Below are 144,179 nucleotides of genomic sequence, written 5' to 3'. Positions count from 1 at the left end.
GAAGCACCAAATAACACAATTAAACACCACATAGCTACTGCTACATAACACTCTACTCTAATTCAACACAATGGAAAACTCATAGAACACTAACCTACTAAAACAACACATAACTACACCAAAAATGAACAAATGCGTTTCTCTCAAACCTAACTGCACTACTAGCTCTCCCCTACCCATAAACTATCTTAAAAGTTAGTTATAACAAACTTACCTTAAGCGAAGAAATGCAGCTCCCAACTGCAAGGTTCCGTCTTCCAAAATGACCTAAAAAAGGTAGATAGATAAGTGAGGAAAGTAGGAAAAAATGGCAGAATAATAAAAATGATAAAAAAGAGTTACACTTCATAGAAAAGAATGGAGAAAAATATTAAAATGCAAAAAAATAAATGTACATTTTATATATATTCTATTTGTTTTACAAATGTTCCCAGAAAATCTAAAAAGAAATATGTATATTTTTATATATATATATTAAATATTATATTATCCAAAAAAAACAAATATAATAGTATATATATATATATATATATATATATATATATATATCACCTCGGATCCCCTGGGCACGTATTCACCACAGAAGTCACGGCACCACAGCAGCTAGGTCAGATTTCAAATTTTCTTTATTACACAAACACCACGTGCATTAAGCAACAGGACGGCCTACGCGTTTCGACTATACTTAGTCTTCAACTGGACCATAGAGTCCCTTGTGTCTAGACAATTTATGTTGTGCTCAGTGTTAAGTACCTTATCAGCTTCCATACCTTTTAAAAACAACTAGACTACCAGTTCTGAGTGAGAAATCACGGCTTGTTACGATCGCCATTTTTTACACCTATATATATATATATTAAAATGTATTTTGAATAAAAATAATATTCACTACACTAAGGGGCCGATTCCGATTCGGTAAAATCCCCTACGAATAGCCGTACGGAGAATATTACCCGTATGAATCGTACACATTGACCGTCCCCGTACTTACGAATAAGTACGATCTGAACCCAAAGCAGATCTCCGTACAAATTGTACGAAAGACCATACAACTTAAAAATCCGTACAAATCGCATCGGAACATGCAGTACGCAACGTCCATTCGGATTGAAGCAGCTTTTTCCGACCCAGCAAGTACGATTCGTCTTGTCAACACTCCGTATGACTCTTTTTCTACGGGAGCTCAAAACGTCCATAAAAGCAGATTTCGACTCGAACCACGTACGAATCAGACCCCCCTCGGGTACGCGAGTACACCCCATGATTTCAGGGGTACGGTGCGTATGTGATTGTGTGGCTCTCCATACAAATTGCTCATACAACGTTTTCCGTATGAATCGCGTTCTCGTTCCCCGGTCCGGATCGTACTTGTCGGGTCGTACAGCAAGTTTACGATTCGTATGGTTCACCGAGAGGGATACTTCACAACACGGCTTTCGAAGTGAACACAGCACAGAATCCGCCCTCACAGTCGTTATTGACAACATCCGTGCTAAGGTTGACAAGGGCCATACCACTCTTTTAGTCCTTCTCGACCTCACGGCAGCCTTTGACACCCTGTCCACCTCAGTCTTGGTTTCCAGGCTGGGGGAGATAGGGGTTGGAGGCTCGGCACTTAGTCTCCTGGCTTCCTTTCTCCATCAAATGGAGCAGAGAGTCAAGCTGTGTGAGTTTCTGTCTCCTTCCAAGCCTGTGCAATGTGGGGTCCCTCAGAGTTCTTCTCTAAGTCCCTTATTGTTTAACATTTATGTGACCCCCCTTGCCACAGTTGTGAGATCCTTTGGGTTTGAGGTGTTATCATATGCTGACGATACCCAAATCTTGGTCTCCCTCACCCAATTGGTGGCCGACTCTGCCTCGAATTTCAGATCTTGTATGGATGCAGTCTCTAAGTGGATGATCCAGAACTTTTTAAAACTCAACGACGATAAAACTGAGATCCTGATTTTTGGAGGCTATCAGGATATCTGGTCCAGTGACTGGTGGCCGGCTTCTCTTGGGGATTGTCCTGTCCCCTCTCACTTGGCCAGAAATCTGGGGGTCCTGATTGATACCACTCTTTCTTTTGACCTTCAAGTTAGCAGGACGGTGTCCACCTGTTGTGGTGTCATCAGGGTCCTTAGAAAGATTGCTGCATACCTCTCTCCAGCTTCCCGGACGCAAGCTACAGTTGCTCTAGTCTCTTCGAGACTGGACTACTGTAATGCTTTGTATGGGGGTATGAACAAGTCTTCTGTCCATCGCCTTCAGATGGTTCAGAATGCTGCGGCCATGATCGTTCTGGATCTTCCTCGGCTTGCCTCAATATCTCTGGCCCGGAAAAACCTCCACTGGATCCCTGTCCAGTCTAGGATTTCTTTTAAACTTCTCTGTCTTGCTCATGGGGCTTTTTATGGCTCTGGTTCAGAAGGTCTCAGGTCCCTTCTTCAGCCCTACAGTCCTAGTAGAGTGCTGCGCTCCTCCTCCAAAAATCTTTTTCTTGTCCCGCGATTTGTAAAGGCAAGAAACAACTAAAAACCTGGCTCTTTCTGGAGGCTTACCCGTAGACCCTGGATCTGGTGCTGCAAGACTCTGTGTTGTTTGTTAGTCATTTTCTGTTATTGTCGACGCCTTGATGCCCTTGGGCTAAGTTGCGCCATACAAATCCCCCATCATCATCAGGGTCTGTATCGTATGGATTTTCCCTTGCTTTTCGTAGGGTTCGCAAAGATTAAGACGTATTTTTTCCTAAGGATCGTACAACGCAATTCGGAAAAATTTGTACGATTCGTACGGGAAGGGCTACGAGTTCGAATCGTCGTATGGATTAGTTTCCCGAAAAGGAATCGACCCATAAATAATACATTATATAATAAATATGTAAAATACATATGATATAATTGTATTAAAAAAATAAAATATAAAATGTATTAAAAAGTAGTTTAAAATATAAAGACAAATGTTCACTTTTTGTCATAAAAAATAATAAACATTGAAAGTCAAATAGTTTAAAATGTATAAACTATCAATATATTTATTTTACTATTACATGACTATACTTCAAGTAAATTTACCATTTTAGAATTAGGTTTTAAAAAATATGTATGTTAAAAATATAGTTAATTTCCCAAATCTACAGTAGAAATGTATGTTTAAAAACATTGTTCATTTTAGAATTCTACATTAAAATGTATGTTAAAAAATATTTGGGGCATGGCTTGGCAAGCCAAGTTGGCGGTCGCACTCTAGGAGTGCTCCAGACCTCTCTAAAATCTGCCAACATCCTGATCCTCTGGCGGGTATGGATCAGAGGGAAAAACGCTGCCCTTCAGCAACAGTAGCGGCGGCCCTCCTGAAACTAGCAGACCATTTACCGAAGAGACAAAGGCACCTAGCAGAAACCCGAGGGCTCCCCGAGGGACAAAATGGCTCCTACCTGGAGCTGAAAGACCAAGTGGAGAGGGAATACAGCGCTTCTGTAGCTCCCCATCGCTTGGCGGAGTCTGGCGGTGCAGACACCAGAATATGCTGCTGAGCTGGTGGTGCCGGTCCCATCTAGTCATCGAGGACATCTGTGGAGCCGGAGGTCAGTGAGGAGGCACTTTGCGAGAACTGAGAGTGAGGGAGAGGCACGGCAGTTGCTACTGTGAGCACCGCGCCATCTCCACTGCTGTGGGGTGTCAAGCGGATCACCCGGGAGTGGGTGCGGGATTCAGGGGAGGGGTCTGCGGTCGGCACGACACACATCTCCGTAAAAGCCCTATGAGGTTGCGCGGGGGCCTGTGGCATGAGCTCTTCGGCAGCCGGTCCTTCCATGGTGGAGGGCGGTCCCTGCTTCTGAGTTCGGTCAGCAGAAAAAAACATTCCTGCAGGCGCGGGACGGGAGAGTCGTCCTGCCGCTGGTGCAGTGAAAGAAGAATCGACCATTTGAGTGAAGAAATTCTCCCACTCGCCCCCGGAGAGGAGGACATCGGTGTGCCCCGATTGCAGGTGGAGTGGTGGTGGGGGTGTTCCTAAGTCTCCCCACCACCCGACTGAGACCGCAGAATAAAAATTTCAGTGTCCCACATTACAGGTGGGGGGCACTGAAGTCTTCCACTGTCCCAATGAACCTGGTGACATCCGGGACGAGCGAGGCCCCCCACCGTGGATTTCTCAGGTGAGGAGGGGGATGCAGGACTAGATAGTGAGGGCACCGTGGAGACCTACTTACTGATACTGTACCTCGGAGGGCTGATTGGTGCTGCTGCTGGGGCACGAGTGAGGGCTTTCGGCCTGCGGCCGGGAGGACGCCCATGTGGAGGCCTGGCAGAGCCGCAGCCCGGGATTTAAGTGCACGGCCTCTCAGGATTGGGGCCCGGCCTGGGAGTGAGTGAGGATTCGACTTCTAGGCCCTGAGAGACAGGATTACCTCTAAAGAGAGATATTGACAGCCAGGAGGAATTTAAAAGAATGAGTGCCCGGTGACGACTAATAAGTCTTGCGGTGGAGGGTCCTGAGTCAGGTGCACTGCTACGTCCGTGAAATTGGTGTCTGCGGGATGGACAGGATTGCAATGGATGCACTCCTAGGCCGCCTGGTGATCTCTGCCTCTGACGGGCCTGGGTCCTGTCCCCCTGGGTGAGGCTGAGTGAGGCCGTCAACAGCCCTGCGGCTCGTGTAACACCGAGGACGCATTAAGTGATCATTAAGTGACTGCTGCTCAGGAGGAATTAGGGAGAAGCGTAATCAGCAACGGAGCCATCACCTGATCTTCTGTGATGGTGGAGACCTTTACAGGCGATTTAAAACAGACCGCTGACTAGTGAGGAGGGCGCCCAAGGTGTCACCAGCGAGGCATCTGCTGAGGGTATATGGACTGAGGGATCACCTGCCCCCAAAATCCAGACCCTCGTCCCAGAGATTGTGGTGGAGTGTGCGGTCCCTCTAGCCATCCAATTGGGCTGAATCCAGCAGTGCTCCACCGCTCCATACATAAGAAAGAAACGTCTAGTTGAGTGTCAAAATGCTCTGGAGCATTCTTCTAACCATGGGTAAGGACAAAGGGGTATCTGTCCAACTGAAACCCAAATGGAATAATATACACTTATTGGGTATACCCAAGATGGAGCGGGCCCTCTGGGACTGGCCGACCGGAGGGGAACCTCGCCACCATACTACAAGCAATAAAGACATGCCAGGAATCAATGAAAACCAAAATAAGGGAGGTCTGCATTGATATGGCAGTCATCCGCCAGGATGTTCATAACGCGCTGGCCCAAGTGACAGAGGCGGAGTCCTGTTTATCTGAAGTGGATGATGATGTTTCTACACTGAACATACAAGTGAAGCAGCTTTTATCCCGCACATCAGACCACCATCAATGGGCGGAGGATCCCCAAAACCATTCCCACTGGAATAACCTCTGCCTGGTTGGCCTTCCTAAGGGTGCGGGGACAATCCAAGTCAACACCTCAGTCGAAAACTGGCTCAGGTCACGGATGCCTGCGGACGCCTAGTGTCTTTGGTGTGTGGTGGAGATAGCGCACTGTTCCCTCAACCTCCCACTGGGACACAGCAAAGCCAATAATCGTGAGGATCTTTAACTTCAGGGACCGCAATGATATCGTACAAGAAGCCCGCTCTCGACCAGAACTCAGCTATGAGGGATCAAAAATCATGATCTTCCCTGATTACACCAAGGAAGTGCAGGCCCATAGAAGATCCTAAGTGCAAGTTAAACAAAAGTTGCAGGCCCTAAACCTGTCCTACAGACTCCTCTTCCCAGCCCATCTCAAAGTAATATTCCAAAACAAATCCTATTTCTTTGACACACCTGAGGCAGCTTGGACTTGGGCGACTGAGGAGTGTCCACTCCGCCTACAAAAAAATGCACAAGCAGCAATCCATCAGAAAGGACCACCTGGGAAAGACTCTGCAACTCCCCATGGACAATGTGTGGGATTAAGTAGATTACGCTGTTCCCGAGTAACAAAGTCTGCATTGCAGGGTGGCTCTATCCAGGACAGAGATGGATCTTCGGAGACCAGGAGGAGAGCAAATAACCTTGTCACATCTTCAACAAAGTGAGGTCCATCAATGCACCCCCAACTTCGAGACTGACACCTTCCCGGAGAGCTGGAAGCTCGTCGAGATCAATGCCCTACTCCAGAAACCCAAGGTGGACCCAAATTACCTTAAGATCTTCCTCCCATCTCCCTGCTCCCGTTCACAGCGAAAGTCATTGAGAAGATCATCAACAGGCAACTGACCCACTTCCTCGAGGGGAACAGCACCCTGGATCCATCCCAATCCAGTTTCCTCAGCAATCACAGCACCAAAACCGCCCTCATCGCTGCCAGCGACGACTTCACGACCCTGCTGGATAACAGCGAAACTGCGGCCCTCATCCTTCTGGATCTCTCGGCCGCCTTGGACACCATCTGCCACCACACCCTACGTACACGCCTCCACAATGCAGGGATCCGCAACAAAGCCCTGGACTGGATCACCCCTTCCTATTTGACAGAACCCAGGGGGTCCGCCTCCCTCCATTCTGATCTGAAGCCAACAGGATCGCCTGCGGCGTACCCCTAGGATCATCCCTCAGCCGGTACACAGACAAAATTTCGATTTTTAAATATCGATATGCAAAAATATCGAAGTTTAAATATCGATATACAAAAATATCGAAGGTAAGTAATATCGACAGTCTAAATATCGATATTGGCATGATATCAGTAATATCGAAGTTGTAAATATCGATGTTAATAATATCGAAATTAATAACTTTGATGTTACTAATATCAATTTTTAAATAAATTTAGTGTATATTATATTGTATTTATTATGTTTTATTATTTATTTTTAATGTTATTTTATTAAATATTGTCTTTTACTACTGTAGCGGGTTGTGGGTTTATAGGGGAATAGGGTGGGAAGTAATTAAATTATGTTAAATTAATTATTAATTAGTAGGAATTATTAATTAATTAATTGAGAATTAATTTTTAATTATTTTTAATTAATTTATTAATAGATAAATATGTTCTGTAGCGGGTTATGGGTTTATAGGGGAATAGGGTGGGAAGTAATTTAATAATAATTAATTAATTGATATATGTTTGTACATATTTTAATTAATAATTAATTGGTAATTAATTTCTATTCATTAGTTAATTAATTATTATAATTTTTTACATATTTATAATTATTAATTAGTTGGTAATTAATTATTATTAATTATTTAATTACATTAATTATAGTAATTTTTTTATATATAATTTATTGTTATTCTTAATTAATTAATTGTGCAAAATAATATTAATTATTAAATTAAATTAATTACAGCAAATGTGCTAATATATTTACTTTATTGTTATTGTTAATTAATAATTAATTGGTAATTAAATAATATTAATTAATTTTGGGTACAGGGGTATTTTTAGGGTTCAGGGTCAGTTTTCAGTTCATGGGTACAGGGGTATTTTTAGGGTTCAGGGTCAGTTTTCAGTTCATGGGTAAAGGGGTATTTTTAGGGTTCAGGGTCAGTTTTCAGTTTTTGGGTAAAGGGGTATTTTTAGGGTTCAGGGTCAGTTTTCAGTTTTTGGGTAAAGGGGTATTTTTAGGGTTCTGGGTCAGTTTTCAGTTCATGGGTAAAGGGGTATTTTTAGGGGTCAGGGTCAGTTTTCAGTTTTTGGGTAAAGGTGTATTTTTAGGGTTTAGGGTCAGTTTTCAGTTTTTGGGTAAAGGGGTATTTTTAGGGTTCAGGGTCAGTTTTCAGTTTTTGGGTAAAGGGGTATTTTTAGGGTTATGGGTCAGTTTTCAGTTCATGGGTAAAGGGGTATTTTTAGGGTTCAGGGTCAGTTTTCAGTTTTTGGGTAAAGGGGTATTTTTAGGGTTCAGGGTCAGTTTTCAGTTCATGGGTGAAGGGGTATTTTTAGGGTTCAGGGTCAGTTTTGGGTTTTTGGGTAAAGGGGTATTTTTAGGGTTCAGGGTCAGTTTTGGGGTTTTGGGGTACAGTCGTACAGGGTAAAAATAAAATAAATTTAAATTAAATCAATTAAATGAAATTAAAAAATATAAAATTACATTAAATTATTAAGTTTTTAATTTATTTTAAATGTATATGTATTAGTTTTAATTTTTTAATAATGTTTTAATATTTTTATTTAATATTTGTAACATTATATGTATTTTATAATTATTTTTACATTATTATTAATACATTTAAAAAAACGATATTTTTAATTTCGATATTTTTGTACTACGATATTATTTTTTCGATATTTTTGTACTTACCTTGTTAGGGATAGGATTCCTATATTTTTGACTTCGATATTTTTGTTCCGATATTTTTGTATTTCGATATTTTTGATTTCGATATTTTGTCAGACATTCCCCTCAGCCAGCCCTTTTCAGCCCACTCGCCACCATCGTCTGATCACACAACCTCTACATCTTTTCTTAAGCCGACGACACCAAGCTGATCCTCTCTTCCTTTCCAAGGACCCCGACACCACCAAAACCAACCTCCAAGTAGGAATGAAGGGCGTCACTGAACGGATGAAAAATAGTTGCCTGAATCTGAACTTGGACAAGACAGAGTTCCTCATCCTTGGTTCCACCCCCTCTGCCTGGGACGACTCTTGTTGGCCGACAGCACTGGGAGCCGCACCGGCACCCACCAACCATTCACGCAACCTGGGGGTCATCCTGGACTCATCGCTCTCCATGGCCCATCAATTCAACGCCATCTCCTCCTCCTGCTTCAACACCCTCTGCATGCTTCGCAAGGTCTACAGATGGATCCCCTGGCTACCAGAAGGACAGGCACCCAGGCCTTCGTCAGCAGCAGACTGGACTACGGCAACTCCCTCTATGCATGACCCACGGCCAAAATCCAGAAAAGACTACAACGCATTCAGAACGCCTCTGCACGCCTCATCCCCGACATCCCCCGTCGCACCCACATCACAGCCCACCTGAGAGACCTGCACTGGCTCCTAGTCAAAAAGAGGATCACCTTCAAGCTCCTCACCCACACTCACAAAGCACTTCACAACACCGGACCAGTATACCTCAACAAACAACTCACCTTCTATACCCCGAACCGCCAGTTTCGCTCCGCTAACCTCTCCCTCGCCAACGTTCAACGCATCCACAGGACAACCACCGGCAGAAGACCGTTCTTTTACCTCGCCGCCAAGACATTGAACACCCTCCCCATCCACCTACGACAGACTCAGGACCTACTCACCTTCAGGAGACGACTCAAGACCTGGCTGTTTGAGCAATAGCTGCACCCCCCTACCCTCAACGCCTTGAGGCCTTCACAGATGATTAGTGTGCTCTACAAATGCTTGATTGATTGATTGATTGATTGAATTAATAGCAGTAAAAACAATTCCTTCCAATGTGTTAGTATTGAGGACCAATTCCAAGGTAGATGTGAGAGGTTGGCATGTTCAGCTATGCATTTAGAGCAGCAATGGGGTTTGGTAGGGTTAATCGTGGCTATGCGGTGAGGGTTGGCATATGATCTGTGTAAATATTTAAAGTATAGTAATTTGTGTTGATTATTGTTGGATACAAATCATGTCTGTTCACTGCAGTGGAGCCAGGTATCCGGTAGTGGGCAACCTAAATTCCTCTCTCATGCCACCTAGGCCTTCCCTCCCACCGCTGGCCATAGCATTAGTAATGAATGATAAAGTTGGGAAATCAAGTGGGCACAACTCAGGGGTCATGATGACTATGGTAAGCAGTAGGAAGTCCAGCAGCTCTGTGGAGGAAGATGGGAGTGCTGAGCAAACAGTGTTGTGAAGTCTATGGAAAATAAAATTGTCCATATAAGACAGGCTATATCTATCCAAGGCAACAGAACACAATTTGTCATCCAAGAAAAGGTTGCCCGGTTTGCTGAGCTGGCAAGCATCCAAAGACTGCTTATCCAGTACTGTATTTGTAATTGGAAGCCGGAATTGTCAGGCAGCGGAATGTGAGGAGAGTATAGGAGATCAAATCCAAGGAAATGCTGTAATTTGCTTCAAGCCAGGTAAGTGACTGGAGCATCCATATTTCAGACGGAATCCTAGGTAGATCTTGTGGTATAATAGTGGATAGGGGATATGGACTGCCTTGAGTCCACTCAGGCTTCAGGTACTGTAGTTGAGCACAAAATACACCTGTGCAAGTAGGTAGTATAGAAAAAAATCAGGGACTCCAACCCTCCCGTGAGTATTTCATAGTTAGTGTCTGCCATCCATTTCTTGAGTGCTATTGATCTCTACCAACCTAATGAGCATACTGTGAAGTGCGTCAAAAACACTGGTTGTCAAAGCTATATTGATATTTACGAATAAGTATAAAAATCAGAGGAGGACCACTCGTGCTCACTACACCACTGGATTCAAGCTAGCCTGGCTGATGAAGAGTGATGCCCTGAAAGCGCTCCCAGGATGATTGTTTCCAGTCCAGGGAGGACCTGGCTAGGCAGTTCCGGCTGGACTTTTCCCATTAGGAATAGGATCAATACTGATTTGCATATGGCTAGGTACAAACTGGGGTGGTGTGGTGAGCAAAAGAATGATGGATTAAACCCAGATCTTTGTGACTGGGGGTTAATGTTTGCATTGTCCAGCATTCCGTCCATCAATTGTTTCTTGTACACCTTTGTAATGATGTCAATTCTGCCATGATAGATAAGGGTAGCTTAATCCAACAATCAATTTGCAATGATAATCTGTAAACCACGGGACCATAGTTAAGGTGGACCACCGCTTCACTGCTGGAGGGTCGATGCACCCCATCACAAGGGGAACTCTAGAGGGCAGGGCACAGTGACCTCGGTCAGAGTAAATCCTTCCTATTAATTCCAGTTGATGGTAAGCCCTGAGAAAACCCTAAAGCAGTCCACTTTACAGAGAAGATGAGGGAGGTTGGATTTGGGGTCAAGCACAAACAGCATCTTACCATCTGTGTATAAAGACACCAGAAGGGGGCCACGGTGAAACTGCACGCCATGTGTCAGGTACTGTTCCTGAAAATGAAGCATAAGGGAGTCCTTAGCAATGATGAATACTAGTAGTGACAGAGGGCTCCCTGCGTGAATCCTCGAGAAAGTGTGAACTGATCAGTGAGAGTGCCATTTACTCGAAGACAAGCCAATAGAGCAATATAAAAAATTTGAACGAGATCTCAAAATACCTTTGAAAGCCCAGTTTTCACACTGTGGCATGCAAAAAAAGCCATTTGAGTGAATCAAACACCTTCTCAGCGTCGAGAAGATTGGCTGCAGCAGGAAGGTCAGGGTTTACTTGATTAAGGATGGCAAACATCGTAGGAAGGTTAAGTGATGTGCAGCAGTGTGTAACAAATTCAGGGGCATATTAACAAGCTCCTATCACCACCACAACGTCACTTTGAGTGACGTTGTGATGGTGATGGGGGCCTCGCCTTATTTACAAGGCAGCATTAAGCCATTTAACGTGACTTAATGCTGCAATGTCAATAAGTCACCCTTTCACGCTCTATTTAGAGTGACAGGGGAGGGCAAGGCGTATTGTGGTGGGCATTCCACTGCAACACCCATTGATTTTGATGCTGCCTACTATTTAGGCATCAACTATAGGAGGCAGTACCAAGATAATGACTAGGGAAAACCTGGTTTTAAACAGGCGTAATGAGGAGAAATGCTTAATTTCTCTTCGCTTTTGCTGTTTCCTTGTGGGCTGCCTTGTGCATCATACATAGAAACAGCAAATTGACTATGATTATTTACATAAACATAAACAATCATTTAAAAAAATGCTATTTTACAACTTCTATGTGTGTTGCATTAAACAGCACACATAAAAGTTACAAAACAGCATTTAAAGATTGCTAATGTGCAGGAAGGGGAACTATGGTGCAAGGGTGCCTGCGTACATGCTACGCAGCTAAAGTTAGTGCCAGTGTAGGGGGAAACACATGGCTGTACCATATTATAGTCAATATAGTGCAGCCCTGTATTTCCTAAAGTGAAATTTAGGAATTGCATTGCCCGTGCACAATGGGGCCCGCAACGGGCCCCCAATGTCAATCTCTGCCAACCTTTAAATGGCAGAGGAACCGCCATTTAAAGTCTGGATGAATGCAGCATCCTAATGTGGCGGACAGTGCCTCCTAGGCACCGCCACCGTTCTAGGTATGCTGGCAGTCCAACAGGCAGTTGTAAGGATTGCCTGTGTCAGGCCCATGGTGGACAGGCTTTCCGTCTGCCGGCACTCCGCCACCATCCTTATCTAGTGAGCGGAGAATGACCACACGATGGCGGTGAACCCGCCACCAGCACGCTGCCGGTGGCAGGTTCACCGCTATCATTATCAGGCCCTTTGTAACTAAATACATTTTTTAAAAGCTTGTAAAATATTATAAAATAATATCCTTTATATATAAAAGATTCAAAAGCACAAAAATTGCATCTAGAAAATAAATTCAACACAAAAAAATATAACACAAAGTAAGTATATGACTTAACCAACAACTAACGTAAATTATTTAAAAGAACTAAACTGAAGCTAAGAGCAAAACATAGCTAACAAATGTTATTTTATTGTTAACAGCTTCTACAAAAATTGACAAAACCAGAAAATCTACCAAGGACACTCCATCAACTAAAAAGAGTAAGTATATTTATTTAACCCCTTGCAGGCTGATGACGGCCCCTGCCGTCATGCACTACGGTGCTCGTTTGCTGATCATGACCGCACCCGCAATCGGAATGTGCCGCACAGGCGCAGAATCGCAGCAGCATGCAAGGGGTTAATTACAAATAAATGAAAATAAACACTTTAAGGTTCATTAGGATGTCGGGCGGTGGCACCACTGCGGTGCTGGTGGTGCAGAAAAACGCCTTTTTCCGCTCGCGAGCAGCTGCACTCACGTCCGCCATATTAGTATAGCAAAACATAGGTCGTTTCCCGTCCGCCGCGGAGTGACACGCACCGCCATGAAAGTGCGCCCGCCACCGCGGCGGTGGGAGCCAATGGAGACTCACCGCCGTGCGGAATGACGTCCGCCCCGCTTCACAAATTAGGATAGCCCAAACAGGCAGACGCACAGCAGCGGAGACACCGCACAACCAGAGACGGCGGAAACTCAACAGCGGAGCGCCATAGCAGAGACCCGGTCCTCTCCACCTGGTCATGAACGCCATGGACCCAGCTCTACATATGCATCCGGTGATGTACCTGCTACAGCACTACACGCCGCCGCAGGTACGCAACTACACAAATACAACACACAACACACGGGCTGACACAGGGTCCAATTCCACCACAGACACCCTGCTGGGGGTCATGACACATCCACAAGGGCACCCACACATTACACACCTGCCAACAAGTCACCCCTCTGCATCCAGGACACACAACGACTACAAGCTAGCAGCAACGTCCCACTCCCAGGCACGTCACCGCCGCGGTCAACACATGCGCACAATGCAGAAGGCAGGGCCACTACAAGACATGGACAGGGCACAGAGACCACAGGGAAACACCACCCCCAACTAAGTATGTGCAAAATTTGTGAATTCACTGTCCGCAAATTCACATGAAATCAAATTTGCGATTTGCATAATCTGCGAATTCGTGCAAATTTTCGGATTTATTTTGCGTGTTCGAGGGGTTTATTGCGTATTCGCGGACCGCTTGCAGCGTACCTACTGCGAAGTTGCCCATGCGGTCTTACATGGGCGCGGCCGTCTTGTGTGCATTGCGTATTTCCGTTTCCGGGCGCTATTGGCAATCTCGCGTTGTGTGCGACGCGCTATTACGAGTTCATGTGTGTTTTTGTGTGTTCGCGGGGGAAATATCGCGCAAACTTACCCACGCGGTCCTCAATGGGGGCGGCCATCTTGTTTTTCATTCATTGCTATGGTTCTGGGCCTGGCTTTTGTATCCTCTTTTAATCTTTGCAATCCTTTATTTGTTTGAACTTTTTATGCTCTTTTTTTTCATTATCTATCTCTCTATTTGTCTAGATATATATTTTGTGTTATTTTCAACTTTTTGTTACTTTAATAACTACTTTTTTTGTTTAGCTCTCTCTTTAATTCATTTATTTTTTCTTCCCCCTATTCTTTTCTTCTTTCGGCCAGGACCATGGCAAAGGGAGCCGGCAAATCAAAGGGGAAGGGTCCCGCACCCCGTACCCGGCTCCCTTGCGGACGATTGAGGGGAGTGGATGTAGTGGCCAGATAGGTTTTTACCGCGGTGGAGGTTGCCGCCCTGATATTTTTTGTTCAACGCCACCTCCCTTACACCGTGGCAGCAGGGGGCAGGCCCGGTCAAGGGTATGGCCTCCGGGAGCGCCGCCAGCGGTGGGATAAGGTGTGCCGGGCCATGCGGAGGGAGTCGGGGGTCCGGCACACCTTTGACCAAGCGACGCACCGGTGGGCCGACGTCCTCGACCGGGAGCAAGACCTGCTCCACCTGCTTGGTGTGGAGATCCCTGGCCTTGGTGAGTAGCTATTTAATAACTACTTTGTATTCTTCTGCTCTGTGCTATATTGCTAATATATGTTTTCCCCGAAGGGCAATAATGCTGCCTATTCGATTACATTGCAGGTAAAATAGTGTTTAAATAGCTTCTGTGAATGCAGGTGCTCGCCTCCTCAGTGGCGTTGCTACTATGCTTACTTGTTTGCAACTTTGTGCTGATTTGGCCAGAGAATATGTATGAGTGTAGTACTTTACAGAACTGTGTAATGCTAGAGAGACTAGAGACTCAAGTCTTGTCCTTCCTTTGTACTCCTGCTGCCACTAAGAAGAAGAGATAGTGATGGATTGATGGGTTGAGTATATTATGACTTGTTATTAGTAGTAGTAGGACATTTTTTAGTGCTCTGCAATCATGATGACGGACGGTGTCTGTCACGTCGCGTGCTGCTGAGTGCTGGCAGTTGTACTAAAACCTTTTTGTTGTTGGTTTCATTAGTGTTTTACATAACTTTCCAAGTAGACGGTCTGCAAATCCAGCAATACTGTACTAGTAGTATCCTCCTAGTTGACCAGATCAGATAGGTCAATACATGTAGTGGAATTGTTGCTAATTTGTTTCCCCAAGATAATTTTAGATTGTGGTAAAAGAAATCAAATATTTCAAAAAAACAGTCATCCATGTTGTGTTTCTTTATTTCATGATCACCAGCACCTCCCAGGGGCAAGGCGACTAGCACCATTGAGATTCCGGTGGAAGAAGGTAGACAGTCACAGGATCGGTCCCTTGCAGGCTCTTCTGCTGGCCCCAGTAAGTTGTTCTATTGTTATATTAATACTTCTACTTCCCTAACTTTTACAGCTCCTTTTCATTACAAACTGTTTCCTAATTCTATTTTTTACAAAATAGTCTTTGATCTTCTTCTAATCTAGACTACTTTCTACATTCTTATCCTGCCTCTACCATCACTCTCTCTGCTACTACTATTTACGATTATGAGTCGGTTTGTGTAGGTAGGTAAGCTTGCCCAGTCGGCAAACGGTGTTAAACAAAAGTCTGATGCAGCAATAGCTGTAGGCACTGAGCGCAGTCATATGGGTTGCCCTTGCTATCTATTCCAGTCTTCTTAATGTAAGTGATTTGACAATTTCCAACAACAAAATGTCAATGTTTACACTTAGAAAAAGGTAGCAGTTGCCTTTTTGATTTGCTAGGAGCACATACCATACCGCTAGTGTTTCAGGGACTATTCTGCACATAAAGAAGTATGGACAAGAGAAATAGGACATTATTGATGATAGGTGCAGTTCGACTTTCCACATACCTCAGTCCGAACAGAAGTTGAACCCCCAATCCCCTGACCGACTATCTAGTGTGTCTGACCAATGATTTTATGACCCAGAAGAACAGAAGAAGACTACCGCCGAGTTCCGGCCTAACTGAGTCACTGAAACATGCCCCCCAAGTGCAGTAGTTCAAACCCCTCCGCTCACTCACTCGTGAACAAAAACCACACAGTGTTTGTTAGTTTTAAAGTTTTATTTTTAATTAAGAAATGAAAAAAATATTTCTTTATTTTTAATAGCGTAGTATTCGGAGTGAGCACTGCTGATAGATCACGTTAAAGTTTAAACAACATTCCCATGAATCAAATTACTTCAACGTAATAGTTAACAGACACATGAAATTATTAGAATAACTGTGCGGGAGCCCCGACCTTCCTTAAAGTACTTAAAGTACTGCTGGTGATGACTTACTAGTAGTTGGTGAATCATCCTGTTGGCAGAAGGGCAATGTAATCTTCTTTCTGTAATAAGAAAAATAGTGCACGTTAAGCAAACATTCATCAGTTGTCCTAAGAAGTGTAGCATTTAATGGAATAAGCATATAAAAAGTTAACACCCTCCCCAAAACCATTACTTTTTTTTAATTCCAGTAATAAAAAATGTGTTATGTAACATTTTCTTCCATTACGAGACGAAATAGGGGGTTGTGTATGGCATTTGAAAATATGACATGTTTTTCTAGACGTCACAACATCTGATGCGGCACAGATGACCACCAGTGCCGGGGCCAGCAGTGCGGAGGGCTCCACTCTAGGGGCAGATGTGGCGGTGCCACCCGGAGGAGCTGGGGGGGGAGTCTCAGCGGCGGCGGACGGTGGTAAGTTATTATACTCCTTACTTATTGAAATTTTTGAGTAGGCTCGCAAAGGAGTGTATGATGTACTGTACAGTACACAGTACACTAGTACAAGTACACTGTACTGTTAAGAACAGTTACTAATTTAGAACTACTTTTTTGGCTATCACGGAGAAGACAGTCAACCTTGACTTGTAATAGCATTAGCGGCGGTACTTCTCGTGTAAGCAATGGCCCCCTCTATTTGACTTCAACTCAGCTTGCAAACTTTTATCGTGAAGCCAAGTCATATCAGATGTACTTTAGGGATGTGAAGAACGAAAAGTGAAAGACGGGTGAAACGAAGGACGAGCGAGTCTTAACATTTATGACTGTAAAGAATGGTGTTTTTGAATGCAAGTCAAGAGAAGAAGACGGTGGTTTCCAAAATATAATGAAAAGGGTGTTAGTTGGTTGTTGAGAAAAAGAAAACTTGGTACATTTGAGACATTAAGAAGAATGATAGACATACTTTGGAAGCCTGGATGTTATCTTCTTTTTCCTCATCGATAGCAGAGGTGTATTATGTAGTAGAGCAGACGCTGAGTGGATGAAGATTGTTACTTTGAACAGCATGTCTGTGCCAGAGTAGCAAAGCTGAGGAAATCCAAATGCTAGAATTTGTGATTGTTCACAAATACTCCCTGCCTTGACTAACCGTACAGTACTTTACTTTGCAAGCACAGCATCTATTGTGTATGGATTGTATAGTTGACAACATTATATCAATTAAAGTCCCTTACTCCGCCAATTATGGGTACCACACTCACTCCCTAAGTTAATAATTTTATTTCAGCTATGTCATGGGTGGACTATCGCTGTAGTTCACTCAATCTATCAAAACAAAGCACCTAAAGGCATCCATCATATAACCAAAGATCATGTGATCGGCAGGATAATGATATATGATCAGAATTGAATAATCTTCATTCTTCTTTTGTAGTAGTCAAGGCCCGGGGGGGGCAGTGCAAAAGATATCATTACATTGAGCAGTAGCCCTTGATGTAACCGAGTATGGCCAGTGGCAGAGCCACCTCTATAGAAAAGTAAGAGCTTCCTTTCCCCACCTGCATGTACTGCTTAAAGTACTGCGAGTTTGCTTCATCAAGGATTTTGTCTGTTTTTCTTGGGTGCAAGCTGAATGAGCTGCCATGCCGGCTACCACAAGTTCACGTACCAATAATTTCTTTTGCAAAACAAGAGAAAATAACAGAAGACTTTTTTTATTATCTCTGACTTTGTATGTATTAGTGGGTCCATCCCTAGTCCTGCTAGTGGAATTCCTGAAACTCCCAGTAATGTCACAGGCCTACAAAGACGGTGGAAAGATACATGCCAAAACGTTGTACTGTGTTTGCTACTTGCTGGTGTTACTGAGAGTCAACTTTCCGTTGAAATATTTTGACTTTATGTTAAAGACTATTGGCTCCAGTATTTTTCTTTCTTTCTTCATATAGATGCTACTCCGAAAAAGCTTACCCGAAAGGAGATGGCTGTCCGTGCGAGGGCCCGTAAGCTGGAGGCTATTTGTGCCGAGTATCGGTGGCTGTGGGCTCAGGAGCAGGAGGAGGAGACAGCAACTACTGCATCCTCCTCCAGTGACCCCGTGTCCACCAGCGAGAAGCCTCCAGCCAAACGGAGCCATGGCCTGAAAGCCTCCCGCCGCCGCCGCACATCATCAACACAATCAGCTGCCCCCCCCAGAGCCTGGATGGTACGTCAGCGTCGCCTCCGTTAAAGAGTCGGGTACCTGGAGCGGTTGGCCGAAAAACATCAGTGCCAGCTCCGGGACCTCCGCAAAGAGCTGCGGGACGTGCAGGAACAGCTGTCCACACTACGCCACCGGAGGAAGTGACTGTCCCTTGCCCCTTTTTTAAAGACTGTTGGGGGTTGGAATTGGGTGTTTGGGAAAGGGGACTTTTGGACTTTGGGACATTGGTTGGGGTTAGGCAGGGGGGTGAGTTGGGTTAATTTATTTTATTTTTGGACTATATGAATATATTTCTTAAAAATGATTTTTCATACCTAAACATAGTATACGCGTTCAAATTATTTTGTGTGGGGGTGGGCGGTGGTTACTGGACGTTTAGTTTCTTCCAACTTACCAGCATGAATGAAACATCTTATCCTGAAATGTACCAAAGTGTCAGTAACCGAGTTAGTGAATTCAGTAGCCCTACTAGTACTTTACTAGTAGTACGGGCAGTCTCCACTCTCCTGCCAGTCCTAGCCCATTATTCTACCTCTCCAAAATGCTTATCCTACCTGTGATTCGTGTTTGAGAATAGGGGTAGCCACAGGGCTGCCTGCATGGCAAATGGTGATTAAGGTTGGTTGTTGACTTGAATCCTCGACGGATGAAATGTCATTGTTGTGCTGGTAGTAATAGTGGTACACACTGGTAGTAGCAGCATATGAAAAAAAAGGAAATGAAACATTGAGTGGCCTGAGCGTAGCATTAGAAACAGTACGATAGATAGTATGCTACAGAACAGTGCCATGCTCTCCACACCACTGGAGTCAAGCTATCCTGGCTGAAGACGGCTGATAGCCAAAAACCGGTCCTAGGATGCTTGATTCCGGTCCAGGAAAGACATGGCTTGGCAGTTCGGGCTGGACTGTTCCCATGAGGCACAGGGTCAAGGCTGATTTGCATATGGCCATGTCTGAACTGGGGTGGTGTGGAGTGCAAAAAAATGACGGATTTAGGGCCAGATCTGTGTACTGGGGTGAATGTATGACATTGTTCTGCATTCTGTCCATCAATTGTTGTTTTTGCATTTGTCACCCCGAGTGGGATGGGTATGCTCAGACGTGAGTCCCATGCTCTCCACACTACTGGAGTCAAGCTATCCTGGCTGAAGATGGCTGATAGCCAAAAACCGGTCCTAGGATGCTTGATTCCGGTCCAGGAAAGACATGGCTTGGAAGTTCGGGCTGGACTGTTCCCATGAGGCACAGGGTCAAGGCTGATTTGCATATGGCCATGTCTGAACTGGGGTGGTGTGGAGTGCAAAAAAACGATGGATTTAGGCCCAGATCTCTGTACTGGGGTGAATGTATGACATTGTTCTGCATTCTGTCCATCAATTGTTGTTTTTGCATAAATTGTAGCCTAAGCAGTGCTAAAGTATTCTAAATATAAGTACTAGTTTCGTGGACTATGGTTACTATAAGAAATATTATGAAGGCAAAGGATACTTGTAAATGTAGTATACTTGTAAAGCGCACAGCTGCCCCAGCAACGGGGCGTCCCGGCGCTGTATAAATCTGGGGAACCCGTCCTGGCTTTCCCTGTGGGATGGTCCCTTGCTGGGAGTCCCCAAGGTGGAGCCAGGCATCCCCGGAATTGGTGGGGCCGTTGTGGAGATTAGGCAAGCTAATGCCCAGAGTTGCCGAGTGGAACCCCTGATTAGAGTAAGCACCGAAGCGAGAATTATCGAGTCCGCTGACCAAGGTCCACGACCCTGCCGCGTCGGGAATTGAACCCTGGTCCCAGGCTCTCAGGCCTGCCGCCTCTAACCAGTGAGCCACACTACTCCACTTAAACATAAGAATTAACCATTTGATTCATCATGTGTACGAGCATGATGTTTGATGCTCAATTCACGATGTTGCACATGAAATTCAATTTTCCAACATTTTTCTGGTGTTTAGACCTTATCCTCTACTGCAAGTGTGTGGAATTTCTTGTTGTCATAGTCATACCTCAATGAAAAACCACACAGCTCGGGGGAAGAGGGTTAGGGTTTTTGAAGATTGGATGGGAATGGGGTTTTTGGGGAAAAGTTTTGTGGAGAGAAGAAAAAAAAACACTGCATGGACAAATCACAAATGAAGAGAAACACATTTTTGGATTCAAAGATATCCATAAATCTTTTAAGGGACATAAAAGTAGTGCACTACTGCATGCATGATGTTGTTTGCTAAATGGATGGTTAGGTTACTGCAAAGTTGTACTTACTAAATCTTATTAGTAAGTATGAGGAAACAATTTGACATTGACACTAGTACAGGGCTGCATTAATTACGCAATTTTACTTGCCTTTCTGCCCTCATAGAGAATAAACACTTATTATTAGTACATTAAGATTAAGGTAGTTATAAAAATAGCAAAGAAACATATGAAATAGCTGGAGAGATGACTTTGAAGCAGAAAACAAAAAAACGCACCTAGTCACATTCGTAGCAGTAAACGTTTTTTCCAACAATAACATTTAAAAGATAAGCAGAAGTTAAGAGTGAATACTGTAACTTTATGTTGTAGTTGTCCTGTTGAATTGGTGAAGTTGCATGCATCCAGCCATTCCTCTTATTCGTGATATACTCCTCCATTCCATCTTACGCTCCGTCGATCAATATTGGTGACCAGACACAATTTCCACTGGCTGCCTGATGAGTAATTCCAGATTGCGTCTGAGTTCAGCGTTTGTTCAATGGCACATGGTAAAAGCCGTCCTGTAATTTTTGATTGGAAAATACAAGAAGTGAACCAGTTAAAAAAATCTAAGGTACGCTGTGTAGTGCAAAAATAACACTTTCAGTTTTCAGAGATGACATTATTATTATATACAATCATCACTTCAAAAGTGCGTAACCTGGTTCTTCTTTACAGGGATAGTAATATTAACTATGGTTGAATTCTGCAGATCCACCATGGATTTCCTTAAAGAAAATTGCAAAAAAAAATCCCAGGAGTGTTCCCAGACCCCTGAACCCAGTCGGCAAAATGTAGAACACCCCCAAGTAGCCCCCTAAAAACATGCGATACTGCTACCAGGTTGAACACTAACTTCAAAACGTGCCAAAACGCACTCTGCAAGTAGGCCCAAACCCCCCTTTTCCACCGTGGATTTTCTTCAAAACACTTGCAATCAAAATTAGACATTCCCAGTAGTGCCCCTAGACACCGTAACCCAGGCGCAAAACTGTGGAACCCCCCCCCCCAAGTAGGCCCCCAAAAACATGCAATACTGCGATGGGGATGAGGCCTAGTTAAAAATTCAAGCAGAAAGCGCACTTTGAAATTAGGCCCAAAAGACCCCTTTTCCACCATGAATTTTCTTCAAAACACTTGCAATTATTATTAGACATTCCCAGGAGTGCTCCCAGACACTTAAACCCAGTCGCACAAATCTAGAACCCCCCCAAGTAGCACTCCGCAGAAAAGCAATTTTGGTAAAAAAAAAAAATCACCTCAGGCAAATGAGCAAAAACGGAAAAACTTTTTCACCATGGATTTTATCCAAAACACTTGCGCCTGATATAAGGCCTTCCCAGCAATGCCCCCAGACCCGTCAACCCACCTGCAAAAAAGAAGAACACCCCCAAACAGGCAAAAAGCAAAAATGCAAAAACTCACACTTAGAAAATGTAGGGCCTACCTGGCTTAAATTCAGTCCACCCCCGCTCTGCAGCTAGGCCCTAACTCCCCTTTTCCACCATGGATTTTCTTAAAAACAAATGCAATCAAAATTAGACTGTGCCAGCAGTGCTCCCAGACCCCAAAACCCACCCACAAAAACCTGGAAGCCCCCCAAACAGCCCATCAATAACAGGCAAGTGAGCAAAATCGGAAAAACTTTTTCACCATGGATTTTCTCCAAACCACTTGTGTAGTGTAGTTCCTATTATCCCAATAGGCTCTGCGCATTGGAATAATATCTTCAATAGTATAGACCTAGGGCAGAGGTTAACTAGGTCTTCTACCGACGATATTAGACTTAAAGTTTTGTGTTTGCCAGCTAGCTCAGAGTTCACTAGAAACTTTCTCGAATAGGCAAGGAGGATTTTAACCTCCCTGGATAGACAAGAAGGGATTTAGTTTCTGACAACCATAGAACATGACAACTTTGCTCTCCCCTAATCAAGAGTGTATCTCTGGAGTCGTGTGAAAACAATAGACAACTTATTTTACTCAGTCAGTACGTGCATTCTTAGTTTCACCAGTTTGTAGAGAAATAAGAGATGGGCGTGGTTCAATAAAAGATGTTATTTATTGATCAGTCTCTTTTCTCATACAAGAGAAATGAATCGCTATTATTGCAATACTTGTAGTTAAGTAAAGTGCATACAGTAGAGACAGAATTATAAAATAATACTGTAAAAGCATTGATATGGTTTCTGAGCCATATGATACTTTAAAATGGATAAAATAGATACATACATATATACATTTGACTAATCATACTCAACTGGTGCTTCTAACCACGCCTACCCCAGTGTACCTGACCTAAGCCTAATACGTGGGCGGGAGTAGATAAGTAGCAGTTTAAGTTAAGTTTGTTTTGCCAAGGGACTGATTCCAGAATTCTCTGCAAGGAGTTATTCAGTTCTGTACCTGAGATCTAGAATGATGGAGGGCTGGTATCTCTTATCCCAGGTCTTGATATTCCAGCTGCCTGCGAGGGCTGCTTGGAAGCGCCGGAGCTGGATTTCTCGACAGGAGAAAGGCAGCGTCTCATTCTCAGCGCGTCAGGAAGGCGGGGCAGCGTCTGTGGGCTTCGCTCTCTGCTGGGCTCCTCAGCACGTCTCGCTGCTCCGATCTCGTCACCACGGCATGTGTTTGCTTAAGGCAATGTCGGTAATATTTATACCTGAAAGGTGCCGAGATTGACGTAAGGATGGACATATATACGCCAATAAGGATGTCATATGAACGGGCTCGTTCGCACATTCTTTTGCTGAAGTTCTCGGTGAAATCAAAACAATGGCTATGGGAATTTCCCAGGTCGCTGTAGGTTTGATTTGTTTTGAGAACTCCGTATGCCTTATCAGGGGCTGGAGGAATATCGCTTGTCTAATTAGATGGCATGCGTTATGACCTAATCAGATAACGCGCTTCTGTGCCGTGGTGTGGCTTAATCAGATAACGGTTTTTGCACCGTTGGATGGCTGCTAGTTAATTATTAACCAAACCAGGGTCAGGAATAGGGGAATCGATACAGTACCTATAGGAATACATCACACCCACTCCACGTAGACTATGTCCATATTTACAAATCTAGGCATAGTGAATATCAGTAGCGTTTGTGTATACCGTACCACCCCAAAATACATTAATATGCATTCCAAAAATTGAATTTTATAAAATATACGAAACACAATCACATGTACTGTCACGTATACTATAAGCACAAGCAGTCTAATAATGCTACTCATATGTTAAAAATTCAGCATAATCTAAATGCGAAAACCACACATGAAATGGCTCTTAATACAGAAAAAAAGTGCGAGACCATTTCATCACAATCATAAATTTATGTATAACAGTGCTAGCATAGCGAATGTCTTGTGACTACCTAAAAATAGAAATTTAGTTCTCTAAGAATAACGTCTACTTTAAGCAGAAGATAAGTGTCCCAAAAATCGTAAATATTTTGGAATTGGGGAAAAAGTTCTCGCAGTCTGAAAAAAAATTATAAGAAAAATTTTTCATATCGCTTTTCTTCAAAAAGTTGAAGGCCAAATTCAGGATGTGAGGAACTCCGAGTGCTAGTTTGCTCAAAGTTATTCCTGCTGCTCTGGTGAAAACATCATATCATTTAGACTGTTGAAAAAACTGTCAACAGCTTCTTGCGTAAGTTCCACTAATTCGGAAAAGGTTGTTACCATGCATTCATGAGCCTGAGCATGATTGCCTCCATTGATGTTTGGATCAGCATAGCTGACTGAAGGTCGTACCTGATCGATGTTGCTTTCATCTTGTACTTCACTACCCCTCAATCGTAGTGGTGAAGACTCCACGAATGCCGTCATCAGGATTGGTAGCCGCTGGGGACAGCACAATGCATGAGCCGTTACCGGACCCAACAAGGTATCTGCGTCCATTGGCACATCCGATTGTAGTGCCAGACAGGTGTCCAACACGCATTCTTCGCCGCATAGCAAGCACCTTAATACAGGCATAACACAACTTTGCCACATTGGTCTAAATGAAAGAAACCAAGTCATGTTCAGGTCTCTAAGCCGGGATAGTCCAAGGATTTTAGTTACCCGGTCCCGGTAGCCAATGGCTAGGATCATTTCTTCCCTTGTCGCAGGTGTTTTGTCTGTGACATGGTTTGCCATAGTGAAATAACAGGATCAAAAATAGAATACCCGCTACTAGTCCTAAAAGGAGAGGAAGTCCGCCAAAAATGGAATGGACAAAGTCTGGAAAAATACCCAGGATGGCTTTGAATGGAGTTAAAGCACCCGAAAACACTGCTTTAAATACACTGGAGATACCAGTGGTATCAGAAATATTTAAGATTTCGTTCAGTATTTCTGCAAAATGTATGGGGGAATTAGTTGATAATAATGAATGAATCTCTTCTGTTGTCCTTGCAACTTGGAGATCATACGTTTCTTTTGATGACGTGAGCCTTGTCGGCGTCTGTAGGAGCACAGTCTTCATTCTGCTTAAAGTATCTATTCGAATAGAAGCAACTTTCAAATCGGGCCATAACCTTGCCTCCCTGTCTGCAGACTCGCTGGGGAACAATACATGTTCACAGCACATGACCTTCCTAGTCACAGTTATGAGATAAGGTTTTCCGGGCAGCAAACTACAACATCTGCGATCTACTATTAGAATGTAACTCCCGTTCGAGAGTCTCCTAAAGAATGGTTCTATTCGTGTTGCAGGTGTGCCTAGCTGGTAACATGAAAGGTTATTTGAAGTCCCTTCACAGGCTCCGTGCAAACTAATACCCTGACACAGAAGTGTACCGCTCAGTGATCTTGCACAATTATTGCCACTGAGAAACACTTTCTGGCCTTTATTGCTGACACATTCGTGTGTATAGGGCAAGTTCCATATTGACTTAATGTATCCTTTACCCAACCTTTCATACTGGCCTGCCTGTATATATTTTTGGCAGAATTGAAACTGGAAAGTAGTTACCGGAATATTTATTATTCCATGTATTATCCATTCAATGACAGGTCGTTCTGACATTGTCAATGGTAATCTCTCAAGTTTTTCAATGCTCAGAATTGTATAGTCAGCACCCTTCTGTGCCAAACTGATTTGTTTATCAGTGAGGTTAAAGATATTAAATAATGACGTTGTGTTGATTAAACGTCAAGGCACATAGCCAGAACGCACATTTTGTAACGTCCAGCCAAGCTGTACAATAGAACGCAATTGGGACTGACCGTGTTGTAACATCAGTAAGTCTTGCTATATTATATCGATTGCTGAAGACACAATGCTGTCCAGAGAATATATTCTGGAGGACAGAGTCATTAACCCATTGTCCACCACAGAAAGTGATTTTTCCAAATTAATACAGTCAATTTCCCGTATTTTTTCTGCTGTCTTAATTTGAGTTACTTTCCAGACTTCGTTATAAGCTGCATATATAGAGGCCGCTATGAAACGTTTTTGACGCTGTTTGCGTGGTCCCAATATGAAATCACGCAAGTCAGCACCTTCTGTAAGTAAAGTTAGGTGTTGCTTAATTTCAGCCAGTGTGGACATTTGTAGCCATTGAAGGCAGAGCTTGCCCACGCTGTAGGTTGTTACTATCCCTGGATGTTGTCTTTGGGAATATCTAGGGTCTGGCCTAGTCAATGTGAACCCCTGTTCTTTGTTCAGGAATCTGTCTTGACAGTTATTTGTATCTGTGGGCCAGATCAACCATTTTTTCCATTCAGGATGTGTTCTGTTTTGGTTTAATATATGGTTTACGTCTATCTCAACATCTATAGAGCTATTACTGTTCACTGTTGGCTTTGGAATAGACGGTTTGTTCAAATCTTTGATTTTGGCTAAGCCAAGACAGGTAGTTTGTTGAATAGTGTCGTTCAAAAATATAATTTGTTCTGGGATCATGCAGGCTCTAAACAATGATTCTATACCTTGTACTTGCCAATCTCTTGTACCCCAAACAGTTTTTGCTTCAATATTATTGTTCCAGAAATCAAACCCAAATGTATTCATTTGTTCAAAGAATGAATCGGAATATATCAATTTTGTGTTTGTAAGCATGGTCTTCATACCTGTCTTATTTGACAATTTGAAATAAAATATTTCTGCATTACTTGTGTTAAACCCTGAAAAGTATGAATATTTATCATAAAATGTTTTTGAGCTATCTTTTGGAGGAGTAGCACAATGTTCCCATTGGTTCTAATTTAAAACATTTCTAGGTTGAGCAGATTTATGTAGATAATGGTTACCATAATGGTTGTAGCAGAACATCTGATCATAATTAGACGAACCCTGCAAATAATTATGTTCTGTAAATTTAGCAGACATCACAAGATCAGACATCATATCATTAATACTTTCAAAGTCCCAATCATCCGCAAATGAGCTTGGTTTTACAAAGTCACTCAATGAGATCTTGAATTGGTGTGGATACTTCAGGATTTCAACCGGACCATAGATTTCATAATCAGTTTTTTCCCATGCTACACCGCCTGGTATAGGATTGGCTGTGAAGTTTACTGAAGAAAGTTCTCTTTTCTCGATGTGTGAAGATGTGTGTGGTTTAAGGACCAAGTTGATTTTCTGGCTTGCTGTGTCCATTTTAGCATATTTCCCTTCAATGAAATGTCCCAAACATAGTACTAAGATGAGCCAAAGAATGAGGATAAATGCACCGAAGGCCACCCAAAATTCAATCCATGGAGAGATCAGATAGGTTTCTTTCAGCTGTTGAAAAAGTTCCTTAGCTTTGTCTTTAAAAGTTTTTGTTGATGGCTGTTTCTTTGCTTCACTCAGGTCTTCAGATGAATCATCGAAGTTGATGTAGTAGCCGGATGCTGTTCTGTCAATTGTTCCAATTGTTTTTGGATTTTGCTTTGTTTCATTAGCAAAGTCTGCAGTTACATCATCATAGGTTGTTGTTTCTTGATGAAAAGTTTTAATTTGGGTTTTAAGAGGTTCAAGTTCCATTGCTTTGTTGCATAGTCCTTGTTGATTCACTGTAGATTTTTCAAATGTGATCAGTCTTCCAGTTTGAGCCTCTGTATTCGTAGCAAACATTGGTGTTCTGCTACTTCTTGGGAGTCCACTTGGCCTACTGTTTGTTATTGGCCACATGATTGTGGTTTAACCAGGTCGATGGATACAACTCGGTTCTCCTTTTTACCAGCAAGGGGCGGTAGTACTACTGATCTTGTCCCGTTGACAGACAAGACAGGCACTGCTTTTCTGTAAGAAGGCCCAAATTCCTTCTTTACCGCGATCTTCTCTCTGACTAGATCCCCGACTTTTGGAATTCAGACAGGCCTTGCTGGGACAGGTGGTTTCTCTTCAGTGGTTGTTGGCTGTTGTTTCAACTTTATGTTGCTCAGGTCTTTTCTTGTTTCATTTAAGTCCTGTAAAATAGCCAAACGATCTTTGATATCAAAGCTTTTGTCTTTAACCACTGAAGTCTGACTATCAAGATCTTGGATCATCATTCTAGTCCCGAACAATAGTTCGTACGGACTGAACCCTTTCAGAGAATTCCTTGGCAGGTTATTTAGACTACGTTGGACACTTATTAGATGTTTGACCCACCCAGCACCCGAACCTAATACCTTTTCCGTTATAGATTGCTTTATGTCTTGGTTTTTTCTTTACACCATCCCGTATCCCTCAGGAAGGAAGTGAGAAGAGTCCCGCTATGCTATGCTCATTTGGCCATGCTTCCCCATAAGCTTGAAGGCTAAAAGGAATACATTAGTCAAAACATAGCATGCTCCTAGCGTATATGCCATTATAGACTCGCAAATCCTTTTATAACAGTCCAGACGTCAGCCGAGCGCTGGGGTCTACATTATAAGTGAAAATTAGTCTTTTTATGTTAATATAACGCTTTTTTTTTTTTTTTTTTTTGATGGGGGCTTTCTTATTGTTGTTGTTCATCTGGAGTGAAATGCCATGGCAATAGTCCTCCCCGCTTGCCACTGCGATCTCTATTGCAGTATGGGCAGTTTTTTTACAAAAATGTGATGATGCAGGCTCATGCCTGGCCACCAGTACACTGATTGTAATTCTTCCAGAGAATCTTTTAGCTTAAGGTGTCTGAGACCCTCACCCATATGTGCGTCTGCTATTAACAAGCCTCTCCTGTCCGTGTTTGGAATTACTCTGTCCCCCACTCCAGGGATTCGAGCAAAAGGGACTGAGTTTGCATCGATTATGTATGTATAATTGAGTGGATAATTGATCGGTAGTGCTGAACAGTCGCCTTTTGATGACGTTTTCACCGCCAGCACAGTTTCACCGTCAATGTATTTTACTGCACGCTTCTTTGTAGCTACGGAAGCCGGTTTAGTTGCTCCCGCTGTGGCTGTCTCAGCCAATGAATTCCCTGCAACGTGAACGCCATCACGCTGATGACTCAGTGAATGTATCACGTGAGTTTTTGGTAGTTCTTTCTGTAAAAGAACTACTTGTTCCCAAAGCACTTTTTGCTTTATTGTTGCACCTGTGTCATCTTTGTAACCGTTTTGAATCCATTTCTTCAAATCGTTATTGTATGTTTTGACGCAGTAATACGAATCGCACACAATAAGTGTCGGGAATTCGCGATCGGCATTATCTAGCGCCATTTTTAATGAAATTATTTCCGTTTGTTGTTCTGAATTATTTTCCACTGAGTGTGTTTTTGTAAGTAGAGGTCTTAATTTACCTCCGCGCCACACTTCTTTTACAATTTCGCATGTGGCCTTGTAAGCCAGCTCTCCCCAAACTGAGGGTTGAGCATGCCCGTCTGTATATATTACACAGGCGTACTGTCGTAAAGGCAGAATGTCGATTGGCAGAGGGTATTCTTTCTCATATTCTAGATATTTTAATTCTTTCATTTCCGGGTCAAAATAGTATTTTACTTTGTCTGTAGCAACAGAATTTACCCATTGTATCCATTCTGGATTTAGTGCAGTTGTCGGTAAATTACATGGTGTTGTTAATGCCTCAAAAGCTGATTCTGCTGTTCTGACTGTAACCTGTCTACCGTCTGCTTGGTATTTTTCTTTTTCTACAGCTGTTTGAACCGCATGAACAATGTTTTCCTTAATGCTGAACCTTTTTTCAGCTTCTGTGTACAAATGTGATTTGTATGCTATTGGTACCTTCTCTCCCTCATTAGAGGTCAGGTATGTGAATCCGCATCTTCCTGGGATGACTCGAATCACAAGGTTGCGTGTGTTGTCACGTGTTTGTAATTTTGTTTTAACTAACATGTCTGTTTGTAAAGATCTCAAAATTTCTGTGTGTTTTTGAGTCCAATTGATTCTTTTAAAATCTGGTTTTATTAGATCATAAAGGGGTTTGACCCTTTCTGCATAATTTATAATATAAGTTCTTCCGAAATTCAGGAAGCCTAGAATTGATTGTAGGTTTTTTAGTGTTCTGGGTGCTTGGATTACAGCACATTTCTCTAGGAAATTGTCAGCCAGGCTTTTGCCTTCACTTGATAGTTCATATCCTAAAAACAGGACTGTTAGATGGACAATTCTTGACTTTTTAAAGTTAAATTTGTAACCCTCTGCTGCGAACCCAAGTATTATGGTGTTCACTCTCTTCAAGTGAGTATCCAAGTCATCGTCTGTTAGATAGATGTCGTCGACATAAGATAATGCCTCGTCATCATAGGTTTGTAGTAACTCTGTTAACCTCGCTGAGAATAACCCTGGGCTGTTCTTGAACCCCTGGGGCAAACGACAGAAATTCTTTTGCGTGCCATTTATTGAGAACGCCGTCAAATATCTGCTCTCTGGTGCTATATTTTGACAAAAGAAACCATTAGAAATGTCTAAGGTTGTTTTGTATTTTTTGCGCACTATGTTATTCATTAGTGCAGCACTGTGCGAGTTTTGTACTGCAAATGTTTTGCAACATGAGTTAAGGTGTCTGTAGTCCAAAACAAGACGATATGAATTGTCTGGCTTGGAGACAGGAAACAAAGGATTATTCATTTGTGAGGTGCAAGTTTCAATCACCCCCTGGTATTCAAGTTGATCTAGGATCTCTTTTACCTGTTTTTTAGCTTCTTGCTTAATCGGGTACTGCCTCTGTGCAGTAGGTTGTGATTTTAACTGGATTTTGTGAGGAGGAGAGTCCTCATCCCATCCCACATGATTTTTATATAAGGCAGGGGCTTGAGCTACTGCCCACTTTCTTGCAAGTGTATATTTTTTATGAATTGGAATATGGTTTGAGAAGGCAGGCATAATTATTTCTTCGCCATGTGGGCACTCCCTGACAAACTCTGGAGGCCAGTCTTGTTCAGCTAGAAGGATGTCATAGCCCTTGGACAGATGATCCCAAAATAGTCCCCTTATTTTTCTAGTCTTATCCCCCTCTATACGCAATGTTATTTCATATATTTTATGAGGTTTGCTAACTCTGGTATCTGCAGTTTCCACCTGAATGTATTCATTCGTGTCCACTGTCTCCAGATGATTCATAAGGACTTTGCGAGCTATGCTCACTTCTGCTGCGCTGTCTAGCATTGTCTGAGCCCATTCTCCGTTTTTCAGCTGTGTCCTCAGTATTCTCGGCATTGTTGATTACTTTAATACTGGCTACCTTCTTTTTTGGAAATTGTAATTTTTTATTCAGATGAGCAGGTTCTTTGTCTTTGGACTTGACGTGCTCTTCCCTGTGTTCTGATCGTCCTCTTCTTTCCGATTTCTGCGAGGAAGTCTGAAAAGATTGAGAGGGACGTGTATCAATATCTTGATATCTATCAGGTTTTCCCTATTTCTAAGGTTGTATTTTTTCACAGAGGGCTCCCGTTGGGGAGACTTGCGTCGGGAGATCTTTCTCTGCGCCAAGGAGACCTTCCTCTGGACTGGAATCTTTTTTCTTTAGGATTGGATTGCTTATTTCCATCCCAGCTCTTTTTTTGAGTGTTTAAATTATTTTTTATAAATACCTTTTCAGGACTTTCAACTAGTTGGGGTTTCACTGGTATTCCACCCAAACTATCTCTTCCTAGTTCTTCATAGGATTTTTCTATGATTCTGGCAATTTCCGATGGTTGGTCTGCTATATTTGTCTCTTTTAACCTCTGGCGAATCGCCACATTTGCTGCTTCTCCCTTTATGTTGGCTAATAATATTGCAGAGACCTGCTTGAAGTCTTTCAGTAGTTTCATACCGAGAGTTAAAGCGGGTTCTGGACCGTATTCATCTTGAATCTGTTTTAGCACATCTGGTATTACTGACATGGATGGTACACCATGTGTTTTTGTGTAAATGGAAGCAAAGACTGTTCCCCAAGTGTCACAATCCTCCACATGTGGTGCGATTCCCATTGGAAGACAGATAGTCAGAATCCTATGTTTCTCAACAGGGGTGGTATCTGCAAACACCGCCTCTATTTGAGTTATTTTTTGTGCTAGCCAGAAAGGAATTTGTTCCCGTTTTGCGGGTACCTTACCTAGACAGGACTGTATGTTCTGTGGTGTAATTTTATTTGTGTTTCCCTGATGACTGGTCAGCTGTGGAATTTTAATTGCTGGTTGGATTGTTGAAGTCCGCATTACATATTGGACTAATTGTCTATGTATTTTTATTAATTGTTTTAGCTGTGCTAAAAGTTCTGGTGCAGGCATTTCTTCAATGTCTGGATGTGGTGTGCATCCGGCTAGGACCGGCCACATTGCTCCTGGTCTACCTAGTGGACCGAGCCTGGTGATGTGATTATTATGTTTTAGGGCGCCATTAAACAAGAGCAGATGCTCTTGGAATTTGAGTGGTATTTCCACCTCCTCGAAAGGAGTGTACTCACTAGGAGGTTCCTCTATTTTGTAATAGTGGAAGTCCCTTGTTACAGCGTTTGCTGCTGGAAAGTTTATCCATGAATAGAATACCTCTGTCTGCCGATATTCGTGTGCCTCAATTACGAATATGACTGTACCACCTCTTGGTGTCAGTCCATTTTCTATAAGTTTTAGGGTTATAGATTTCCTTATGTTGACCGGGATGAGTATTGCATCTGGGTCATTTTCCAGCAGAGTATTGTCTGCTACTAGGAGTTCAGCTGCTAGTCTAACTGTCTCCCTTTCTTCTTCACTTTCTGTCATTTTACTGACAGGAAGGTTATTCTGTTTGTTTGCAGATCAGGTTTCTATGGAAACAAAGATTAGATGCACAATATTTTGGAACAGTGTATCCTTCAACGTTGAACAAACCAAGAACCATACATAGGAGTCTCCTCCTGCGAGGTTTGGCGGATATGACCTTTCACCCACTCCAGACGTCTTTGGAGTATTATGGGAAAAAAGGGGTTCCGTGTGAAAAAGCACGACTGAGTTACTCTAATGTCTTGCGTTAGTTTTATCGCCTATCCAAACGTTGGGCGCCATGTAGTGTAGTTCCTATTATCCCAATAGGCTCTGCGCATTGGAATAATATCTTCAATAGTATAGACCTAGGGCAGAGGTTAACTAGGTCTTCTACCGACGATATTAGACTTAAAGTTTTGTGTTTGCCAGCTAGCTCAGAGTTCACTAGAAACTTTCTCGAATAGGCAAGGAGGATTTTAACCTCCCTGGATAGACAAGAAGGGATTTAGTTTCTGACAACCATAGAACATGACAACTTTGCTCTCCCCTAATCAAGAGTGTATCTCTGGAGTCGTGTGAAAACAATAGACAACTTATTTTACTCAGTCAGTACGTGCATTCTTAGTTTCACCAGTTTGTAGAGAAATAAGAGATGGGCGTGGTTCAATAAAAGATGTTATTTATTGATCAGTCTCTTTTCTCATACAAGAGAAATGAATCGCTATTATTGCAATACTTGTAGTTAAGTAAAGTGCATACAGTAGAGACAGAATTATAAAATAATACTGTAAAAGCATTGATATGGTTTCTGAGCCATATGATACTTTAAAATGGATAAAATAGATACATACATATATACATTTGACTAATCATACTCAACTGGTGCTTCTAACCACGCCTACCCCAGTGTACCTGACCTAAGCCTAATACGTGGGTGGGAGTAGATAAGTAGCAGTTTAAGTTAAGTTTGTTTTGCCAAGGGACTGATTCGAGAATTCTCTGCAAGGGGTTATTCAGTTCTGTACCTGAGATCTAGAATGATGGAGGGCTGGTATCTCTTATCCCAGGTCTTGATATTCCAGCTGCCTGCGAGGGCTGCTTGGAAGCGCCGGAGCTGGATTTCTCGGCAGGAGAAAGGCAGCGTCTCGTTCTCAGCGCGTCAGGAAGGCGGGGCAGCGTCTGTGGGCTTCGCTCTCTGCTGGGCTCCTCAGCACGTCTCACTGCTCCGATCTCGTCACCACCGCATGTGTTTGCTTAAGGCAATGTCGGTAATATTTATACCTGAAAGGTGCCGAGATTGACGTAAGGATGGACATATATACGTCAATAAGGATGTCATATGAACGGGCTCGTTCGCACATTCTTTTGCTGAAGTTCTCGGTGAAATCAAAACAATGGCTATGGGAATTTCCCAGGTCGCTGTAGGTTTGATTTGTTTTGAGAACTCCGTATGCCTTATCAGGGGCTGGAGGAATATCGCTTGTCTAATTAGATGGCATGCGTTATGACCTAATCAGATAACGCGCTTCTGTGCCGTGGTGTGGCTTAATCAGATAACGGTTTTTGCACCGTTGGATGGCTGCTAGTTAATTATTAACCAAACCAGGGTCAGGAATAGGGGAATCGATACAGTACCTATAGGAATACATCACACTTGCGCCCGATATTAGACCTTCTCAGCAATGCCCCCAGACCCGTCAACCCACCGGCAAAAAAGTAGAACACCCCCAAACAGGCCAAAAGCAAAAATGGAAAATGTGACACTTAGAAAAATTTTGGCCTACCAGTCAACATCACTCCAAACGCACTCAGCAGCTAGGCCCTAACTCCCCTTTCCCACCATGGATTTTCTTCAAACGACTCGCAATCAAAATTAGACTATCCCAGCAGTACTCACAGACCCCCAGATCCCCCCACAAATCTAGAACACCCCCATACAGCCCCCCCAAAAACACGCAATACTGCTAGGCCTCAGTTTAAATTGTGCCAAAACGCTGTCTGCAACTAGGCCCAAACCCCCTTTTCCACCATGGATTTTCTTCAAACCACTTGCAGTCAAAATTAGACCTTCCCAGCAGTGCTCCAAAACCCCCCGACCCACCCCCACAAATATAGAACACCCTTAAACAGCCCCCCAAAAACATGCAATGCTGGTATATTCAAAACATGGCAAATTGCGTTGATCACCAAAAATTGCTGTTCAACTTTTCAGCACTTCCACTACTTCGATCCTCTTGAAACTTTACTGGACACTTGTTCCAGCAATTATCTCAGCAAGGCAGAACAAAATCGAACCACTGCGCTCTTTGAAGACGAAGAAGAAGGTCTACAACTAGTTTTCACTTAGTTAAACACAAACACACGCGCCCGCAAAACACCAAAAAAGGCCAAAATACTGCCAATTCTGGAACAAAGAATGCCAACCCCCCCTAAAACCTTGCCAACATCATTATGAAGGAGCCTGCATCGGACCCTAAGCCCTAGACTCAGCGGGAACCCTACCAACTTAAACCCAAAAACCCTAGTAAATCGCACTGAACCCTAAACCCTAGATATGCTCTGTCTGTCTGTGTCAAAGAGCCTAGGTATGCTACATCAGGATGCTTCACTCAGTGGAGCCTGCCTTGACCATCTGCATGGCCCTGCCGCAAGCATGGGCCAAAATCCGTTCCGCCCAAGATTTGCGATTTTTCGGTAATTTCGCGAAAATCATCAAATTTCGCAAACATAATGGATGTTTGGCCCAAGCTTGAGGCAGTGCCATGCAGACGGTCAAGGCAGGCACCACTGAGTGGAGCAACCTGATGTAGCATACCTAGACTGTTTGTCAGACAGACAAAGCATATCTAATTGTATGCAGCAAGCCACATAGCCCCAATTTTACATGAAATGCTGTCTGGAGTGGACTCTGCCTGGCATAACACAACAACAGTACACTGCCTCCCATTGTTGTGGACTGGTTTACCTGTTTGCCACTCACAAATTGGCCATAGTTCTTCCGTATACCGACGCTGATGATCCATCCATCCCAGTGAGTGACTGTAAAGAAAAAAGATATATTACTTCATCAATTATCATAGTATATTGGCAAGTGAGTCCACTCCAATGACATTTTGCATATTGTAAAATGCAACATAGTGGCCCCTGAATTTGAAGTACATTTTGAATTAAACAAGGTTAAAAAAAAAACAGAGTAGTTGATATAAGTTATAATTACTGTGTAAAAGATTAAATAATAACTAGGACAAGACATATGATTCATTTCATGCACAAAAAACAAACAGCAATTGGTTTGATCAGAGCCAGACAGCCATCGCTGTCCACTGCATGCCATCTTCTCAATTATTCATTACCTGTTCTACTTTTTGTCCGCATCTTCATCGGAAAGTGAGGGCCCACAGGGCAGCCTCTCCTGTCAATATCAGAAGTAACTCTGTCAGCAATCAGCAAGCATGTAGTCAGTCATTAATAGCAGTCCCACTTGAGGGGACTCGTCTACGAAGACAAAGTTTCTTTATTCTTCGTAATCCATCCATCTGCCTTGAGGGAAATGGATAGGAGGAGTCTGGAGGAGGAAGATAGAGGAGCATGATTGAGTTGTGAACTTATGAACCTCAGGAGTGCAGACTGCAGCACCTTCAAATCAATAAGGAAAATAAGATGAAGACAGTGCTGCTGATGGACTTGTTGTGATTAGGTGATTAGAGTTTTGTTGTGGTAAAAGTTGCAAAACAAGGAAAGACACACATGAATAAAAGTGAATAAGGACGAAAAAAAAGGAAGTCCTTTTCAGGCCTCGGTGTCAGGGAAGTTGAGCTCGTCCACAAACTCTATGAATTGAGACGGGAGTAGGTCAGCTAACAGAGAAAACTTCCGTCACCTAAGTCGGTGTCCTCTTCTTCCTGCGTGCATTCACGTATTTTGTAATCTGGTGGTATAAAGTGCTGATTCATCTTGATCAGTGTTAACCTCTCCACATTTTTGGGCGAGAGACAGGTCCTTTTTGAAGTTACAATGGCACCAGCAGCACTGAAAACACGTTCAGAAGACATGCTTGCGAGTGGGCAAGACAAATAATTTAGAGCCAGATTGGTGATCAGTGGCCATAGAGGCCTTTTCCTATACCAATACAGCAATGGGTTGTGATTAACAAAGACCTCTGTTGGGTCATCCAGATAGACCTGCACCATCGACTCAAGTTTCTCAACGGTTGCTCTACTTTGCGTACCATCTGTGGCCTTTGCAGCACTGGAGCGAGCAAACCCTGATGAGTTAGCCAATCTGCTTCTGACAATATTATGGCTGGGCCTGGTGCAGGTGAGGGTGATGATACGGTTGCTGCTGATGTCGTTAACGGCTGTGAGGGAAAGTGACTCTCTTCGGCCACAGATTCAGAAGTGGAACTTGACGCCGGATGGCCTGCTGATTCAGTTGTACTTCTGCCGGCTCCTTGAATTTTCTGCCGCACTTTTTCGAACCAAGTGGCTGACACAGCTAGCCAATGTTTGAACTTTGAAACATCTGCTTCATCAAAAGGAATGAATGCTTTGCTGGCCACTGCCTTTTTGTACCGTGGATCCAGAATAGTGGCACAAACGTAATGTTGTTCTGTATGTATGTTTTTAATCCTTTCATTGTCAACTAGGTGGCTTAATAACCTCTCCACCAACTGATATGCGTCTTGCTTTTCAGCATCATCTCTAAACGTTGAACACAAAGCCTTCAGTTGGTGCTCTAGCGTGACCAACAATGGGATAACTTTGCCCAAAGAACAATCCTCCCTGCTGACTTTACGCGTGAAGACCTCAAAAGGACGAAGCATGTCTGTCAGGCTTGCAATTAGCTTCCATTCCTCCAACTCTAGCCTCATGTCTTTCATAGTATAACCCAGTTTATAGACATAATCATTTATTACCCCCCACTGCTCAGACAGACGCTCAAGCATGTAAAAGGTTGAGTTCCAACGTGTTGCCACCTCCTGGATGAGTCCTTTGACTGGCAGTTTACGTTCATGTTGAATGCTCCTCAGCTGCTTCCGGGCCTTAAATGAATGGCTGAAATGTGTGCAGATTCTTCGGCAGGTGGTCAGTAACTTGATGACTGTGTTTTCTTTTTTCAAGAAATCTTGCACCACGATGTTAATACTGTGCGCCAAACACGGCACTCTGAAAAAGCCACCTTGATGCATGGCCTTAACTATATTACTGCCATTATCTGTGGAAACATAACCAACTGTGCGATTTCTTGGATTCAGCCATTAAGAGACCTTCCTATCAAACTCATCCAAAAGGTTAGGTGCAGTATGAGTTTTCTCCATGGCAAACATGGAAATGTTGCATGTTTCCGAGTAGCTTGAAAAACTGTGTCCGGGTCAACACCTGGATTTGTCTTGTTGTCTCTAACCCCTGCAAAAGAGACCCAGTGTGCAGTGATGCACATGTAACCAAGGGCTTGGCAACTGGTCCACATGTCTGTTGAGAAGTGGATAGTGTGAACAGCAATCTTCTGCAAAGCTGCCCCAATCACCTCCAGCACATCTTGATGTCGTGCTGGAACCACAACTCTGGCAAAATAGGACCGGCTAGGAACCTTCCATTTAGGGCAGACTGTTGTCACAAATTCTAGAAAACCCACCCCTTCCACGAAAGAAAAAGGGAGAAGGTCCGAGCTAGCATTTTAGCCAGCTTTGCGTTATACAGACGTCCCGTTGGGTGGTTGCGTTCAAATGGCGCCTCTGACCAAAACATGCTTCTAATGGTGGGCTGGACCGTTTTACGTGATGATGATGATGATGCAGACTTCAAACCAGTTAGGCTCATTGATGTACTTTTTTGCATTGGTGTCTGTCCCAGACTCTTAGTGTGCCTCATACATGTTGCAGGGGTAGAGAGTGTGGGCGCTACCACTGCAGTGCTGCTGCCAGGGGTACTGTCGGTTCTTGACTTCCCCCCTGCACAATCAGCCCCTCATCAGCATCAGATGCAATGTGAATGGATACATTTGGATCAGTTCTACTTTGGACTTCCTGGATCTTACTTAGGTGCGCTTACCACTGGATAGGGTGGTGTTTTTTGAGATGACCTCTTTGGCCTCCGGTACCACAGTTTGTACCAAGCTTACCCCGACTAACTAATACTTTACAAATCGAACAAACAACCATGTTTTCTGCCTTTTCGCTAACAGTAAAGAAGTCCCAAACTGGGGACTGGAGATGTATGCTGGTGGTGGAGGTGCTACTTTGACTTTCAATGCCAGATGAAGTGGAGGATGGGCGTGGCTGAATTCGTTTTTGTTGTTCACTTACAGCACCACTACTTGAGGTATCGGAGGTCGAGCTGGATGGACGTCCCTGCCGGCCCTTCTGACTAAAAAAGATGGAAGCTGTAGGTCGTGTTAGTGATGTAGTTAACTGTGTTGGTGGTGGACCAGTGCCACGCCGCCCACAACCTGCTCAGCAGCCATTCAGGATAGGGTGAAAATGTCTGTCTGCTGCATGCCCGCTGGGGCTGGAGTGACGTCTGTGATGACTGGGTCGTCGTCAGACTGTTCATCAGCAGCAGAAGACACCACTTCTTGTTTGTCATCATCACACATAAGTTGAAGCCTTGCGGGAACCTTCCTTTTAGGCTTAGCTACCTTTGTCGGCTCATGGCGTGCCTCACTCTCAGACTGCATTTGTGGGTTCCAATCAGGATCAAGGTCATGAGAATGAAGGGGGCATGAAGAAGAACTTGTAGTAGTAGTAGCCCTCCTTGACCTTTTTCTTGGTGGGGATCTGGAAGACAATTGATCATCATCAGGAGGAGTGGCTTTCTCGGATGATACCTCCGCTTGAATATCAATTTCCAGATGTGCCCCTACTTCTGGAGGAACAAGCGTTGTAGGCAGTTGTGCCGCTCCATGAGCCTCTAGTTGCACCTCTCCATGCACCTCTCCATGCACCTCTCCATGCGCCTCTCCTTGCGCCTCTCCTTGCGCCTCTCCTTGCGCCTCTGCTTGCGCCTCTCCTTGCACCTCTCCTTGCGCCTCTCCTTGCCCATGTACTTGCGCTTGTACTAGTTGCACTTGTGGTTGTTGTTGCGGCTGTGGTTGTTGAACACTCGTCAGCTGAGTTACACCCGGCGTTGATTGGATAGTACTTTCTTGTAATGAGCCGACATCACAGGTCGATGGTGATTGAACAACCAAAGTGGCTGCCGCAGCAGCACTCATGGTCTTGGACCTAACTTGGTGTGGTGGCACTGAGCCCAATGAAGCGGAGGTGCTGCTTCCAGCTTGGTCCCCGGCGGACACCGCTGCTGCTGCAGGCGTAGTTTTTTTTCGCCCAAAAAAGGTGTCGGTGGGCACATCAGTCTCCTTGGTAGTGCTTCTTCTGCTCCTTCTTACTGGCAGTGGCACTGGCAACTTTTTTTGCTGAGGCGCTACAGCCACCTTTCTTTGGGCCCATCTTCTTCAGATGTCAGAACAGCAGGCCGCAGTTGCATTAGTTGCAGAGTTATCTTGTCTGTAGCCACACGTGATGTCACGTGACGTTGTGCTGCACACAATCAATCAATCAATCCTGCCATTTGTATAGCGCACTACTCACCCGGGAGGGTCTCAAGGCGCTTGGGGGGAGGGGTTTGCTACTGCTCGAACAGCCAGGTCTTGAGTTGTTTCCTGAAGGCGAGATGGTCCTGGGTCAGCCGAAGGTGGATGGGGAGGGAGTTCCAAGTCTTGGCAGCCAGGTAAGAGAAGGATCTTCCTCCGGCGGTGGCTCTTCGGATGCGTGGTATGGCTGCGAGGGCGAGGCTGGTGGACCCTAGCTGGCGGTTGGGCATGTAGAAGGTCAGGCGGTCGTTGAGGTACTTGGGGCCCAGGTCGTGGAGAGACTTGTGTGCGTGGGTGAGGAGCCGAACGTGATCCTCTTGTCGACGGGGAGCCAGTGCAGGTTCCTCAGGTGGCTGGAGGTGTGGCTGCATCGGGGGACATCCAGGATGAGTCGGGCGGAGGCGTTCTGGATGCGCTGGAGTCTTTTCTGTAGCTTGGCTGTGGTTCCGGCGTAGAGGGAGTTTCCGTAGTCCAGTCGGCTGGTGACGAGTGCCTGGGTGACAGTCTTCCTGGTCTCGGTCGGGATCCAGCGGAAGATCTTGCGAAGCATACGCAGGGTGTTGAAGCACGATGAGGAGACGGAGTTGACTTGTCTGGTCATCGAGAGGGAGGGGTCCAGGATGAAGCCCAGGTTGCGTGCGTGGTCGGTTGGCTTGGGTGCGGTGCCCAGGGCTGGGGGCCACCAGGAGTCATCCCAGGCGGCGGGCGAAGATCCCAGGATGAGGACGTCCGTCTTGTCCGAGTTCAGTTTCAGGCGGCTGTCCTTCATCCACTCGGTGACGTCTTTCATCCCTTCGTGTAGGCAGGTTCTGGCGGTGTCGGGGTCTCTGGTGAGGGAGAGGATCAGCTGGGTGTCGTCGGCGTAAGAGATGATGTTGAGGTTGTGCTGGCGTGCGATGGCTGCGAGAGGTTTCATGTAGATGTTGAAGAGGGTGGGGCTGAGTGAAGATCCTTGTGGGAGGCCGCAGATGACTTCGGTGGCCTCGGAGCGAAACGGGGGGAGGCGGACTCTTTGTGTTCTTCCGGCGAGGAACGAGATGATCCACTCCAGTGCCTTCTCTTGGATACCGATGTTGCTGCACACCGCTGCAGTACTTCTTCCTGGCACTGGTGGTTCTCTTGTGCACCTAAAAGCAATGGAAGCCAGAGGAACATCAGTTAAACACCCCAAAAAGTCAAAAAACACACAAAAATAACCACAATCCAATGCCATCCATGCCCTCAATGATGTTTAAATTCAAGACACCCCACAGAAAGACTTGGTACATGCACCACTCACTACCCCTGGGCATAATGGGTGAAAGCAGGGCAGGCTGGGTGCAGGCCTACGGCTCAAAGCACACTGCCTGGCTTCAAAATGGCCCCTTGTCCCCCAGCCACATGGCCAGGCTCTGCCTGGACCAGGCCTTATAATGGCCCCCACCGGCATGGCCAGGCCCCAACACCACCCCAAAAAGTAAAAAAACACACAAAAATCACCACAATTCAATGCCATCCATGCCCTCAATGATGTTTAAATTCAAGACACCCCACAGAAAGACTTGGTCCATGCACCACTCACTACCCCTGGGCCTAATGGAAGAAAGCAAGGCAAACTGGGTGCAGGCCTGAGCACACTGCCTGGCTTCAAAATGGTCCCTTGACCCCCAGCCACATGGCCAGGCCCAGCCTGGACCAGGCCTCAAAAAGGCCCCCACCCACATGGCCAGGCCTCAACAGCACCCAAAAAGTCAAAAAACACACAAAAAACACCACAATCCAATGCCATCCATGCCCTCAATGATGTTTAAATTCAAGACACCCCACAGAACGACTTGGTACATGCACCACTCACTACCCCTGGGCCTAATGGAAGAAAGTAAGGCAAACTGGGTGCAGACCTGAGCACACTGCCTAGCTTCAAAATGGCCCCTTGTCCCCCAGCCACATGGCCAGGCCCTGCCTGGACCAGGCCTCAAAATGGCCCCCACCCACATGGCCAGGCCCCAACACCACCCCAAAAAGTAAAAAAACACACAAAAATCACCACAATCCAATGCCATCCATGCCCTCAATGATGTTTAAATTCAAGACACCCCACAGAAAGACTTGGTCCATGCACCACTCACTACCCCTGGGCATAATGGAAGTAAGCAAGGCAAACTGGGTGCAGGTCTGAGCACACTGCCCGGCTTCAAAATGGCCCCTTGATCCCCAGCCACATGGCCAGGCTCTGCCTGTATCAGGCCTCAAAATGGCCCCCACCCACATGGCCAGGCCCCAACAACACCCCAAAAAGTCAAAAAACACACAAAAATCACCACAATCCAATGCCATCCATGCCCTCAATGATGTTTAAATTCAAGACACCCCACAGAAAGACTAGGTCCATGCACCACTGACTACCCCTGGGCATAATGGTTGAAAGCAAGGCAAACTGGGTGCAGGCCTAAGCACACTACCTGCCTTCAAAATGGCTCCTTGACCCCCACCACATGGCCAGGCCCTGCCTGTACCAGGCCTCAAAATGGCCCCCACCCACATGGCCAGGCCCCAACAACACCCTAAAAATTCGAAAAACACACACAAATCACCACAATCCAAAGCCATCCATGCCCTCAATGATGTTTAAATTTAAACACCCCACAGAAAGACTTGGTCCATGCACCACTCATTACCACTGGGCCTACTGGCTAGTGAGGCTTTACAGGCACCCCAAAATTAAAAAAAAAATCAACATATAACAGTGAGCTAAAATTCCATGAAATAAATGAAAATTAAGTTAAAAAACAAATCACAGAAACAGTTTTATCATGCACCCATGACTAACCCTGGGCCGACTGGATACTGTGGCTACCCACAATATATATTGTTTTAAACTTGTGAAAAAAGTTTTAAAACTGTATTTGCAGCAACTGCAATGCCCCAAACAAACAACACCAACTTACTTGTAAAATCTCAAGTCCAAAAGTGATCAAACTCCAAAGTTCAAAAAGTCCTCAATTACAAATATCCAGCAGCAGTCACAAAAAGTAATCCTTCCAGCTCCAGATCCAAATCAAAAGTGACCAGGACATGGACAAAGCACTGGGAGGAGCCTGCTGGACAGGAACAGGAAGTTGGAGACTCTGGGGCACTTCCTTCCTCCCACCCCCCCAAAAAAATGGACTCCTTGCACCAAAAAGTGCAGCCAAATGTCAATCTGAGGAGTTATTCTGATAAAAATCATCATTTTCAGAAGGTGTATGCTTCCTGCGGTGGATTTCTTGTGCAGAATTGCAATTTTTGCAATATCGGGAAAGCGAGCTGTTCAAATCTTCCGCCGGAAGTCAGCTGCGCGCTGCATTTACGTGTTTGGCATTGCTTACTCCCGCAATGCGTAATCGCGGGCCCTTATGATGTACTCGTGTTGTCAAACTCTCGCTGTGCAAGATGGCGAGCCGCGATGAGGTAATTGCATTCGAAAAACTCTCGCGCGATCACGCAGCAAGATCCAAAATGACGCAGCACACGCAAACCGGAAGAAAAACAACTTGCGGACTCAGAATCACGGTAAGTCAACGCCGGGCACGCGATTTTGTATTTTTCAAGCGCGACCAAGCAAAATAATCCGAAGCTTGCGAATTTGCGGATTTTTGGGCAAATTTGCGCGATTTGCGGACCGCGAATTTGCCAAAAATCAGCAAATTCCACGAACGAAACAGATTTTACGCCCACGCTTACCCCCAACCACACATCTACACACACCAGCAAGTCACAGGCCAGCTGCCCATCCTGGGCACCCCCATGCACAGCAACAAAAAACAAGCACAGCAACAAGCAAGCACGTTCCACTACCTGCACCACACAACAAACAACCAGTGAGACAGCCACTGCAGGAGTAGCTGACAAGGAACACACAACACCACTGCCTCACACAGTGAAGGCTGACAATACTTCCCAGCACATACACACTCAAAGAAACAGACACCTGGGTGTAGCCACAATTAGAACACACACACAGGGTAGCCTGAACAGATGGCTGCCCAAAACTACACACAAACACTTCAGGAACACACACACAACCCCAACAAAAGCAGCCATACCCTGCCAGTCAAACTGTGGAAAGGCAATGGGAGTACAAACACAACATGAGTGCACTACATCATCACTCACAAAAAAATCACACACACAAGATACCACAAATCACACAAGAAGTGCACCTGCACAGAACTACACTGCCACAACAAACCAACCGCACATCCACGTGAAAGCACAAATCAACAAACACCACAGGACATCAGGGGATGCACATCAGGCAATGTCAAGCCCACATACACACAGCACTGTATGCACAACAAACAGTGTGTGCACAACAAGCCCATACACAAATGGAGGGAGTGCAGACCCACAATAGCTAGGCCAAGTGGCACACAATGGGGATGGCATCAAACCACAAACACCATGCCATACAGGAGGAGAAAAGGCACCATGTGCCTGCAATGCATGAGAAACACAAACACCATGCCAGTGAGGAGCAGCAGGGCCACACAGTTTACACAAACACACTCAAGGCACATTGATGATCAAACAAACTCAACACTGATTTGCAAGTCACACACATTGTTCACTCATAAGTGACCAAAACAACAAGGAGAAGCCACACAGAACTGCATGGACACACCAACACACTGCATAGTGCACAAAAGACAACTCACACAAGTGCATACAATCATTAACACAGGGCAGGACAATCCAAACAACAGGCACACAACTCCTGGGTGACACAATCCAGGGGAACACACACATCCACACCCACAACAAAGTCACACCCTTCACACAGCATACCACCTCACCACCCAAGAGCACACATCTCATGTATGTCAGGGGACCGGGACTAAGGGCCAACACGAAATGACCATACACATACACAGCTGGGCACATATACAGGAATAACACACATACATCATGACATTGCCCAGCCTGTGCACAGCATCGCACCCTGGGCTGGCAGTGTACCCCAACCTGAGATGGCAACAACGTAGCCAACAATAGCAAACTTCATGACAGGAAAAAGAGCCAACACAGATAACACTAGTATTAGTGTCAGAATGGCCTGAAGACCCTGTCCCCCCTGGATAAAAATGTGATGCGGGCAAAGATCTTGGCAATGTTGAAGTGACACATAGATCAGGCAACCAAATGCACACACCAAAATAACTTTAATCAGCAAGAACACTGACAAAACAGACAACAGGAATAACTGTCTTTATTCACATATTGCACAGATGTGACAGTAGAACAACAGTAGACAAGAGCAAGGCACAACATGCTGATCGTATGCAAGATAATCTGCACATGCAAACTACAAACAGGAAGGCCAGTGTCCAGGGCATGTGGCACAGCAGGTACATGAGAGGTTGCACAAGGGAGACTCCAACACAGCAGAGCAACAGGGCCAGTGTCCATGGCACAGGTGAGAGTACAACACAGCAGAGCAACAGGGCCAGTGTCTATGGCACAGGTGAGAGTACAACACAGCAAAGCAACAGGGCCCGTGTCCATGGCACAGGGGAGACTTCAACACAGCAGAGCAACAGGGCCAGTGTCCAGGGCACAGAGAAGAGTACAACACAGCAGTGAATGACAATTTCAATGGCCATGGAGAAATGCAGAGTCAGGACATGAGGAGCTGCACAGTGACTGTGTTTCACATTACCCTTCCATGACCAGCAACACACCCAGGTGGCAAACAATGGGCAGGACTAGCACACCTGTATGAGAGACAGGTATATGAGGGGGACTGCCACTCACATTTGGCTATCAGGTGGACTTGGAGCTGGCTGTGTGTCGGGGTCAGCAGGAACACTTGACTGGGGAGACAGAGAAGCCGGTGATGTAGGGCTATCAGTCGTTTGTCAAGTAGGAGGGCTGTTTGGACCAGGTGGTATAGTGGTACGTGGAGGTAGAGTCATGCAGACCTGTGACACAGTATGGGTGGGAGAGGTTGGAGGGGTGCCCTTCCACTTTTTGTGAATACGAAATGGCTTCCCTGTCTTGGGGTTAATGAGAATTGGTGATGACACAACAGGCACACACACCAACTGTCCCGCATCAGGTTAAAATACTAGCTCTACCTCTGGTTACGTGCTGGATCCTGCGGAACGCTTTGTCTGGCTACACCTCTGGACCACCTTCCCCTGCTTGCCAGGTGTCCCACTTACAGTGCCCTCCTTTGCCTCTTTGCCAGGGGTGGCCCAGACAGTGCCCTCTTCCACCTGCTTTACTGGGCTTGGAATTGGAGTTGATGTGGTGGGGGGATGTGGCCCTGTGCCCTTCCTAGGTGTACCCTTGCTATACAATACCTCTTCAGTGGGCACAGACACTGCACGCCTCGCTCTGCGTGAAGGTTTGGGGACAGGAGAGTACTTTGCTGGTGATGCCTCAGAGGTATGGAGCCTGATGTCAGCCTTGCTCTTCCCTAACGGGCTCTTGTCCTTGCATTCTGGGGTTGCTCTGCTCTTCTGTGGGGATGGTGTCTGTGGGCGGAACTGCTAAGGTTGTGTCTGCTTTGTGCACCTTGTGCTGTATCGTGTCTGTGACGCATGCAAACCTTGGTCGCTGTCCTCTGATGTGGCCACAAACGGGGGGGTGGACAAAGGCACCTGAGCAGGAATGGGAGAATGTGCCTGTTGAAGGGCATACGTCACTGCGGTTGACAAAGCCTGTACTGTACGGTGTAGCCCACCCACGTCAGAGTGTATGCCCTCCATGTATGCAACCACCTGGCCTAATTTCTTGTCATGGTCACTGAAGGCATTGAGCAGGGCGGTCTGGCCCACACAAAGCTGGTGCAGGAGCTCTACAGACTCAGCACTGAGGGCAGCAAGGGGGACAGGTGCAGGCTCAGCGGTACCAGTTGTGAATGTAAGTCGTCCCCTCTTACTGACACGGACACAGGCAGCACCAGATGAAGTTGATGGGAGGCTGGGAATTTGCCGCTGAGTGGTAGATGATGTTGCAGACTCCCCATCCCCTGTACCTGACAACATGGATGCATCACCGCTGGCATCAAATGATGTAGTACTCTATGTCTCAGCCACAGATTCCTCCTGCATACACCGGTCCCATTCAGATGCGCTGGTCAGCTCTGTGTCACTGGCCTCCGGTGGAACTGTGGTGCTACTCTCGCCACCACTGGTTTCCGGCTCCTGTTCTTCCATGTCCACTGGCGATTCTGCATGAGAGAGAGATGCAGGGTTGTATAAATGTCATCATCAGGATAAAGCAATCCAATCAATGCATACAGGGGATGCCCAAATCAACATGGTGACTACCACACCCTGCAATCACATTGCAGCAACACACTATATACACCACAACAGTGCCTGCAACACTGAATATCTGCCATGACTGAGCCATGTTGAGGCCACACAGCCCAGCACCTTGCCCGTGGATGAAGTGTACCCGACACACAACTTGCCATGCCCACACCTATCATGTCTCAACACTCATTGCCACTGACAGTCCTTCAGGGAACAGGAGGGGACAACACACACACCTATTAGGACATGACAGTTAACAATGCCAAGTAGGCCATACCAAGCACCATGTGGTACTCTGGGGTACCTTGTTGTCAGACGTGTGGCCCTCAACGATCATGGTGCATGCAAAGTAGGAATACATGAAGTTACACTCAGATAGTGGACCCTGCTGTTCACCCCCTAATAGATTCTCCACACTATCCCAATGCTGAATGGCCATGTGGATCCTAACACACCTGGCTAAGATAAAGCACAGCAGGGAGGATCGGCTTTGTAAGGGCTTTTTGGCACAATGCCTGACAGTAGCACACATCCCTGCAGCCAGTCACATGACACAGCACAGCACCACCCCACGAACATCACATGGGTCACCGCTGCCACAGGCCTTGTACACATGCATCCGCTTCCAGCCAGTCACCCTCTCCAAATACTCACCCCTGCCTTGCTGGCGATGCTCCTTCAGACGTGCATCCAGCTTAGGATTAGTCACTGCCAATATGCGGACCATCAGTGGTGTTAAGTTGCGCCGTGCCAAACGCCCAGTGCGCGGTTGCTGCCCCAAGGTCATCTCTGCCACGTTCTTTGCCAGTCGGCTGATGTTGTCCCATCTCTTGTGGCAGTGGGTGCGTCGTCTGTTGGATACCCTCAGGGCTCAAACCTTTGCAGCAATGGCCCTACACACGGCCTTACGCTGGTGTACCTTGATCTGCAGGTATGGGCGAAAAGTAGGGTAAATGACCAGTTATACAGTGTCATGTACCAACATCTATCAGAACAGTAGCAATACACAGACTCAGGACCTATTGTAATCTTCCTACATCCCAAACTGGGGGACACCTCACAAGGGCACTCTGCATGGCCCAAACAGATATGATTGCATGCATACATGAGGGCGTGGAGGCTACCTGCTAATCACTCACACATTCAGGATGATTGCACTGAACCTCCTCAGTGGGTCGCAGACATCACCAGTCCCATGCATGTCTGACACCCCCCCTGCCCAACAGCTCCCTCAATGATAACTTACCACTACATTGGGGCCACCATACAGCCTTGGGTACTATGCCAACACCTTGTCCACTAGAACCTCCAGCTCCTCGCTTGTGAATGGACTGGCACGGATCTTCTCTGTTCTTGCCATCCCTGTGGACATGGAACACCTGTGTTTGAAGTGAGTGGTGAGTGTTCCCAGGCAGCAGGCACTTGAGGCAGCAGCAGGAGAGGGTCCCAGGCAGCAGCAGGAGAGGGTCCTAGGCAGCAGCAGGAGAGGGTCCCAGGTAGCAGCAGGAGAGGGTCCCAGGCAGCAGTAGGAGAGGGTCACAGGCAGCAGGCATTTGCGGCAGCAGCAGGAGAGGGTCCAAGGCAGCAGCAGGAGAGGATCCCAGGCAGCAGGCACTTGAGACAGCAGCAGGAGAGGGTCCCCGGCAGCAGGCTCTGTGAGCAGTGAAAATGTGAGGCTCACCCCACAGATTTATAGCACCCTGAGGTAGTTTGTAAGGTTTAAAGCTGCAATAATTGGTTGTCCAGGTGTGCCTCATTCAAACTCATCCAATGATCGCCTCCGCGGTGGCGGAGCACGCCTTTCGCGATTTTCAAAAGTGCATCATGCCACCGCAATCATTTCTCCCATTGGCTGTAGGCAATGCTTCATGGCGGTGATGCACCGCCGTGGCCAGGTGGTAGCAACCACCATTTGGGTGGTGCAGCATGCCCACCGCCATCTACCCATTCCTCCATGTCAATGTCTACCGCACTTGTGAAGGGGTGCTGCTGGTGTCACACCACCGTGGCCAGGCGGTAGCATCCACCATTTGGGTGGAGCAGCATGCCCACCACCATCTACCCATGTCTCCATGCCAATGTCTACCGCACTTGTGAAGGGGGTGCTGCTGGTGTCACACCGCCCTGGCCAGGCGGTAGCATCCGCCATTTGGGTGGCGCAGCATGCCCACCGCCGTGGCCAGGTGGTAGCAACCTCCATTTGGGTGGCGCAGCATGCCTACCACCGTAGCCAGGCAGTAGCAACCATCATTTGGGTGGCGCAGCATGCCCAGCGTCATCTACCCATGTCTCTATGCCAATGTCTACCGCACTTGTGAAGGGGGTGCTGCTGGTGTCACACCGCCCTGGCCAGGCGGTAGCATCCGCCATTTGGGTGGCGCAGCATGCCCACCGCCGTGGCCAGGAGGTAGCAACTGCCATTTGGGTGGCGCAGCATGCCCACTGCCGTGGCAAGGCGGTAGAAACCTCCATTTGGGTGGCACAGCATGCCTACCACCGTAGCCAGGCAGTAGCAACCATCATTTGGGTGGCGCAGCATGCCCAGTGTCATCTACCCATGTCTCCATGCCAATGTCTACCGAATTTGTGAAGGGGGTTCTGCTGGTGTCACACCGCCATGCCCAGGTGGTAGCATTCACCATTTGGGTGGTGCAGCATGCCCACCACCGTGACCAGGCAGCAACAACTGCCATTTGGGTGGCACAGCATGCCCACCACCATGGCCAGGCAGTAGCAACCACCATTTGGGTGGCACAGCATGCCCACCACCGTTGCCAGGTGGTAACAACTGCCATTTGGGTGGTGCAGCATGCCCACCACTGTGGCCAGGTGGTAGCAACCGCCATTTGGGTAGCACAGCATGCCCACGCACCATCTACCCATGTCTCCATGCCAATGTCTAATGCACTTTGAAGGGGTGCTGCTGGTGTCACACCGCCGTGGCCAGGCGGTAGCATCTGCCATTTGGGTTGCGCAGCATGCTCAGCGCTGTGGCCATGCGGTAGGAACCGCCATTTGGGTGGCGCAGCATGCCCACCGCCGTGGCCAGGGGGTAGCATCCGCCATTTGGGTGGCGCAGCATGCCCTCCATCGTGGCCAGGCGGTAGCAACCACAATTTTGGCCGCGTGCAATGTCAAATTCCATTGTGAGCTCTACATCAGTACACTGCAGCAAGATGTCTAAGGGCACATCATTGTGCACACACTGCCATTATTCTATATAATGCACAGCTGGTCGCACGTTAAGTGCGACGCACATTTGTCTGTGGTCCCTGCAATGTCACTTATGCATTTGACGGTTGATGATGCTTGACAGTGTTAAGCTGTTGTCACTGATATGTGATAAATCAATGTGTTATGGGTCAGTGCTGACCTTGGCAAGGCTTGTCTCACCGTTTGGTGTTGTTACTTACTTGTGCTACCATATCATCTCATGCACACAAGTTTACCAGCTACAGTGATAATTGGGCTCTTGATGTGTGCCAGGTTCACATGATGCATTGAGGTGTAACAGGTACAGCAGATGGGTATGAGACAGTCATGGTCATCTTACACACTTTTGTGGATGGTAAGGTACGATGCGTGCACATGTGGAATGTGGGGTTCAGTATGTGTGCATTCCCATTGACCTATGTGTTGTTTGTGGCACTTGTGTATTGCAAATGGAGAGGTGTGTCCTCTGTTTGTCTCAAATGTCCACCCATTTAACCTTGCGTGCCACGCATATGTCATGGCATTTTTTTGTTTTACGTGACATCCTTAACGGTATGTGATGAGGCCCTCTCATGATGGTTGTCATTGACATGTGTCCATTTACATGTCAACTAGGAGGAGGCCAAATCTCATATGTCACCTGATCTGTTTGTTGACACTTGCGGCACTTTGTGTTGTATGCCTGTAGACTTATGTGTATGTTTTGTGTAGTGCTATGTCTGTGATGCTGTAGTGTAGTTCCTATTATCCCAATAGGCTCTGCGCATTGGAATAATATCTTCAATAGTATAGACCTAGGGCAGAGGTTAACTAGGTCTTCCACTGACGATATTAGACTTAAAGTTTTTGGTTTTGCCAGCTAGCTCAGAGTTCACTAGAAACTTTCTCGAATAGGCAAGGAGGAGTTTAACCTCCCTGGATAGACAAGAAGGGATTTAGTTTCTGACAACCATAGAACATGACAACTTTGCTCTCCCCTAATCAAGAGTGTATCTCTAGAGTCGTGTGAAAACAAAAGACAACTTATTTTACTCAGTCAGTACGTGCATTCTTAGTTTCACCAGATTGTAGAGAAAAGGAAGAGACAGGCGTGTTCAATAAAAGATGGTATTTATTGATCAGTCTCTTTTCTCGTACAAGAGAAATGAATCGATATTATTGCGATACTTATGGTTAAGGAAAGTGCATAAAATAAAAGCAGAAGTATAAAATAATACTGCAGAAGCATTGATATTTATTTATGGGTTTGTATAGCGCTTGAATCACTCCGCCAGGAGTATCTCTGCGCTTTTGACCGGTAATCAATGGCATACTGTTGGGAGCGGTGTTAGATTTCATTTCTGAATAAGATGGTCTTTAAAGATTTACGGAATGTTATGTGCTCTTTGCATTGTCTTAGAGCCAGGGGTAGTTTGTTCCACAGCTTGGGACCCATAGTAGACAATGCTCTACCTCCATGTCTGACTCTTTTGACATGGGGGACCACAAGGAGGAGATTATTGCTTGATCTGAGGGATCGTGCTGGGACATAAGGAACAAATCTCCGCTAAAGATAGATAGGTCCCTGTCCGTTCAAACATTTATGGATCAGGCAGCATATTTTGAATTTTGCCCTTTGTCTAACTGGGAGCCAGTGTAATTGATCAAGGAGGGGTTTGGAGGCCGTTCTTGGGGGGGCATTCAGAACCAGGCGAGCTGCCGTGTTCTGAATGACTTGTAGCTTATCCAGCACTCCTTCGTTGGCAGAGAGTAACAGACCGTTACAATAGTCGATCCGACTCAAGATCAGTGCTTGAACGAGAGTTTTTCTTACTGAGTTAGGTAGGAGTAGAAAGATTTTGCGGAGCAAGCCTATGGTGTGGAAGAATATCCCTGAAATGTAGGTGGTATGTTGTTTTAGTGACAGGTCGTGATCAAACCGAATTCCCAAATTCTTCACGACCTGTTTAGGTTCAGGGACTGCTCCTAGCTCTGATGGCCACCATTCCGGGGTCCACAGTATCTTAGCCTCCCCAAATAACATGATCTCCGTTTTACTAACGTTACATTGGAGGTAGTTGGTAGACATCCATTTTGCCACTTCTCTCATGCCAGATGAAAAGGAGTTCCTAACTTTCGTGGAAAGAGTTTTGAAGGGAAAGAGGAGCTGCGTGTCATCTGCGTAAGATACGGGGACAAAGCCGTGTCTACGCAATACTCCTGCCAGGGGTGCCAGATAGATATTAAAAAGTGTGGGGCTCAAACATGAGCCCTGTGGCACCCCCTTAGAAATCTCAGTTTCCACCGATCGATATGCTCCCATGGTGACTCTCTGGGTGCGATCGACTAGGAAGCTCTTTAACCATTCAAGGGCTTTGTTTTTAAGGCCAGCGTTCGACAACCGTTGAATCAAGATGGAATGAGATACGGTGTCGAACGCTGCCGATAGGTCCAACAAAACCAAGATGACAGAAAGGCCCTTGTCCTGGTAAGCATGGAGATCATCGGTAACAGACAGTAAGGTGGATTCTGTGCTGTATTTGGGGCGGAAACCTGATTGGGATTCGTCCAGGGCTTGTACTTGTTCAATGTGTCCGGATAGGTGGCAGTTGACATGTTTTTCAATGATTTTCCCCAAGAAAGGTAACAGGGAGATAGGTCTTAGATTTGTCAGGTCAGACCATGATAAGGCGGTGTTTTTCCTTATAGGTCTGACGAGTGCTCTCTTCCATTCCTTGGGCACAATGCCTGAGGTGAGGGAGAGGTTTACTAATTCCGTCATCATTGGACTTAGATGTTCAGCTAAGATGGGCATTAGTCTAGCAGGGATGACATCCTCTGGACTCCCACTTTTGATCTGTTTTATAAGGATCGATGTCTCCAGAAGCGAAATAGGGGGAAAGTTGTCCAGAGATTGTGAGTCAGATATCAGATCAGTGAGATTAGGATGGGGTGCCATGTCAGTCAGTGGAGCCTGGTTCGTACATAATATTTTATCATAAATTTTGTCGATTTTGTTAATGAAAAAACAAGAGATATCATCACACAGTTGTTGGGATGACATATCAGGAGCTTCATACGCTGTGGGTTTGGCAAATGTTTGTAATATTTGGAAGAGGACTCTCGGGGAGTTTCCTGCCTCTTGTATTTGGGTGGCAATATGTGCTTTACGCGCACAACGTATCGCTTTATGGTAAGAGGATAATGCACTCCAGTATTTATTCTTATCCTCTGGAAGATGGGATGTTCTCCATCTTTTTCTAATTTCCTAGCTCCTTGTTTGAGGGTTCTTAAATGATCAGAGAACCACACTTCTTGTTTTTTGGCTGGTTTGGATTTAAAAGACTTTAATGGGGCAATTATGTCTATAGCTTTCCTAGTTTCACCTTCAAATTTCTTAAGAGCTGTCTCAATATCATCCGAGGGTCGCAGAACAGGGAGGTTAACATTTTCTCTAAAAGTAGAATTTGTGACTTTATGCCACTGTCTACGGATGCAAGGTAAGGTACTGGGATACGTGAGGTTGGGTGCTTGGGACGGGATAGTAAATTCCACAATGAAGTGGTCAGTCCAACTCACCTGAATAGCAGGCGGGCACGAAATCATCTGAACATTGGAGAAAATAAGGTCCAAGGTATGACCAGCCTGATGAGTGGGTCCATTATTCTTCAGTGTCAGGCCTAACGATGATAAGTCTGCTATTAGTGATTGTGCCTCATTGCAGTCTGGTCTCTCACTGTGGACATTAAAGTCCCTAACTAGTGTGAACTCCCTATCATTATTGATATGTGGGGCAAGTAGTTCAACTAAGTTGTTGGTGAAATTCTTGCAGGGACCAGGCGGCCTATAGACTAAGGCGCCTCTATAGTTTTCTTTATGGGATGACTGTATTTTAAAAATCAGAATCTCAATGTCAGGGGAACTAAGTTCCTCTAAAATCGTGACTCTTAGTTCTTCTTTATACACCACAGCAATTCCACCGCCAGTTTTCAGAGGGCGGTCCAGTCTCAGTATTTTGTAGTTACACGGGATAGCAAGAGTTATGGCCGGGGTGCAATGCGATTTAAGCCATGTTTCTGTGAGATAGCACACCTCGGGTTGTTTGGAGGTGATCATATCCCAGACCTCTGCCGAGTGTTTTGAGAGGGACCTAATGTTACATAGGATGTTTCTCCTTCCTACTGGGGGGGTATCTATGACTTGCAATGGCGTGGATACCATTGAGTTGTAGCAGTGTGTGCGGTGTGTCATAGGCTGAGTGGTTAAAAATTGAGTGTGACATAGACGACAAGAGAAGGGGCCTTCCACCTCTAGTTGGGCGGTGCATGTAGCGCCCATTGGTAGATGAACATTTACGCTACGCAATATCTTAGAGGAGTAAGTTAACTTTACCGGGAAGTCGGCGTGTGATGGAATATCAGTGCCCGCCATAGCCCCTGGCCCGTACTGGCACGGACGGGCACAGACGGGCAGGTCTTTGGCTTGCCCCATCTCACTTCTCCCTTGGACTAGCAAGGTGTTAGAGAAGTATATAAATGCGCAGCTGGTCCAGTTTCTGGAGGACCACTCTCTACTACACACATCCCAGACAGGCTTCAGACCGAAGCATGGCACAGAAACCGCCTTGTTAGCAGTCACCGAAGAAACTAGAAGGATACTGGATCAGGGAGGATCAGTGGCAGTGATCCTCCTTGACCTAAGTGCCGCCTTCGATACGGTCAGCTATACCACCCTGCTGGACCGTCTCCATAACATCGGAGTTTCAGGTGACGCTTTAAGGTGGTTTGATTCTTTCCTGTCTGGGAGGTCGTTTCAGATCTTTGACGGTGAGACAGTGTCCTCTAGCAAACCTCTGAGCTGCGGAGTACCACAGGGCTACTCCCTGAGCCCTGTATTGTTCAACGTGTACATGAGACCGCTGGCGGGTGTTGTCGAACCGTACGGCATTAAAATCGTGTCATACGCCGACGACACCCAGCTTGTGGTCTCGTTGGCCACTGAGAACAATAAGCACTCCCCAGCCGACCTGCTAAAATGTTTAGAGGACGTTAAGGGATGGATGACCAACTCCTCCCTAAAATTAAATGGAGAAAAGACGGAGCTCATGCTCCTGGGCCCAACCTCTCCTGTGCCTTTCACCTCCTTGTGTCCCAGTGCTCTGGGCCCCCCCCCATCCCCAAGGAAAGTATTAAAAGCCTGGGAGTGTGGCTTGACAACAAACTCTCTTTTTCCACCCAGGCCACAAAACTGTCCGCCACATGTTTTGGCCTACTTAGAATCTTGAGGAAGGTTCTCCCGCTACTTCCCCTAGAGGCCAAAAAGGTGGCTGTACAAGGTCTTATCCAGTCTCGCCTGGACTCGAACAATGCCCTATACGTGGGGGCACCCGAGATGACCCTCCGAAAACTGCAGGTTGTGCAAAACTGTGCAGCACGCTCCCTGCTGAAAATTCCGCGCACCCAGTCGGCCAGACCTGCTCTAAAAAGTCTCCACTGGTTGCCAGTGAGGCAGAAAGTGGCCTTCAAGGCGCTGTGCCTGGCGCACCGCGCATTCTGGAAAACGGGTCCAGCCATTAACAACGACCTTGTCATCCCATACCATCCGAACAGGAACCTGCGGTCGACGGAGGCATTCCTGGCCGTGGTTCCCAGAGTGAAGCGAGCCAGGTCTGGGGGTAGGCTGTTCTCTCTGAATACCGCCAGGCTCTGGAATGGTCTCCCCCTCTCACTCCGGTCCAACCCAGACCTCCTCTTGTTTCGTAAAAATTTAAAGACACTACTGTTTGCCAAATCCTCTGTACCTTAGCTTCTTCCGTCACTTCTCTGTTCAACTTAGCGCTTGGACGCCTACGGGCAGCAACCGCGCTCAATAAATATTTTTACAATTACAATTACAATTGTCTTCGGCGCGTCTGAGGGCGCACCCCTGCGCGCTTATTCCGACGAGTGGCTAAATAGCCCCTGTTGCGTCAAGGCTAGAGTGCTAACCGCTCGAGTCTATAGCGGGAAGCAGGAAGTGTTTCACTCAGGCTCGTACCTGTCCCGCCCTCCGCTCAACGGTATTGGATACCGAGTCGGACCGGGGCGGGCAGGCTGAATCACAGAGCACTGAGTTATTTACAGTTTTAAAGCCCCTGGCAGCGCCGAGGGAGATTGCCTAAGCACTAGGAGATAGGTACTACAATTTGTACTCAATTATAATACACAGTTTAAAAGTTTTTAAATTTGCAAATCAATTTAAAATCAGCTTTAAATTCAGCTTAGCGTTTCCACATCCACACCACCAGCAGTAGAAAAAATGCAGTATGCAGTGATTATGCCTGGCATCAAAGCGGGATCGACCGACACTGCCACAGTCAGCCTTGCCGCAGTTTGCCTCACCTCCTCGCCGCCTAAATAGCCCCTGTTGCGTCAAGGCTAGAGTGCTAACCGCTCGAGTCTATAGCGGGAAGCAGGAAGTGTTTCACTCAGGCTCGTACCTGTCCCGCCCTCCGCTCAACGGTATTGGATACCGAGTCGGACCGGGGCGGGCAGGCTGAATCACAGAGCACTGAGTTATTTACAGTTTTAAAGCCCCTGGCAGCGCCGAGGGAGATTGCCTAAGCACTAGGAGATAGGTACTACAATTTGTACTCAATTATAATACACAGTTTAAAAGTTTTTAAATTTGCAAATCAATTTAAAATCAGCTTTAAATTCAGCTTAGCGTTTCCACATCCACACCACCAGCAGTAGAAAAAATGCAGTATGCAGTGATTATGCCTGGCATCAAAGCGGGATCGACCGACACTGCCACTGTCAGCCTTACCGCCGATATGGTTTCTAAGCCATATGATATTTAAAACTGATAAAATAGATACATACATATATACATTTGACTAATCGTACTCAACTGGTGCTTCTAACCACGCCTACCCCAGTGTACCTGACCTAAGCCTAATACGTGGGCGGGAGTAGATAAGTAGCAGTTTAAGTTAAGTGTGTTTTGCCAAGGGACTGACTCAAGAATTCTCTGCAAGGGGTTGTTCAGTTCTGTACCTGAGGTCTAGAATGATTGAGGGCTGGTATCTCTCGTCTCTGGTCTTGATATTCCAGCTGCCTGCGAGGGCTGCTTGGAAGCGCCGGAGCTGGATTTCTCGGCAGGAGAAAAGCAGCGTCTCGTTCTCAGCGCGTCAGGAAGGCGGGGCAGCGCGTGTGGGCTTCGCTCTCTGCTGGGCTCCTCAGCACGTCTCGCTGCTCCGATCTCGTCACCACCGCGTGTGTTTGCTTAAGGCAATGTCGGTAATATTTATACCTGTAAGGTGCCGAGATTGACGTAAGGATGGACATGGATACGTCAATAAGGATGTCATACGAACGGGCTTGTTCGCACATTCTTTTGCTGAAGTTCTCGGTGAAATCAAAACAATGGCCGCTGGGATTTTCCCAGGTTGTCATAGGTTTGATTTGTTTTGAGAACTCCGTATGCCTTATCAGGGGCTGGAGGAATAGTGCTTGCCTAATTAGATGGCAAGCGTTATGACCTAATCAGATAACGCGTTCCTGTGCCGTGGTGTGGCTTAATCAGATAACGGTTTTTTGTACCGTGGGATGGCTGCTAGTTAATTATTAACCAGAACAGGGTCAGGAATAGGGGGATCGATACAGAACCTATAGGAATACATCACACCCACTCCACGCAGACTATGTCCATATTTACAAGATCTAGGCATAGTAAATATACTAGTAGAGCACGTGTATACCGTACCACCCCAAAATACATCCATATGCATTTTGAAACCATGAAATATACGAAAAGATATATATATATGCATTATATGCACTCAAGCAGTATAACAATGCTAAATAAATTACGCATATTCATACATCATTATTAATAAAATATGAAAATTAACACATGAAATGGCTCTTAATACAGAAGAGAAAAAAAAATGCGAGACCATTTCATCACAAAATAAAATATTTATGAACATGCCAGAGGGCAGCTAATGTCTCTAAAGTTCCTAAACTAGAAATTTAGTTCCCTAGGAATAGTTTCTACTTTAAGCAGAAGATAAGTGTCCCGAAAAACTGCAAAATATTTTGGGGCCGCTGAAAAAATTATGTTCCGCTGTCCATAAACTGGAAAAAATTGTTCACAATACTTTATTATCAAAGTTGAAGGCCAAATTCAGGGTGTTGGGAACGCCGTGTGCTAGCCTGCTCAAAAGTCATTATTTCTGCTCTGGTGAGAACATCATATCATTTAGACTCTCGAAAAAACTGTCAACAGCTTCCTGTGAAAGTTCCATTAACTCGGAAAAAGATGTTACCATGCATTCATGAGCATGATTGCCTTCATTGATGTTTCGATCAGCATAGCTGACAGAAGGTCGTACCTGATCGATGCTGCTTTCATCTTGAACCTCACTACCCCTCAATCGTAGTGGTGAAGTCTCCACGAATGCCGTCATCAGGATTGGTAGCCGCTGGGGACAGCACAATGCATGAGCCGTGACCGGACCCAACAAAGTTTCTGCATCCATTGGCGCATCCGATTGTAGCGTCAGACAGGTGTCCAACACGCATTCTTCTCCGCATAGCAAGCACCTTAATACAGGTAAAACACAGCTTTGCCACATTGGTCTAAATGAAAGAAACCAAGTCATGTTCAGGTCTCTAAGCCGGGATAGTCCAAGGATTTTAGATATCCGGTCCCGGTATCCAATGGCTAGGATTGTTTCTTCCCTTGTCGCAGGTGTTTTGTCTGTGACACGGTTTGCCATAGCGAAATAACAGGATCAAAAATAGGATTCCTGCCACTAGTCCCAAAAGGAGAGGAAGTCCACCAAAGATGGAATGGACAAAGTCCGGAAAAATACCCAGAATGGCTTTAAATGGTGTTAAAGCCCCCGAAAACACTGTCTTAAATACATTTAAGACTCCACTGGTATCAGAAATATTTAATATTTCGTTCAGGATTTCTGCGAAATGTATGGGGGAATTAGTTGATAACAATGAATGAATCTCTGCCGTTGTCCTTGCAACTTGGAGATCATATGTTTCTTTTGATGACGTGAGCCTGGTCGGCGTCTGAAGGAGCACTGTTTTCATTCTGCTTAAAGTATCAACTCGAATGGAAGCAATTTTCAAATTCGGCCATAACCTTGCCTCCCTGTCTGGCATTGCGCTGGGGAACAATACTCGTTCACAGCACATAACCTTCGCAGTCGTAGTTATGAGATAAGCTATTCCGGGCACCAAGCTACAACATCTGCGGTCTACGATTATAATGTAACTCCCGTTCGATAGTCTCCTAAAGAATGGTTCTATTTGTGTCGCAGGTGTGCCTAGCTGGTGACATGAAAGGTTATTTGAGGACCCTTCACAGACTCCGTGTAAACTAATACCATTACACAGAAGTGTACCGCTTAGTGACATGGCACAATTATTGCCACTAAGAAACACTTTCCGGCCTTTATTACTGACACAAGCATGTGAATAGGGCAAGTTCCATGTTGACTTAATGTACCCTTTACCCAATTTTTCGTACATGCCAGCCTGTATATATTTTTGGCAATATTGAAACCTGAAAGTAGATATTGGAATATTAATTATTCCATGTATTATCCATTCACTGACAGGTCGTTCTGAAATTGTCAATGGTAATCTCTCGAGTTTCTCAATGCTCAGGATTGTATAATCAGCACCCTTCTGTGCCATACTGATTTGTTTATCAGTAAGGTTAAAGATATTGAACAGTGACGTTGTGTTGATTAAACGCCAAGGCACATAGCCTAAACGCAGATTTTGTAACGTCCAGCCAAGTTGTACAATAGAAAGCAATTGAGACTGACCGTGTTGTAACAACAGTAAGTCTTGCGATATTATGTCCATTGCTGAAGACACAATGCTGTCCAAAGAGTATATTCTGGAGGACAGAGTCATTAAACCATTGTCCACTACAGAAAGTGATTTTTCCAAATTAATACGGTCAATTTCCCGTATTCTCTCTGATGTTTCAATTTGAGTTATTTTCCAGGCTTCGTTATAAGCTGCATATACAGAGGCTGCTATGAAGCGTTTTTGACGCTGTTTGCGCGGGCCCATAATGAAATCACGCAAGTCAGCACCATCAGTAAGTAAAGTCAGGTGTTGCTTAATTTCTGCCAGTGTGGATGTTTGTAGCCATTGAAGGCAGAGCTTGCCCACACTGTACGTGGTAATTATCCCTGGGTGTTGTCTTTGGGAATATCTAGGGTCTGGCCTGGTCAATGTGAACCCTTGGATTTTGTTCAGGAATCTGTCTTGACAGTTATTTGTATCTGTGGGCCAGATCAACCACTTTTTCCAATCAGGATGTGTTCTGTTTTGGCTTAATATATGGTTTACGTCTATCTCAACATCTATAGAGCTATTACTGTTCATTGATGGCTTTGGAATAGACGGTTTGTTTAAGTCTTTGATTTTGGCTAGGCCAAGACAGGTAGTTTGTTGAACAGTGTCATTCAAAAATATAATTTGTTCTGGGATCATGCAGGCTCTAAACAATGATTCTATACCTTGTACTTGCCATTCCTTTGTACCCCAAACACTTTTTACTTCAACATTTTTGTCCCAGTAATCAAAACCAAATGTACTCATTTGCTCAAAAAACGAGTCTGAATATATCAATTTAGTGTTTGTAAGCATGGTCTTTGTACCTGTCTTATTTGATAATTTGAAATAAAATGTTTCTGCATTACTTGTGTTGAACCCTGAAAAATATGAATATTTGTCATAAAAAGTTCTTGAGCTACCTTTTGGAGGGGTTGCACAGTGTTCCCATTGTTTATAATTTAAAACATTTCTAGGTTGTGCAGATTTATGCAGATAATGATTACTATAGTGATTATAGCAGAACATTTTATCATAATTAGACGAACCCTGCAAATAATCATGTTTTGTACATTTAGCAGACATCACTAGGTCAGACATCATATTATTAATGCTTTCAACATCCCAATCATCAGCAACTGAGCTTGGTTTTACAAAGTCACTCAATGAGATCTTGATTTGATGTGGATACTTCAGGATTTCAACCGGACCATAGATTTCATAATCAGTATTGTCCCATGCTACCCCACCGGGTATAGGATTGGCTGTGAAGTTGACTGAAGAAAGTTCTCTTTTCTCGACGTGTGAAGACGTGTGTGGTTTGAGGACCAGGTTGATTTTCTGGCTTGCTGTGTCCATTTTAGCATATTTTCCCTCAATGAAGTGTCCCAAACATAGTACCATGATGAGCCAAAGTATGAGGATTATTGCACCTAAGGCCACCCAGAATTCAATCCATGGAGAAATCAGATAGGTTTCTTTCAGATGTTGAAAAAGTTCCTTAGCTTTATCTTTAAAGGTTTTTGTTGATGTTTGTTCCTTTGATTCACTCAGGTCTTCAGATGAATCACTGAAGTTGATGAAGTAACCGGATGCCGTTCTGTCTATTGTTCCTATTGTTTCAGGATTGCTGTTTGCTTTATTAGTGTGTTTTGTTGCAGCAGCATAGTCATTTGTTACTTCATTGTAGATTGGTGTGTCTCTGCTAAATGTTTTTATTTGGGTTTTTAGAGGTTTAAGTTCCATAGCATTGTTGCATAGTCCTTGTTGTTGTTCTGTTGGCATTTCAAATGTGAGTAGCCTCTTAGATTGAACCTCTGTGTTTGTAGCAAACCTTGGTGTTCTACTACTTATCGGGAGTCCACTTGGCCTACTGTTTGTTATCGGCCACATGATTGTGGTTTTATCAGGTCGATTGATACAACCCTGTTCTCCTTTTTACCAGCAAGGGGCGGTAGTACTACTGATCTTGTCCCGTTGATAGACAAGACAGGAACTGCTTTTCTGTAAGAAGGCCCAAATTCCTTCTTTACCGCGATCTTTTCTCTGACTAGAACCCCGACTTTTGGAATCCAGACAGGTCTTGCTGGGACAGGTGGGTTTTCATCAGTGGTCGTTGGCTGTTGTTTCAACTTTATGTTGCTCAGGTCTTTCCTTGTTTCGTTTAAGTCCTGTAAAATAGCCAAACGATCTTTGATATCAAAGCTTTTTTCTTTAACCACTGAAGTCTGACTGTCAAGATCTAAGATCATCATTCTAGTTCCAAACAATATTTCGTACGGACTGAATCCCCTCAGAGAATTTCTTGGCAGGTTATTTAGACTACGTTGGACACTTATTAGATGTTTGACCCACCCAGCTCCCGAACCTAATACCTTCGCTGTTATAGATTGCTTTATGCCTTTGGTTTTTTCTTTACACCATCCCGTTCCCTCAGGTAGGAAGTGAGAAGAGTCCCGCTATGCTATGCTCATTTGGCCATGTTTTTTCATACGCTTTAGGGCAAGAAGAAAAAACATTCAGCCAAACGTAGCATGCTTCTAGCGTATATGCCATTATAGACTCGCAAATCTTTTTATAACAGTCCAGACGTCAGCCGAGTGCTGGGGTCTACATCACAAGTGGAAACTAGTCTTTATATGTTAATTGGACGCATTAATTTTTATTGTTGATCAATTCTGGAGTGAAACACCATGCTAATATACCGTTTCTCTCGCCACTGCGATCTCTATTGCAGTCTGGGCAGTTCTTTACAAAGATGTGATGATGCAGGCTCATACCTGGCCACCAGTACACTGATTGTAATTCTTCCAGAGAATCTTTTAGTTTAAGGTGTCTGAGACCTTCACCCATATGTGCGTCTGCTATTAACGAGCCTCTCCTGTTCGTGTTTGTAAATGTAAATGTACAGGAATTTTATATAGCGCAAATCACCAAGCGGTTTCTAAGCGCTTGCTTAGGGAACCCGTCCTGGTATTCCCCTGTGAGATAACCCCGGCAGGGTATCCGCAAAGTGAAAGCCAGGCATCCCGCCGCGAGGGGCTGTTGTGGAGATTAAGCAAGCTATTGCCCAGAGTCGCAGAGTGTGAACCCGTGAATCGAGTAGGCACCGGAGCGAGAATTGTTGAGTCCATGGACATTTTAGGACTCAAGACCCCGCCGAGCCGGGAATTGAACCCTGGTCCTGGGCTGACCTCTGCTTCCAGGTCTGCCTCCTCTAACCAGTGAGTCACTCTGTCCCCCACTCCAGGGATTCGAGCAAAAGGGACTGAGTTTGCATCGATTATGTATGTATAATTGAGTGGATAGTTGATCGGTAGTGCTGAGCAGTCGCCTTTTGATGACGTTTTCACCGCCAGCACTGTTTCACCGTCAATGTGTTTTAGTGTATGCTTTTTCTTGACTACGGAAGCCGATTCAGTTGCTGCCGTTGTGGCTTTCTCAGCCAATGAATTCCCTGCAACGTGAACGCCATCACGCTGATGACTCAGTGAGTGTATCACGTGAGTTTTAGGTAGTTCTTTCTGTAATAGAACTACTTGTTCCCAAAGCACTTTTTTCTTTATTGTTGCACCTGTGTCATCTTTGTAACCATTTTGAATCCATTTCTGTAAATCGTTATTGTATGATTTGACGCAGTAATACGAATCGCACACAATAAGTGTCGGGAATTCGCGATCGGCATTATCTAGCGCCATTTTTAACGCTATTATTTCCGTTTGTTGTTCCGAATTATTTTCCACTGAGTGTGTTTTTGTAAGTAGAGGTCTTAATTTACCTCCGCGCCACACTTCTTTTACAATTTCACATGTGGCCTTGTAAGCCAGCTCTCCCCAAACTGAGGGTTGAGCATGCCCGTCTGTATGTATTACACAGTCGTACTGTCGTAAAGGCAGAATGTCGATTGGCAGAGGGTATGTCATTTCATATTCTAGATATTTTAATTCCTTTAATTCTGGATCAAAGTAGTATTTTACTCTGTCCGTTGTAATTGAATTCACCCATTGTATCCATTCTGGATTCAACGTTGTTGTTGGTAAATTACATGGGGTTGTTAATGCCTCAAAGGCTGACTCCGCTGTTCTGACTGTGATACGTCTACCATCAGCGTTGTCTTTTTCTCTTGCTATAGCCGTTTGAACTGCATGAACAATGTTTTCTTTAATACTGAATTTCTTTTCAGCTTCTGTGTACAAGTGTGATTTGTATGCTATTGGTACCTTTTCTCCCTCATTAGAGGTCAGGTATGTGAATCCGCATCTTCCTGGGATTACTCGAATCACAAGATTGCGTGTGTTGTCACGTGTTTCTAATTTTGTTTTAATTAACATGTCTGTTTGTAAAGATCTCAACATTTCTGTGTGTTTTTGAGTCCAATTGATTCTTTTAAAATCTGGTTTTATTAGATCATAAAGGGGTTTGACCCTTTCTGCGTAATTTGCAATGTATGTTCTTCCGAAATTTAGGAAGCCTAGAATTGATTGTACATTTTTTAGTCTTCTAGGAGCTTGGAGTACAGCACATTTCTCTAGGAAATTGTCAGCCAGGCTTTTGCCTTCACTTGATAATTCATATCCTAAAAACAGGACTGTTAGATGGGCAATTCTTGATTTTTTAAAGTTGAATTTGTAACCCTCTGCTGCGAACCCAAGTATTATGGTGTTCACTCTCTTCAAGTGAGTATCCAAGTCATCATCTGTTAGGTAAATGTCGTCGACATATGATAATGCCTCGTCATCGTATGTTTGTAGTAATTCTGTTACTCTCTTTGAGAATAATCCTGGGCTGTTCTTGTGCCCCTGGGGTAAACGGCAGAAACTTTTTTGCGAGCCATTTACCGAGAACGCAGTCAAATATCTGCTCTCTGGTGCTATATTTTGACAAAAGAATCCATTAGAGATGTCTAATGTTGTTTTGTATTTTTTGCGCACTATGTTATTCATTAGTGCAGCACTATGCGAGTTTTGTACTGCAAATGTTTTGCAACATGAGTTAAGGTGTCTGTAATCCAAAACTAGACGATATGAGTTGTCTGGTTTGGAGACAGGAAACAAAGGATTGTTCATTTGTGAGGTGCAAGTTTCAATCACCCCCTGGTATTCAAGTTGATCTAGGATCTCTTTTACCTGTTTTTTAGCTTCTTGCTTAATTGGGTACTGCCTCTGTGCAGTAGGTTGTGATTTTAACTGGATTTTGTGAGGAGGAGAGTTCTCATCCCATCCTACATGATTTTTATATAAAGAAGGAGCTTGAGCTACTGCCCACTTTCTAGCAAGTGTATATTTTTTATGAATTGGAATATGATTTGAGAAGGCAGGCATAATTATTTCTTCGCCATGAGGACACTCCCTGACAAACTCTGGTGGCCAGTCTTTCTCAGCTAGAAGGATGTCATAGCCCTGGGAGAGATTATCCCAAAATAGTCCCCTTATTTTTCTAGTCTTATCCCCCTCTATACGTAATGTTATTTCATATATTTTGTGAGGTTTGCTAACTCTGGTGTCTGCAGTTTCCACCTGAATGTATTCATTCGTGTCCACTGTCTCCAGATGATTCATAAGGACTTTGCGAGCTATGCTCACTTCTGCTGCGCTGTCTAGCATTGTCTGAGCCCATTCTCAGTTTTTCAGCTGTGTTCTCAGTATTCTCGGCATCTTTGATTACTTTAATACTGGCTACCTTCTTTTTTGGAAATTGTAACTTTTTATTTGGATGAGCAGGTTCCTTGTCTTTGGACTTGACGTGCTCTTCCCTGTGTTCTGATCGTCCTCTTCTTTCCGATTTCTGCGAGGAAGTCTGAAAAGATTGAGAGGGACGTGTATCAATATCTTGATATCTATCAGGTTTCTTTATATTATCCCTATTTCTAAGGTTGTATTTTTTCCCAGAGGGCTCACTTTGGGGAGACCTGCGTCCTTGGTTCGGAGATCTTTCTCTCCGCCGAGGAGACCTTCCTCTGGACTGGAATCTTTTTTCTTTAGGATTGTATTGTTTGTTTCCATCCCAGCTCTTTTTTTGAGTGTTTAAATTATTTTTAATAAATATCTTTTCAGGACTTTCAATTAGTTGAGGTTTTACTGGTATTCCACCCATACTATCTCTTCCTAGTTCTTCATAGGATTTCTCTATGATTCTGGCAATTTCAGTTGGTTGGTCTGCTATATCTGTCTCTTTTAACCTTTGGCGGATCGCCACGTTTGCTGCTTCTCCCTTTATGTTGGCTAATAATATAGCCGAGCCCTGCTTGAAGTCCTTCAGTAATTTCATACCGAAAGTTAAAGCGGGTTCTGGACCGTATTCATCTTGAATTTGTTTTAGCACATCTGGTATTACTGACATGGATGGTACACCATGTGTTTTTGTGTATATGGAAGCAAAGACTGTACCCCAAGTGTCACAGTCTTCCACGTGTGGTGCGATTCCCATTGGAAGACAGATAGTCAGAATCCTGTGTTTTTCTACCGGGGTGGTGTCTGGAAACACCGCCTCTATTTGAGTGATTTTTTGTGCTAGCCAGAAGGGTATTTGTTCCCGTTTTGCGGGTACTTTACCCAGACACGACTGTATGTTCTGTGGTGTAATTTTATTTGTGTTACCCTGATGAGGGTTCAGCTGTGGAATTTTAACTGCTGGTTGGACTGTTGAAGTCCGCATTACATATTGGACTAATTGTCTATGTATTTTGATTAGTTGTTTTAGCTGTATTAAAAGCTCTGCTGCAGGCATTTCTTCAATGTCTGAATGTGGTGTATATCCGGCTAGGACCGGCCACGTTGCTCCTGGTCTACCTAGTGGACCGAGCCTGGTGATGTGATTATTATGTTTTAGGGCGCCATGAAACAAGAGCAGGTGCTCTTGGAATTTGAGTGGTATTTCCACCTCCTCGAAAGGAGTGTATATATCCAGTGGTTCCTCTATTTTATAATAGTGGAACTCTTTTGTTACAGCGTTTGCTGCTGGAAAGTTTATCCATGAATAGAATACCTCTGTCTGCCGATATTCGTGTGCCTCAATTACGAATATGACTGTACCACCTCTTGGTGTCAGTCCATTTTCTATAAGTTTTAAGGTTATAGATTTCCTTATGTTGACCGGGATGAGTACTGCATTTGGGTCATTTTCCAGCAGAGTATTTTCTGCTGCTAGGAGTTCAGCTGCTATTCTAGCTGTCTCCCTTTCTTCTTCAGTTTCTGACATACTATTGTCAAGAAGATTATTTTATTTATTTGCAGATCAGGTTTCTATGGAAACAAAGATTAGATGCACAATATTTTGGAACAGTGTATCCTTCAACGTTGACTAAACCAAGAACCATACATAGGAGTCTCCTCCTGCGAGGTTTGGCGGATATGACCTTTCACCCACTCCAGACGTCTTTGGAGTATTATGGGAAAAAAGGGGTTCTGTGTGAAAAAGCACAACTGAGTTACTCTAATGTCTTGCGTTAGTTTTATCGCCTATCCAAATGTTTGGGCGCCATGTAGTGTAGTTCCTATTATCCCAAAAGGCTCTGCGCATTGGAATAATATCTTCAATAGTATAGACCTAGGGCAGAGGTTAACTAGGTCTTCCACTGACGATATTAGACTTAAAGTTTTTGGTTTTGCCAGCTAGCTCAGAGTTCACTAGAAACTTTCTCGAATAGGCAAGAAGGAGTTTAACCTCCCTGGATAGACAAGAAGGGATTTAGTTTCTGACAACCATAGAACATGACAACTTTGCTCTCCCCTAATCAAGAGTGTATCTCTAGAGTCGTGTGAAAACAAAAGACAACTTATTTTACTCAGTCAGTACGTACATTCTTAGTTTCACCAGATTGTAGTGAAAAGGAAGAGACGGGCGTGTTCAATAAAAGATGGTATTTATTGATCAGTCTCTTTTCTCGTACAAGAGAAATGAATCGACATTATTGCGATACTTATGGTTAAGTAAAGTGCATACAATAAAAGCAGAAGTATAAAATAATACTGCAGAAGCATTGATATGGTTTCTAAGCCATATGATATTTAAAACTGATAAAATAGATACATACATATATACATTTGACTAATCGTACTCAACTGGTGCTTCTAACCACGCCTACCCCAGTGTACCTGACCTAAGCCTAATACGTGGGCGGGAGTAGATAAGTAGCAGTTTAAGTTACGTTTGTTTTGCCAAGGGACTGACTCAAGAATTCTCTGCAAGGGGTTGTTCAGTTCTGTACCTGAGGTCTAGAATGATTGAGGGCTGGTATCTCTCGTCTCTGGTCTTGATATTCCAGCTGCCTGCGAGGGCTGCTTGGAAGCGCCGGAGCTGGATTTCTCGGCAGGAGAAAAGCAGCGTCTCGTTCTCAGCGCGTCAGGAAGGCGGGGCAGCGCGTGTGGGCTTCGCTCTCTGCTGGGCTCCTCAGCACGTCTCGCTGCTCCGATCTCGTCACCACCGCGTGTGTTTGCTTACGGCAATGTCGGTAATATTTATACCTGTAAGGTGCCGAGATTGACGTAAGGATGGACATGGATACGTCAATAAGGATGTCATACGAACGGGCTTGTTCGCACATTCTTTTGCTGAAGTTCTCGGTGAAATCAAAACAATGGCCGCAGGGATTTTCCCAGGTTGTCATAGGTTTGATTTGTTTTGAGAACTCTGTATGCCTTATCAGGGGCTGGAGGAATAGTGCTTGCCTAATTAGATGGCAAGCGTTATGACCTAATCAGATAACGCGTTCCTGTGCCGTGGTGTGGCTTAATCAGATAACGGTTTTTTGTACCGTGGGATGGCTGCTAGTTAATTATTAACCAGAACAGGGTCAGGAATAGGGGGATCGATACAGAACCTATAGGAATACATCACAATGCCACGCTGATGACTGTTGTTCTGTTGTGTCTCCCTAGGTGTTTCAAAATTATCCTGCCCTACATACTGTACATCTTTTGGATACATCATGGACATTTTTAAAACTGTAAATATTGCACTAAAAACAAAACAGCACAAATTCTAGTGCGTAAGGAATTTAATTGCAAAGTGGACATGTGAGGGGTGCAGGCATATTTACATAAAGGTGGTGATAGAGCAGTGAGGTGACAGTCATGGTAGATGAGATGCAAGAGTGACACCACATGGATGTGGTGACCCAGTCCAACAGACAAATGCCATTCACAAGGCAGTGTGGGGAAGGACAGTCCAAACAGTCAATGCAGTGGGTAAGAGGGTTTCCATCAGGGCTGGCTCAGTGACTGGCATGTGGCTGGTGCTCTGCCTCCAAAGACTCCCAGGCTCTTCTTTGGACGCCCCCTTGATCGCTTGGGCGGGGGGGCCTGCTGCATGGCCAGCAGCATCTGAGGACTCACCCCTCTCTGTTGGCGCAGGGGAGGATGATGCACTGTCATCTTGCAGCACAACAGAGGGGGCGGAGGTGTTGTTTGGGATGCAGGTATTTCCCTCAGCAACACTACTTGCTGGGCCATGAGGTCCACCATTTGACCAATGCGTGTGTCGATGGACCTCATCAGCAGCATGAGCTCACGTAATAGTTCGTCAGACTGGCCACTTTGTCCCTGGACCTGTTCATATGCACCGATGACTCTGGTGTAGTGGTCCAGGGATGGTGTGCCAACCTCCTGTGGTCTGGGGATGACCCTGGCCCTCCCATCTGCCCTGCTGCCACGGATCTGTTACCTCGCCATGGTGGGTCCACAACACTCTCCCTGCCCTCCACAGTTGGTGGTGTGTCCTGGTCATCCCCTGGGACAAGGAGGGTGCTGGTGGTGGTGGTGGTGGCTGAGGCGGCAGCGGTGGAGACACAGGCCGTGACTGCAGGGGTCTGCTGTGCTGTTGTTGGTGCAGCAAACATGATGGTGGGGAGGATGGGGTCCTGGGACTTGTTGGTCCTTGGTACATCAGATGGGCCTGGCCCGGAGCTCATCGTCCAAACTATCCTGGGAGTCAACATCTGAGAGTCCATGTACCGTGGGTGGAGACTGGCTCTGCTGGTCGTTGTTGTCCTCAGCAGCAAGATCTTCATCACCTGTGGATTAAATGGGGAATGGTCAGTGTTGGGCAATGTGCAAGTATTCCGTTAGCTGCATGTCATCCTCTGTCTGTACACTACACAATTGAAACAACTTCATTATTATTGTTAAATGCAATACTGGGTGCTATTACATGGTGCAGAGGAACATCAATTAATCATACATGTCAGGTATCGATGCATTGCATGCAATTAGTGGAGTGTGTAGTGATGCAGGTCTCAAAACCACAAACAGCCAGAGCAGTGAAGATGGCTACCTACCTGTATGTTTGTTTGATAAACAATGTAACGGCTTCCAAGTGCTTCTGGGTGGTGTGGGGCAGGGCTCCATGCTGCTGGGGTGTGGGACAGGGGGCATGGTGGGAGTCGTGGTGGCCTCCCACCCCCGAACAAGCCTCCCAAGCAGATGGCTAACTACCTGTTAGGTGAGGGTCACAATGCAATGGCTGACACATGCTCCTGGGTGTTGGGGGGAGTCTTCCATCTTACTGGGGAGTGGACAGGAGGCATAGTGGAATAGGAGTACAGGCCTCCCACCCATAAACAGGCCACCCAAACAAGATGGCTAGCTACCTGTTAGGTGAGGGTGAACAATGCAATGGCTGACACATGCTCCTGGGTGAGGGAGGCATCCATGCTGCTGGAGTGTGGAACAGGGGGCATGGTAGGAGTCATGGTACAGGCCTCCCACCCCCAAGCAGGCCTCCCAAACAAGATGGCTACCTACCTGTTAGGTGAGGGCGAACAGTGCAATGGCTGACACATGCTTCTGGAGGGGGGAGGCCTCCATGCTACTGGAGTGTGAAACAGGGGGCGTGGTGGGAGTCATGGTACAGGCCTCCCACCCCCAAGCAAGCCTCCCAAACAAGATGGCTACCTACCTGTTAGGTGAGGGCAAACCGTGCAATGGCTGACACATAATTCTGGGTGGGGGAGGCCTCTATCCTGCTCAGGTGTGGGACAGGGGGCATGGTGGGAGTAGTAGTGCAGGTCTCCTATCCCCAAACAGGCCTCACAAGCGAGATGGCTACCTACCTGTTAGGTGAGGATGAACAGTGCAATGGCTGATACATGCTCCTGGGTGGGGGAGGCCTCTATCCTGCTCAGGTGTGGGACAGGGTGCATGGTGGGAGTCGTGGTACAGGCCTCCCTCCCCCAAACAAGCCTCACAAGCAAGATGGCTAGCTACCTGTGAGGTGAGGTTGAACAATGCAATGGTGTTTGGGTTGTGCAAGGAAGTACTTATCTGTATGTTGGTTGCCATTTGTTTGTACTTACCAGCCTCCATTCCCCTGGATACTCCTGTGAGACTCTCTGGATGCAGTATGGCAAGCACCTTCTCCTCCCATGGTGTGAATGTTTTCTGTGGGATGGGAGGGCCACTGCCAGTCTGGTTAGCCAGTTCCCAAGTTCTTGCTCCTCCTCTCCTTGACAACCCTCTTCAGATCATGCTACCGCTTCATGATCTCCTTCTTGGATCGCGGGGTGGCCCCTACTGCATTGACGCTTTGGACTATCCTTTCCCACGTTTCTGTTCTTGTGGCTTATGGTGTCTGTTGGACCAGGCTACCAAACAGTTGTGGTTCCACTCTCACTATCTCAATGACTATGACTGTCAACTCACCCTCTGTGAATTTTGGCATTTTCTGTGCTGCCATGGTGAGTGGTGTTTGCTGTGTTTGTGGGTGCAGGGGTTTGTGTTGTGGGTGATGTGTTGATGTGTGAGGTTTGTTGTGTGCTGGGGATTGTTGGTGCTGGTGTGATGGTGGTTCTGGTGGTGTTGGTGGGGTGTGTGTTGTGTTGTTTTGCCTCTCCTGTCAAATTTGGTGTATGTCCTTCTCTTCTGGAGTGTTGCAAAGGATTGTGGTCAGGAAAGGGGCTGGTGTTATACTCAGCTGTATGGGTGTGTTCAAACGGGCTTTTGCTGTGAGTTGTGTTGTGGGTGTTGTCCTGGGAATTGTATTACATTTTTGGGCATTTGTTTTATCATTGGTATTTGTTTTGTGTATTTGTAGGGCATGGCTTTGATTTGTGCTCAGTTAGGCATCGTTGTGGTGTTTTGGCATCGTACGCCATGTTTTTCATGTACTGTCCGCTGCGATGGCTATGCTGCAGCTCTTCCGCTGTCTCTCCCATTCACTCCTGTGTACGACCACGGCAGTCGGAAACTGCGGATCGTACCGCGGGACCATTGGGGTAATCCTAATTTCCCGTGCGGTGTCTCCACTTTGCTTGCGGCGGGTTGTAGCTTTTCCGCTGCGTTTCCGACCGCAGCGTACGTTTTTTGGCCGTCACCGCCCACGTCGGGCGTTTTTTGTTAGACTGCTACCGCCGCAGTTGGTCTTTTTTGGCGGTTGATTCTGATTTGACCGCCGGTTTGTCTGCGGTCCCGGCGGGCGGTTGTTTTCCGCCTCCATGGCGGTCGGGGTGATTTTCGGCCCGCTATCCTGATGGGGCCCTTAATATTATAAAAAATCAAATTACAAAATTCTGTTATTTTTTTTACAGATTATAATAATGATAAGGCTCCGTGAAGGGGTGGAAATATCCATAGAAGGTACGCCTGAACAGTGCCTCCTGGGGCTGGTACCACAGTGCCGAAAAAGGAAAATGGGCAATAAGGTACAAAATCTAGCATTGGTGTTGACCAAACGGAGGATGGCCATTTGCTGTGTGGGTGAGCAGGCTCCATTGTTTGATAGTTAGATGAGAGATGTGGGAGAGTGGTCCCTGGTGGAGGAACTGTCGCTGGGATGAAAAGCTAGAGGAGGAAAATGCCCCTTGTTGAATCCAATGGGGATTGCTAGTGATTAGGATGGTGAGTCAGATTGTAGCAGTGGCATGTAAGCATTGGTGCTTGAGGTAACCTTAAGTATGTAAAGTATATTTCACTGGGCAATGTGTTCAAGATTCAAATGCATCTAATTAAAATATGTCAATGGATATTGTCTTGAAGGATTCTGTGTATGACCACTCAGTTTTGGTGAGAACATTTCATTAATAAAGGTTTAAATTTTTTTTATTGTTTTAAATCCTATAATTAATAAACATACATATATCCACAGATTAACCTAAAAATGGCAGAGGGAGCAAAATTCATTACTGCACAAATATACCCAAGAGAAAATGAGTGGAAACAAAACGCATTGGAAATGCAGTAAATATTACTCTAACTACGATAGAAACCAATGTAGTAAAAGTCAAAGAACATAACCATCCCCCAACTGTAACTGAAATTGAGGTTAATATGCTCTCAAGACAATCAGAGTAGCAGGCCCAGGCGGAAAACTAAGCTACGCTTGCTTAGTTTGCACAACTACACGTTAATTGCACGTAGCACGGTGCAAAAGCGCGTAGCTGGCCTTTTTTGCTTGCTCGCCATCCTCAACATCAAGTTGGCGACCCCGAGCAAGCAAAATGACAACCTGGCAAGACTTTCTACTCGTTCGCGATCAGCAACATCAAGTTGCCGATCGCAAGCGTGGAAAACAAACCTCCCAGTGAGATTCTTAACGCAGGGAGGTCAGGCATCTCTTTGCGAGCGGTCACGTATGCTCACGACCGCTCGCGATGAGAAACTACCTGTCCGCGTTGAGAAAACTGCTGCTCGAGTACAAATCTACTCGAGCGGTAGAAAACGACTGCTTGCACTGTGCAAGATGCTGTTTGCAATGATTGCACAGTGCGGACAAGAATCCTGCACTGTGCAATCATTGCAAGCAGCCTTTCCCTACCGCACTATGCAGTTCGCGTAGTGCTACGCGTAGTGCTACTACGTGAACTACGCCCAGGGTTACAGAGAAGCAAGTACCAGCTCATAAAAAACAAGTACCCAAATACTCAAAAATGTGTTAACTAGGGTACCTGAACATGTTACAGGACAACTGCCGCCTAACCCCACTCTAAAGAGATTAATTTCCTGAACTAAAAGAGCTACCACTCAAACACCACCCCCCTCAAACTGTTGCTGAAATACAAATATTACCTAATATAACATCACTCACAAAGATGAAAAGTTCTTTGTCCGTGATAACAAAAGTCCTGAAAAACGAATTCTCATCTTTGCAGCAAATAACAACTTAGAAAAACTTAAAAACTGTGAGACATGGATTATGGATGGCATATTCAAAGTTTGCCCCAAGCCTTTTAACAGTTATACCCAAACCACGCTGAATATGAAGGTACTAACGTACCCTTCATATACGCACTACTCCCTAATAAACAGAACACCACATACATAGAGCTCCTAAAAGTATTAAAACAATACACTACTTTCTGAAAACAATCATCATTGATTTTATTTATTTATTTATTTATTTATTTTTTGGCATTTAATATAGCGCGAACAATTGCCCGCAGGCGTCTCGGCGCTGTACTCTGCAGACTCTCCTAACTTTGGCTTCTAGACTTTAGAGGTTGAACAACCATGTTTTCAGCTGTTTCCTGAATGACAGCAGATTTGGGCTAGATCTGATGGATTGCGGAAGTGTATTCCACAATTTAGGGGCAGCCACCAGAAAGCGTCTATCTCCCCAGTTAACTAATTTAGTACGTGGCACTACCAGATCGTTCATCTTAGCAGACCGAAGTGGCCGGGACGGTTGATATAGCGTGAGGTGGTCTCTCAGAAATTGTGGGGCTTGTTGGTGCAAGGCTTTATACACAATACACAAGGTCTTAAACTTTATTCGGTTCCTTACTGGGAGCCAGTGAAGATCTCTCAAGGTGTTAGTTATTGGTTTAAATCTGGGGACACCCGAGAGAAGCCTGGCCGCAGCGTTCTGTACTAGCTGCATTTTTTTGATGACCCTGATTTGGGCATTGGCAAACAAGCCATTGCAGTAGTCTAGTGCCGACAGGACAAGGGCGCTTACCAAGGTCCTGCCTACAGATTCAGGGAGAAATGGCAGGATCTTTTGAACAATCAATGATTCAATCATTTTTAAAATTATACCCACACAATGCAATACAAGGTTGCTACTACCACTTTAATCAGAGTATCTGGAGGCACCTACAAAAATCTACTTTAAGTATAGATTATGCCACCAATAGCAACTGCAAGACGGCTGAAATGCCAGAAACCGGTCCTCGGAAGCTTGTTTCCGGTCCAGGGAAGGCATGGCTTGGCAGTTCGGGCTGGACTGTTCCCATGAGGCACAGGGTCAGACTGATTTGCATATGGCCATGTTTGAACTGGGGTGGCAGAGTGGGCTAAAGAACGGTGATGGATTAAACCCAGATCTGTTGACTGGGTGTGAGTGTTTGATTGGTTCAGAGGCTCCGTCCATCACCACCAACTTTTGTACCACCAATAGCAACTAGGCCTACCAAATTAAAAAAATATTAGCTCTGGTCCGAATACCAACAACTGAAGTAGCAAACCATTACAATCTACTTCTTGAAATCCCCTTCTATCAGGCAAATTAAACTAAATAACTCCTTTCCTAGATTACTTTGAAGATACTTGGGTAGAAAGTTTACATAGGTCAGGGCACCGTAGGCAACTCAAATTCCAAATACCTTGGTGGAACATATATGACAGTACTCTGGCTCAAAAAGAAAAATTGAACAATGCAGTGGAAGGATGGCATAATGCCTTCCAAGCCACGATAGCAAGAGGACAACCAACCCTACATAACATGATAGAAGCTATTAATAAAGAGCAAAGCTATCAAGAGCTCAGACTAATGTAATCCCTAACACAAATATACGCTAAACTAAGTAAACAAACTATACCTATGTATTAATATCTACAGCATAAAAATAGGCTATTTGCAAACACCCAAGGTCTAGAATACTTTGACATGATAGCTAAATCTATACTGTAAAAAAGCAACAATTCTAAACACCATAAACATTAAAATGCAAAACATTTAAACAACATAATTCTACTCTTCTTTTAAAATAATAAGTATAACTATGTCACATAAAATATAAAAAATAACACAAATATATATTACATATTCTAATTGTTAAAATTAAAAAAATCTATGTTAAAAAACATTTCCTGCCCATAATATTTAAAAATAACTGACAGTTATGTAGCAGTAGACTATCGGGGAAATCCAATAAATCCATAGAAGATAAAACGAAAAACAAATCCATTCGATAGCAAAACCCCCTCAAAAATGCAAAAATACAACAGTAGAAAAAATGATCCAATGAAGCAATCCTCTGAATAAAAAAAGCCTAAAAAACCCCAAAATTTGTTAAAAAACGCAAAAATTAAATTGGAGAAAAAGGGCTCCAATGACGCAATCCTCTCCATAACAAAACCCTAAAAAAAAAAAAAAAACGCTCCAACAAACCCGAAAAATAAAAGGAAATGTAAACATTATTTTTTAAATAAATACATTTTTTCCCCTTTTTGTAAAAAAAAAGGTGCAAGACCACCATCCATTCACGATCGGGAAAACCTGTAAAAAATAAAATAAAAGAACACCCCCCACAATAACACGTACAAACCCACAAACATTAACATTAACAATAAACACAAAATAACACAATTAAACAACACATAGCTAATACTACATAAAACTCTACTCTAATTCAACACTAGGGAAAACTCATAAAACACTTAACTACCAAAACAACACCTAACGACACCAAAAATGAACAAATGCGGTTCTCTCAAACCTAACTGCACTACTAACACTCCCCTATGCATAAACTATCTTAAAAGTTAATTATAACAGACTTACCTTAAGCGATGAAATGCAGCTCCCAACCGCAAGGTTCCGTCTTCCAAAATGACCTAAAAACGATAGGTAGAAAAGTGAGGAAAGTAGAAAAAAATGGCAGCATAATAAAAATGTTAAAAAAGAGTTGCACTTCATAGAAAAGAATGGAGAAAAAATATTAAAATGCAAAAAAATAAATGTATATTTTTATATATACTATTTTTTTTTTACAAATGTTCCCAAAATATCTTAAGTAATATATATATATATATATATATATATATATATATATATATATATATATATATATATATATATATATATATATATACACTGAAAAAACCATAGCTTATAGACCATATATAGTTAGGAATTAGCATTTAAAAAACCTTATTTTACTCACACAAAACCATTGAAATTCCATATATAGTTAGTTGCACTAACTATATATCGCGCACCCGCAATCCACTGCTGATCATGTCACATATTACATCATTCATGACATGGTCAGTGACATCACTGATGACATCACTGATGACATCTCAAATGACATCACTGATGACATCACTGATGACTACATACAGTGACTGTATAATTCTGTAAAGTTAAAATATGTCTTACATATTGAAGAATGAGTGGATGTATAAGTGTCTTGATGAAGGATTTAGTAGGGGCATGGCTGACTGTATGAGTGACTGATTAAATGTGTCTCACTGAGTGCATGGGTTAGTGACTAAACTGTCTTAATTTGTGCATCATTATGTCTGTTGTTCTGTAAACTGCTGCATGTGTTGATCATTAGCTATACGAGAGGCTATATGTGTTATTAATTGGTTGCCCAAGTATTTCTATGGGAGATTGAGTTTGTGTGGGGGTGGCTGGAAGGTGTGTGACTCTATGCATAGATGTGTGAGCAGTTTATTCACTAGGTGTATGAGTTCAAGAGTGCATGTGGAAAAACAGCTACATGGGCAGTTGACTGTGTGCATGAGTGTATTGATGAGTGAATGGATATCTCAATGCTACATGTCATAGTAAGTACATATGTAAAACACAGTACATGTGAGAGTTGGCATATATAAATAACTGTGCATGAGAGCCACTGAATGAGTGAGTGGTTGTATCGATCATTGTGAACTTGTATCAGGGATTGTATAAGAGAGTAAATATGTGTTAGTATATGTTTCAATAAGTAAGGTGTGTTTAACTGTATAGTTGAAGAAATGGAGGTGAGATTGTTTCTTTGCATGACTGACTGGGTGTGTGAGTAACTCCATGGATGAGTGGCAGTGTGTGAGTGTCTGTATACACTGAGTGTATCTAAGGTTATATTAGAGTCTGAAGAGGTTTATCGTATTAGCACAAGAATGATGTCAAATGAGATGTCATCAGTGATGTCATCAGTGATGTCATTTGAGATGTCATCAGTGATGTCATCAGTGATGTCACTGACCATGCCATGAATGATGTAATATGTGACATGATCAGCAGTGGATTGCGGGTGCGCGATATATAGTTAGTGCAACTAACTATATATGGAATTTCAATGGTTTTGTGTGAGTAAAATAAGGTTTTTTAAATGCTAATTCCTAACTATATATGGTCTATAACCTATGGTTTTTTCAGTGAATTTTCAAGGTTTTGTAAATGCTAATTCCTAACTATATATGGTCTATAACCTATGGTTTTTTCAGTGAATTTCAATGGTTTTTTAATAGCAAATATCATAAGCTGTCGAATGTCAAGTACGTGGTAAGTGAAAACATTTTCGTGTTTATGCACACTGATCTGCTTTGAATGGTGCCCCCCCCCCCTCATTTCTATTAGGAGTACTCTCTCTTTGCAGATAGTGAAAGGTAGTTAACGCAGGCCTTTGCCCCCGTTGTAATCCGTCGTGCCTGCTTCTCTCTCCATTTGATTGATTGTTATCCAAGTATTTACTGTTTTAGAATTAGTTCTCTTTGGTTCATTCTCTATTTACAAACAAACACAGAGTCGCAATACTCTGTTTAGTCTTTGCAGATAACGAAAAATCGTGTAAAAAAAAAAGAAAAGGAATCGAGCAAAATCAGTAGGCCACTAATGGGATCTCTTTTTGACCTCGCTAAAATAGAAACATTAGGAACAACCCCTCATGACATATACAAAACTAGTGAGATGAACTGAACTCCACACAATGATGGCTGCAAAACAGCTCGGCTCCGCCACCCACCCCGCCCAAAATAACGATAAAGAACGGCTGCCATGATTGGTTGCGGAATGACCACGACGGAGCTACGAAATGGTGCTGCTCTCATGCTAACCCCAGCTTCAGTCTGAAACATCCAGAAACACTGTAGACTACCAATTCGATCAGTTCCGGTAGCGCCCCAATGTAACCCGGTAGAGAAGAACTAGCCCTCCCCTCTTTGACTGATGGTTCTTGTTGCCTGTCCCTTCTGTTGTCATTTAACAGAACTATTTAGCCTGCTGAAAGGGGTTGTGTTCCGACCGCTGGTTGGTGGAGACATTTTGACTATATTCTGTACCTGCGTTGTCGCGTAATGCGCCATATGACACGCCGCGTTAGCGCATCCGGAAGTCATCCGGGGCGCGCAGCGCGTAACGTAAGCATAACAAGTCATGTGACTTGTTAATAAAACTTTTCATTGGTTCATTTTACTTTTCTTATTGTAATGATGAAAGGCTTGGTCATATGACCTAAAAATTACGCTTTTCATTACTTCCGAACATTATTTTTTCTTAAATATATGTTATAATGTTCCAGGCTAATGTACTTTCCCGGAAATTTTACAACTGTCCTTCGTCCCATGACGGAGCCGTTGAGCAAAAGAGGGTCGACCTGCTGTCTTAGTCGCCGATACGCCTCAATATGAGATTCTTATCGATCACTTTATGTTGCAGGAATAGAAAACACAACAGCCCTTGACCATTTATCTTTACTGCGTTCCTTCGTATTATACCTTTTACCCTTCATGTAATTGGTCTGCTTTATTTCACTTGCCTTTTAATGATTCTAAAACAGTCACTATTATTAAAAACTTTACCAATGTATATACTACTACCATGTTTTCTTTTAAAAACCTTTATTGTTAAAATTTCATTATACAAATACGAGCCTATAACCACGTGGGCCTGCCACAGAGCAAACTGTAATCGTATATGATGAATAGACATTTACACTGTAGAGGAACGTAACGGGCGGGCCATTAGGTTGCAAGAACTAAGGTGTCTAACAGTTACGGAATCGGTAGACGTACATTTTATAATTAAAATACGACAGGGCCAGTTACAATAAAATTATCTAGATATACATTTGCGGGCAAGTACCATGGGTGACGTTAATTCGAACTTTCAACAGTACAGTAATCAATAACACATCAGAACTTAATATCAATAGGGATGTCGAAATAGTCAATCAATTCTCGTCCCCGCCCGCCATGTGCTTCAAAACTGCATACGTATCTCGTGATTTCAAGGTTCTGCAACCAGTACACAACAAGGAGTTACGAGTCCCATTTATTCCGGCGCCATTTTGGGCGAGGACGGGCAGGTCCAGGATATAGTCAAAATGTCTCTACCAACCATCGACTATGATGATGTTCATATGCTGTATTTATTAGAGTAACACTCATCTGTCCACATGAAATTAATTTGCCACAATCTAAACATGTCATTTTAATCTTTCCAAAGTTCTTCTAAATATTTGGGACCGTTTCCCTTGCCTCTAAAGCTCTCAGTGCCACTTCTTTGATGAATGTACTAGCAGGTCAGGGGTTCTCCTCCAAATCTCTCTTTTATGCAGCACTATAATTAATTGGTGCCACCTCTCCATATGACGATGCATGGTATAGTTACCACAACTATATTTTTTTTCGGTTCCTCTGGAGAGTTCATCGTGGCAGATGAAGCGTGTAACGTACCGGGCATTTACCTTTTTTTGCATGTACAGGAAAGGAAAAAAAAATCGAGCGTCCGAGTTCTAAGGTGTCCCAGGGCCATTTTAGTGGACCAGGCCCAAATCCAAAGAACAGGCCGCCATTTTGAGAGTCCTCTTGCAGCCGCCTGTCGCTGTAGCATCAAGAGCAGCCGAAACTCAGCTGAATGGCAACTGAAACGGTAAAGGGGCGCCCCACTACAGCAGACGAGCCTCCACCTAGGAAGGCCCATTCACGCCGGCTCCCCCCCCCCCTTCGGGCACCCCACGCCGTTATTCGGAGCAGTATTGTAGGATGGCCACACCAGTGCGGCAACTTGCTAGACATCACCTCGGTGGTAACCGAATCTCAACGCCTTGTGGTGTCCTCTATTCAAAAAACATTGTTATGCTGCCTTCGACCTATTCGCCGCAAGTGCGCACACAACTCAACTGCATAGCTTGCTAGACACCACCTCGGTGCCATCCGGATCTTGGAATGTCAGCACCTTTTGGTGTCTTCTCTTCAGAAAATATTGTTGCGCTGCCTTTGGCCCCATTCGCACATCAGTCCGCTACTGACGCCATCTCACAGGCTAATGGGGCGCCCCACGCCGACTTTCAGCATTGTAGAATGACCACACCAGTACAGCAACTTGCTAGACATCACCTCGGTGCCATCCGAATCTTGGCATCTCAACGCCTAGTGGTATCTTCCATACAAAAAATATTGTTACGCTGCCTTTGGCCCCATTCGCACATCAGTCCGCAACTTAGACATCACCTCGGTGCCATCCGGATCTTGGCATCTCAGCGCCTTGTGGTGTCAGTCAGAAAATATTGTTGCGCTGCCTTTGGCCCCATTCGCACATCGGTCCGCTACTGACGCCATCTCACAGGCCAACGGGGCGCCCCACGCCGACTTTCAACATTGTAGGATGGCCACAGAAGTGCGACAACTTACTAGACACCACCTCGGTGCCATCCAGATCTTGGCGCGTTGTGCTGCCTTCGGCCTATTCGCACATCGGTCCGCTACTGACGCCATCTCACAGGCCAACGGGGCGCCCCACGCCGACTTTCAGCATTGTTGGATGGCCACACCAGTGCTGCAACTTACTAGACACCACCTCGGTGCCATCCGGATCTTGGCGCGTTGTGCTGCCTTCGGCCTATTCGCACATCGGTCCGCTACTGACGCCGCCTTACGTGCCAACGTATTTTCTCCGCATTTGATACCCTATGCCGCATAACAGGTCATGTGACTTGTTTATAAAACTTTTCATTGGTTCATTTTACTTTTGGTTTCCTAATGATGGAAGGCTTGATCATATGACCTAAAAACAACACTTTTCATTGGATGAAAACTTTTTTTTTTTTTCCAAACGATGAAAGCCCCACCTTGTTTCTGGATGTTTCAGACTAAACTGGCGTCAGCATGAGAGCACCACCATCTCGTAGCTCCGTCGTGGTCATTCCGCGAGCAATCATGGCAGCCGCTCCCCACCAGAAGCCTGCAGGAGTCGGGGCCCCCAAAACTTTTGATGAATTCTCAAGGCGGAGGGGACGCTTTCGAGAATGGGGTCCAAGACCTAGCAGACAAGCGTACGATTTCCAAGGTGTCCCAGGGCCATTTCAGTGGACCAGGCCCAAAAAGGAAAGAGCCTGCCGCCATTTTGAGAGTCCTGTGACAGCCGCCTATCGCTGCACCGCAAGAGTGGGCGCAACTCAGCTGAATTGCGGCTTTTGACACAGTGGACCAAAAACGGACGGAATGGCAACTGAAACGGTAAAGGGGCGCCCCACTACAACAGATGACACTCCACCTGGAGAGGCCTGTTCACGCCGCCTCCCCCGGGGCGCCCCACGCCGTTATTCGGAGCAGCATTGTAGGATACCAAAACCAGTGCGGCAACTTACTGGACATCACCTTGGTGCCATCGTTCTGCTGCCTTGGAACTATTCGCACAACAGTTTGCTACTGATGACCCACCCCCCGCGACGCCCCACGCCGTTATTTGCTGGGTGGCAACTTACTAGACATCACTTTCGTGTCATCTAGATTTCGGCGCGTTCTGCTGCCTTGGAACTATTCGCACAACAGTTTGCTACTGATGACCCACCCCCCGCGACGCCCCACGCCGGAAATCTGGACGTTGTGCTGCGTTGGGACTATTCGCACAGCCGACCGCTACTTCGTTGTTTTTCCCTAAAAATGTTTATATGTTATTACTATTTTTGTTTTCTTGTATATATTTATAAATTATTAAAGTTTTATAATCTTACTACTTTGTCGGAGTGCTATATATTTTTAATGTGACACATAATTGTAAAAACTTTGATGTACAAAGAGTCATCCCTGGAATCTTCCGCTTCACGCTCGGTCCCCTCCCCAATCACAATACAGGATGGTTTTCAGATAATAGCAACGCTTCTGCTGTGACGGATCTCATCGAGTGTGGGCCTTGATCTACTATAACTCCTTTGAAGAGGGGTGATTCTTTACAGCTGTGGCCATAAACTACATCTGCAGGGCTAGCTGATAGCCTAGGACCGGCCTGGACAATCGGACACAGAGGAAAAGGAGTGTCAGAGGGTGCGGTAGTGAATAGGGCAAAAGGGAGGTGTCGGGCGGGCACAGGGTGTGATTCTCAGGGAAGAGCAGCGCAGATGGGGGGAGGTTTATTACCCATGCATAAGACAGAGAGCGGGGGTGACCACTGCCTGGGTGAGATGCTTGCGAGAGTGGGGAGCCATGCTAAGGATCGACAGCGTGCACAGAGTGGGTCTGGTCAAGGCATCTAAAATGGCTGCCGTGCACGACAAAAGTGTGGCATTTGAAAAAAGACAAGATGGCGCAGACAATGTTTTTCAACACTTCCTGATTTCCTTCGAATCGAACGTTAACAGACGTTGGGGCATATTACCAAAGTTAAGCGATATTTATCCCTAACGATGCATTGCAAAGATTTTTTTACCGTCAGAAATTATCGCAGATAAACCTTGCTATTATCAAGGTTTATCGCAAATACGATAAAAAACGACCGCAATGCATTAATATCGCTGAAAACTCAGCGATATTCATGCATTACCGAGCTAATGCTCTTAGCCAAGTTATCCACCTCCCATTGGATAACATGGCTAAGAACTGCTCAGGGCAGCTGTTACTTTTTGGAGATATTCGCGCTTATCTCGAATATTTCCAAAAGTTGATAATAGGAGATAGCGATGTTAGCGACTGTTTCCAGTCGCTAACATCTTGGCATACCCACTTCGCATGTCATTAGTGATAAATATCACTCACATGCAAAGTGGGGCCCAAGATGGTCGCTATCTCCTACTAGCCGTCGCTAACTGGTGTTAGCAACAGCTAGTTAATACAGATATAATTTTATCTCCGCGAAGCGGAGCGCTGTTACAGATATATATCTTGTTTTTGAACGTTAATTTCTCAAAATGCACTGAAGCAAATATATTGAGACCTAGCAAAGGCACATCGGGCTACCAGTCCCTAATATTTTACCAAGTTTCGTGCAAATCCATTCAGCCGTTCGATTATTATTATTTTTTTTTTTTTTTTGCCCCGCGGGGCCCTTTTAAAACCTCCACATCAAACCTAGGGGGTCAGCGAGGATCTACTATGCCCCCTTATGGTCATTTGCCCCTTCGCTTTGGCCTCCTCTTGTCTCTCGATCCTACCGAGAGACAAGATGGCGGCCGCTACGTACTGTTTGGAATGTTTACAGACACCGGAGAGCCAATCAGCTTCGCTTCGCAAAGCTCCGTAACGCGAAAAGTACGCGAAGCGGTGCGCTGTTACAGATATATATCTTTTTTTGAACGTTAATTTCTCAAAATCCACTGAAGCACATATATTGAGACCTAGCAAAGGCACATCGGGCTACCAGTCCCTACAATTTTGCCAAGTTTCGTGCAAATCCATTCAGCCGTTCGATTATTATTATTATTTTTTTTTTTTGCCCCGCGGGGCCCTTTTAAAACCTCCACATCAAACCTAGGGGGTCAGCGAGGATCTACTATTCCCCCTTATGGTCATTTGCCCCTTCGCTTTGGCCTCCTCTTGTCTCTCGATCCTACCGAGAGACAAGATGGCGGCCGCTACGGACTGTTTGGAATGTTGACAGACGCCGGAGAACCAATCAGCTTCGCTTCACAAAGCTAAGTTGCGCGAAAAGTATGCGTCCTGGAGCGCTGCCCGGTCCGCTGTTACAGATATATATCTTTTTTTAAACGTTAATTTCTCAAAATCCACTGTAGCACATATATTGAGACCTACAAAAGGCACATCGGGCTACCAGTCCCTACAATTTTGCCAAGTTTCGTGCAAATCCATTCAGCCGTTCGGGCTAAAAGTGAGGCCAACCGCCCTATGGAAAACTCAATGTTAAAAACACGTTTTGGGACCCCCCTTTTTTCTCGACCCCCCCTGGACGAACCCCCCCCCAATTTTCAGGGGCTGCTCAGGAACAAAATGTGCCATTTTCCTGAAAATTTCAGCCAATTCCGTCCACAAACGCCAAAGTTATTAGACATAGAATTTTCAAAAAACCCATAGAGAAAAAATCCTAACTATATATACCTACTGGCGACCGCCTGTTTTTGTTGCGTTGTTTATATTTATAAGTTATAATAACTTATAAATATAAACAACGCAACAAAAACAGTAAAAACATTTAAACATTTTTAGGAAAAAAGAAGGAACAATGGTCAGTAGCGGTCGGTTGTGCGAATAGTCCCAAGGCAGCACAACGTCCTGAGTTCTGGACGGCACCCAGGTGATGTTGCCTGGGTGCCGCACTGGTTTTGGGTATCCTACAATGCTGCTCCGAATAACGGCGTGGGGCGTCCCGGGGGGTGGCTCGTCAGTAGCGGTCTGTTGTGCGAATAGTCCCAAGGCAGCAGAACGCGCTGAGATGTGGATGGCACCCAGGTGATGTCAAGTAAGTTGCCGCACTGGTTTTGGTATCCCACAATGCTGCTCCGAATAACGGCGTGGGGCGCCCCGGGGGGGGGGGTGAGGCAGCTTGAACGGGCCTCCCCAGGTGGAGGCTCGTCTGCTGTAGTGGGGCGCCCTTTACCGTTTCAGTTGCCATTCCGCCCGCTTTTGGTACACTGTGTCAAAATCCGCCATTCAGCTGAGTTGCGCCCACTCTTGCGGTGCAGCGATAGGCGGCTGCCACAGGACTCTCAAAATGGCGGCAGGCTCTTTCCTTTTTGGGCCTGGTCCACTGAAATGGCCCTGGGACACCTTGGAAATCGGACGCTTGTCTGCTAGGTCTTGGACCCCATTCTCGAAAGCGTCCCCTCAGCCTTGAGGATTCTACAAAAGTCTTGGGGGCCCCCGACTCCTGCAGGCTTCCGGTGGGGAGCTGCTGCCATGATTGCTCGCGGAATGACCACGACGGAGCCACGAGATGGTGGTGCTCTCATGCTGACGCCAGCTTCAGTCTGAAACATCCAGAAACAAGGTGGGGCTTTCATCGTTTGGGAAAAAAAAAAGTTTTCATCCAATGAAAAGTGTTATTTTTAGGTCATATGATCAAGCCTTCCATCATTAGGAAACCAAAAGTAAAATGAACCAATGAAAAGTTTTATAAACAAGTCACATGACCTGTTATGCGGCATAGGGTATAAAAAGCGTAGAAAGTCCGTTGGCACGTGAGGCGGCGTCAGTAGCGGACCGATGTGCGAATAGGCCGAAGGCAGCACAACGCGCCAAGATCCGGATGGCACCGAGGTGGTGTCTAGCAAGTTGCCGCACTGGTGTGGCCATCCTACAATGCTGAAAGTCGGCGTGGGGCGCCCCGTTGGCCTGTGAGTTCGCGTCAGTAGCGGACCGATGTGCGAATAGGCCGAAGGCAGCACAACGCGCCAAGATCCGGATGGCACCGAGGTGGTGTCTAGCAAGTTGCCGCACTGGTGTGGCCATCCTACAATGCTGAAAGTCGGCGTGGGGCGCCTCGTTGGCCTGTGAGATGGCGTCAGTAGCGGACCGATGTGCGAATAGGCCGAAGGCAGTACAACGCGCCAAGATCCGGATGGCACCGAGGTGGTGTCTAGCAAGTTGCCGCACTGGTGTGGCCATCCTACAATGCTGAAAGTCGGCGTGGGGCGCCCCGTTGGCCTGTGAGTTCGCGTCAGTAGCGGACCGATGTGCGAATAGGCCGAAGGCAGCACAACGCGCCATGATCCAGATGGCACCGAGGTGGTGTCTAGCAAGTTGCCGCACTGGTGTGGCCATCCTACAATGCTGAAAGTCGGCGTGGGGCGCCCCGTTGGCCTGTGAGATGGCGTCAGTAGCGGACCGATGTGCGAATAGGCCGAAGGCAGCACAACGCGCCAAGATCCGGATGGCACCGAGGTGGTGTCTAGCAAGTTGCCGCACTGGTGTGGCCATCCTACAATGCTGAAAGTCGGCGTGGGGCGCCCCGTTGGCCTGTGAGATGGCGTCAGTAGCGGACCGATGTGCGAATAGGGCCAAAGGCAGCGCAACGCGCCAAGATCCGGATGGCAACGAGGTGGTGTCTAGCAAGTTGCCGCACTGGTGTGGCCATCCTACAATGCTGCGCCGAAAGTCGGCGTGGGGCGCTCCGTTGGCCTGTGAGTTCGCGTCAGTCAGTGGGGGTTGTTTGAGGATCTGACTGCATTGGAAAGCAATGTGATGCTGTGCGTCGCCCCCAAGATGAAGGTTCCTCGGCTGCAGTGGGGCGCCCCTTGGTGTTTCACTCGCTATGCAGCTGAGTTGCGTGCGCACTTGCGGCGAATAGGCCGAAGGCAGCACAACAATATTTTCTGAATAGAAGACACCACAAGGCGCTGAGATTCGGTTGGCACCGAGGTGGTGTCTAGCAAGTTGCCGCACTGGCAGTGCTTAATTTGTAAAATATGAAGTGCAGGTGCTCAAATGTTTGTCGGAGGCCACACCCACTTTTTCTGGCTCCACCCACTTACTATATTAGCTCCACCCACCTCTTCAACGGGTCCGAGCCAGGGCGGTGATAATAATAACCCTTTTACATATCCCGGCTGCACCCTTCCATGTGAACATACTGTGAACTGTGGTGCACAGCCCATCATAGTAGGCTTCCAGGCCTCCCACATCATACCAGGTGAGGCAACATAGTGTTTGTTGAGGGTCAAATAATCCTGGAATCCCTGAGCCAGACCCTGTGTGAAACACCGGTCTGTGAGGTGCCACACGTTGAGCCTCCACACTGGGCTAGGTCCCACACTCTGAGAGCCAACGTGTAGCATTGCTGGGGTGTGGTCAGAGATACACCTGGGCACAATGAGGGAACCAGACAATTGAGTCAGATCAGTAGCAGGGAGTAACGGTAGGCTATTTTGGGATTGTATCTTGTGTGTTGCCAACAGGTGAGTGTAAAACCGGTCATGGGGGTTCCATGTCCTCGACACGTCACAAAGCACCAGGCCTACGACCCATTCTATCAGACCTGTCAATGTCCCCCTCCTGACCCACTGGGCCCCGTAAAGCCCACTGCTGGATTCAGCACATCATTAAAGTCACACCTTTTGAGGGTGATTCTCTAGGGTAATTTTAGTATCACATCTCACACTTCGTTCTAGCTGGAGGAGGGTGAATATACGTTCTGAGGGGATGGATTGGGCAACCTTCAAAAGGGTACCTCTACCACCACATATCTACCCAGAGAATCGCTCATCACTTCGGATAACACCAGGGGGTAGGTTGTGTACGCATCCTGTGGAGTTGCATTACAGTGGGCTGAAACATGCCCACCTGACCAAAGGGTTGAATCATTCCTCTGCACTTTTAATTAAGCCCATCAGGGGACAGGAGTAGAGTTTATTAGGGCACCAGAGAGGTCTTTTTAGTTGTTCTGCGTCTCTGTACATAGCACTGCAAGGTTATTTTATCCACTTTTTCCAAATATTTCCCCCACGCCACAAGGCCTTGTTTGATATAGGACTCCACCACACCACACCACACCACACATGGGCATTTCTGGAGCCCCCATGCCTAGCAGGGCTGCTGTAGCCCACCCCCAAGAGGTGGGAGGAGGATCCTATGATGAAGCCTGCCACCAGGCTGGTGGGGGGGGGCTACCATCTTTAAAGGAAGACCGTTTTTAGCTCACAAAGCCCACTTATTTATTCAGTAATTTACAACCCACTTTGTGCAGAGGGTATCCGCTGTCCCCCTCGGCCCTGGGAGAGTAACCCTGAGTGTACCCCAATAAACCCCTTGCAGTAGTTCAGTAATGTGAGACCACAACTGATGGACAGGCCTTTAGTTAGATAACAGGTCTCACTCACTTCTTTCGGTAACACACCATCACTTAGACATGACGTCATTGACATTCGATGTCACACCTGTCTTGTCTTCAGTTAACATACATCAATGTGTCATGCTATGAAAACCTGCACATAGACAGAGGCTTCCAAAGCTCCCCTAAAACAATCTAGAAGCTTCCTTCTTTAGCATCAATAAATGGACATTTTACAATCTGCTGATGATGCCAGCTGCACGAAAGCCTGCATTAAAGGGTGTTCATGAGCAGAGGGCTATGGTGGTGTGAGGGCTTAGGGTGCGTGAGGGTCAGGGAAAGAAGGGGGTTTGTGAGAGTAGCGTGTTTGTTTCCAGCTGGGAGATGTTCGCCTCGCAGTAGAAATGTTCTGAGTTTTATGCACAAGAGCGTCCAGAGCTGAACGAGCGTGTAGGCTGAACCCTTCTTTAGAAGTGCCCTAGCCCGGGAGGCCATTGATTGGATGGGCAAAGAGAATGTTACTTGCTTGTCTACTGCCATGCGCCTCATAGAGAGATCCCTAGTTGGCAACCCTCTCACCCCTTGGAGGTGAATTCTCGACAGAGAGGCCAGTAGTGGAATGGGCAGTAGGTCGTTAGTGCCCAGTGCCTCAAGCAAGCAGTGGCTCCCTGGTTGCGTGTGCATCTAGTGTCAGGCCCCGTTGATACGCAATATATTCACTGCACCACTGGAGCCTTTGGTGTGTCCTGCTGCTCCTGCATGCTTCATCTACGCAGCTATATTTTTTAAATCATGATTTGGCCGCCGACCTACGCCGCCTACCCCAGGCCATCATGACCAGACCAATCAACATAATGATAAAAAAACAGTAATCACCGTCACTGCGCCTGCAGCCTGCCAGGCCCTGCCTCACCTGCGCAGCTTTATTTATAGGCCTCGCACACCACTCTTTACCTGTTGATTTTCGTGTCGGAGATTCTCCGGCTGCAATAAAATGCTGCGTTTAAGGCACTCTGTTGTTTTGTGGTCCCAAGTCTCCGCTATATGAAATACTTCAACTAAACGAATGTATGGAAGATGTAAAATAAATAAATGAAAGACTTGCGTCATGCAGTTCAGCGGTTAATGTACTCGCTGCGGTGATCTGGGCTCTACATGTTCCTTGCCAGCACCCCTGTTTGACTCAGCGTTTTGTCCCTATGAGTTCATTGTGTGGTGGGATATATTACTTTTTAATTGTATACAGTTCTGCAAAAGTGCAAATTACCACAGCAAGCACCACTCAAGAAAACAAGCTATTATTACTATTTCAGGACAGATCCTTGCCTGACCTGCCCGACTCAGAATGCCCACTTCCGGCTAAGCGAAGCAGTTTCTGTGCTTTTTCCCCACAGATTGGTAAACTCCTATTTCACCTAACGGGTTGGGAGGCAAGGTGGGTGAGAACAATTTTCACACAGACCCTGGTGACACATCCAATATCAGGGTCTCAAAGGAAACACTTTGAATATCATGCTGCCTTAATACACAATACAGCTCAGTCGGTTGAGAGCCCACCCAGTGTGCCGACAAAAACTCAGTGTAACAAAGCAGCATTGGGTGAAGGGAGCTGATTGAATCAGATCACAGTTTTAATGTCTCCAGGCTCACGGTGATGCAACCGGCTTCAAGAAGTATGAATTGTAAAACATGAAGAAGAGCCAGGCTCGCTTTACCTGCAGTCGGGGTGAAACCGGCAGGAAATCTAGTGGAATTATTTCTCAATGTAAAAAAAAGTAACATGTAACATACCAGGTCCCGACTTCCTCTACTTTGAAGGGCAGCATTGAAGTAGTTCATCAACCACCAGTGGATACTCGGTGGTGGTCGGTGAGGTGAGGGCATACGGGTATGCTGGGGCGGGCATGCCATGGCAAAATGAAAGCAGCGAATGCGCGCGCATTCAAATCTGCGAATGCGTTGCTGCCTCTGCCGCGCACAGCCCCAACCCCCGCAGAAGAAGACCGGCAAAGGTGCCCTGCCCAACTCAGTGTCCCGCCCACTGAGCCCACTGAGCCGAGTGGGCCAGTAACACTGATCCGCGGCCGGAGAAGTGAAAGTGAGGAGATGAGAGAATCTGAGTCAATCACGTGACATCACGTCGTCACCATTTAAGCCGCAAGTAAGTGTTTTACCAGTACAACAGAACTTAAACTAAGCAAGTTACAGCAGAAGCACTAATGGTACTACAGCAGGCGCAGCACATCACAGCACACGCTCTCTGTGCCAGTGCCATGACTCATCATCAATTACTGATGGTGCACTTAATGAGCGGGACTGTAGACCCGGCCCTGATAATTAGGTGCCGGTGCTAAGCACCGGCAAGCTCCGGCTCAAATTAAGCCCTGCGCACTGGTGTGAGCATCCTACAATCCTGCTCCGAATAACGTGGGGTGCCCGAAGGGGGGGAGAGGCGGCGTGAACGGGCCTTCCCAGGTGGAGGCTCGTCTTCTGTAGTGGGGCGCCCCTTTACCGTTTCAGTTGCCATTCAGCTGAGTTTCGGCCGCTCTTGATGCTACAGCGACAGGCGGCTGCAACAGGACTCTCAAAATGGCGGCCTGTTCTTTGGATTTGGGCCTGGTCCACTAAAATGGCCCTGGGACACCTTAGAACTCGGACGCTCGAATTTTTTTTCCTTTCCTCTACATGCAAAAAAGGTAAATGCCCGGTACGTTACCTGCCTCATCTGCCACGATGTACTCTCCAGAGGAACCGAAAAAAAATATAGTTATGGTAACTATACCATGCATCCTCATATGGAGAGGTGGCACCGATTAATTATAGTGCTGCACAAAAGAGAGATTTGGAGGAGAACCCCCGACCTGCCAGTACATTCACCAAAGAAGTGACACTGACAGCATCAGAGGCAAGGGAAATGGTCCCAAATATTTAGAAGAACTTTGGAAAGATTAAAATGACATGTTTAGATTGTGGCAAATTAATTTCATGTGGACAGATGAGTGTTACTCTAATAAATACAGCATATGAACATCATCATAGTCGATGGTTGGTAGAGACATTTTGACTATATCCTGGACCTGCCCGTCCTCACCCAAAATGGCGCCGGAATAAATGGGACTCGTAACTCCTTGTTGTGTACTGGTTGCTGAACCTTGAAATCACGAGATACGTATGCAGTTTTGAAGCACATGGCGGGCGGGGACGAGAATTGATTGAATATTTCGACATCCCTATTGATATTAAGTTCTGATGTGTTATTGATTACTGTACTATTGAAAGTTCGAATTAATGTCACCCATGGTACTTGCCCGCAAATGTATATCTAGATAATTTTATTGTAACTGGCTCTGTCATATTTTAATTATAAAATGTACGTCCACCGATTCCGCAACTGTTAGACACCTTAGTTCTTGCAACCTAATAGCCCGCCCGTTACGTTCCTCTACAGTGTAAATGTCTACTCATCATATATGATTACAGTTTGCTCCGTGGCCGGCCCACGTGGTTATAGGCCCGTATTTGTATACTGACATTTTCACAATAAAGGTTTTTAAAAGAAAACATGGTAGTAGTATTTACATTGGTAAAGTTTTTAATAATAGTCACTGTTTTAGAATCAGTAAAAGGCAAGTGAAATAAAGCAGTCCAATTACATGAAGGGTAAAAGGTATAATACGCAGGAACGCAGTAAAGATAAATGGTCAAGGGCTGTTGTGTTTCTACTTCTGCAACATAAAGTGATCGATAAGAATCTGATATTCAGGCATATCGGCGACTAAGACAGCAGGCCGAGCCTCTTTTGCTCAATGGCTCCGTCATGGGACGAAGAAACGCCCTTTTTCTCGAAAAAGGAATATATTTTACTTGCAGGACAGTTGTAAATTTTCCGGGAAAGTACATTAGCCTGGAACATTATAACATATGTTTAAGAAAAAATAATGTTCGAAAGTAATAAAAAGCATAATTTTTAGGTCATATGACCAAGCCTTTCATCATTAGAATAAGAAAAGTAAAATGAACCAATGAAAAGTTTTATTAACAAGTCACATGACCTGTTATGCTTACGTTACGCGCTGCGCGCCGCGCCCCAGATCGCTTCCGGGAAGCTGCGCTTGACGCATTACGCGACAACGCAGGTCCAGAATATAGTCAAAATGTCTCCACCAACCAGCGGTCGGAACACAACCCCTTTCAGCAGGCTAAATAGTTCTGTTAAATGACAACAGAAGGGACGGGCAACAAGAACCATCAGTCAAAGAGGGGAGGGCAAGTTCTTCTCTACCGGGTCACGTTGGGGCACTACCGGAACTGATCGAATTGGTAGTCTACAGTGTTTCTGGATGTTTCAGACTGAAGCTGGCGTTAGCATGAGAGCACCACCATTTCGTAGCTCCGTCGTGGCCATTCCAGAGCAATCATGCTAGCCGCTCCCCACCAGAAGCCTGCGGGAGTCGGGGGCCCCCAAGACTTTTGTAGAATCTTCAAGGCTGAGGGGACGCTTTCGAGAATGGAGCCCAAGCTCTAGCAGACAAGCGTCCGAGTTCCAAGGTGTTGCAGGCCCATTTTAGTGGACCACGCCCAAATCTGAAGAGCCGGCCGCCATTTTGAGAGTCCTGTGGCAGCCGCCTATCGCTGCACCGCAAGAGCGGGAACAACTCAAGTACATGGTGAGCGAGACGCTGTAGTCAAAAGAGCAGGCGGTAAACAGCTGAATAGCGGAAGAGGCACAGTGTAGCAAAAGCGGGCGGAATGGCAACTGAAACGGTAAACGGGCGCCCCACTACAGCGTGTCTTTAGGTGAAACGGATTGTGGGACAAGGTCAAGAATGGAAGAGTCACCAAAAGGCAAAAAGTTCCGCTTGACCCCGGGAGCCGGCCACCTATGTCGGGGGCGATCTCAGGCCACACCAGGGCAACACGACTTGCGGAGGGGGCCGGAGCCAAGCGCCCCCTCCGAGTCCGCGCCATGACACCGTCCCTCGGGGGCCTCCATCAAGCGGTTCAGGGTGGCACCGCATCACATTGTTTTCAAATGCAGTCACGTCCTCAAACAGCCCCCACTTACATTGAGAATAGTGAAGCTGTAGCAAGTGCAAATAGGCTTCAGACAGTGTTACAAGCACTCCTCAAAACTTTGAATTATCAGAGTGCATGAGTTTCATGCTCGATCGATTGAGCTAGCCGGATCGGGCAACAAAAAGTATAAAATAGTTATGTAAATAGTTATTTAATAAAATGTTTTACCCTGTTACTTTGCTGGTGTGTTGTATATATTTGTAATATTTGCATAGAGTTTATCGTTATTTTGGGCGGGGTGGGTGGCGGAGCCGAGCTGTCTTGCAGCCATCATGGTGTGGAGCTCAGTTCATCTCACTAGTTTCGTATTTCTCATGAGGGGTTGTTCCTAATGTTTCTATTTTAGCGAGGTCAAAAAGAGATCCCATTAGTGGCCTACTGATTTTGCTCGATTCCTTTTGTTTTTTAACACGATTTTTCACTATCTGCAAAGACTAAACAGAGTATTGCGACTCTGTGCTTGTTTGTAAATAGAGAATGAACCAAAGAGAAACAATTCTAAAACAGTAAATGCTTGGATAACAATCAATCAAATGGAGAGAGAAGCAGGCACGACGGATTACAACGGGGGCAAAGGCCTGCGTTAACTACCCTTCACTATCTGCAAAGAGAGAGTACTCCTAATAGAAATGAGGGGGAGGGGGGGCAGCATTCAAAGCAGATCAGTGTGCATAAACACGAAAATGTTTTTACTTACCACGTACTTGACGTTCGACAGCTTATGATATTTGCTATTAAAAAACCATTGAAATTCACTGAAAAAACCATAGGTTATAGACCATATATAGTTAGGAATTAGCATTTACAAAACCTTGAAAATTCACTGAAAAAACCATAGGTTATAGACCATATATAGTTAGGGATTAGCATTTAAAAAACCTTATTTTACTCACACAAAACCATTGAAATTCCATATATAGTTAGTTGCACTAACTATATATCGCGCACCCGCAATCCACTGCTGATGATGTCACATATTACATCATTCATGACATGGTCAGTGACATCACTGATGACATCACTGATGACATCTCAAATGACATCACTGATGACATCACTGATGACATCTCAAATGACATCACTGATAACATCTCAAATGACATCACTGATGACATCTCAAATGACATCACTGATGACATCACTGATGACATCTCATTTGACATCAATGACCACATCACTGATGATATCATTCATGTGACAATACAATGCATCTCCTCACACTTTAATATAACCTCTGTTACACCCAGTGTTAAATACAGAGTATAATTTTTGAAACCATTGACACACCAATACTAGTTACCACATACGCACTCAGTGATTCCTATGTTTACACACACATTCACTCATTTACCCATACAATCATTCATACATACAATCACTCATCTTTACAACACTATCATATGCACTCATACACCTATACAGACTCTCACACTCTGTCACTCATCCATGGAGTTACTCACACACCTAGTCAATCCTGTAAAGAATCAATCACACTTCCATTTTCTAATCTATACAGTTAAACATAGAGCACCTTACATTTTGAAACATATACTAACACATACTTACTCTCTTATACAATCATTGATACAAGTACACATTGATCTGCACAGAGTCACACACCTCCCAGCCAGCCACACACACACTCAGTCTCCCATACAAATACTTGGGCAATCAATCAATAACCCGTATAGTTACTCATATAGCTACTGATCAACACATGCAGCAGTTTACAGAACAACAGACATAATGATGCACAAATTAAGACAGTTTAGTCACTAACCCATGCACTCAGTGAGACACATTTAATAACTCACTCATACAGTCAGTCACGCACCTACTAAATCCTTCATCCAGACACTTCTACATCTACTCATTCTTCAATATGTAAAACATATTTAAACTTTACAGAAACACACAGTCACTGGATGATGTCATCAGTGATGTCATTTGAGATGTCATCAGTGATGTCATCAGTGATGTCACTGACCATGTCATGAATGATGTAATATGTGACATCATCAGCAGTGGATTGCGGGTGCGCGATATATAGTTAGTGCAACTAACTATATATGGAATTTCAATGGTTTTGTGTGAGTAAAATAAGGTTTTTTAAATGCTAATCCCTAACTATATATGGTCTATAACCTATGGTTTTTTCAGTGAATATATATATATATATTACCTACTGGCGATAGCCAGTAGGTATATATAGTTAGGATTTTTTTCCTATGGGATTTTTGAAAATTCTATGTCGAATAACTTTGGCGTTTGAAGAAAGAATTGGCTGAAATTTTCAGGAAAATTGAACATTTTGTTTCTGAGCAGCCCCTGAAAATTTGGGGGGGTTTCGTCAAGGGGGGGGCGAGAAAAAAGGGGGGTCCCAAAACGTGTTTTTCCCATGCAATTTTCCATAGGGCGGTTGGCCTCACTTTTAGCCTGAACGGCTGAATGGATTTTACACCAAACTTGGCAAAATTGTAGGGACTGGTAGCCCGATGTGCCTTTGCTATGTCTCAAGATATAGGCTCCAGTGGTTTTTACGAAAATTAACTTTGAAAAATATATATTGGGCTACATTGGGCTATATATATGTTGGAGCCCAAATGTAGCCCAATGTAGCCGAGTGTAGCCCAATGTAGCCCAAAGATGGCCACCAGAGACAAAAAAAAACAAATGTAGCCCAAATATCAGCCAGATGTAGCCCAACTATAGCCCAATGACAGAATGTCCCAGAGTGTTCTAAAGAACAACTAGAGTGCTAACAGTCCTACTTATTACAAAGGTATGGCACACCTGAAGCCATCTTGATTGGAATAAAGTGGTAACTCTTAAAATATTTAATTTAAAAAGGAACAAAATGAGGGGGTTCATTTTGCCATAGAAAGTATGATTAGCGAATATATGACAAAATTCCGCATACCATCAGTCCGCAAAAAAAATCCCGCATGTACTATTAGGCCGCAAATTAAAATAACGAAAACTTTTAGAACGAATATGCCTTTAGCATACACTAAACAACTAAACTACCCTAAACCCTAAAACACTACCCCCAGTATGACCCTACACTACACAAACAGTACAACACTACCCTAAACCCTAAAACACTACCCCCAGCATGACCCTACACTACACAAACACTACAACACTACCCTAAACCCTAAAACACTACCCCCAGCATGACCCTACACTACGCAAACACTACAACACTACCCAAAACCCTAAAACACTACACCCCAGCATGACCCTACACTACGCAAACACTACAACACTACCCTAAACCCTAAAACACTACCCCCATCATGACCCTACACTACACAAACACTACAACACAACCCTAAACCCTAAAACACTACCCCCAGCATGACCCTACACTACGCAAACACTACAACACAACCCTAAACCCTAAAACACTACCCCCAGCCTGACCCTACACTACGCAAACACTACAACACTACCCAAATCCCTAAAACACTACACCCCAGCATGACCCTACACTACGCAAAGACTACAACACTACCCTAAACCCTAAAACACTACCCCCAGCATGACCCACACACTACGCAAACACTAAAACACTACCCTAAACCCTAAAACACTACCCCCAGCATGACCCTACACTACGCAAACACTACAACACTACCCTAAACCCTAAAACACTACCCCCAGCATGACCCTACACTACGCAAACACTACAACACTACCCTAAACCCTAAAACACTACCCCCAGCATGACCCTACACTACGCAAACACTACAACACTACCCTAAACCCTAAAACACTACCCCCAGCATGACCCTACACTACGCAAACACTACAACACTACCCAAAACCCTAAAACACTACACCCCAGCATGACCCTACACTACGCAAACACTACAACACTACCCTAAACCCTAAAACACTACCCCCAGCATGACCCTACACTACGCAAACACTACAACACTACCCAAATCCCTAAAACACTACACCCCAGCATGACCCTACACTACGCAAAGACTACAACACTACCCTAAACCCTAAAACACTACCCCCAGCATGACCCACACACTACGCAAACACTAAAACACTACCCTAAACCCTAAAACACTACCCCCAGCATGACCCTACACTACGCAAACACTACAACACTACCCTAAACCCTAAAACACTACCCCCAGCATGACCCTACACTACGCAAACACTACAACACTACCCTAAACCCTAAAACACTACCCCCAGCATGACCCTACACTACGCAAACACTACAACACTACCCTAAACCCTAAAACACTACCCCCAGCATGACCCTACACTACGCAAACACTACAACACTACCCAAAACCCTAAAACACTACCCCCAGCATGACCCTACACTACGCAAACACTACAACACTACCCAAAACCCTAAAACACTACCCCCAGCATGACCCTACACTACGCAAACACTACAACACTACCCAAAACCCTAAAACACTACCCCCAGCATGACCCTACACTACGCAAACACTACAACACTACCCAAAACCCTAAAACACTACACCCCAGCATGACCCTACACTACGCAAACACTACAACACTACCCAAAACCCTAAAACACTACACCCCAGCATGACCCTACACTACGCAAACACTACAACACTACCCAAAACCCTAAAACACTACCCCCAGCATGACCCTACACTACGCAAACACTACAACACTACCCAAAACCCTAAAATACTACACCCCAGCATGACCCTACACTACGCAAACACTACAACACTACCCAAAACCCTAAAACACTACCCCCAGCATGACCCTACACTACGCAAACACTACAACACTATCCTAAACCCTAAAACACTACGCCCAGCATGACCCTACACTACGCAAACACTACAACACTACCCTAAACCCTAAAACACTAGCCCCAGCATGACCCTACACTACGCAAACACTACAACACAACCCTAAACCCTAAAACACTACCCCCAGCATCACCCTACACTACGCAAACACTACAACACTACCCTAAACCCTAAAACACTACCCCCAGCATGACCCTACACTACGCAAACACTACAACACAACCCTAAACCCTAAAACACTACCCCCAGCATGACCCTACACTAAACAACCACCACAACTCTACACTACACTAACATAACACTACACTACACAACACTACACTACTCTACACAATCACTAACCCACGAAAAAATTAACACAAACCCACTTACCTCTCTCGTCATCGTGGTTTTCACAACGCAAATGCATTTACCATACATGCCTTTAAAACGTAATTCTTTGTAAAGGCATGCGCGATAAATGCACATGCGTTTTGAAAAAATGCGGGATAATGGTATGCTAGGTCAATGACCTTGCGGGATAATGGTATGCGGACTGAAAGTCTGCGGGATAAAAAATGCGGGAAAATGGCTGCAAACCATGATTAGCAGCAGACTTCCCTGGTGAGCACTAGCTTTACTACAGTGATCTAATGAGCAACTAGAGTGCTAACATTCAGAATTTATGGCAAATGTGTGACACATCTGAATGCCTTCTTGATAGAACCAAAGTAAACAAGCATTGAAAATGCAATAGATCTCGCCCTCGTTTAAGTTAAAGCCATTCTGTTTGTAATGAGGTGGCTTTTTAGCTTTGCTTTTATTAGTGTTTTTAAAACTTTCATGTAAATAACATGTATATGTATGCATATATGTATATGTATGCATGCATTTATATTTATATAGATATGCAGATTATATATGTTTATATATGTATATTACCTACTGGCGATAGCCAGTGGGTATATATAGTTAGGATTTTTTCTCTATGGGATTTCTGAAAATTCTATGTCTAATAACTTTAGCGTTTGTGGACGGAATTGGCTGAAATTTTCAGGAAAATGGCACATTTTGTTTCTGAGCAGCCCCTGAAAATCTGGGGGGTTTCGTCAAGGGGGGGCCGAGAAAAGAGGGGGGTCCCAAAACGCGTTTTTCCCATTCATTTTTCCATAGGGCCGTTGGACTCACTTTTAGCTCGAACGGTTGAATAGATTTACATGAAACTTGGCAAAATTGTAGATATGGTTTGCCCGACGTGCCTTTGCTATGTCTCAATATATGTGCTCCAGTGGATTTTGGGAAATTAACGTTTAAAAAAATATATATATCTGTGACAGCGCTCCGGTTAGCGCCCCGGTTCGCGTACCTGACGCGTAACGGAACTTCGCAAAGCGAAGCTGATTGGCTCTCCGGTGTCTGTCAACATTCTAAACAGTCCGGAGCGGCCGCCATCTTGTCTCTCGGTACGATCGAGAGACAAGATGTGGTGAAAAACGAAGGGGGAAATGAAGGAAAGGGGGCAAGGTAGACCACTCCTGACCCCCTAGGATTGATGAGGGGGATATTAAAGTGCCCCGCGGGGCAAAAAATAAAAAACAATATTTTTTTGCGATTTTACGCCGTAGAGGCGCGTCCCGGTACGCGAACCGGGCAGCTCACCAGGCAGCTCACCGGGCAGCTAACCGGGCAGCTGACCGGCAGCGTAGCTGTCAACATTGTAAACAGTCCGGAGCGGCCGCCATCTTGTCTCTCGGTAGGTTCGAGAGACAAGATGTGGTGAAAAAAGAAGGGGGAAATGAAGGAAAGGGGGCAAGGTAAACCCCTCCTGACCCCCTAGGATTGATGAGGGGGATATTAAAGTCCCCCGCGATTTTTCACGGTAGAGGTGCTTCCCGGTACGCGAACCGGGCAGCTAACCGGCAGCGTAACGGGAGTCCGCCATCTTGTGTTTTTGGATCGTCCTGTTCGCGTACCGGGTAGCGTCCCGGTAAGCGTAACAAGGGGAAAACCAAGAGAAACAGTAAAAAAAAAATGAAGGGAATAGATTTCCAGCAAACTTGGCAAAATTGTAGGGACTGTTTGTTTGATGTGCCTTTGCAAGGCCTCAAGATATGTGCACGTGTGGATTTTGTCTAATTAAGGTTAAAAAAAATATATATATCTGTAAGCGTGCTCCGGCACGCTTACGTTACGGGTTTTGTTTGCGCTGCAGAGCCGATACGTCACAGTTATGCGACGCGTCATGAGGCGTCTCACGTGGCTACGTGATACGTCACGTAATAAAGAATATATTTTATAGCTATAGATATTAGCTTTTAAAAAACCAATGAAATTCACTGAAAAAACCATAGGTTATAGACCATATATAGTTAGGAATTTGCATTTACAAAACCTTGAAAATTCACTGAAAAAACCATAGGTTAGAGACCATATATAGTTAGCTGGACATTTTATTGACATAAAACCAATGAAATTCCATATATAGTTAGTTGCACTAACTATATATCGCGCACCCGCAATCCACTGCTGATGATGTCACATATTACATCATTCATGACATGGTCAGTGACATCACTGATGACATCACTGATGACATCTCAAATGACATCACTGATGACATCACTGATGACATCTCAAATGACATCACTGATGACATCATGACACACCAATACCAGTTACTACATACGCACTCACTGATTCCTACGTCTACACACACATTCACTCATTCACCCATACAATCACTTATACATACAGTCACTCATTATTACAACACTATCATATGCACTCATACACCTATGCAGACACTCACACACTGCCACTCATCCATGGAGTTACTCACACACCTAGTCAGTCCTGTAAAGAATCAATCACACTTCCATTTCCTCATCTATACAGTTAAACACAGAACACCATACTTCAGTGACATCACTGATGACATCACTGATGACATCTCAAATGACATCACTGATGACATCTCAAATGACATCACTGATGACATCATGACACACCAATACCAGTTACTACATATGCACTCACTGATTCCTACGTCTACACACACATTCACTCATTCACCCATACAATCACTCATACATACAGTCACTCATTATTACAACACTAGCATATGCACTCATACACCTAGTCAGTCCTGTGAAGAATCAATCACACTTCGATTTCCTCATCTATACAGTTAAACACAGAACACCATACATTTCACACATATACTAACACATACTTACTCTCTTATACAATCACTGATACAAGTACACATTGATATGCACAGAGTCACACACCTCCCAGCCAGCCACACACACACTCAGTCTTCCATACATCCACTCATTCTTCAATATGTAAAACATATTTAAACTTTACAAAAACACACAGACACTAGATGATGTCATTAGTGATGTCATTTGAGATGTCATTAGTGATGTCATCAGTGATGTCATTTGAGATGTCATCAGTGATGTCATCAGTGATGTCACTGACCATGTCATGAATGATGTAATATGTGACATCATCAGCAGTGGATTGCGGGTGCGCGATATATAGTTAGTGCAACTAACTATATATGGAATTTCATTGGTTTTATGTCAATAAAATGTCCAGCTAACTATGTATGGTCTCTAACCTATGGTTTTTTTCAGTGAATTTTCAAGGTTTTGTAAATGCAAATTCCTAACTATATATGGTCTATAACCTATGGTTTTTTCAGTGAATATATATATATATATATATATATATATATTCACTGATGTCATTTGAGATGTCATCAGTGATGTCACTGACCATGTCATGAATGATCTAATATGTGACATCATCAGCAGTGGATTGCGGGTGCGCGAAATATAGTTAGTACAACTAACTATAAAAGGAGCAATTTCCTTGGTTTTGTATGAGTAAAATGTCCAGCTAACTATAACACCACTAAAACTTATAGTTTTTTGAGTGAATTTCAAAGGTTTTTTAAAAACAAATTCCTAACTATATAACTCCTGAAACCTATAGTTTTTTGAGTGAATTTCAAAGGTTTTTTTAAATTGCTAATTCCTAACTATATAAGGCCTGAAACCTATGGTTTTTTCAGTGAATTTCAAAGGTTTTTTAAATGCTGATTCCTAACTATATAAGGCCTGAAACCTATGGTTTTTTCAGTGAATTTCAAAGGTTTTTTAAATGCTAATTCCTAACTATAACTGGTGTGTAACCTATGGTTTTTTCAGTGAATATATATGTATATAAAATTTCTATGGCAAAATGAAACTCCTCATTTTGTTCCTTTTCAAATTAAATGTATTAAGTGTTACCACTTTATTGCAATCAAGATGACTTCAGGTGTGCCATACTTTTGTCATAAGTAAGACTGTTAGCGTTCTAGTTGTTCTTTAGAACACTCTGGGACATTCTGTCATTGGGCTATAGTTGGGCTACATCTGGCTGATATTTGGGCTACATTTGGGCTCTTTTGTCTCTGGTGGCCATCTTGGGAGACTGCATATCAGAATTTTTTTAATGAAATATGAGGATTTGAGAAGTCACTCAAAATGTGCCCTCATTTTTCTTTCTTCAGCACTAATCATAATTTCTATGGCAAAATGAACCCCCTCATTTTGTTCCTTTGCAAATTAAATGTTTTAAGTGTTAACACTTTATTCCAATCAAGATGACTTCAGGTGTGCCATACTTTTGTCATAAGTAAGACTGTTAGCGCTCTAGTTGTTCTTTAGAACACTCTGGGACATTCTGTCATTGGGCTATAGTTGGGCTACATCTGGCTGATATTTGGGCTACATTTGTTTTTTTTTGTCTCTGGTGGCCATCTTTGGGCTACATTGGTCTAGATTGGGCTACATTTGGGCTCTAACATATATATTTAGCCCAATGTAGCCCAATATATATTTTCTCAAAGTTAATTTTCGTAAAAACCACTGGAGCACATATCTTGAGACATAGCAAAGGCACATCGGGCTACCAGTCCCTACATTTTTGCCAAGTTTGGTGGAAAACCATTCAGCCGTTCGGGCTAAAAGTGAGTCCAACCGCCCTATGGAAATTAACATGGGGAAAACACGTTTTGGGACCCCCCTTTTATCTCGGCCCCCGCTTGAGGAATCCCCCCCAAACTTTCAGGGAAGGAGCGGAGCGCCACGAGGCAAAGTTAAGGAAAATTTCAGGAAGATTCCTCAACCGGCGCCAAAGTTATTCCCAATAGACTGTTGCGATTTCCCTAAGGAAAACAATCCTAACTATATATACCTACTGGCTATCGCCAGTAGGTAATACAATTTCTATGGCAAAATGAAACCCCTCCTTTTGTTCCTTTTCAAATTAAATGTATTAAGTGTTACCACTTTATTCCAATCAAGATGACTTCAGGTGTGCCATACTTTTGTCATAAGTAAGACTGTTAGCGTTCTAGTTGTTCTTTAGAACACACTGGGACATTCTGTCATTGGGCTACATCTGGCTGATATTTGGGCTACATTTGGGCTCTTTTGTCTCTGGTGGCCATCTTGGGAGACTGCATATCAGAATATTTTTAATGAAATATAAGAGGATTTGAGAAGTCACTCAAAATGTGCCCTAGTTTTTCTTTCTTCAGCACTAATCATAATTTCTATGGCAAAATGAACCCCCTCATTTTGTTCCTTTGCAAATTAAATGTTTTAAGTGTTAACACTTTATTCCAATCAAGATGACTTCAGGTGTGCCATACTTTTGTCATAAGTAAGACTGTTAGCGCTCTAGTTGTTTTTTAGAACACTCTGAGACATTCTGTCATTGGGCTATAGTTGGGCTACATCTGGCTGATATTTGGGCTACATTTGTTTTTTTTTGTCTCTGGTGGCCATCTTTGGGCTACATTGGGCTACATTGGGCTACATTTGGGCTCTAACATATATATAGCCCAATGTAGCCTAATATATATTTTTTCAAAGTTAATTTTCGTAAAAACCACTGGACCACATATCTTGAGACATAGCAAAGGCACATCGGGCTACCAGTCCCTACAATTTTGCCAAGTTTGGTGGAAAACCATTCAGCCGTTCGGGCTAAAAGTGAGTCCAACCGCCCTATGGAAATTAACATGGGGAAAACAAGTTTTGGAACCCCCCTTTTATCTCGGCCCCCGCTTGACGAATCCCCCCCAAACTTTTAGGGAAGGAGCGGAGCGCTGCGAGGCAAAGTTAAGGAAAATTTCAGGAAGATTCCTCAACCGGCACAAAAGTTATTCCCAATAGACTGTTGCGATTTCCCTATGGAAAACAATCCTAACTATATATACCTATTGGCTATCGCCAGTAGGTAATATATATTTAAATATATGCTCGCTCCAAACCCTCTCTCCCAGTCGGGAAGAAGTAGCAGCACTCGCGGGTTTTTTGATGCTCAGTCTTTATTCAGCGCTTTAACACAAACGCGTTTTGGGGCTTCCCTTTGTCACTGACCCGCGAGTGCTGCTACTTTTTCCCGGCTGGGAGAGAGGGTTTGGAGCGAGTATTTAAAAACACGAACATCACCGTGTTTAGTGGCACCCGCCAAATGAGTGTTCCGTGAATAAAAGGTGTGGTGGAGCGAGAATATATAAATATATAAAAATAATATTACCAAAAAACAAAAAATATAATTTTTTATATCTATATATATCTATATATATATGTATATATATATATATATATATATATATATATATATATATATATATATATATATATATATATATATGAGACCCACCATCTTGATCTACAAAGCACCGAGAAGCTGCTGGAATACAGCGGGTCAAGACTGCTTGACAAGACGCTCTTACTGGTTTTGCGCCTTCGAACTCGATGCCTGTATGCAGATGGTTGGAAGAAGGGGACATGAGGCTAGTAAACACTATCTTGCCACGATTTCCCACACGCACTGAGCTCTCAGACGTAGCATTGTGGGACTGGTAGTCCTCGTAATTGGAGCAACGTTAAGAAAAACTCATTACAGGTGTGCCCCAATCCACTGGGAAGGAGGGGCTGTATTTAAAGACTGTTTAGTGGGAGAAACGTTTTATTTGAATTATTTGGCACTGAAGAAAGTGAAGAGCTGAAACCGGTCTGCCTACCTGAATTCGAATAAACAGCCTGTGAAGCCCCTGCCATGTCCTTTGTTCTTCTACCGCAAGTTGCGAAGTGTTTGACTGAATATATATATATATATATATATATATATATATATATATATATATATATATATATATATATATATACATATATATATATATGTATATATATATATATATATATATATCAGCATCCGCCCTCCAGCCGTGTGAAAGGAAAGAGCGACAAGCAGGGAATTTCAGGTGAGGCTGTTTATTGGAAACTGGACAGCGTAGGTATAATGCATTTCGGATTGCTCCTTCGTCAGACACCTCTTGCTGCCGCGCCTCATGTCCATGTTGCTGAAATTGTATCACCGCAGCATTTAAAGCGGTATGCTCACAAACGCCTCCCCAACCATGTGATCATCCGCCCTGTTGTAGATGTAAAAACTCCAGCACCCAGAATGCTGTGTGTCTGAGATGGCGTGATGTGGGAAACTGCAGTTGTATCTGATAGTTTATAGGCGTTGTGGGGCTCAGCAAACTTGATGAGGTCGCTTTTTAAAGTCCTGGCCCCTCGAGTCCCTGCATAACGTTCTAACCCGCAGGACGCCTTAACGCTGGGTCGTAGGATGGCGAGATTGCACCAACACTCCCGTCAAGTCACGGTCTGCATATTAGCAGTGTCCCTCGCGTGCCGGCGCACAGTTGGTGGGCTGCCTGATAGCCCATACCTGAGCATAATCCATTGCTCCACTTGCGTAGAAACCAGAAATATAGGCAGCCTCTTAGCAGAACGGGGCTCTTTAACGTGTCTTCTGGTTGACACGGAATATCAGCATCCGCCCTCCAGCCGTGTGAAAGGAAAGAGCCACAAGCAGGGAATTTCAGGTGAGGCTGTTTATTGGAAAATATATATATATATATATATATATATATATATATATATATATATATATATATATATACATTGTACGCTCAAAATCCTCCCACGTCGGGAAAAGAAAACAGCACTCCGGTGGCAGCAGATAACAGCGGTTTTATTTAATGCAACAAACAAACGTTTCGGCAAAAAACCTTCGTCAGTGTCTCAGACCAGCAACACATAGTTCCGGTTAAATAAAGTTTTATATGCAAGGGTAGACATTGAAAAGGGGCCAGCCCAGCCGACACCAAGATGAGCGCCATCTTGGAACGGGTTCCTACAATGGGAACTGATTTAAAATAATACCGTGGATCGGTAAACTTACATACGGAATGGGCATAAAACAATCAAATATGCAGATGGACATAATGAAGCCGTGGATCGGCGTATGCCCCTTTACAAAGGCATACCGTGCAGCAAACATATATATATAAACATTACCATACTCGGAACTATGCAGGAATGTTCAGCATATGTCATTTAACATAAATCAGCTGTAAACCATGATTATAATAATACAGGCAAGCAGTTGTAAATAATGGAATAGCCATCATAAAGCGAAGACAACCAAGCCTCTGCCGATTTTGGAAAGAGAAATACTTAGTATAGAACAAGCATTTGCAATGCAATAGGTCTCGCATTAGGAAAGTTTGAGCTATTGGTATTGTAAATGGCAAAGTTTTTATTTATGTTTCTTTTTTTTTAAATAGCTAAATTAATAGCTTCGTCATTTACAATGCCAATAGTTATAACTTTCGCAAATGTGATACCTATAGCATTTGTAATGCAATATGTTTTGTATTTACAAACCGCGAGAGGACAAATAAAAGCTCCGGACCACCGCCTCCTCCCAGGCCTTCAAAAGGGACCTCAAAGTTCTCCTCCTCCTCCAGAGACACCTCCAAAAGTAATTCACGTCCTCTTGCTATTTGTGAGGAAGACTTCCCACTACTGATAATTTCTACTTTCCATGACCATGGAAGTGCCTTCCCAGTGTATGCCTGTGATTGGAGGGTCTGCCTTTTTGCAGTATTTTCCATGTACTGGAGTTCGGTGCCCTTTTGTAACATGCACACACCACTCTGCCCTTGCAACACACGGCTGCTACCTCTCACATGTCTTTGCCTTTGATACTTGCACAAGTGCCACCTTGCCCATGTAACGCTTGTTCCTGAGCCTGAGTGTCTAGCACTTATTGCAGGACTATACCTCTAATTATACTCTGTTTTCTCTTATAACTGCACACTTGTCACTTTCATTTCCTCTTGTGCACTTTTGACTACCTCATGTATTTTGGTTGCTCACAATTTTTACTCAAGTATTTTGTTTGCTCACGATTGTCACTATTACCTTTACTACCTCATGTATTTTGTTTGCTCACAATTGTCACTATTACCTTATGTAAGTAACGTATGTTTTTGCAACCTGTTCTTTTGTAATGTTTCTCATTATGTTTCATTTCTGTTCCTAATGTGAAGCGCTCTGACGCCTTCGGGTAAAGTCCGCGCTATATAAAAATGCATAAATACATAAATAAATAAATACTGCCTTCGGGTAAAGTCCGCGCTATATAAAAATGCATAAATACATAAATAAATAAATACCGCCTTCGGGTAACGTCCGCGCTATATAAAAATGCATAAATAACTAAATAAATAAATACCGCCTTCGGGTAAAGTCCGCGCTATATAAAAATGCATAAATAACTAAATAAAAAAATACCGCAAATCAAACATCCTCGTTACTCTGCCGGAAACAGGAAGTAGGAGGGCGGGAACCTACCCCGCCTCCCACGGAAGAGTCGCGAGTTGGAGCACCGGAGCAGGCAGGAGCCTACCCTGCGCCCCGGTGCCGAAGGAGGGAAGAAGAGTCCTGCTGCCGGGCCCTGCAGCTGAGAGCCGCCGCACGAAGGAAGCCGGTGAGTGGGTTGCTGGGGGGGGAGCAGCGCATGTGTGTGCGCGCGCGCGCGCGTGCGGGGGGGGCGGGCTGTGTATGTGTGTGTGCGTGCGTGTGTGTGTGTGTGTATGTGTCTTGGAGTGCGTGTGTGTGACTGTGGGGGAGGGGTGTGTGTGAGCAAGTGTGTCTCCGCGCGCATGTGTACGGCGCGGGACGCGACGTGCGCGTTCGCGCACACGAATCCAAGCTCGTACACCCTCTTGTCCTCCTTCCCCCCAGACTGATTGCTATACGTCTCCAGCTGGACACATGCATCCGCTTGCGGATGCATTGCCAGCGAGACCCAAAAAAGGTGAAAGATAAATTTCATAATGAGAATTTCATAGGCAATTACTGAAAAGCAATAATACATTATCAATAAATAATACAGTTCATCAGATAAATGGAAATGATACTTGATAAAGACTTTAAAATTATTTCAAAATGATTTGGGTAATTTTAGCAGATCACAACATCGGAACATAGTTCTAAACAAAGACACAGATACATAGTTTCATAATTCTAGTTATGTTCATTGCCAGTGGCGGTGGGAGCGAAACCAAATGATACAGGCAGTCATCCTCGCCTGGTTCAGTAAATAAAGATTTATTCATGCCCTTCGGGTGCTTAGTGGACAAATCGATGATATATCTTGATTCGAGGTGTCGCAGCCTTCTCAGTCTGTCCCCGCCCCGTGGATTATACGAAACGTGATCTAGCCCAAAGAAGCGTAATTTATTTCTGTCTTTGTTATGGTGTTCCGCAAAGTGCTGGGTTACTGGATAGGAGGGGTCTACTCTGTCTATTGCCCTAAGGTGCTCCAGCACTCTCAGCTTAAGTTGGTTAATGGTGCTGCCGATGTAACGTAAGCCGCATGGGCAGAGTAGACAGTACACAGCGTAGGTAGTACTTCATGTAATGAATTTATGGATCTTATTAGTTCTACCTGCATCAGGGTTGTCATAGTGAAGCACCCTCCGGCTATTGGCACATGCTTTGCACTTCCCACATGGAAAGAAACCCACTCATATCTTTAAGGGTATTGGGCTTGGTGGTGAGAGCTTCCAAATGGCTATGTACCAACATATCGCCCAGGGACCTAGCCTTGCTGAAGGCCACTAGTGGATATGGTGGCAGATCTTCTCTTAGCACCTCGTCGGTAAGCAAGATGTGCCAATTCTTGCGCATCATTGCTTTTAGGCTATCGGCCCCCGTAGAATATGGTGTTATCATCCTAAATATACCCTTCTCATTAGTGTTTGTCCCACCCGGTTTCTTTTTGAGCAGGTCCTCTCTGGGAATCATCTTGACTTTCCTCAATGTGTTCTGCAATAGTGGTTCATCATCCCCTCTGAGGCGAAAGCGGGCCAGGCAATCCGAGGCAGCCGCCTCGAATTCCCGGTCTTAGGTGCTATTCCTATTAATTCTCAAGAGTTCCCCATAGGGGATACTCTTGATAAGTTTTGGTGGATGTCCGCTTTTAGCAAAGAGGATAGAATTCCCCGCTGTCTTCTTGCGGTACAGCGAGGTGTGGACATGGCCATCCTCGACGTACACCCGTAGGTCCAAGTAGTTGGCTGCCACCCCACTAATCGTCCCAGACAGGTGCACGTTGTAGATGTTGTCATTAAGAGATTCGATGTATTTCTCTGCCATGTCCCTGGTCCCCTGCCACACGATGAACAAGTCATCAATGTAGCGGTACCAGTGTACCACCTTCCCGCTTTCCTGACCTTTCTTCCAGCTCCTGGGCACCCGCTCCTCCCACCAGCCAACGAACAAGTTCGCATAGCTGGGGGCGAAGCAGGTGCCCATCGCCGTACCAGAGATCTGCCTGTAAAGCCTGTACTCAAACAAAAATATGTTATGAGTTAAACAAAACTGCACAAATTCGATCAGCATAATGTTGTGTTGTGCAAAACGGATTGGACGTTTGAATAGATAGTATTCAATAGCAGTCAGTCCGTGGGTATGGTCAATGATGGTATAAAGACTGGTGATGTCCATCACCAGAAATAGATAGTCTGGTTCCCAGTCCATAACAGCCACTTTGTTTAAAAAGTCTTTAGTGTCTTGAATGTAAGATTCCAAGTTTAAGACAAGGGGAAATATATAATTGTCCACAAATCTTGACATATTTTCTGTCAGTTCATCAATAGAGGCCACGATGGGACGGCCCGGAGGAGAAGTATTGTTTTTATGCAGCTTGGGCAGATGATAAAATGTCGGCGTCATTGGGTTGTTGCTGCATAGGAAAATATGTTCATCCCTCCCTAGCATAGAGAGGTTATACCATTTTAGAACCATGAATCATATTCCCTGATACTAGATTCATAAACTTCCTTAGTAGTGATGGTATAATACTTTGTATCAGAGAGTTGCCTCATTGCTTCCTTTTGATAGTAATCTCTCGTCATGAAAACGACATTCCCCCCTTGTCCGAGGGTTTTTTTTGATAATTTTCTTGTCGTTCAGCAGCTCTTGCAGGGCTTTTTTTTGAGGTTCTGTGATGTTACGTGTATTCGTATTGGCGACCTTTCTTTGCTTTACCAGTTCCATCGTCATGGCTTCTGAGAAAGCATCAATGGCGTCCCACGGTGACTGAGGGATAAATGTAGAAAAGGGCTTGAAATGACTGCCGCCTCTCTCTTGTTCAATTCCCTTTATTGCTGCCCTCTGCGCCATATCCATACTAGGGACGTCTACATGCTCTGTCTCAGTTCTTAGAGCTTCCATGGCTTCAATGCAAGGCATGTCTCTGCCTGTCAAGGCATCAGTGGCCGTCAATCTGGTCCCAAGTTTCAGTGGTCCCTTGATGTGTGGTCTTAGCTTGAAATGCTTATGTAATTTCAATATCCTGGTGAACCGGAAAAGATCGATTTTAGTTTGCATGTATTCCAAATTGGTGTTCGGGCTAAAGGTAAGTCCCAAGCTCAGGAGTTCATGTTTTTCATTGGTAAGGGTTCTGTTCGTCAGGTTGACCACAGTCAGATTAGTCACCCCTGCTTGATCATTGTCCCTTACTTCTTTTTGTTGCGGCCGGTCCGGTTCTGGGGTTTTGCTCTGCCCCTTCCTCTTCCTTTTGCCGCCACCCCGTGATCTCCTGGTTCTCCTTCTTCTTGTTGCTCTGGGGGCTTGTTCTTCCCCCCTCTCAGCCAGTTTTGTCGTATTAATTGGAACTCGGTGTGAAAAGGAACAGCTACTCTTCTGCGTTCATTTGCATGATCTCGCTGCTCGTCACTTGATTCCTCGGCAGTTACATCAGATTCTGAGGTTGCTGCACTCGAGCCCGGTGTAGCTAGGGTTCCCTGTTCATGGCTTTTCTAGATGCATCATACTTTTTAGCGAACGTTAGGACACGCCCCTGGCGATAATCGTTTTCGTCGCGCTCAAACTTCTCCTGTTTGCGCGCCATTATCTTTTGTTGGTATCTTATCAGGCGTTTTTTCATTGCCTCCTTGAGTTCATGTACCTTGGCTACATCCTCCTCTTTGTCGATGTCCTCTTCCAAGGTTTTGATTTCAGCCAGTGCCTTGTCCCTATCGCTCCACGCGTATTTCACCAAGAGCTTAAGAATGCCCTCGCAATATGCTTCCGTCTGCTCATGCCAGTCCGTTAATAATTGGGGATCTGGATGCTCGTATGATGGTACCGTATACACCCTCAGCCCCCATGGTACCCGTTTCTCCTCGATATAGCTGCTCAGGCCTCCCACCATTTTCGGATCTCTCGCTCATGCAACTTTTCAAGTTTATACATTGCCTCATTCAATTTGTTATTTCCCGTTCCCATGGCTGAGGACGAGGCCGTCACTGTAGATTGCTTATCGTGCTTTCTAAACATATCCTGTGCAAGAGCGTGATGTTCTTCCTCGCCGAACATATTCATACTTATAGTAAGTAATGGTCAGTGTCACTATTTTTTGTGTTGCGCTCGTAACCGACTTGGTCGAGCCCCACTGAGTCTGCCACCCTCCTGGACGCTATATATATATATATATGCGTGTATTTTAGTTCATGTACTACAAATTTACCTAAAATATTAAAATGTATAATGAAAAAATATGTGTCAAAATATATATTTGTAAATTATTTTATATATATATATATATATTATTATTTGAATACAAATAATATTCACAACACTAAGGGGTTGATTCTGATTTGGGAAAAACCACTCCGAATAGCCGTACGACGAAGTACGATTCGTACCAGGAGCAGGACTCCGTACAAATCGTACAGAGTCCGTACGAATCAAATCCCTGTACGAATCTCCGTCGGAGCCCGCTGTACGCCACATCCGTACGGTTCGCAGCTGGTTTTTCCGACCCAGCATGTACGAATCGTGTCGGGTACTCACCGTACACCAATTTTTTTTATGGGAGCCGAAAACGTCTGGAGAAGCAGAGTTCACCTCGAAACAGGTACTGAACGCCCCCCCCGGGTACGGTGCGTACACCCCATGATCGCAGTGGTGCGGTGCCTACCCCTGCGACCATGGGGTGTACGCACCGTACCCCGCAATCGCAGGGTGTACGCACCGTACCCCATGTCCGTACGGTTCGCGGCTGGTTTTTCCGACCCAGCAAGTACGAATCGTGTCGGGTACGCACTATACAATGCTTTTTTTACAGGAGCCGAAATGTCCGGAGAAGCAGAGTTCGCCTCGAAACAGGAACGGAACGCCCCCCTCTGGTACGGTGTGTATACCCCATGATTGCAGGGGTACAGTGCGTACCCATGCGATCATGGGGTGTACGCACCGTACCCCGCAATCGCAGGGTGTATGCACCGTACCCCATGTTCGCTGGGTGTACGGTGAGCATGTGAATGTGTGCTTTTCCCTACGAATCGCCCTTACCTGATGTGGACAGTACGAATCGCGTCCTCATCCCCCGGTCCAGATCGTACTCGTCGGTTCGTACGGCATGTTCACAAATCGTACGGAGAGGGCTATGGATACGAATCGTACGGATGACTTTTTTCCCGAATCGGAATCGGCCCCTAAATAATAAATTATACAATAAATATGTTAAACACATATGATATAATGGTACTAAAAAAATGAAATTATCTAAAATGTATTAAAAAATAATTTAAACAAATAAATACAAATGTTTACTTTTTGTCATAAAAAATAATAAACAATGAAAGTCAAATTGTTTAAAATGTATAAACTATTATTATATTTACTTTACTATTACACGACTATACTTCAAGAAAATGCAAAAATTTTGAGTTAGGGTTTAAAAAATATGTATGTTAAAAATATTGTTAGTTTCCCAAATCTACAGTAGAAATGTATGTTTAAAAACATTGTTAATTTTTAAACTCTACAGTAAAAATGTATGTTAAAAAATATTTGGGGCATGGCTTGGCAGGCCAAGATGGCGGTCACACTCTAGGAGTGCTCCAGACCCCTCTAAAATCTGCCAACATCCTAATCCTGTGGCAGGTATCGATTAGAGGCAAAAACGCTGCCCTCCAGCAACAGTAGTTGCGGCACTCCTGAAACTAGTAGAACATTTACCGAAGAGACAAAAGGCACCTAGCAGAAACCCGAGGGCTCCCCGAGGGACAAAATGGCTCCTACCTGGAGCTGAAAGGCCAAGTGGAGAGGGAATACAGCTCTTCTGCAGCTCCCCATCACTTGGTGGAGTCTGGTGGTGCAGAGACCACACTATGCTGGTGAGCTGGTGGTGCCGGTCCCATCTAGTCACCTAGGACACCTGTGGTGCCGGAGGTGAGTGAGAGGCCCTTGGCGAGAACCAAAAGTGATGAAGAGGCACGGCGGTTGCTGCCATGAGCACCACACCATCTCCTCTGCTGCGGTGTGTCAGGCGGATAACCCGGGACTGGCTGCGATCTTCAGCAGAGTGGGCCCGGTCTGTGGTCGGCAGGTCATACATCTCGGTAAGAGCCCTATGAGGTTGCTGCGGGGGGCTGTGGTGTGAGATCTTCTGTGGCCGGTACTTCCCTGGTGGAGGGAGGGCCCTGCTTCTGAGTTCGGTCAGCAGCAAAAACATTCCTGCAGGCGCCGGACGGGAATGACATCCTGCCGCTGTTGCTGTGAAAGAAGAATCTGAATTTCACATGTAAAGACCACAGTTCAATACATAAGTATGCAACTCAATAGCAATTTATTTTGACATTTTTTAGTTTGAACACACTTTTTAAATTGATACTGGGGTTCGAAAGACAACAAAATATGAAAAACAAATCAGGAGAAGGACACTAAAGTAGGATAAAAACCTCATACAAATCATCACTCATAATTTTCAAACATCTCACAGTCATACCTCTCACATTCAACCAATCAAACAATGTACTCAACGCCCACTGGAAAAATAAATAAGCCAAAGGGGTGAGTACTGGGTCTGCTATGTCAATTGTAACCTTTCCTGTAATTCAAAACAATACACTTCAATGCAAATTTTTGGTAATAAGGTTCAGCTCTCAATCAATAAAGTTAGAGTGTTAAGAAAAAAGTCAAGATGCACAATTTCCATTAGACACCAAGACGTTAACAGCAGACCAATAGGCCTACGCGTTTCGAATCCTCAATGTTGGCAGGATTCTCATCAGGGCCAATAAGCTCTGTGGGAAAAAGGAGAAACAAGTGTCTAATTTCTAGTATCGAAATATCAAGAATCAAAGAGAGTACTACTACACCATGGTACCCAATCAGCTTTCCAAGCAGTCCATTAGCCAAAAATAGGTAAGTTCAGTGAACAGAGTTAATCACCTACAAAGGTGGAAAGAAAACAGAAGTGTAGGGGGGAACACAATGTTCAAGATTTTAGAACTTTCTATTTATGAGCGATAATAATATGCAGAAGCATCACAACGCAGGTGTCTTACCTTAAGGTAAGGGAACCAGAGACTGAGTTTGCTGGTATATTCCTCAGCTCGAAGGATATGTCGTGTGTGGGGACCTGAAGAACCAAGCATGAAATGCTATAAGCTTGGTGCCTCGCAGTTAACGTAATACACACCAGAGGATGAAAAAAGGGTGAAAAAGAAGGTGCTATCTTACCGGAGTTAGTCCAATCACGGTTATGCTGTGCAGTGTATGGATTAAACTCTTCAAAGAAATAAGCACAGTCTATATCACACAAAAAATTAATTTTTTCAGTTATTGATATAACTAGGTCGCAGCAAATGATGAATCTTCAGTGGAGTAGTAGTAAATTCTTTATTAATTCCTAATTCCTTCTTCAATAAAAACAGACCGTAGCTGTAGCCGCGTTTCGTCCGACAAGGACTCCTTCAGGGCTACAAATGATACATATATATACATTATTTACACACTGAGCATATGTACAATATTATAAAATCTATATACAACAGTTTTGCTAATCATTCTTTTTCACACAATAGTTCAATATTTACAAATTCTTTGCATAGCACTAACATATCACACAAATGTTATTAACATTCTATAATTCCACTGAAGCATTTTACTCCTCGATGTGTGCGCACTCTATCTGTTCCTACAGTGGAGTTATGTTTTATCTATGGATATTTCTTGGTTTTGCTAATTCATTCTTAAGTCTTTATTAGGTCTGGTGGGTTTTTGGCAGATTTTCTAATATGATGTTACATTGTAATAAATAGGTTAAGTGCCAAAAACAAAATTATATTCTTTCCCTCAAAATAGAGAACTCTATCTGGATCGACACTGATATTAACAAAGAGGCGATCCATCTGACTCATAGAGACCAACGTATCAATTTTAGGTAAGAGTTGCTGACCTTCTTAGACTCCTATTTATTACAATGTAACATCATCACTTGCTGCGACCTAGTTATATCAATAACTGAAAAAATTAATTTTGTGTGTGATATAGACTGTGCTTACTTCTTTGAAGAGTGCTGGGCTAAAGGATACTATGTTTTTATTAAGACTTGCTAGTCTTAGGAGATATAGGGGTTCTGAATCTCTGGTCCGTTGCACCAAGAATTTAAGACAAAAAGTGATACTAACGGATAGGTGCAATTGTATGTAGCCCCAAACCCCTGGGTTCTGTGTGTATCAAACATGTTGGGAGATAGCAACATTGAAAAGCTATATTGATTGTGAGCAAATCCCGAGAGTATTGCACATTTTCATACTCCCAACCCTGAATGATCTAGACTCAGATCTTTTGAAATAGTGGCAAATGGACACTACAGAATATTCTGTGAAATTTATGAGAACACTAATAGTGCATGCAGAAAGGAAGATTTCAAAAGTAATGGAATAAATCAAGGAGCTGGAGGAACTGCTGTAACCCATAAACGATAGAAATGAGGTGAATAATGCCTTCATTACAACGGAGAAAAGGCGCAAGACGGCCGACCAAAGAGACATACACACTTTAAACCTAAAGTGCCCTGCCCATCACTGCTTTCTGCTGCCACCCGACAGACAGCAGCAGAAATCTCTCATAAATCCCTACAGTAACTCCAGAAGCGTTTGCTGTGCCCTTTAGAATTGCTAAAGGGGTTCATTGTTTATAAAACCCACCCCGTTCCCGTGCTCCATCACTTCTGATAAATCAGTGTGATTGATGTGCACGTTCAAACATGTAAACTGTAATGTATTGATTTAATGCATAAGCGTTTGCCCTTTGTTTCAGGATTTCTAATGCCTTTTCGATTGTATTTAGGCTTTGGAAATGATTGTTGTATAAGAATAATCATGGCAGGCAGGGTTGGGACTTGAGCGCTTTAATAACAGAAGCGGAGCCCTCCGATTCCGTCTTTCATTCAGCAAAGGCGCAGCAATTCTGTACAGCGCTGCACAAGCCTAACGCTGCCGTGCATGCACTCGTTTTTGGGTGTGGTCGGGTGCGGTGCCTATTTAAACCGCACCCGATGTTCTAGAAGGCGCTTTGCCTTCTTCCTCACAACGAGAGAGGTTGCGCTTGAAGGATGTCGAGTTTTGATGGAAACAACTTACCAGAGAGAAAGGATTCCTCTTCATGCAGTCTTCATTGGAGCTCGAATCTTCCAGGAAACCTCTTTCTTCAGCTGGACCTTGTTTATACCTGTAAATCAAAGAAGAAGAAGATAAGTACCATTTAATTTAAGGCGCCCTACGAAAGAAAGGCTCATAGAACAATTTTCGGAACTTTAGATGTACAGTTTATTTCTAAAAGACACATGTGTGTTGTTTCAAAGAAATGAAAGTCATATGAGAATTGTAATCTATAGAATTAACACAAGGTTTATTGATGTAAAAGGAGAAGTGATTGAGGAGTTAGTGAAGGTTTTTGAGAGAACTAATGTGATGAGGAGGCTGGTTTTTCCTTTGAGTTGACCTATTTTACAGAACAAACCAACATCCAGAAAAGAAAAAGAAAAGCCAAGACTAAATTGAAGTAAGTTTGGAAAAGTGCTGAGAATAGAGAGATAGAACACACAATCTGAAGTGTAGGAAATATGACACTTTATTTTCTTTTATAGCAAAATCCCTCTGCAGAAGGCAGCTTGACTTCTTCCAGTGCATCACAAACTTGACAGCCTGAAATCTTCTAGTGCATCACAAACTTGACCATCCCTCACCTGACAAGACATACTGGACGTAAGAATAACGAAAGCTGCTCGCAGGTAGGCACCACTGAGCGAGTTTAGTTACGAAGCTGGTAATGTGTGTGTACAGTGTAAGTATTTGAAGGGAGAGATTTAGGTTTGACACCACCGTTCTTGTTTCTTCGCAGGTCGACAGCAAGAAACCTTGTCACATCCAGTACTCGGCCCTCCTCCCAAATTTCTCGTTTTAATCTTGTAGATTGTAAACACAAGCTTAAGGTTAGTTGTTCGGGAAGTTGGTCCCTTGCGTCCCTGTGAAATCTTCTACGTCATCTAAGAAGGCAAGGTAAGAGACGACGTAGAGTATCTTGACAGAAGGCAAAGCCCACGGTTAACATTTCGCCCGGACGCAATGGATCAAGTTTCCTTACAGGATATAGCAGTCATTTTGAATGAGATAAAAATAGAAAATGCGGCTCTGCGAAGAGATCCTTCAGCTTTGCAGAATGCAGTACAACAAAAGCCGATCCTGAAACCTGCAACCTTCCAGGCTCATATCCCTCCTACTGCTTCCTCTTCCACTGCTAGTCCACAAACTCAGATTCAAGTAATAACACCTGTATCAACACCTCTAGCACAGCCAGAAAGGTTCTATGGAGATTGTAATAAATTCTCTATATTCATGAACCAATGCCATCTGCACTTTTTAGCTAAAACCGCAGCTTTTCCTGATGATTCCGCCAAAGTGGCCTTTATGTTATCATATTTAGGTGGAGATGCAGCCCTATGTTCTGTTCCCTTAGTAGAAAGAGAAGATCCAATCTTATATAACTTTGCAAATTTTGAACGGGCCATGAAATAGATGTTTGCAAAACATGTTTTTGTGCAATCAGCTGACAATGAGCTGATGAACTTAAAGCAGGGATCTTCTGACTTGCTTCATTATATCTCGACCTTTAACCGGTTGGTTTTAGAAGTTGACTGGCCTTATGATAAAAGAGTTTCTCTTTTTTATAGAGGGTTAAAAGATGAATTGAAAGACATGGTAACTTAAAGAAAAAACAACTATTCCAAAGGATGTATCTTCCAAAACTGATTCAATTGTACCTATGCAGATAGGAACTATCCGAGGGCCTTTACCTAAGGACGAAAAAGAAAAAATACAAAAGTTAAATCAGTGCCTCTATTGTGGTAAAAGTGGGCACTTTGTTAAAGAGTGTCCAACCCGTCCAAATAAAAGTAAAGTCAAATCTTCAGAAATAGCTGTAGCTCAAGCTCAGTCGGAAAACTAGTGCACTCGATAAATGATGAGGTCCGTTTGTCGAGTGCTTATTCTGCTTTGGCCTCTACTGTTCCACCACTAGAGTGTCATCAAATGTGTCTAAAGGTAAATCTAAAAAGCAAGACTGATCCTACGAATTCCTGGGACATTGAAGCTTTGATTGATTCTGGGGCCACTCTGAATTTTATAGACACGCAGTTCTTAAGTCAGTTAGGGTTTTGAACCAGGATCAAGAATCACCCTGAAACTGTAAGGGCAGTAAACGGTAAGGAACTTACCTCTGGACCAATTTCACGTCAAACAGAACCTTTGATCATGGACTTATCTCCTAACCATAGGGAAAAGATCCTATTTGATATTATATATGCACCACAGTTTAATATGATCCTCGGTATTCCATGGTTAATCCTACACAACCCAAATATAGATTGGGTAACCAGGGTTGTTACTCTCAAACCTCCTGACTTCGTGACCATTGTTTCTTTAAAAAATCATCTGAGGAAAGTATTCAAGGGTTTGAGTTTTCAGCCAATTCCTCAAGTGTATTGTTACTTGAAGGTGTACCTTCAGTTTATGCAGACCTAACTGACGTTTTTGACAAAAAGAAGGCAAACACTCTTCCTCCCCGTAAGGATTTTGACTGTAGGATAGACTTAACCCCTGGTGCTACCTTACCTTGCAGTAGGATTTACGCACTCACCGAAAAAGAGAATGAACAATTACGAGAATATTTAGATGAGTATCTCGCAAATGGCTTTATTCGACATTCTAAGTCACCAGTATCTTCTTCTCTTTTTTTCATTCCAAAAAGAGGGGGGAATTACGCGCATGCATCGATTACAAAGCCCTGAACAATGTAACAATTAAAAACAGGTACCCTTTGCCTCTTATACCTACATTGCTGGACCAGGTAAAAAATGCCACTATTTACACTAAGCTGGATTTGCGCGGAGCATACCATCTTGTGGGAGCCCGAAAAGGGGATGAGTGGAAAACTGCGTTTCGTACGAAGTTTGGTCTTTTTGAATACCATGTAATGCCTTTCGGACTTTGCAACGCTCCTGCAGCATTCCAGTTTTTTATCAATGAGGTGTTACATGAGTTCATAGTTGTATGTTGCGTAGTACACATAGATGACATCCTAATTTATTCTACTTCAGTGGATGAGCATGTAAAACACGTTCGCACCATACTTCAAAAACTGCTTTCAAATTCCCTTTATGTCAAATTAGAAAACACTTTGTTTCATGTATCTAAAGTGGACTTCCTTGGTTATGTGATTAATCCCTCCGGAATAGAGATGGATCCTAAAAAGATTGAAGCTTTGAGTTCTTGGCCAAGTCCTTCTACGGTAAAGCAAGTACAAAGCTTTTTAGGTTTTGCTAATTTTTATCGTAGGTTTATTCAGGACTTTTCCCAGACAATAACGCCTATTACCAAATTGTTACGAAAAGGCGTAAAATTCTTTTGGTCTGAATCTGCTGAAGAAGCATTTCAGGAGTTAAACATTTTTTTTGCCACAGCACCTATTTTGTGTCATCCAGATCCAACTCAACCCTTCATAGTTGAAGCTGACGCTTCTCAATTTGCTTTAGGAGAAATGTTGTCTCAATGAAATAAAGACACTGGCCAAATGCAACCAGTAGCATATTATTCCAGAAAATTGTCCCCAGCAGAACTTAATTATGCTATAGCAGACAAGGAACTTTTGGCTATAAAAGCTGTTTTTGAAGAGTGGCGCCACTACCTGTTAGGGGTTCGTCATCCAGTGACAATCTATACAGATCATAGAAACTTACAAGCTTTGTGATCTGTAAAAGCCTTAACTGCAAGACGATTACGTAGGTCAATGTTCTTCAATGACTATAACTTTGTCATAACGTATCGTCCGGGGAAAGAAAATCAGAAAGCAGATGCTTTGTCCCGAGTTGGAGAAAAAGAGTGTGAACAAACTGGTATAGTTCATCCTGTTTTACCAACCACTTGTTTTCAGGCTAGTTTGTCTGTGTGTTGTGTCATTGAGGAGATAAAAAAGGAATTGGAATCTAAAACCTTTGAAGAATTGAACAAGGTTTACCAATGTATTCAAGAAAGAGATACGCTTTATTATGTACATGACCAGGTTATGGTTCAAACTGCTGCAATTCAAGACTCTATAATTCATCTTCACCATGATACTCCTTTGTCGGCACACCCTGGTATAACAAAGACTTATGAGCTAATCAAAAGACGTTTTTGGTGGCCATCAATGTTCAAAGACGTACAGAATTTTGTGGAAACTTGTAGTATTTGTATTCAGAACAAAGCTTCTCATCAGGCTCCAAGTGGTCTATTGATGCCCCTATCCATACCACCCCAGCCTTGGCATACTATCTCAATGGATTTTATAGTCGAGCTTCCCCAAACAAAAAAAGGATTCACTACTATTCTAACTGTAGTAGACCAATTTTCACGCATGGCTCATTTCATACCTCTGAAGAAACTCCCAACAGCCATGGACTTAGCAAGACTGTTAATGACTAATATCATAAAGTTACATGGCATTCCATCTGTGGTCATTTCCGATAGAGGTTCCCAATTCATTTCTCATATCTGGAGAAATTTAAGTTCTATTTTAAATATGGAAGTTCGCTTATCCTCAAATTATCACCCTCAAACAGATGGCTTAAGGGAACGCACAAATCAAACTATAGTACAATTCCTTCGTTGTATGTTGGCAAATATTGAAGACAAATGGTCAGATATCCTAAGTGCTTTAGAATTCGCTTATAATAATGTGGAAGACGCTTCCATTAAAATGTCCCCATTCTTATGTAATTACGGTTTTCACCCTAAAAGTATTCCAGGCCAGCAACTAATTAACAATACAGTTCCAGCCATTCACAAATTCATTAATAATTTATCAGTCATCCATGAAAATGCTCAATATAATTTGGCTAAAGCAAAAGAAACACAAAATGAAAAGGCCGATAAACATAGAACTAAACAACCCCAATACAATGTTGGAGACAAAGTTTGGTTAAATACCAAAAATTTAAGATTGAAAGGGAATAAGAAATTTAACCCAAGGTTCATTGGTTCTTTCTCCATTCAAAAGGTCATACATCCATTTTGTGTAAAATTAAATCTCCCTACAAGATATTTAATCCATCCTGTTTTTCATGTTTCTTTAGTCAAACCATATAATCCTAAAACTCGTATCATCCGACCTCCTCCTTCCATTGTAATAGAAGGTCATCCAGAATTTGAAGTGAAAATTATCTTGGATTCCAAAAGGGTTCGAGGAAAACTCTTTTATTTAGTAGATTGGAAGGGGTATGGTCCTGAGGAGCGATCTTGGGAACCTTTGACTCATTTAAAAAATGCTCCTAAAGCTGTTAAGGCCTTTCATGTACGTTTTCCTAATAAACCGAAACCCATTTCAACTGTGTTAGGGGGGATCTTGAGAGGGGAGTACTGTCATAAATCCCTGCAGTAACTCCCGAAACGTTTTAGAATTGCCAAAGGGGTTCATTGTTTATAAAACCCACAACTTTCCCATGCTCCAGCACTTCCGATAAATCAGTGTGATTGATGTGCACGTTCAAACATGTAAACTGTAATGTATTGATTTAATGCGTAAGCATTTGCCCTTTGTTTCAGGATGATTTCTAATGCCTTTTCGATTGTACTTAGGTTTTGGAAATGATCGTTGTAAAAGAATAATCACGGCAGGCAGGGTTGGGACTTAAGTGGTTTAATAATAGAAGCGGAGCCCTCCGATTCCGTCTTTCATTCAGCAAAGGCGCAGCAATTCTGTACAGCGCTGCACAAGCCTAATGCTGCCGTGCGTGCGCTTGTTTTTGGTTGCGGTCGGTGCGGTGCCTATGTAAACCGCACCGATGTTCTAGAAGGCGATTTGCCTTCATACTCGCGACGAGAGAGGTCGCACTTGAAGGATCTCGGGTTTTGAAGGAAACAACTTACCGGAGAGAAAGGATTCCTCTTCATGCAGTCTTCATTGGAGCTAGAATCTTCCAGGAAACCTCTTTCTTCAGCTGGACCTTGTTTATACCAGTAAATCAAAGAAGAAGAAGATAAGTACCGTTTAATTTAATGCGCCCTATTAAAGAAAGGCTCATAGAACAATTTAGATGTACAGTTTATTTCTAAAAGACAAGTGTGTGTTGTTTCAAAGAAATGAAAGTCATATGAGAATTGTAATCTGTGGAAGTAACAGAAGGTTTATTGATGTAAAAGGAGAAGTGATTGAGGAGTTAGTGAAGGTTTGTGAGAGAACTAATGTGATAAGGAGGCTGTTTTTTCCTTTGAGTTGACCTATTTTACAGAACAAACCAATATCCAGGAAAGAAAAAGGAAAGCCAAGACTAAATTGAAGTAAGTTTGGAAAAGTGCTGAGAATAGAGAGATAGAACACACAATCTGAACTGTAGGAAATATGACGCTTTATTTTCTTTTATAGCATAATCCCTCTGCAGAAGGCAGCTTGACTTCTTCCAGCGCATCACAAACTTGACAGCCTGACATCTTCCAGCGCATCATGAACTTGAACATCCCTCACCTGACAAGACATACTGGATGTTAGAATAACAAAAGCTGCTCGCAGGTAGGCACCACTGAGCAAGTTTAGTTGCGAAGCTGGTAATGTGTGTGTTCAGTGTAAACATTTGAAGGGAGAGATTTAGGTTTGACCCCACGGTTCTTGTTGCTTCGCAGGTCGACAGCAAGAAACCTCATCATGTCCAGTACCCGGCCCTCCTCCCAAATTTCTAGTTTTAATCTTGGAGATTGTAAACACAAGCTTAAGGTTAGTTGTTCGGGAAGTTGGTCCCTTACGTCCCTGCGAAATCTTCTACGTCATCTAAGAAGGCAAGGTAAGAGACGACGTAGAGTATCTTGACAAAATTAGAAATTCCAGTCCCCATCCAGATGCTCGGCTCAGGAAAGGGTTTTGAAAAATAAAATGGTAATAAAATAAACTTTATTACCACTTTATTTTTTCCATCTCTGGGGGCAATTTAGTTATTGGGGCGACACTTTTCCACCTTAATGGAGGATCCACCCCTGCAAAGAAAAGGTATGAGACTCACAACTCTGTGACTCATTGAGGATCCTAATCAATGAATAAATTAGAATCATGTGCAAACCCAATAATAGGTTTTGCCCACAACTTCATCCCAGCAACAAAATAAATGTTTTCAAGAAATAGACGACAGAGGTATTGCATAGAATAAACAAATATGATCAAAATAAAGAAAATAGGAGACCACCATTTCCTTTATGCCAAGAGTTCATAAAAGTAAAAATAACCCACCTGGGACAATAATTGTCAGCTCTATTGCAGCCCCCCCCTTTAAAACCCTTTGAGATTCAATGATCTCTTCCTTTTTCCATATGTTGTCACCTTGCCATTCAACCTAAAATGTAATTCCCCTACGAGCAATTTCTCTGAGCAAAAAGGAACTGCTCAGAAATAGGAGAGTCTGAAACACAAGCAGGAGAAATGTACCACTATTTTTTAAAAAGGGGATACCCAAGAACAGTACTGGATGATGCAATGACAAAAGTCAAGAAAACAAAAAGAGAAGAACTACTGGTGGTGCAACCCAAGAACAGAACAAAAAGAAATGGAGAATAAGCCATAAAATTTATAACCGAGTACAAGTCATTTCACCATGAAGTAAGGGAAATTTTGAAGAAGAACTGGCAGATCTTGAGACTGAATGAGAGTCTAAGGGAGGCCATACAGAACACTGCAGCCAGACTCATCTTGACATTCCACGACACAAGCACACCACCCAACACCTATGGAACCTTCACTGGCTCCCCGTTGAGAAAGGAGTCACTTTCAAGATACTCACCAATGCCAATAGATGCATCCACAACACTGGACCACAATACCTCAACGAGAGAATCTCCTTCCATGTACCCAAGAGAAACCTCTGATCTGCCGACCTCACCATCGCCGAAATTCCGCACATCCACAGAGCCAGAACAGATGGAAGAACCTTCTCCTACATCACAGCCAAGACCTGGAACGATCTCCCGTTCAACATTAGACGCGCCCCCTCCCTGAACATCTTCAGGAAGATGCTCAAGATAGAGTGGATAATGTGTGAGACTCCATTTGTGCTTTATGTTCTAGAGTGCTCTTGTAGACAAAATAATTGGGGAGCACGGTGAATACCTGAAGCTGTGTAAACTTCAGCATGTAATAGCCATAAAAAACTTGAATTTATCATAGCCTATGGCTAAGCACTTATGGGAGTTCCATGTTGAAGATATAAAGAGCTTTCAAATTTATGTCATCCTGTTTGTTCGAAATAAACCCCATGGGGGAATCGAGAACAAGATCTGCAATGGATGGAATCAACATGAATTGTTAAGCTATGGAGCTTAAATCTGGATGCTGAACTGCATGTACATCTTTGATTTTCAAATGAATTCTTTGACCAGATGAACCCCTGCACAAACACCAACTGCTATAGTTGATGAGCTGCATATGTAGTCCCAAAATAACTGATTTGACATTGTGAAGGAGTGGTACTGTGCATCAAAGTTATTGAATGGGTAGAATTTGGGAAATCACACTGAAATCGCAAATGGCAAAGGATTTAGAAGTGACAAAGTTACATGTGTATCAGAGAAATTGCAAATTGAAATTTTACAGATAAGTGAAAACAGGTCCATCTCTCAGCTGTGAACACTTCGGTATCTAGGACATAGGAACATCTAGCCTTTCTGCTGGATTTTACCTTACTTATTTATTGACCCAAACATTTCACCCAAACCTTTTGTTTTTTGGCAATTCTTTTATCTGGCGTGTTTTGAACAATTTGTTATCTTGCCAGATTTGCACAAAATTTGATAGTGGAGTATTGAATAATACAATCGGGACATAACATCCTTAACTTAAGTATTGTTGTCACTAAGCACTATATGATAATTTGTATGGCTTGTATAAGATTGCAAGAGGGGTATGTGTTTGAACAGAGTTGGGATAAACCACAATAAAATAAGGAGCCTTGCAGACTAGATTGCACATCCTTACCACCTGACATAAAGCACTTTATGATAACTTGCAAGATTTGCACACAAAAAAACAAGGATAAATCAAAATCGAGGACCACAGTCGCAAACTTATGGAAGCCTGCATTAACAAATTCAATCTGGGGTCTGAGAATTACGCATGCCAGCTGAAAACGACTCCACAACCTACATTTAAAAACATCTCCACACTGGACTACATTTTCATGAGTAAGAACCTGCTGAGGAGATGTGTAGAGTAGGAGATGTGTAGAGTATAAGGTACTGTCCACACCCAGAAGCGATCATCAACCAATCTCTGTTCTGGTCAACACTAGCAGCATGATGCATGAGGAACATCAAACTGTTGGTAGCATGCTCAGCTTAGATAACAAACTAGTCTCAATTAAACCCATCAAATGGGGTCCTATAAGCCGGGCAAAGTATATCAAATGGAAGCAGAACACTGGCATCAATGGCCCACAGAGCAGCTGTGCCGAATCTATGACCTCACTATTCAATGCTTTGATCCCATGAAAGCAATCCAATTACAACAACAAATACAGGCAAATGGGGAAACTTAATCATACGGACATCCAAATCCTCATTCAGAGTAAAAAGAGATGCCGGTTGGCAGAATTAAAGCATAGGAAGGAAAAGTTCATTCAAACAAGAGAACATTTGAAAACAGCAAAGAAAACGCACAACAACAATTGTGTGGCAACTGAAACAAATTATATGGTATCAACAAGGACCAGCCAAGGGTGACCTAAGTAGGACTCTAGGCTGTGTTTATCAGCAGGCACCTAGTAGGTGTTCATGAAGCCCTCACCCACCAACCTAGTTGGTGGCATGCTTCATCATCGGGCCCACCCAGTGACACCTAGCGTGTCCCGGGTGTGCTGCGACGCCTGATTACAGCAGAGCTGGTATGTTACTGAGAGTGCAGTGTGGTGAGTGAAGTAGTGAAGGTTAAAACGGCTACAGGGTGATCCCAGTACCCGAGGGTAAATACAATTTTAATAACTGGGTCTCCGTGAGCGGTTAACAACAAGGCAGTGGGATGTTGTGGTGGTGAAGTTAAGACCACCTGCATCCAGGTTAGGTCGACATGTTTCAGCCAATGACTTTTGGTATGCTGGCTTTCCTCAGGACCATAAAAGAGTGTGAGTGCAATGTTAAAAAAAATGTATATTCTATTTATTAAGTGAGTGTTTATCGACTATGTGTCGCACTCGCTAAGGTGCCCTTAGTGTATGAGGGATTCCCTCATCAAGCATACCTTAACATGTAAAATGGCTTTCAGCCTAATTCATCCACTATGGACAATGCCATTGCAATTTCATATCTGGCAATGGAGGCAACCGTGCATACCACCCCTCCACTTTATGCTTGCTTTGTGGACTACAGCGCCGCCTTTGATGGAGTTGATCGAAACATCCTGTGGGCAAAATTGACTAAGTGGGGAATACCATGGAAACTGCTGATGGCGATCCTAGCACTCTACACTGGCACGTGGGTGCGAGTAAAGCTTACTAGTAGGCGCGCAACTTCCAAGATTTTCACAAACGTGGGCTAAAACAGGGATGGGTGATTGCCCCTACCCTGTTTAATTTATATACTGCCAACTTGGGAGAAGCATTGTTAAAAACTAACATCTTCCCTCCAAAATTGGGCCACCTTAAACTGCCAATTATGAAGTATGCGGATGATCTTGTTTTGCTGGACCATACAAGAATTGGCATGAAAAGGGCATTAGTGGTGCTATATAAATACAACACTGAAAACAAGCTTGCAGCTAAGGCCTCAAAGACAAAAGTGCTGATCTTTGGCCACAAGCCAAAAAAACTCATTTTGGCATGGCAGCTGGGTCCTCTAAGTATACCTACTTAGGAGTGCAATTTACAGATACCTGCAGACCAGCACTCAGGTCAAAGCACTGGAGACAAAAGCAGCTAAGCTAACATACAGCTTGTGCAAACTACATCACAAGCTTGTAAGCCACTCGACGGAGGGGATACGACGAGTTATCCAAGCCAAGCTAATGCCTACACTCAGCTATGGCCACCTTGCCTTCCCTAGTCTGTTTACTAAAAAAATGGAGGGCCTATATATAATGGCCTATAGAAATGTTTTTAAGCTCCTTCACATGACCAGGCGGTCATTGATCCGTTTGGATTTCAACATCACAGTAATGGACATATAATGCAAAAAAGACCTAGTCAAACTCCAACATAACGTGATCAATGCTTGCCCGGGCACAATCAGAGCTGCGCTACAGGTGATCTTCTCAGATAACAACAGTCGTTGGGCGAGATATCTCTTGATTGGCAAACAAACATTGGGACTAACTTTCGAACCTTCCACAGACATACCACTTACAAAGTATAGCTTAAAGATCCTGCTAAAAAAATGCGGTAAGAGCATCTCGAGGCAACAAGACCTTGAACGGATCAGATCAGTCCTAGGTGCAGAAGGCCTAAGTACCTCACATGAAAGCACTACATGTCAGCCCTACTTAGAAGCAGGTCTTGGAAGGCAAGCCCTACAATATGTTATGACAGTGAGGCTCCTAACCTTGTCCATACAAGATTATAGAGCCCACTGGAAAAACTGGTCATCTAGTGGCAACGGCTGTTGTCTTTGTCAACATTCCACATCCCACAGAAACTGTGGAACATGTTATTTGCTGCTGTTCAGCTTTTCTGCTCAAAAGGCGCTTATACCTAAGAACTATGTTCATACGCCACGGTGTTAGATCATGTAAGGAGGCTCTAAGGCACATGTACACCATCATCGTCCCGATGGAGCTGGCACAAATTGGGAAGTTTTATGTGGCGGCTAGAATCCTCATTCGTTTAGCCAGAGAAGTGACAGTTGTATGAATTAGGCTTCAAGCACTATTGACAGTCGATACCATTTACACCTGTATTTTCAATAATATATATGCTTACACTCATTTTCTGTAGGAATGTGATGCCTCAAAGCAGTTTTTGCACTTTCCTCTTCTGACAACCTCGGCATGTGTTGTGTTTTTTTTTATCTCTGTATTTTAAACAGGTCATTTTATTCAGATTTTATACATTTTATTATTACCTTTTCTAAACATGCACTTTCAGCTATTTTTGTAAAGATTTTAATTAATCATACAATAAAGATTTAACCGTCTAAAAATCGAGGGTGGTATGTGTCCAAACACAGTTGGTAGCAACAATAAAGTTAGGAGCATGACAGACTAGGTTGTTCCATCCTCAGCATCTCCTTTATAGGAACTGTTGTCAAAAGGCAATTTATGATATCATGGGAACAGGAATCTCTGTCTATCAGAAAATATTGAGGGAGACTCTAAAGGAGAGATTTTCTTTCATCATTATCAGTAAATGGACAATGTGTTTGTTCTTTATAGAAAACATCCCAAGGATGTTAGACTATTCTGCAGTACAAATCCTCTTTCACAATGTACAGTGGTGTTTCTGATTCTTGGAAGCTATGGCTCCTTACTCACCCTATAGCAGGATGGGGATGGCATTATTATGCTATTTAACAGATCTATGGTACTTTACAGTCATTAGAATTTATTCTGCTAAAAGAAATTTTGCAAACATGATAGACTGACACTGGAAATGCAAAATAAGCAACCCAGCTTTCCAACTGATGTTTAAGTGCATGTGTAAAAATGGTGCTGGTCCCTTTAAAGGGACAGTTTGCGCACACAAAACTCTATGTCCCCCTGGTAGGCTATGGCCAAAACTCATCAGTCAGTCATTGTCCTGTTTTTAATGGGATTCAATAAATAAATTACACTGCAGTACTGGAACTATGCCACTTATCTCTTTGAAGTCACATTTCAAAGGAGGAGATCCGGGCGTCTGGGAGTGTGTCTTTGAAAAAAAAAGCAGAAAAGTCTGGATAGTTTCCAAGTTAAGGTGGAGTGCAGCTCCTGTACAGAGCACCCTTCAACACCAGGGACACTCTGAATTTGCTCACCTCAAATGTCTGTTTATCAAGCACAGGTTTTAAGCATAGGATCGGCACAATGCCATCTACGCTGAGCTCGACAAAATACAAGGGGCCTGATTAAGGTGGTCTGTGTTTTGTCTCGAGCCGGCCCGTGTCTGACTCGAGCGCAACATGAGCATGCACGCATTGTCTGGTGAGTATTATTTATTGAATGTACCTGTATGTTCCTTTGTACATTCCATAGAGAACTGTTATGGTTGGGAACAGTGAGACCTGGAGGAGGAGCTGACTGGCGGCTGCGTCCGCGCTTCCTTGCTGTTGCTAGGGTTAAAGTATTTAATAAAAAGGATCATAACTTAATCCTGATTGAACTACTTCACAAGAGTCTGATGGACTGCCAAACCCACGGTGGTGGTGCGGCAACCACCACAATGGTGGTCTGACTGTTGTATTATGATTTGTCAAATGGACTGCTGTAGGACCGCTGCTACTGTGGTAATTTAACAGTAATTGGGTTAAGCATTAACAGAAGACATGTCGTATTTAGAGACTATCTTGCCCGTTTTACGGAATTCATTTTGTATTTCAATCGGCCATTTTGTATGCCATGTGCTCTGTCCTACCTTCCTGTCAACTGCTCTTGAAATCTGCCTAGAGACAAGATATGTTTAGTCCCCTCTACTTTGCACATGCTCAGAAGAGCATACAGCTGTCCCTAGCATGTAAGTGTCAGGATGTGTTTACTCCAACTGGCTAACTGTTAGCTCCTCCCACTTGTCGACTGTGCATTTTCTGTATGACCTTGTATGTGCCTAAGAACAGCAGCTTGTACTTGTACTGCCTACTTATGAGCCCCTGTGTGGGTATAAAAGGACCCAGCTCCTTCCAGTCAGTGTGCTACCTCATACTATACCGAAGGGTGTTGTGTGAATGTAGTTCCACCTCATGAGGTTTAATAAACTCTGTCTTTTCTATACCAGTTTCTGTGCCAACTTCTTACTATTGGTCTAAGGACTTTGAGCAGAGAAGTGCGAATCCCTTGCACTAGAAGGCCTGGCTAGGGCTTGCTACTACAAATTGGCACCCAACGTGAAGCTCATCGCCGACTCGGATGCCTGAAGGACTGGTCGAGACGAAGGATTGGAATCTCGCTTTGGACGTGATCACTGCCAGAGGAGACTCGAGTCTTGGCATCCACGGCGTTTTCCCTTTCTTTCTGATCTGACCATCCAGGTGGTGCCGGTCCTCGACTGAGATCTCTTCTGTTGACCCGCTGTGTACTGACCGTTTGGTCGATTTGAGAACTTGGCAAGAGGAACCTGGACACTAGTTCACTGGTAAGAGCCGTTTTATGGCACTTGCTGTAAGTATGACGCCTTGTAATTAGTAAGGTAGTTTAGATACACTTACTACGGCATTTTTCTATGTATTGGCCAAAAGTTTGAAATGATTCTCTGTAAAGTTGATATATGTCTTGCAACACATATAGGCAGGTAATGAGGAGATTTTTATCTACTCCTATGAAATTCGAACGGCACAACGTACAAAGAGTACTTTAAGCGCTACTTTTTTTATAATAATGCATATTTTGCACTATTTTCAGCATGCCTGTTTTTAGCACACTTCGTAAGTTGTGTTGCTTTTGTGGTGGTACCAATTTGAAACTTGATGAAGCACAACCGCTCCCCCTGGAGGGGAAGCCTAATAGGGATATGTATATTAAATATGGTATTTCGTACATAATATACAGCACATTGTGGAATAAATACACCCGCAAGGATCCTGAGTTGCGTTGGCCTATGCATGGGTCATTTGATTTGCGAAAGATTCAGTATGTGGAGCAAAGAATGTTCAAGCGAAAGGCTAGGCAAGATATGTTTGACTGTGTGCAAAAGTGGGACAAAGAAGTGCATGAGTGAATGAAGCGTGAAAAGGCCTTGATTGAAAAAGAACAGCGTAAAAGTGTGCATGCGAAAGTCTTAGATATGAAAAATATAGAGATGAGAGAAACTGAAGAAAGGGAAGATAAGGAGCGTCAGTTACAGGTAAATGGCCAATATGCTATTCGTAGGCCTCTCTATCCTATTCTTAATAAACCCCAAGATGATTCTCTCTTATTAGATCGTTTTCCACCTCCGTCTATTTTCCCTGCTCCTCCTAATGAGTCAGATGAGGACTCTCCTACAGATCAGGATAAAGCCCTAGACACTCGCTCAATGTTAACTACCGAACGTTCCTCTGACATTAGATCTGCGGTGCAAAAAGCCGATCGTGGTACTCTCACTGCTTCTGAACTTTTAGATACTATTAAGAATTGGTCAGAAAAGGAACAGAAATATGTTACTGAGATATTGGCTACAGAGGTTGTTGAGCGATTTAGGAAACATTTGGTGGAAGTAGAACCAGATGATATTGCAGCTTATTGTAAGCAATTACGTGAAGGTTCTTTTGTCTTCTCCCAGGTGGCTGATACGATCAGACGCTTGGTTAAACTACGTGATGAAGGAGTCCGTTTGCGGGAGGAGAAAAAGGCACTAGACGCAGCTGCACAAAAATCTCGAATCAACATGGCACGAGCTCGGACGCCCGACACAGATAAGAATGTTGTAAATGTGAAACCTATGCGGGAAGCCGCGCCTTTATATGTTCATCCTAAAGGAACAGGTACAAGTGATGATAAGACATTTATTGACGCGAAAGGGTATTTTTTTTATAATTGGGTTTACACTCCTTGGAATAGAGCCGATGTCCGATGTATGGCTCTTAAAAATGCACTGCCTGATCCCCGAAAGAACCTGACAGCTTTTTATGAAGAAATCGATGGTGCCATTAGCTCTTGTACTATGACTTTGTCTGACATTGATTTGTTTTTTGGATTAATATCACCGCCTGATATGTGGAGAACTGTGCGTAAAATTGATGATCGTGCAACATTTGGGGCATTATGGTCAGATATAGAACAATTTGAAAAAGATAGAGAGCCTGCACAAAAACCATGTTGACTAATTTTAGATCTTCCAGCAGCTATATTGGTTAAATTACAAACGATTATTCCCCCTAAAAAGATAGATTGGACTATGTTAGCGTCTTGAAAGCAAAAAATAGATGAATCAGTTTTAGATTTTTTCACACGCTTTGAAGAAGCATTCCACGATTTTAGTGGCCAGTCATTGACAGGTGACACGGGTAGGCATCTGTTTGTCGATAAATATGTCACAAACCTGTTGCCAGAAATAGCTGGTCGCCTAAAGGCCAGCGAAAGTTCATGGACTACCTCCTCTCTGATTTCTCTTCCAACTATGGCTCAGTATTATGAACAGCAAGAATTAGAAGCGAAAAGTAAGGAGGATAAAAAATCTAGAGTTAAAAACGAAGGTTATGATGGTTCAAGCTTATGGCTTGCCTTATAGAGGTGATAATAGAGCAGGACATGGATCTTATGGTTCGTCTTTTCCTCCCTCATCTCGTGGCGATTTGTCTATTAATCATTGTGCGTATTGCAGAAGATTTGACCATTGGATTTCTAATTGTCCAGTGCTACGTGCCCAGCACGGTTCACGTGGTCGGGGACCACTGAGAAATCGTCAGGATATTAAGGGCCTAGTGGAAATACAAATGATCGTGCTCAGTTTGATGCTAATGTACGTGGACAAGAAGGGGCTAATACTTTTGACAGACGGAATCAATATAAAATGTCCCACTATGAGCCATCTGATTTGCAAGGTCTGCTTATGCATAGGATTGCCTAGGATGGGGTAAGGAATCAGTTGAAGTTCTAGTAGATGAGAAGGATCCCTATGTTACAGCACGTTTTGGGTTTTACTGATCAGTTTCTGGTTGATACAGGAGCTACTCATAGCGCCTTGTCTAAACACTTGATTCCTAGGGCTCCCCTGTCTGGCATAACTATTATATCGATAGGTTTCAATGGAACATCCACCCTTAGCCCATTGTCACAACCACTTGCACTCTATTTTGATAAGTTTACTGCTCCATGTTCATTTTTGCTTTCTCCAAATACACCAGACAATATTGTGGGTCTTGACATGCTCAAATATTTCAGGGTCACAATACGATGTTCTCCGGAAGGAGTACGGGTTATTTTAAATGACAGCCTCCCCATGATTGAGAGATCCTGTATTGTTAAAGAGGACATTGCCCTCAGCTTCACTCCCTAGTACTTTGTGGGCTACTTCAGATACCGATGTAGGACAAATGGTTATTCCACCAGTGCATATTAGTGTCAAGGAGGGTGCTATACTGCCAAGATTGCCTCAGTATAAAATTTCTTGAGAAGGAGAGGAAGCACTTACACGCATTGTTCATGACTTAATTAAAGTGGGGGTTGTGGAAGAAGTTCCTTACATTGTTTGTGATAGTCCGCTTCTTCCTATTTTGAAAAAAGATACTGACACTAAGATTTATAGATTTATCATTGAGTTGAGGGAGGTCAATAAGATTGTAGTACCACAGTATCCTGTAGTATCTGACATTACGACATTGCTTTCCCTGGTCCCTCCAGCAGCAACTAAATTTTCAGTAGTGGACTTGAAGAACGCTTTCTTCTCGATTCCTAATCATCCTGATAGCCAATATTTGTTCGGTTTCACTTTAAATAAAAGATCATACCGATTTTGTAGAGTTCCTCAAGGGTACACTGAGAGTCCGAGTATCTATAGTCAAGCCTTAAAAAGACAACTCGATTCCATTACTTTGTCTAAAGGAGTGGCTCTCATACAATATGTCGATGACATCTTGTTGGCAGCTGATACGCCTGCGCTGTGTGAAAAGTGTACTTTGTCTTTACTTTCTTTCCTTGCTACACACAATCATAAAGTATCACAGAAGAAATTGCAATATTGTAGACTGAAGGTGACTTACTTAGGTCATCTTCTGTCTAAGGAGGGACGTGCATTGACACCAGATCGCATTCAAGCAATTTTAGACACTCCAGTACCTTCCACACAGAAAGATGTCCGGGAATTCATTGGTTTAACTTCATTTTGTAGGCAATGGATATTGGGTTTTTCACACATTGTTAAATCACTGTTAGCACTTTTGACTAAAAACACTCCTCTTCCTCTTCCTTGGACAGATGAATGTCATAATGATTTTTGCCAGTTGAAACAAGCTCTTTGCTCTGCACCCGTGCTTGGTACAAGAGATTATACGAAAGCTTTTACACTCTACGTACGAGAGAAAGATGGATGTTCATTGTCAGTTTTAGTACAGACACACAGTGACAAGCAGCGTCCCTGTGCATATTTCTCTGCAGTTCTTGATCCTGTTACTTGTGCGTTGCCTGGATGTTTTCGTTCAGTTGCAGCAACAGCTGTGTCCATACGTCAGAATGAAGGGATAGTTTTGTCACACAAACTGTTGGTGCTAGAACCTCATGCAGTATATGCCCTTTTGAATCAGACTAAAACGCAACATTAAACTAGTGCTCGCTTGACACGATACGAATTGACACTGTTAGCACCTCATATTACATTGAAGAGGTGTGCTACACTAAACCCAGCCACTTTGTTGCCATATCCTGCGACTAAGTCTCAGTCAAAGGAACCTCATGATTGTATATTCCTTACTGAGGAACAGACAAAGGGTTGCATCGATTTGCAAGATACGCCCCTTTCAGAGATAGAAGAGGAATTATGGGTTGATGGGTCCTGTTTGAAATTACCAGATGGCACAACCTCAGCTGCATATGCAATCACCACACTTGAAACAGTAGTGGAAACAGCTCGCATACTTCAGAAGTCGGCTCAAGTAGCTGAACTAATACGAGCGTGTGTGCTTAGTACTGACTTATGTGTGAACATTTACACGGATAGCCGCTATGCTTTTGGAGTGGCCCATGATTTTGGCCTACTTTGGAAGGAAAGAGGCTTTCTTACATCCCACGGGATGCAGATAATGTACGGAGAATTAGTACATAATCTCTTGACTGCACTCACATATCCGAAGAAAGTTGCCATTATGAAGTGTAGCGCACACAAGAAGATCACTGATAACATTGGACAAGGAAATGCCTTCGCAGATCGTGTAGCTCGTGAAACTGTAATGCAGCTAAGCACTACATCAATGTACGTAGCGAAATCTCAAGCTGGACAATGGCATGATGCTAGAGAGGAAGTACTAGATGTACAGAGATCTGCCTCTGTAGCAGAACTTGAGCAATGGTCCAAAGAAGGAATATTGGACGATGAGGGTTGTTGGCGCAACAAAGACATGGATAAGTGGAAGTTACCTGCAGCTTATTTACAACCTATGGCTCAAATGGTACATGTGCTGGCACATGTTGGAGCTCTAGCAATACCTAAATTGCGTACACAAGTCTGGGAGCATCCTGAGATTGCCAGCACAGCTAAAAGAGTGGTACAGTCCTGTTTGATCTGTTGGCAGTACAATCCTGGAAAAGGGACCCAAACTCCTACAGGAGGGTTTGCTACACCATACGCACCTTTTGAAGTTTTGCAGATGGATTACATCCAGCTTGAATGCTGTAATAATCTGAAATATGTCCTAGTGGTGGTATGTGCCTTCAGTAAATGGATAGAGGCATACCCTACAAAGGATAATACTGCTCTTACTACAGCAAAGTTGCTTCTGAAGGAATTTTTCCCCAGGTATGGTGTTTGCAAAATTTTGTGGAGCGACAACGGACCTCATTTTATTGGCCAAGTTGTTGATTATGTCATGAAAGGATTAGGAATCAAACAGAAATTCCATGCAGTCTTCCACCCACAATCAGCAGGATTGGTGGAAAGGTATAATGCTACCTTAAAATTGAAGCTGGCGAAAACAGTGGCTTCTACGTCCCTAAATTGGCCGGATGCATTGCCTTTGCACTGTTGTCCATAAGATCAGTACCACACTCACGATCAGGTCTCACACCATATGAGGTAGTATTTGGAAGACCGATGAACATTTGGGGAGTTCCTAAACTACGCCCCATACATGATGTACCTTGTGTTCTGTTGAGCAATTATTTGGCACAGTTAACTGACAGTTTGATTTCTATTCAGCAACAGGTTCGAGAAGCTCTTCCTGATAGATCTAAAGGTGAGGCCCACGATCTCCGTCCTTGTGACCATGTAATGCTCAAGGCGTTTGACAAATCGAACAGCTTGGAGCTGATGTGGCGAGGTCTAGAGCAGGTGCTGTTGGCTACAAGGACAGCGGTTTGAGTGACGAACAGACTGAACTAGCTCCACACCACGCATTGCAAGTGTGTATCGCCCACCTTGGTGGAACCTGCTGTGCTGATCGACCATCGAGAGATTCTGGAAACGGAGAAAGGTCAAGCTATCTCATCTGACGAGTCTACGGAAGTCTTCCCGGACCACACGATTCCTGGAACATCGCAATACAATTTGAAACCGAGGAAAGAATCTGCAGTTTTGAACGAGAACGAGACTGGTTGAGATACCTCCCTGGGTTTGCGAAATGGAGAGCCAGTGAGGCAAGGGGGGGTCAACCCTGCATTAGTGTAGTGACACCCATCTTGGCACGTGGTGAAGAAATCAGCGGCTACCCAAGGCATAAGAGCTCCAACGATTGTTTTTAACAGGTTCTTAGAAAGATCGAGCATCGTTGTCAATTGAAATGAATAAGAAACTAATTTGTGCTGTGGGGTTTGTTGTTGCGCTGGTGGTTTTGGCAATAACCACTTGGTTCATTGAGAAAGCAGTTCCTGCTCGACAGCTTTTTGTTGCAACTACTCCAGCTCCACTGGAGCACTACTATTATACTCCTTTTCCTGGAGACCGCTAGGTGGTGATTGCGTGCGCGGCACCAGCAGAGCAGGAGAGCAGGAGAGCAGGACTACAGAACTGAACAGAAGCTGCTCCGTGTCCGTGGCCGAAAAAATTGCACCGGAGGCGGCGTGTAGCGTGTAGCGAGCGGGCCCCTAGGTCTAGGGGGAGTCCGCTTGCCGTCCGACCTCTGTCTCATCTTCAACCTAAGGTCGAGGTGCCGAGCCGAGTGGCCAAACAGTAAAAGGTTGGTCCAAGCTCAGGCGCGACCTGCTCCACCCACGGACCCGTCACCGGCCCTCCTGCCTCCTTGTTTGCTAGCTTGGGGCCACTTGAAGCACACAAAGGAGCGGTGAGGAGAGGCTTCGCCCGAGGAGGGCACAGAGGGCGTTTTACTACTGGTGTCTGGTGTCCGGCGCCCAGCCCTGGGCAGGCAAGCTACGAGCAATGGGTAAGCAATTGTACAACCCGGCGTTATCTCCTCATCCTTGTTGCCTCTGCCATTCAGCCCCAGGATCCAAGGGACCTAAGGGAGTGAGGCCAGCCGAGCTTAGGGCGGGGGCCAGGGTCAAAGCACGAGCGTGGCTGCCGTTAGAGGCAGCTGCCAAGTAAGAGCCCGGGGGGCAGCTTAGGCCAATCTGACTAGGTCCGATTTGGCGGGAGGCACCCCCCGAGCGCTCCGCTCGGTTGCAGGCCAGGCCCGCTATACTTCCTTTCCCACTTCTCGCCTCTCCCATTGATCCCAGTAGCCATCTCATCATCTCATCCTATGGAGAGAATCACAGGCTAAAGGAGAAAGAGAAGGAAAAAAGGGGAGAGTCAGTGGTGCATCGGGACGGCAGGAGAAAACCCACCCCCCTCAACCCCTGCCGGAGAGAGCACAATCTATCCACCCCCAAATCAGGGCAGGCCTCCCCAACTCGTCACCACTTCATAACCACTAACCAACTACATACATACTTTTACCACCCATCATCTCCACTTAAGAGCTCAAAAGCCTCCCGCCCCTGTCAGCTCAAGGGTGAGGTACGGCAGACGGAAGGCGGAGTGGCCGAAGGAAGCAAAGTAAAAAGGGGAAGGAAGCAGGCTCCCAAAAAAAAAAAAATCTGTACCACTGCATCATTATGAGATCCGGGAAAATTAGATTAAACCCCACAATTAAGAAAAGAAACCAATCACACACCAGAATAATGAACGAAGGAACCAACGATTCCTCCGATGAAGACCAAGCAGAAGCGCGAGACGCAATTGCCAACACCCCAACAGAATTAACATCACAACCAACCTCACATCTAAAAAATTCCAAGATCACAGACTTTTTAATCCTTCCCTCATCACCATCCGTGCTGCAGAAGCCCACACTCGCTAATAGCAATAAGAGAATATCTCAGTCAGCGGTTACGATGTCAGTTTTGCAGCCTCTGAGCAATACCCCACGAAAGATCAGTTATAACCCTTGGAAAACACCCAACAAACTCACAGTTAAAGCACAAATAAACTTAACGGAAGCAGCAACCCACGCAAACGCCCACGCGGAGGTATCAACGGTAAAAACACCAAACTTCCCAACGAAGCGTCGCTCATTAAGTCTGGGTTCCTACTTTTGTACGACAGAGACTGACCCTGGGACCGCAAACCTAGCGTCAAGAACGGACATTAGTAACATACTAGACAAGGATGTAACCAGCACAGGAATGGTCGAAAGGCACCAAGACGACCAGAACTATCGGGACGAACACAGAAAAGGCAAGGTTCCCCCTAAACTGGAAGGAGTCATGGCACAGCAGGGTCAACAATGCACAGATGGCCCCGATGGCCAAACGAAGGAACAAATATCACCTAAAACTCAATCCCTCTCATGTCCAGAAACTCGGGAAGCTAACAATTGCATTCGCTCTGACAGTTTAATAATTCACCATGAGGCAAACTGTCAAACACCGAACGGTCCATCGGGACTATTCTCCCTTCATTACTCTATTTGTTCACCAACCAAAACAACCCCTCCTAAAGGACCTGAGCCCAGAAAAACAAGGGAACATGGAACACTTACCCCAGGCACAGGTCAGGGTGGAGATCCCCGAGTGCTGGTGCGGAATAAGCCAGAGGCCAAAGTTAGGACCAGTTTACCATCCTCTAGCAACCAAACAGACAACATGCCACCAGTGCAGGCACCGTTGTGGCCACCATTTATCAGTATTATGGAAACCATTTCCTCAGCACTACTCCGACACTCTGAAAAATTAGAGCTACAGATAGACCTTCTACAAATGTTGGCATCTCACGTGGTTGGTATAGACAGCAAGATACTAGAGCTTAATTCTGTCATAGAGCGGGTTCAGAAAGATCCACACACAACGTTCCACGAATGCCAGTGTTCGGAAACAATGAACCAACTAAAAGTTTTACCGACCATCTTAACAGACATTCTATGGGAAGTCCAAAACAAAACAAAAGAGCACCAAGACATCATGGAAACTCACTCCACCGATACCCCATCTGATAACTTGATAAGCATAACCAGCGGTGACATCTCAATTGGCGAGGACCTTGGGCCAGACGCAACGGAAGGACTCCCAACGACAGTTCATTTACCAACAGTACACATTGCACTTCTAGAAGACCTCACTCCCCAAGACAACCGTACTCAGGATCCAGCTAACCTAGGGAGCGAGGATCCTGGCCCTCTACCCTACGGGCATCAAAAACAATTTACCTCCTTAACAAAACGAGAACGCAAGAGATTAAGGAAATCCAGGCAAAAGAAGTTGCAAAGAAAACAAAAAATACCACAGCCCAACAGGCTCCAGGGCCAAGATCCCTCGGGAGCCCGCAGTCAAAAAACAAACCTGATTCCAGAAACAATTCCTCAAGAACCAAAGTTCAAAGACGCAAGCACTAAGGTTCAGGAGGAGCAAGGGGAAACCTGGCAGGGATCCCCACCTCCAAGTTTGCCCCACACAATCACATCAATAGAATCGGCCAGCTGCCAAAGTGTACACACTCCCACACAAGACCATCCAAAAATGCAACCGGAGTGCGGCCCTACAGTGCAGAATCCCCAGGCAGAACAAAAAAGCATTACGCACTACTTCCGGAAAAGGACAAAGGCACAAAACGGAACTCCTCGCCCAAAGGTGCAGCATCAAAGACCCTCTACCGTAAGCTGCGACCTCCCCATATCCCCCCAGTATGCTCCCGCCCTCGAACTAGCAGCCCAGTCAACTATTCCATTCCAGGGCAACTCAGTCAAGATAGCCAAATCAATCACCGAAACAAGGAACAAGGCGCAAAAAGAAGATCCTGACTTAATGTACCCAGCTGGCTCACTAATACACAAAATTATTCCGCACTACAGTTCAAGGGGGAAGCACGACATTCTCAATCGGAGTGCCATCCTAAAATTAACCAATCTGATAGAACCTCTGAGTCATTTAAACACCAACCATATTGAAAGCATCGAATTTCACCCAATTGCAAATGCAAACGGGAGAGAAATGACAGTGGCAACATGGAAGGATCCCATGATAGCCAAGGAATTTTGGCAAAACAGAGACACATTCGCAAAATGGGGAATTGAAATCAGACCGGTTCCGTTGGAGAGATATCCGGGCCCATTATCCTTGCTGGTCGAGGAACGTTCACGTCCAGGCAGTGGAGTACTTCGGGCGGCAGTCGGCTGTTCAGAGAGCACCAAGGGAGGATGGTCCAACCTACGAATCATCCACCAAGGCACGTTAGGTGGACCAACTGAGAGACGCAAAATCTTACCCCCAACAGCTAGTCCAGCAGCCCACATGACAATTGAAGCGTGAACACAAAATCTGAAAATATGTTCATGGAACATAAACGGGTTGGGAGGCAAAACAAAAGACGCTGACTTACTAGCTTTTCTAAATAAATTTGACATCATCTTACTCCAGGAGACTTGGTCAACCACCGCGGAACAAATTGACGGCTTTAAAGAAATTCAACTACAGGCCATCAGAAGAGGTAACACAGGCAGGGCCGCAGGAGGCCTATCGATCTACCTGAACACCAGCATTCCTTGGTCTTATGTTACCATTGATACAGGACAAACATGGATCCAGTGCATCAAAATCAAGCCACCTCCCGATCCGTCTAAAAGTCCTTTTGGCCCTCAAGAGTCTCGGCAATTGGTAATTTGTAACACCTACATACACCCGGATGTAAAGAAGAAACCAGAGAAAATCCTGACCCTAAAGGCGCTAATAAAATCAATGCAATCCACTTACCCACAGGCGGGGCTGGTGGTGTCAGGAGATCTGAACATGTTCCTTCTATTTAAGGACAATGCCCTCAACAGCAACCGAAATAAACGGAATGACAAATCCAACCCTCCAATGGTATCACACCATCAAAAAAAGGATAAGCACGGCCAGCAGTGTACACAAATGCTCACCGAAGTCGGACTTATCGTCCTGAATGGCCGCTTTCCCCAAGATCAACCTGCGTCCCTAACCAGAACAACTAAACAGGCTCAAGCTGTTTTAGACTACACCATAGTGGACTCAGACGTCTTACAAACAATAGTTTCCTTCAGCATAACTCACCGGTTGGAGAGCGACCACAGCCCACAATTAATTGTACTGAGGCATCTACACATTAGGGCATCAGCATGCAATGATCTGACCGAACCTTCGTGTCTATACAATCTTAAGCGATTAGTATGGAACGGAAAGAACGCCGGAGAAATAATGGCACATGCGAAAAGAGCGCATGCGGAGGCTACCGGGAACAGTCAAATGTCTCTTCAGGACAAGTGGGAAAAGATCATCATCACCCTAACAGAAGATTTGGCCACCAAACATACACAAATAAAAGGAAACCATGCAAGGCATTCCAGGCGCCCTCGAGCTCAATACTGAGTAAAAAAAGGATTCTAAACCAAGAAATAAGAAAGTTATCAAGAAAAGGCACGACAAAGGCTGACGACACCAAGCGTCAAATCTACAACCTACGGCAAAAATATAAAAAAGACGTTTGGCAAGAAAAATTAAAACAACAAACAGAAACTTGGCAACAACTATTAGAATCAAGCAAATCAAACAACAACAGGAAATTTTGGGCAGACATCAACAAAATAGCAAACGGAGCCGCACAGACCATTAATTCAAACATTCTACAGGAAGACTGGATCCAGGATTTGGAGCGAACACAACAGACCAAACTTCAATCATGGGACTCAAATCGTTCCCCGCATCAACAGCACGAAAATCAAGAAGCGGCCCAAAACTGCGAAGAACATCGGTTCACGCCATCCCAAGTTCATATGGTCATCAAAAAACTAAGGTCAAAAGGTGCGCCAGGCCCAAACGGTTTGCCAAACGGCCTCTTCAAATTTGACCAATCCTTTTGGGCGGAACACCTTACTCCCTTGTTCAACAATGCCTT

The sequence above is a fragment of the Lissotriton helveticus genome, chromosome 2_1 (assembly GCF_964261635.1).
Source record: "Lissotriton helveticus chromosome 2_1, aLisHel1.1, whole genome shotgun sequence".
Classification (NCBI taxonomy): Eukaryota; Metazoa; Chordata; class Amphibia; order Caudata; family Salamandridae; genus Lissotriton; species Lissotriton helveticus.
Note: the sequence above shows the minus strand (reverse complement) of the source record.